We start from the raw sequence: 144179 nt of genomic DNA, 5'->3' as shown, positions 1-144179 counted from the left end.
GGAGGGCCAATTGGTGTTGGGAATGTGTGTAAGAAAACGTTGCCGTTCTTCGATGAAGTCACTGAGTACCAGAGCGCAGTCTGACTATGAATAAGAGGAAGAGGGTATGGTTGGTAGTATTTCTTTCTTTGGCAGTTAGGGCTGTATTTTTATTACATTCGCAAATATGGGGAGGGCCAATTGGTGTGTAATGTGTGTAAGAAAACGTTGCCGTTCTTCAATGAAGTCACTGAGTACCAGAGCGCAGTCTGACTATGAATAAGCGGAAGGGGGTATGGTTGGTAGTATCCAGTTAACGGGGTGTGGAGGTTAACAATGGATGGCTCGGAGTGACATCTGGAGAAGGAAACAGAACTTGCACACCTCTAGAAAGGGGCGGGACATAATCTAGGGTTGGATAAATCACTTTTTAAAACTTATTATTCTAGTTCAGGCTATCCACCACAGAAAATCTTCATTGCATCTTTATCTCGTCACTTTTCGTCGAATGTTTTATTCGAAGAAAAGTGACGAGATGAAATTCAAATGTTATTCTTATATATTTTTAAATATATAAGCATACCATTTTAGATTATTGCAACCATACTGCAAACAAAACTCTTCTGATTTTCTCATCTAAAATGTTATTCTTATATATATATATATTTAAATATTCAGTAATCCGAGATCGAGTAACAGTCATGTGAAGAAAAGGAGAAAATGAAAAAAGAACACAGGTGGAGGCAAATAAAGAAGGAATGAAAAAGAAATTATGAAAAGTAGGAGGCAACTATAACAGAAACATGTGTGAAGGAAATACAGAGATAGAGAAGGGAAAATTATTGTCGTTGTGTTTATGGACAAAACAACTACGATCCTTAGCCAATCACAAATGACTTGGACAAAACCAAGACGGTTAATGATTTTAATTGGCATCAAGCGGAGGGAGTACGGCAGACAATTATGGTCATCTCGTGGGCATTAACATTAACACTGTATATTACTGTCTAAAACAGTAATATACAGTGTTAATGCATATTAACACTGTATAATAATGCAACTCTGCAGTCGATTTTGTGAGAGTCCTTGGTCATAAAATGTATTGTAATATTATGATAAAAGACAGTACGATCTATCTTAAACTTTTCTTTTAAATAACTTTAAATTTAAATATCTGAAATATTTTAAATGTTTTTAATTATACATTATAAGCAAAATATGAATTAAAACGTTACTGATACATTATGTTTCCGTTAATATTATTTTTGTTAACTCGCTTTTCCTATCTCTCTTTATCTTGCTATTTTTCATTATCATTCGCTCTGAAAACACGTGTGCCTATATTAATATGTCTTTTTTTTTCCTTCTTTCCAGCCTGCATACAGTGACGAAGGTGTTGGAGTCATCGAAGGAAGGAGCTGGACCACCTTCGGAAGAAACAGTCACACAGACGTTGGAATTCGGTACATATCTTTTAAACAAAAAACTTTCTCTTTATACTAAAAACACATAATGATAAATAACAATTTAAAATTTAATTTCACTGATATTTTATATCCGTAGAACGCTTCTCAATGTGCTCTTCACTGGTTTTCTTTATCAAGTGGCACCAGTGTCTTTTCGCTACAGCATACGAGTTAACTTTTGGGTTATTTCAGAGAATCGGTTGTCTATTTTTAATGGATCGAAGTAGTGATTGCTTTTTATTGAAAGGAATAAATGCTGTTTATATTTCATTGTCCTTAAGGCTTTTCGCAGCTTTTATTGAAAGCTTTTAACATCATTAAACAGCGTGCGTTGAGTCCATTCCCTAACAAGGTGCTTTGAGATGGTACTTTATATAGTCATCTTGATTGAAACTCTTGCCATGTAAGCCGTTTGCTGTTTGTATGTTTGCCTATTGAGCCTCCGTAGCTCAGTCACTATAGAGGAAGTCCTTTGGTCGGAAAGATCTGGGTTCGATTCCTGTCAGTGACATGAGGAACCTATTTCTGGTCTCTTTCGATTAATGTGAGTTGGCCGGTCTCATACGTTCATAAAGGTTTTCCTTCTCTAAGAACAGGTAAACCGGCCAGTTCTACAGATGGAACACACCCGGAGGAATAGGACTAACTACCTTATTCTCGATACGGTAGCAGTTAAATGTAGAAATATCCTCGACACCGTAAAGTAAAAGAGGAGGGAAGGAGTAATAATAATAAGTTTGCTTATTGATATTTGTTTGCAGTCCATAAATTCTCAATCTGTCCTCCCAATACACGTTCCCCATTCCGATGCCGTCTTTAGCATTCTCCTTCGCAATTTCTCCACTGCATCTGCAACACTGACGGGAACCAAGAGACTTTGATGTTAACCAAGTAGTCCTGATGAGATCGTATCAAAACCTTATTAAGAGTCAAAATGGCGTCATCATCCTTACACGTCAGTGTTCGTTTCATCATTGCCATCCGCTGACCTAGTGATTAGCGTATCCGCTCTCCAGCCAAAAGGCTGAGGGTTCGAATCCCGCCGTGGGCATGGTTGTTTGTCATTGTCTGTGGAATTATTAGTGGTAGTGGTCGGTGGTAGATGGCGTTAGTGTAGTTGCAGTCAGTTCGTGGATGAAGGGATGGAGACAGAGTTGTAAAGCAGGTGCCCTCTCTCGATGAGTCTTTGGACTCCCTGGAGGTGTCAAATAATAATAATAATAATAATAATAATTGCAATTATCATCTAATATGTGTTTGTAATCTTTGCTATATCCATTGAATTTCAACTTCCTATCTACATAAATCCATAGATCTTTAGGCTGACCTGCCTTCTTGCAGAGTCACCCCGAGATCTCTTACCAGCTTCTGTAATTTTAGATAGAAATGAGAGCATTTAAACGATAGTTTGTTGCTTTATCTTGAGCATGGGACATAATGGATATAGGGCCTGTTTTCTTGCTTTAGGATAGATGCCAATTGAATAGGATAGATTGAAGAAGCAATACATGATAGGTGGTAGTTCTGGAGAACAACGTATTTCTTGGTCCTGATAGTAGACCAAAATATGTGAGATAGCATCAGCACCGGGTATCTGTGCTGATGCTATCTGTTCAGGTCATTTATCATTCTTCAAATATCTTTCTCACTGAAGACTATGGTTAATATGGAGAGAGCAACTGGTTGAGTAACGAATTGGAAGAAAAGAGTGCTGCCAGTAAGACGGCCTTATCTTTAGGTAAGAGTGGTGGAAACTTAGGCGGGCAACAGGTGCCGTCAATAGTTTTTAGGAAGGAATCCGAAGGAAAACTTCTATTTGGGAAGGAGGCGGTTTGCAGCTTTTGGTGCTTTCAAAACATGATTTGGATTTAGTGGTGAGATATTCCCCCCATCGTGACCCTCATTAGTAGCCTAACTGTTGTTATTATTTTGGGATCCAACATAAAACAAAACAAGTAAACAAAAAGTCATTAAATTACTACTTATTGTCATCATCTTCAATTCTGCATTACTGACCTGAAACACTTGTGTAGCGGATGGTACAAGACTCGATGGAAGCCACTGTTTTAAGTGACTAAAGGAAAAGTTCTTGTAGTCGAAAATCCAATGGGCTCCATTGATAGTGCAAGGTTCAAATTGAAGACACCACTCAAGGGTCAGGAACATTGCAAGGACAAACATGACTGAAGAGTGACTGGATCAGTAGAACCTGAAATAAAAATTAAACAAAATTATCTTGAAAGTCAAGAGAATTAACAGAAATTCCAAATTTACTGTGCAGAATTATGTCAAAACGTTATAGAATCTATAATGTTTAACTTTATTAAAACATTTCAATATATATAATTATCAGAAAAGAACCATTTATGACACACATTTTTGAAATGTCAGAAGTAAACTTTCTGGTTATTTGATATAGTGATAAACAGTTAGTTTTTCTCAATGCATGAAATTCCTTTCCATTTAGAAGACACTTGAAACAAATCGATTAATGCTATCATCTTTTTTTTTATGTTGGGCCCATACAGAGAGGTTTGTTGATCAACCTAGGGCACGTTAGTACCGTATATGGGAGGTGGGTTGGGAAAGGAGAAACTTGTTTACATTTGATTTAAAAATCTGTATGTTATATCCCTTGGGATATTCATCAGGGGAAGAATGTTCCACAGTACCGCAGTAGCAGGGATGAAAGATGAGATAAATAAACTTGTTCTGTGGGTTTCAAGGTGAACTGCGAAAGGATGCTGGGGGGCAGGTGTACTTGTTCCAATGGGCTGAATACTGAGTAGGGGAATTATTGAGGGTATTTCAGATGAGAATTTGCCATGGAAATATTTATAGAATACACAATTTGCGGAGACCAAACGTCTACATTGAAAGTAAGGAGAATGAGATGGTAAGAAATGGGACATATATGAAACTAATTTCTCTCCTCTGTATTGAGGCAAGCAATTTGGGGGAGTTTTTAAGAGCCCTACTCCAAATGAGAGAACGGTATTCGAGAGCTAGGTGGGTTTATGATTTGTATAAGGTTAACAGCTGTTTAAAGGTGAAGTAACTCCTAGTTTTTTTGTTTGTTTGTTTTTTGAAGCTGATGATGCAATGGTTATGATGGGTTTATGCCAAGAGAGGCCTGATGTCAGGGTAATTTTAAGAAAAGAAATCTCATCTTCTCTGGAAGTTTGAGTGTTATCAAAAATATTACTGGGGAAATGGTTCTTTTTTGTGATAAATAAGAGAGACCTGGGTTTTACTAGCATTGAAGATTACGAGGTTATCTCAGCCCCATTGGAAGATGGCTTGGAGGTCAGAACTGTAGACAGTGGTGGCTGATGTTCTGTAGGTCGGAGTACAATAATTACACAATTCACTGATTCCTTTATAACAAGGAACTGATTAAAGTCAGATTATTTGCCTGTCGATCATGTATTTGTTTTTCTTCTATGTTTATCCACCTAAAAGGGGATGCTTATAGTTATGTTAACAGCCTTCCGGAAAACCAGATCGACTTTGATGACGTCTAGAGTTCAATGAGGTAGGTTGAAGTGAGTTGTGTAGAGTAGGATTTGTCAAATGAAAGGGAGGGTGCAATGTGCTGTCATCTGCAAAACTGTCTATGATGGAAATCAACTAAAGTAGGTCATTGATATACAGAACGAAGAGGGTTGGTGAAAGAACAGAACCTTGTGGAACCTCAGCATTAGTTGGATGGTGAGAGGATAGGGAACCGTCTACCATCACACATAGTGTGCATCAGACAGAAAGCTGACAATCCAAATGCAGAAGTCCTGATACAGTCTAAATGATAGGAGTTTGCTTAGTAAGCCGTTGGGCCAGACCCGGACAAAAGCCTGGGAGATATCAAGTGTGCAACTACTTGAGATTCGCCAGATTTCTCCACGGATTTGTCCAGAGATGTGTGGTATATGAAAATAGATCTCCTGTTGATCGGCAGCGACGGAATCTGTACTGGTGGTCACTTAATAGCTAGGGAACTTAGCAAGGTTACGATACTTTCCAATAATAATAATAATAATAATCCCCCAAGGAATACAGCTTAGCGGTAGCATAGCTACCAGCAGGGATCCTTGTCAGACAGGTCTCAACTGAGGAGCCAGAAGAACAGTCTACCATCTCCATATTAATAGTGAAAATTAAGAAGAAATTCACACTGGATCTACTGTGTCTCTAGTCATCAAGGACTGCGTCAGATGTTGGGAATCCTGGGCGTCAGGTGACAAGTGGGCTACAGGAGCCAGCTCTCCTTGCTGCACTACCAGAGCAGGAAGCTGAAAAGCTACTGGAAGAAACCAAACGTAAAAATGGACTTTGTAGAATAAAAAAAAAAAACACATAAGTTACGAAACATTTTTACAGATCAATACTAGAAAAATGGGGTTTTAGAAAACATATGATTTGGAAATAAAAATTTCCAGAAAATTAATTTTCCGCGACAAACTCTTTACTGAAATTGAGCTGCAAGAGTCACGTAATAAACCAATAGCTCCAATAATAGCAAATCATCAGGAGTAAGCTACATCTAAGTTTGAAATTGAACTCAGTAAGAATCAGACGGACGACATACCTCGTAATATTTTGACATTAATATTTTAATATTTTGTACAGCGTAAAATGAATTTGGGGATATTAGAACATAAGAACTCCATAAATGACCGTATAAGCTATTTTTATTGAACTTTTTTTAATAAACTTATATAAGGCGTTTAATATTAACAAATATTAAACGCTTTACATAACCTTAAGCTAAAAACAGCTCCTATTTGGCGCAAATGGTGTCATAAAAACGAGCACAACCAAAAGAAGAAATCAAACAATGGTATAAGCTCTTTTACAGCTTATACCATTACAATGAAGCTTGGTTGCTAACCGCAAGATGAAGCAATCTGCACCACGGAAAATCAAAATCCGGTTGGAACGAATAGTCAAGAAATTATTATTATTATTATTATTTGACACCTCCAGGGAGTCCAAAGACTCATCGAGGGATGAGTGTGCCAACGGCATCGAACGATTGGTTCCCTTCCAACTACTAACCGCGCTCAAACTTACTTAACTGAGCCATTAGTAGCAGAGGCTCTACCAATCGACCAACTTTTGCGGCAAATTTCGAGCACATTTGGGCAACTTAAAGAACCTTAAAGAAGGAAGCCTAAAAATAATAGCATAAAAGCAAACTCATAAATACGTATAATTTGGCCAACGAAACAATTGCTGAAGTTATCGAAGAGCGTAAGGCAAAATTATTGCGACTACAGAGAAAAATAAAAGATATGAAGCAAAGATAAACAATATGTACAAAATATGCAGCTTCGACTGAACCAACGTCAACGTCTCAGTCTGTCCAGAGAAAAGTAAATGCAAACAATCATTAACCAGATAAATAAGAAACAATCGAGTTCAGAAAGTCTATCTGGGATAACCCTATTGAACATAATAAAGATGGCTCATGGATTAAATCCGGTTTTTTTTTCCTTCTTCTACTTCTTTTTTTAACGAGAACGATTGTATTCGCGACATAACGACAATTGGATTTTGACATAACGATCCAAACTTCCCGACATCGCTAGACCGTTGGATTTCAGGCTTCGAAAAGAGTAAGCTCGGAACATAAATAAAGTACGAGAAATTGTACAAATGTTGTCGACAAACGAAATAAAAGCACTCGGACGCATAATTACAGGTGATGTTTTAGGTCGACTTTATTAAGTCTTTACAGTTCATTCATATACAGATACACAAAATGCACAATATACAAATAAACCAAAACGCTAAAGAATTTAATAATATTAAAACCCGTTAAAAGAAATGTATAAAATTCTAAACTTCAACCAAAACTGAAAATCGAAAACTATAATTCAATAATTATGATATCTTATCTGGTTTGGGTTCAAAATATACCTGCTAAAATACTTTTTATTCCTTGGTGGAAACAGTTCTGAAAATCACATTTTATTAAAAACAACGGTCGATTTCCTATTATTAGTGATACGAAAAGTTCGGACTTGTAAACAATTCTTCAATAACTGAAGACCCTCAATAGGACTTCGTTGCTATTATACAAATCAGTGAGACAACATTCATGGGTGTAATAACGCAAATCCAGATGATTGCTCGATCCAAAATAATACTAATGATGAGATGATTTCAAAATGTTTTTAGCTTACAACATGTGTCCTGATCCTGTAGAAATGGTGATTCTCTTAATATACAGATTTATCTATTTGGTAGAGATTACTTCCGTTAAGATCATGCGCCTATTCACAAAGCAGTGGGCGATTTGAAAGGGTTGCAGAAACATGAATGACTTACCGGAATTTAACGCACATAATTATCTGCTAAGAAAAAAACAAGACATTCGCGATAGAATCGCAATGTAATCATCTGAGAATATTGAAGTCAACACTGTTATTAACACAAGAGGACACCCACGTGCAAATGCATAACGCGTCCGACATTGACCTTGAGTTAATGGGAGGAAAACCTAACAAACTGCCCAATTGCTGTGAAACCTTTTACAAGAAAAGATGTACCGCGTCTTTTCTTGTAAAAAGAGAGAGAGAAGAAAAAAAAAGAACTATCCACACAAAAGGGAAGACTACAATTTCACATTGTATGGATTTTCCTCTCGTGTCACAAAGAACCTCATTTTTTATAAAGAACTTTTCAAGAGTCTCGTTTAAATGAAGGGTGTGTCAAAATGTATCGCTCGCTGTCCAGTTGCGTTCATCACGCGAGTCGTTGCAGACGTTGTGAAGAAGCCGAATCACACTGGTGTCTTCAATGAATCACATCAGGCCGTGGATCATACACAGCTAGCAAAATGTCATCGAATATTTCTTCTTCGCCGTTCTTCGACGCATTTCGTACAATTGCCTGCAGTCATGTCGTCTTTGGAATTTATTTCTGTCGCGGTCTCAGATCAAACAGCATAGACGGCTTATATTTCAAGAAATGCGGAATCTTAGTGGAATATATGGTATGGTGGGTAATTGTGTCTGTAGCGTATCCTTTATACCACATTACAGCACAGTCGTCTGTTAAAATGAATTTTCTTGGTATTAACTACGTTTCTCAGATGATTGCGTATTCCTCTGTAATGATACTTACAGTGACTTGTAGACTTACATTCTATTTTCACGGTTCCCACTTCGTACAGTTAATCAAGGACTGCTGTCTTATAGAACAAGAAATAACCGAGTTCACAAGAGAATATCGTCGTTCTATGAAGCTTTTTAAAATCATTTCAATAATCATCCTAATCGGTTTTGCTGTAACGTACTTTTCTCTTTATTTTTCTTCCGGTTTTATTTATTCTTTCTCTAATATTGAGGACGATTTTCTGTACATTGTAGTTCCCGTAGTATTCTTCTGTTCCGAATTAATTCCACAAATTGTCATTCCAATATGGATGACGGTTTTTGCGGTCTTCTTCGTTTCTGTTTTCGATCAATAGTTTCTGCTTTGATGCAGTTGCATAATCGAGGATTGCCTATTAAGGAATTCGGTGAACAGGTACGAACGCTACAGCAGCGTTATATGACCTGTTATAATCTGATGACCAGAGTTGATTCGATTCTATCGCCCATGATATTGGTTTTTCACGGAGCGCAAAGTGTTGGATGTTGCATTGCATTTCCTATTGCATATAGAGCGGTCTGGCGTGATACACAGAACGTTGGTAAACTTGTAAAATATATGTTTACTGCTTCAATTATATTATTGGAAATGATTTTACCAGCGATCGCAATTGAAACTACTGTGAAAGAGGTAAGTGAGACATGCGAATTCTGGTCTTGTACTTCTATAAATAGTATATCTAAGATTAATATTCAATTTACCAAATATTAGAAATAAATATTTGCACAGTTCATATTAATCTTGAGCCCGATGTGTTATGCCTTTACAACAACTTCATGAATCATGGAATCTAAATCAAGAAAACTGGCTTCATTGTTTTATTTGCTTCAGACATGAAAATGGTTTTTCTCAAAGAAGAAAAATCGTTCTGACTTCGATTTTTAGAGAAAACGTTTCTAAGCTTTTTTTCAGTTCTTGAGTTTATACATCTACCACGAGAAAGTAGAGTTCATTCTTCCAGAAACGTGGATTTTTCACATCGCATCTTAAGAAAACTCATCATAGAACGTCCGTTGTTACAGACTATTATAGTTAAGGCTTACTGTCAGAAAGTGCTTGAAATCTGGAGGTCCTTTAGTTAGAGCTGATGTGTCTCCATCAGCAGCAATGGGTCACCATCCAATCTGCAAGATTTCGGCGATTCGACTGTGACAGCATGGATGAAAAACGCAGAGGAGTATTTTAGATACACGGTTGAGTCAATACCAGTTGCAGTCGCTTGCTATGTTATAGCTCGAATTGCAGGCAATGAGAGGTATGATGCATTCCTAATAAGGAAATCAATACTCATTACTTCTAAATTTTTTAGGCGGTTCCCATCGACCATTTAGTACACGATAGTACTATGGGTGAGCGATGGGTAAATAGTCAAGAAATATTACGCTTGAAACCAAATGGGGACTTTTCTGACCACTTCATACCTCTCATAAGCATAGCGTTGGTCTCACACTTAGTTTCAAACCTAACAGCACAGATGATATATATATATATATATATATATAGTACCTAAGCCTGTCTTTCATCATCATCATTTTCTTAATGTTGTAAGTATTGTCACGCCAAAAATGGTGTTTTTGAAAGCTGATTCACACACATGGTTGTAGAAATTTTGTAGTGATGAAAATTTATTGGAATCTAAGAGTATTTAAATTTAGTTCTGGTAATTTTCAGTAACTGTTTTCTGATTTGTGTTTGTGTGTTTGCTTTGTTTACTTTTATATTCGATTATAAAATTATCATTTCAGGTCAAAGAAATTCAACAACGGCTTGCAGAAATGAATCTTCAGCAGCTAACAGCAGCTCACTGCGAGCAAGTAAGTAAATAACTCTGCTATTTTAGGATTTATATTCCAACTGGGGTAACATTACTCGGGTTTACTTCTCTTTTTAAAATCAATTATAACATCAAAAAACCAAGGACGATAAGTCCTTTTTAGCCGTAAAGCTAGTCCATATACCAATGAGACAGAATTATATTCTTCCCTCAGTTGTGAGAACCGTAGCTGGCAGAGTGTCAGGAAAAATCAATTCATGTTAAGGAGGAGTAAGGAATAAGGCAATATACAAATTCGTCACCAACACGCGAAATCACGAGATTTATACGTAAAATTTTCCAACTGTTATACAAGCAAAAGTTCACTATGACCCTATTCCACATTTTCATTTTCCGTATGAGTGAAATTGCTCCCTAATGTTATATCTTCGCTTTTTCTTTCAACATTACGTACGAGGGAATTAAATATCTATAAAATCTTTTGCAGGTTTCGGCATTCCAAACGGCGTGTGCCGACTGTCAGCCTGCTTTCACTGGATCAGGGTTTTTCAAAGTGAATCGTTCCTTCTTATTGGCTGTAAGTATGATCCTTCTGTGTAACTTAACAGCGCAAGCGCGTCACAGAAACTTACGAACCACTTAGGTGAAAGTTGCAAACCTGAATATTATTCAAATTTACATTAGATTTGTGTTACGTGTATGAAAGGCCCAAATACAACAATATAACACTTTTTTCTGCAGTGAATAGCGTATGCAAAAATGTCAGTCTTGGAATTCTTCCTGGGTATTATATTTCAAACTTTAAAACGTTTTCTTTCCTTTACATTTTTGTATATTTCATACGTCCGTTCAACACTTTAATGAAATTAATTATTGTAAAGATATTTTAATGACTTTTTCCTTTCCTTATTAAATAGTTTATGTTATTCGTCAAATTTTGTTATTTATATCTATTTATAATACGCTTGCAAAATTAAAATCTGAAAACTTGCCAACAAAAGCGAGTAATTAAGTGAAATTTGATATTATTTACTTTCGTATCAATCCAAAAAAAATCTGTAACAATCCAAAATTGAGAAATAAGTCAATTTGAATGTGTACTAATAAATATTAAAGGGTGAAAATCATTCATTATAATTGACAGAGATAATATTCCTCTTGTCTGCATTCCGAAAAAGGTTGCCAAAACATAAATCTTATAAGTACTGCTAACTAGTTAGTAATTAGTTCATTTTGATGTACTTAAACAAAGCACGAAATTATCCTACTCGAATAAAATATCACTGTTTGTTTTCTCATTTAATTAGATGTTTGGAGCCATTCTCACCTACTTAGTTGTATTGATCCAATTTCAAGCATGCGATACCTACGCAAACGAAGAAACCAAAATTAACAAAACTCATCACTAGCAAAGTGACTCATTCCTGTTCGTTGTCTTTGCGAATTTCATTCACTGCAAAGAACAACCGTGTTAAGGACATCCTACCAACGCAAGCAGTTCTCAATATGAACATTCAGGATAAGTATTGCTCGTCTGAAAAATGAAATTCATATTTACAAAACTGCGTATATTAATAGATTAAATGCATTTAACTGCACAGTTGTTTATTCACTCATTTGGAAGAAAAAGAATACTACGAATAGATGGAATCTCTCAATCGCTCTGTTAGGCTTTAGTTTAAGTCATCCTCTATCCAATACGGTGTTTGAAATCTTACGCAATATGCATAAAATAGCAATTCTCTAACAACTTATAATTTTGTAAAGTAACAATAATTATAATTACTAACTTGTGATCACCAATTATATGACGAATCGTAGTAAATTAAAAAAAAAAAAAAAAAACATTGTATTAGAGAACATATTTAGTGATGCACAGTGCAAAGCGCACAAACTGTTAATGTATGCCAAATGAAAACCGATGTATGAAGTAATCTGAAAGAAACATAATTAATTTTTTTGTTTTCGATTATTTGTAATAAATTGCACTGACTGATTGATAATGCCATGTTTAAAGAAAATGGACTTCTAACATTATTCAGAAAATCTGAAATAAGAGCATACACATACACTAATTCTTTTGAAATTATTATTATTATTATTATTATTATTATTAACAGAGACCTTCAGGGAATCAGAGACTCATCGAGGGAGGCCACATACTACACCTTCCAGCTATCATACTTATTCTTGAATTCATTCACACTGCTTGCACTCACAACATTCAATGGCAATCCATTCCAATTACGCACCATCCTCTGAGAGAAAAATCTGGCCCTCACACCCTTCTTGGTGACCTTCATTCTCAGCTTCCAAGGATGCCCTCTTGTCCTTTCCCCACTCTCCATAAATTGAAAAATACCATCAAATGAAATCTTGTATGACCCCTTCAGAAGTTTGTAAGTCTCAATCACCTCTCTTTCTCCTGTTGGCTAGTGTCTGCAGTCTACAAATTCTCAATCTCTCTTCTTAATCAGTATTCCATAATCTTGATATCATTTTAACACTCTTCTTTGGACTCTCTCTTTCTCCAATACATCAAAATCACAAAGGAAACCAGGAGACTAGACCTGCGCACAGTAGCCCAAGTGAGGTCTTACCAACGCCTTGTAAAGAGGCAAAATAACATCCTTATCTTTACATGTGAACGTTATACTCTTATAAAGTGTTCCACTCTATTACTATTCCATTATTGTATACATTAACATTTTTGTTAAATAATAAAACGATTACAAATTTATTTATTAATTTATTTTTGGAAACTTCCTGTAATCAAGCCTCAAGTACACTGCTTACCAATCAGGGGCGAATTCTCCATGCTTGCTGCGCAAGCTCATTACTTGAGAAAATAGTAATATTTATTTGTTAATAAATGCATGCATTTATAAGCATTCCATTTAGGCTTTTAGTTTTGTAGACAGAAGACGTCTTAAGCTTGCGCGGCAATAATTGATGTTTGCGTTGTGTATCGAAGGCCGATGCTTTCTCGTCTTGTCAAAGCTACCTTGGCTTGCTCGGTTGTGGGAGTTTACAGGTCCTCACTGCAGCACTGTGATTTCATGCGTGCGCATAGCCATTTCCGCTCCCTTCACGTCGTTTCACTTTGTTGCTTAAACACAGGCCATTCGCAGTCAATGTAGCTCTAAGTGAGCTTCAGCCAGCCTTTACAAGTGTGCGTGTTGCTTGGGAAAATTAAGTTACAACCAACTTTTTATGACGATGTTATTGACCAGTTCATAAAGAATTCTACCGTAGAGTAGAATTTGTATTGAAGTAGGTCAGTTAAATTGAAAAAGATAGAATATCATTTGTAAAATAATCGTTGTATTTGTATGATTAAATGTACATAAATTTCTAAATATATAGTTTTAAATGGTCAGTAATTCAACTTGAATGATAACGAGAGCAAACTTGAATTTCAAGACCAGCATTCGCTCCTGTTACCAATTATTATCCGGACACCCCTGTTATTTAAAGTTAGGAAACATTCTAGGTTTGCTAATAACATAAATACCGGTGTACAGATAGTTGGAAGCAGTATTGCCTCGTAAGAGTTGAATACAGGTGGTATGACAACATGACGTGAACTCAGTTACTTAGAGAGAGGTGTTATCATGGGCTTCACAATGAGGCGTATCCATATGTGCCACTACCGCTCAACTGGGGGCTTTCAAAATCAACGGTTGGCGATGTGATCAACAAATGGAGACGTTCTGGAATTACTAGTGCACGAAAACATCTAGGGTAGCCGCCAAAAATGACTGACAGTGACAGGAAGGTGTTATTATGGGTGGCACGCAAAACCAAGCTACAATCGGCCCAAACCATCTGTGATGAGTTCCAGTGTACCAATAACACCATGGCGAGTCCTAATACTGTACAATAAGAACTCCATTTACACGTTTTCTACAGAAGAGCAGCGGCACACAACAACGAGCAAGTCTTCTCGTCTGGCATGGTGCAAAGTGCATGTGAACTGGACAATTGACCAGTGGAAAATGGTACTCTGGAGCGATGAATCAAGGTTCCCTTGTTTTCAAGGATGGCAGGGTGTGGATGTGGAAGCAGTCTGGTCAACGCTTGTTACCACAGTGTGTTGTCAAGTTTGGTGGTGGAGGGATAATTGTGTGGGGTGCATTCAGCTGGTTTGGAGTGGGAACACTGTTCGTTGTCTGTGGTTCCATGAAGGCACTATATCAGGTGCTGCCTACGCGGTGGAATTTTTATGGAATGACTCCGTGTTCTCAAGAGAACAATTCCATAGGTAATAACCTAGGTAGAATAGAAATTTCCTAGAATAATGAAATAATTATATTCTTATTTGCAGAAGATCATCTAATAATATCAGATAAGGAAACCGATTTAGAAAGAGCAACTATATAATTTAAATATTACAGTAGAACAGTTTGGAAAGAAATTTCTATAGATAAAACTAAAGCAATGATATTTTGCGGACAACTACAGGTTATAAGAAAAATAATTATTAATAATAAATGATAGAACAGATAAATTATCTTAATTATCTTAGATGTGAAATATCATAGGAAAGAGAAAAATACAATTTTTCAGATTATACGCCTGATAAATAGAAGGCACAACCTGAATCTTATACAAAAAGAATCGCACATAAAATATGAAATACTTTACCAGTAAGTACATTATTGAAAATTTAGACAATAAATAAATAAGATAAACAAACAATAAAAAAAATGTAATGTTTTAATTATTCCAATGCTGTCCTTCGCCTCCGGTCCTAAATCCCAGCAGTCATCTTGATTTCTTTGGAACGTTTCCTTAGCCACATGCGAATATGCAATTATTTTAATTCATTCTCTTTGTATCTTTCTTGACAGTGCACCATAAGTAAATACATACCTTGAATAACTTAAATACTGTAATTGTTTTTCTTTAATCAAAACAAAGATATAAACTGTAATGATATTTACTTTTAAAATTATTCGTTGAACAATAATTAGATTTTTCTTTTTTTTTTTAAGTTTACTTACGTTAATTTAATCTTCATTTCACTGGTATTCATTCGCCATTAAAGTTTCATCTTGCATATAGTTAAAACCTTCATTATTATTATTATCATTATTATTATTATATAATGAATTATATATAATAATTATTATATAATGAATTATATATAATAATTATTATATAATGAAACACAATATATTAGTTGAGGCCTGTGTAGCTCAGCGGAAGTGACACTTGCGTCCTCTGCGCTTGATCACTCGAAATTAGACTTAGGTTCGAGTCCACTCGTCGAACTTTTCTAAGCCTATTTTCGACCGATTCCCGAATTAGTCGATCTCTGGCAGGGGCAAACGGATTTTTCCTCCTGCAAACTCGAGTTTTTCTTCCCGTAAACTCAAGAAAATCGACCGTAGTATCCACATTATTTCAGACAGTAACATATCCTGTTAGAGTTAAGTACCAAGAGATGGCAGCACTTGTTTGCAGCCTCTTCATCGGTGGCTGCATATAATTAGTGATAGACATGGGCCAGCTATCTCTGATTGGCTACCGGTGGAGATTGAACTGCCCACTCAGTCTCCAAATGCTAGATAGGGTATAAAGGCCTCGCCTACTCCCTGTAAGAGAATAAAAGGCGTTAGCTGATTTTTTTTATATAGTTCAGGCTTTCCAATTCAGTGACACTTCAAGACATGCCAAATTATTGTCGAAGAGTGAGTGTGTGTGTGTGTGTGTGAATTTCTCAACCTATGGCTATAGTGGTAATCAGACCTATCAAACATCAGCCTACTTCCCAACACAGGCAAACAAACCAATAAATAATAACTAGCCGGTATCATCCTCAGATAACCCTTAACCAGATAACCAGATAGCCTCGAGGATGAAAGCTGAGAAATTATATCTCAACCAAGATCAACAAACATATATATATATATACAGGGTGTTCGGGATAAATTTGACATATTTATAATTAATTATATTTTTCCGTAAGTTAAATGTATTAACACACACTTCTCTTCATTTAAAAGTTTGGACCCTTCTTCATTCATATACAAGATGTCAGAAAGGATGGATAGCTGGAACCCACCTGAATCATGGAAGAGAATAACTTGTATCATGATGATTCGTGCCCGCCATCAAAATAAGGATATTACGACTGCTGCCCAATGCTCCCTGAATACAGTAAAAACAATCAGGCATGAACTAGAGACTTGCAATGGTGACTACGAGGATGTAGCAAGAAGAAAGATCCCTAGCAGACGATCTGATTGCGTTCGTACAGCAGAATTCCTCACAAATCTGCAGGAACAGGTGTTGAAGAACCCTGGCATTGGAATTCGGGCTTTGTTCGTGGAGTTGCTAACTGTAGTCAAGCCCTGGATAACAAGGGTAGCCAATGGTAGGCCGTATGTATGGCAGCAGGATTCGGCCCCTTGCCACACCTCTGGGAAAAGTCAAAAATGGTTGTCTGAAAATTTCTACGACTTCACCAGTCCAAATGTTTGGCCTCCAAACTCCCCAGACCTTAACCCCATGGATTATTTTGTATGGGGCGCAGTTGAAAAAGACACCAATCGCACTTCCAGTAATACAAAAGCCCAGTTAATGGATAAAATTAAAACAGTTTTCGAGCTTGTTCGAGGTTCCGAAGCAGAATTGAAGCTGTGATCGATGCTAATGGTGGTTATTTTGAGTAAATCTTGTTGATAGTATTGTAATTAACTCTGCCTGTAATGTTTTTTTGTCAATTCATTAAATTTAATAGATACAAAGAAGATTTTCTTTTTCCTTACAAAACTGTCAAATTTATCCCGAACACCCTGTATATATATATGAAACGTACTATTAACTCGGGGTTGGGATATGTTCATTTTTCTAAATTAACTGACTTAAACCCAAGAATTATAACACAATGACATTTATTTGAAAAAAACGCAACATGTTTCGTCAAAAATGACTTCTTCAGGCGATAAGAACATAGAAAGATAATAAAAGACACTTAAATTAACATTGACACACTCTAAAGCTATACAATTATAAAGCCATAATATTCGACTGTAAATTACAGTTATTATGAGCTTGAACTACAGTTCGAGTTAAAGTTCTATTGTTGTACACCTGTGCGTGTGTGGAATCACACGATCTCCAGTATCAATAGTAGAGTTGAAAGAGTCTGCCAAATTATAGCTAAGATTATTATTCAAATGAAAAGGGTCTAAGGTGATTTCCCTTGACTCGACAATGCGGTGCTCTATTTCATCATGGCTGATGTGTAGGTTTGAAGTCTCGGAATAACAATATCCTTTTTTGCTCCGAGTTGCTAAGGGATGTACCACCTTACGTCAGTCCTGAAGATATTTTCAGGCACAAACTTTGTTTGCTTACACTTGGATAAAGAATTAAACTAAATTTATTAAATATCCTTTTTTTTTTTACTTCTGTGTTGTGAATGCCTATTAACAAAACCAAGGTAGATTGAATGAAAGTTGAAGTAGCTAATTTGTTAGTCAATAATTCAAATGTAAAAGAATGATGGTTCAAATTTCCTCAATGGGATTAAATAAAGAATAAAGTAATGCATCAAAAAGTAATTTGCTGTAAGAGTTAAAATACAAAATCATAACAGCAGCCATGTGAATCTCAGAAAATGTTGGAGTGAAGGATGGTAGAACCATTCCATGGTTCTACCATCATTGCCTGAGAGGGTGGAAGTGCAGACATTGAGATATTGAATGAATATTATTATTATGAGATCTCCAGAGTCAAGGATTCATCAAGGAAGGCCATATATCATCCAAACCAGTTGACATACCTTCTCTTAAAATCATTCACACTAAAGGCACTCACTGCTTCAAGAGGCAAATGATTTCCACCCAATCATTGCTCTGTGAGAGAAGGAACATGGATAGGTTCTCTTTTCTTAATCATGCACAATCTAACTTTCACTGATGTCCCTGTGTTCTCTTCCCACCTTCCATATAACGAAAATTTCATCAGATGATATCCTATAACACCCATTCAGAAGTGTATAGATCTCTATCATATCATCCCTCTTTTCCCTGTTAACCAGACTCTGTAATCTGCATACTATCAATCTGTCCTCATAATCCTGATATATGATCCATATTTCTGATATAATCTTTGTAACTGTTCTTTGCACCATATCCACAGCTTCTTTATCTCATTGTAATCCAGAAGACCAAATCTGTGCATGGCAGTTAGGGCAGTCTTATCAAGGACTTGTAAAGAAACAAAATGACTTTCATCCTTGCATGGCAAGATTGATTTCAACATCGCAATTATCTTCTGAGTTGTATTTGCAATTTTTGCAATGTGACCTTTGAACTTTCAAATTCCTATCCATCATAATGTCAAGATCTCTATCTTCATCAGCCTCAGGTAGTGCAACCCTGCTAATATAATATGAATTGAAAATCTCATAATGTCAACATGCATGTCTTTATACTTACTAACATTAAACTGACAGCCATTTCTGTATGTCCAAATTTCTCTTTTATTCATGTCTCAGTTTTTAATTTTTAAAATTCATTGGCGCTCCATCTTACTCCATTATTGCCAAAATTACAGTAAAGATAAGCAAATATATATGAGGGGGGAGGGTGAAAAGTTTGATAAACACCTAAAACAAAAGACTGGGTTTGTGCAACAAGGGAAAGACTTTTTTTCGCAGAGGACTGAAATGATGCAACAGAGTTATAACAAGAGTAAAACACTTCATGGGGAATATGTAGAATAATGTGTAAGTTACATGGTTCTATCTCAATTCCTTCATGGATTATCACAACTTTTCAGCACACCGTTGCATATGATCACTTCATTTTTTATTTTGTTTTAATTACAAAATAGAGTTGCAGTCAAAAAAATAAATGTTTTAATCTAAGATAACAAAAAAGCTTTGCTTATCTCTTTATATCAAAATTTAAACTGTCTGAAAACAAGGACAAAACCTTGCAGCTCCTCGGTAGCAAACTGAAGAAAACCTTAATTTATTCAGCTATGGAGGTATGTGGTGAAGTTGTTTATATCAATAAAACACTCCAACAAAGAGACAGTTGTGGAAAAGAAGAAGAACATATCAAACATTACTGTTTCCGGTTGGCAGATTCTCTACAAGAGTACAGAGAAAAATGTAAGAGCTAAGATATGTGTGAAGGTAGCTAAACAATTTAGTTCTTTGCGTTATGCAGATGATGTGCTCCTAAATAAATCCAGAGTAAAGATTTATTTAAGATATTCTTTAACCACCCGAATAACAGCTGTAACAAATTTGATATGAAATGAAAATCAGAGATAAAACAAAGACTAAAACTATGAAAATGGTCAGAACCTATAGAACAAGTAAAATATTTCAGCTATTTAGGCACAATTTTTAGTGAAGATGGAAAATTAAATACAGAAATATACAACAGAATAAGCAAAAGGTGGTATGGTATGGTGTGAAGTCAACTGAATAAATCTCTATGGAATAATAGAAGAATTTAAAAAATTAAAACTAAAAAGTATACAAGCCACAAACCAATTTTAACTTATGGATTTTTCAGAGTTGGGTTGGAAATAAAGCAGTTGATCAAAGACTAAAGCCCACATATATAAATTTTGAGAAAAATTTGGGAGGTGAACAGATAGTATCAATAGCAGCATCATTACAAATGAAGATATTAGGAATGAATTTCACATTGCATTGTTAGCATTCAGGAATATGTGAGCAGGGTGTTATGGTTATTGTATGGTGGTATGGTTATTTAAGCAAAGAGAGGAAAGGTTAGCAAAACAGGTGTTGGATGCCAAGATGGGAGGAAAAAAGTGTGTTGAAGACAGTAATATAACATATGATAATATTGGAGTGCTGGTAAGTCATAAGGTAGAGGAAAATTGTTGAAAAGGGATTAGTAATAATGTGAATGTAATCATGTAGTACTGTCATAGTATCCTGTATTGCTGACATTTGAATGCCTTCAAATGTAAATAATACATTTGCAAGTTAATTTATAGCAGTTGTTTCTCTTGTAATGTATATTTTTGTATTTCTCTTTTCATGTTATGCATCTGATGAAGTTTTTTAAGAAAATTAAACTAGTTGTGCACTCAAATGATAAATAGTATTTTATTCTATTTTGGTATCTCTCAGCTTCTAGTCATTAAATTTATTTAATTACGTCATATTGCTGAGTAAATCCATTGCATATATATATCCTTTAACTATACAACTAATGGTAGGGTCCCACAAGGCTCTGTTCTTTCACCCACTCACTTTCTCAGAACTGGCATCAGTAGTTTTTCCCACTCTGTCAGATGCATTCAGTAGCTAATCAACATACTCTCAGTTCAATTCCAAACCTACAGAAAAAATTTCTCGTCCTCTTCATTCATCCCTTCCACTGCTTCCCTCTGGAACAGTCTTCCACCACATTTCCCAAAGAATACAATCCACAGCTTTTCAAATGCAAACAAGTTCCTTCTTGCCCATCCACAGTTCTCGTGTACTACAGGTTCACCAACCTCTACCGGATCGGTTCTCCATGAAAAGTAAATAAAGAAAGAATAATAATAATAAAATAGATCTCTCTTCTTCACTGTTTAGAAAATATCATATATAATTGGTTGCTTCACCTATCATTATGGCCTCAATTAACATTGATTTGATCATAACAGATAAGTATTCTGTCTGCCTGCATGTGTGTGTGTGTGTGTGTGTGTGTGTGTGTGTGTGTGTGGATTCAAACATTCATTGAAGTGGTATGCATTCCGTAATTTTCAACCATTTCAATGGACATTATGACTGCTGATGATGATAAAAATATAAATAAAAAAAATACACATATTTCTTAAAAGTTGGCATCTTATTTTTTTATTAAGACACTTGTAAAATATCCCAATTATTTTCTAAATTTTATTAATATAAAAAACAACAAAATTTGACTTGGCATAATTGCACCATATAACTTTTCTCATTTAATAACCTTGGAAAGATGTAAATTAACATTCAGCACTAACATCACAACCTTCAGTACAGAGTTCAACATTGGCTGCCACATTCCCAATATCACATCATATCAGAAAATTTTTTAACAAATATAAACACAATGTACATTTTATTTTTCTCACTTTGTTTTACTTTTTTTTTTTTTTTTTGGCTAAGCTGTAGAATTAGTGATTAACAGTAATATACTAAAATATCTCACTTTCCAATATCAGACATTTCCAAAACAAAATTTAATAGGCTTATTAAACTTTCAGTTTTTAAAATGGAAAATTTTGTACATACAGTGATAACCCATATTTACATTACTGAAATTTGTTTTTGCACAATATATATAGCCCTATTTCTCTCAGTGCCATTCAGTATGGTGATCTGTTTCTTGTGTAAAATGTGCTAAAATAGCAATCCTACTTGGAAGAGTTATTTGTTTCTGTTACGTTAATCCAAGTTTTGACAACTGTCACTGTTTTCATGGAATTTTTGATATCCATAGTCTATGAAAAAAAGAAATTAGTGAATAACAAAAAAGGGTGGCATTCAAATAAGTTTCATTTTGGATTTTCTTGAAATACTTCTATAAATATTGAGAAAATTAAGTTAACACAGTAACTTAATTTGCCTATTATTTATATGGCCTATGATTCTTTGAGCTCTTTGGAGCAGATAGGCATAATTCAACGAATGATCAGGAGAAGCATGATTTTCATCATAACACTGGTGCATGGCTTTAAATCGGATTATATTTAGTATTTGTTCATTATTTCCCAAAGGTTCTTTTTTCTTTTTTTTTTTTAACATTTCACCGACAATTGAAATACAGTTTAGCCATCAAATTACAATCATAATTATTACAATTACATTAAACAATTCTGTTTTTCCTAAGTCATAATAGAGTATATCTGTATCCTGTATCTCTAATTGCAGCCACAGATATTAATTGGGGTTCTCTTAATTAATAGATTGCAATGCTGCTGGTCTGCTACCATTTACTCTGCTAATTAAACAAATTGGCAAATAAAACTAATTAAAGCAAATTGACTCATTAATTCAATGATAAGCTCTTCTGTTATAATTTGAATAGTATCAGTTCTTTTTGATTTTTATTCAATTCACTTAAACACAAAGCTCAGTGAAATATTAAAATTTATGTTAAATAATTAATTCCTAATTAAAGATACCAAGCAATTTTATACGCTAGATTTTAATCCTTATTCCCAAGTGAAGCACACAGACAAATAAGTCAAGTTTGTGCCTGAACGTAGTTCAAGTCTGAGGCAACTCGTGGTAAAGGTGGAGTAAGCTCCGATCACTTTCCTTAGTATTTCCCCCTAATGCAAAGCACATCCCCTTGCGGAGATGTATGATACCATGCATTAAAGGCAAGAGTCACTACCCAGACCGGTTTCGACTTTTATTGAGATCTCGTCAGTGGGAGCCAGACCTAAAAATGCCAAGGTTGAAGTGATGCAGAGCTTATAGATTTTACCTAAACAAGTTGCCACAAGGTGCTTTGACCTTATTAAATGAAAATCTCAGGATGAGAGTAAGTTAAAAAACTTTCTACATCTTACTCTCATCCTGAGATTTTCATTTAATAAGGTCAAAGCACCTTGTGGCAACTTGTTTAGGTAAAATCTATAAGCTCTGCATCACTTCAACCTTGGCATTTTTAGGTCTGGCTCCACACTGATGAGACCTCAATAAAGGTCGAAACTGGTCTGGGTAGAGACCCTTGCCTTTAATGCATAGCATCATACATCTCTGCAAGGGGATGTGCTTAGGGGAAAATTATTAGGGGAAAATACTAAGGAAAGTGATCAGAGCTTACTCCACCTTTACCACGAGCTGCCTCAGACTTGAACTACGTTCAGGTGCAAACTTGACTTATTTGTTTCCTTCACTTGGGAAAAAAGGATTAAAACCTAGCATATAAAATTGCTTGGTATCTTTAACATAGTATACCCAAGTTAAAAAATTTTCTACAATTAATTCCTAATATTTTAATAATGAACACAATATGTGGCCAGTAGAAGGAAGAATGATTATCGCAGGATGATGAACACAGAGGAGGATATAGTAAAGGCATTAAATGAGCAGTTCATTAAAGTATTCCATCCTTGTGATTGTAACATAATACAGAACTTGAGAGCAGTGCAAATGGGGGAGGAACCACTGATGGTGAGTAAGCAGGAGGTATGGTAGGAATTAAGTAAACTTGATGTCAACAAGAACATGGTACTTGATGGTATATCACTACATGTCTTGAGTGAATGTTCCAGGGAGTTAATAGCTTTAACTTACATTTTTAAAATGAATCTTAGATTTGCCTAAGTCCTAAAGGAGTGGAAAGAGGGCAAAAAGGGAGTGATAAGACTAGGGCTTCAAATTATAGGCCAATCTGCTTGTCTGGAGCTGTGGTCAAGGTGTTGGAAAAGCCTAGTGAGGATAAGAATTCAGAACTGGGTTGACAGCAATAGAATTTTCTTTAATGGATAGCATGGGTTTGCTAAAGGAAAATCATATTTTAGCAACCTGCTTACTTATTATAACAAGGTGATGAATACATTGGACAAGGGGATGCATATACAGTAGTATATTTAGATTTTGCAAAGGCTTTTTAGATTGCCATGTGACAAGCTAGTAGTTAAACTGCAACAGATGGGGCTGGACAGTAGAAGTAAGCAGTGCATTTAACTGGAGATCAGCTGTCTGATAGGTATCAGCAGGTTGTGTATGGGGGAGGTGATATCTCAGAAGAGGAAAGTCACTAGTGATATGCCCCAGGGATCGGTTTTGGGACCATGGTTGTTTAATTTGTATGTAAATTACATTGGAAACAGCATAAATAGTGATATACAGTTGTTTGCAGATGATGCAAAGTTGGGGAGAGTTAAGAGAAATACAGCAGATGTTGTAGCTTTGTAAGAAGGCCTAAATAGACTGTCTGAATGGGTGAGTGTGTGGGGATGTCAGTTTAATGTAGCAAAATTTTATATATCTGATCCACACACAAAAGGCTACAACCTATAAGCACATTAGTGCTGTGTGGTGGCAAGAGGGAAAAGAAGAAAGGAGTTATCGGTTCACATTTTGTTTGAACAGCTGAAGGTTGCATTCATTGAGGAAGGCAGAGTGGGGGAGACTGTTCCAAAGAGTAGAAGTAGATGGAATGAAAGAGGAGGCAGTGAAGTTGGTTTGGTGAGTTTCAAGATGGACTATAAAAGGGACAGTGGCTCCTGTTCTAATGATTTTGGAGGAAAGTGTTAGTTTTTAAATTTTGAGAAGCAAAGATGGGATACATAGTATAAGATCAGTGGGGATATCTTAGAGAATATGAGAGATCTCGGGATGATGGTGGATAGGGACTTGAAATTTTGTGGACATTTTGCTAAAATTGTGAGGAAAACGCAGCAGATTATGGAAATGATGTAGAGAACACCAACGTTTACAAGTAAAGATGTTTTGATTCCATTGTACAAGGCTTTGATCAGGCTGCATATGGATTACTGTGTACAGATGATTTGGTTGCCTAGTTTTCAAAAGGATGATGAGGTGTTGGAGAGGGTTCAGAGATGATTGACTAAGTTGGTTTCTGATCTCTAGAATGTGGAATATGAAGACAGATTGAGTGAATGCAAATTACAGAGCCTGGTGGCAGAAGGAAGATGGGAGACATGATCAAGACATATAAGTTAGTATAGGGTAATTACCAGATTAACAGACTGAGATTTTTCATAGAATATCTGAACAAAAGCCATGGAAGCGGTATAAGGTGGGTGTGAGCAAGGGGATGAAGAGTAGTTCTTTTCCATGGATAGTGGTAGGTTTGGTGATTGGAATGCATTGCCTGAAAGTGTAGTGAGTACAGAGACAGTGAATGCATTTAAGTCAAGGTATGATGATCTGTGCATATGAAAGTGGACCTCCCACGATGAGTCTCTTGACTCCATGGAGGTCTGATGATAATGATAATAATAAACAAGTTGTTATCCATATTTAACTGAGATGTGAGAAATGTGGCATATATTGTCAGACAAACTCATGAACATTTATGAACTTTAGTACCTTAATGTTATGGATGGGTAAGGATTAGATAACATAAAAATCCTACTTTAGAGACCAAACAGAAATTTCCAAGCCACTTCGGGGCTTCTAATAAGCAGAGTACCTGGTGTGAGACTGCCAATAAGTATATTCTACCACCTAAAGACATTCATCATAGCAGACCCTGCACCAAGCAGGATAAAAATGCTACAAAAAAGAAGAAGATTATTATAGTATACACACCCAACTTTTTTTTCCTAATAAAACCTAATAAATAACCATAATCAAAAATATCATTTCATTCAGCAGTAATTTAAACCTAATGGATCTGTAACTTATTACTTATATAAGATTGCAACTTCTTGTAAATAGAGGAAAAGTGAATCTTATTGTTTTAAGTATCCATTATCTGAAAAACTTCCACTTATTTGGCATACCCCAATCCCCAGGAGTTATTAAACAGGTTGAATCTTAATAGTTAATTATTGGGATGGTGAAACAGATTGTATTATTTAAACAGATATTATCTCCAAAGACTTTAACAGTAAACTGATAGTCTTATAACTATTTTAACAAATGGTCCATTATTCCTTCATAACTGTGACATCACAAACATGCAATGTTCTCCGATGCATTTCACAATAAAAGACTCAAATAATATGCAGTGAGCAACATCATATGCTCACTCAGTAAATATCTACATTTCAGTACTCATCCATGAAATATCTTCCTTTCATTAAAATAAATAAATAAATAATGATTTCAAACCAGGTATCTAGATTAACTCCCTATCCCTTAGATTATTCTCCTTCTGTTGACTGATCCTTGAGTATCAGTGTAAGCTAGGATCCTGATTAATATTTTTCCCCCTCCTACAATATCCAATAAAGCAAATAAGGGATTTCACTGTATATATTGTTTTGAGTAACTGAAAATCATGATTAATATCAAATATATTATAGAATGTTTCATACTTCAAAAAAGAAACAAATTTGGGCTGAACACTTATTAATCATCAATTCCACACTTTTTTTTAAATTCTTTTTCAAACTAAAAGAGCAAAGTGAATAATAAAATATATACACAAGAGATGTGAGCAAAATTTTTCTTCTTACCAGTCTTTTTATCCCTACATTAAAAAGGACAAATTTTTCATAAAATTTTGTGAATGAAATACAGAAATTTATCTTAGAAATCACAGTAACAGTTCTTTCAAGCTGCATGAAAAAATAAGAATGTAGTTGTCATACAAATATTATTAATTTGGTTCTAACAATAATTTCTATTTTTTTTTAATTTTAAACAAATTTATTAAATCAATATTCTTTTGAATCTTATAACATCACTGACTTAGATCAAAATCTAATTTATTAGCAAATGATTATTATAGTTCATGTTATATTTTTATAGCAATCCAACTTACAAAAATTTGGAAATTTATATTATATTAGTATCATAGATAGGGCCAATGGCAATATAAAGCAAGAATAGCACTAACTCTTTTTGTCTGTACACTTGTCTACACAAAAGCATATGCATAAATGCATAGGTAAATGACTGTCAGTTTAGTTTGCAAAGTATCTATTTTAAATACAGTAAACCCTTGATTTAACGAACTTTAGATTTGACAGACAAAATTTCCGGTCCATATGTCACATATGAAAATTAACACCCTGTTAATTTTAAAATGCTTTTAACCAAGATTTGCTTATAATTAAATATATTATAAGCAAAATTATAATTAACAGGTTATTTTTTGTTATTAATTTCCTGTTATTTTTTTAACAAATTTTGGCGAATAGGCCATCATATGTTAGAAAAACACTGTAGTAATTTAGCCGACATAAATGAATCACCACTCATAAAACATGTTCAGTAAAAGATTAGGACCTGATCACACCAATCGCATTGTAATTGGTTCTTTTGTCGCATGGTGCGACTTTCTACGGTAATTTTATTACACACATTTTCATAATTTTAGGGAGTTAATTATAAAAAAACAGCAGAATTCAGAAGTTTTAAAAAAATTTGATAGTTTTTCCAAAGCAGGTTAACCTAAACCAAGCGTGTCAACATCGAACATTAACTTATCTAAAAGTGTGTGTAAAATAATTTTTTTGTTATTATAGTACTAATATTGATAAAATTGCAGTATAATGTTACAGATTTTTTTTTTTTTTTTAAATTCGTGATTTAACAGACACCCCTTAGCCCCTATTGGCGAAAAGACACCCCTTAGTCCCTATAGTCTCTTAAATAGAGTTTTAAATGTAGTAACATTCATTTTGTTGAAACCTTGTATTAACTTAAGATGCAAATGTATTTAGCATGAAACTTACACAACTCTTGTTCATTACAAGAAGCAGCAAAACTAATCAGTAATAAATATTACTGTGTTTCAAAAATGATAAAATAAAATCTGAGGAGACCAAATTTAAATCAAATACCACTGTGACGTTTCCTCATACCACATAAAACTTTGATGAAAGGTCATCAAAAATATGACCTTTTATTTTTTATTTTAAAAAAATATGAATTTCATTCTCATTTTATAAAATTGTTACTTTCCCCTGCTGCTTCTAATTATATTATCTTATGAAATAATATTACTACTATATTTAAACATACACAAAAAGAAAACAAAACTTAATTTCCTCTTATCTAAATAGTTACTAAAATGAAGCATCACAGGAAAAAAGTCAACTGCTATTTTAAAAACAATATGCCAAGTAATTGTGTAATTACCAAACAGAAATCCTGTCAAGAATTATCCTGAATCATGATAAAATGAAAAGTGTTTTTTAAACAAATGGTGCAGTTCAGCTAAAACTGAGGTATGTATGCAAATTTTTTACTATTTTCTCAGGCATCTTCATGGATTCAGTTATTCATTGTGAGAGGCTCACACCAACTCATATCATCCACACAGTTCTCTCCTGGAACTCACTCACTGGCAAAGCACTCATAACTATCTCTGACACTTCCCCCTCACCAAAAAAAAAAAAAAAAAAAAAAAACTCTAGTCTTAGCTTGTAAGTACACCTTTGCACAATTTCTTGGGATGATCACTTGTTTTCTCCCTTCCTCCTATGTACTAAAAAAAAAAAAAAACCATTTAATAACTTCTGTTTGCCATGTCCCCTCTTTTTTTTTTAACAGATTTTTTCCATGAAAGGGAAGCTAAATACTTTTTGTAAAAGAAAAATGAATTCAGTGATTTTTAAAAGAAGAATTAATTCATTGTAAATCCGTGAAAAATTAATTTTCACGGATTTACAATGCTTAAATATACAATCACTGATTTAACTGGTATGGTTCTCTTTAAACAGTGCATTATTTGATTTTGGTTGCAGAAATGCAAGACACATTTTTGAGTATTGCTGAAGAAATATAAAAAATATATGTCTACATAAAGATTTAAGGTGCTTTTAACCCTTTAAAATAAAGCTGAACCTCTGTCATGTTTTTTATAACTTCTACTAGCTTGCTTGATAAGAGCATGATGAAATTGTGCTTCCCAGGAGAAAGCAAGTACATGAGAGATGACATCAAAGAGTTACTGAGAAGAGTAAAGATAGTTGACTGCTATATAATATAATAGGTAGTATAATAGAGGTGGGTGGGTGGAAAAGGAAGGCTAATGATTGCAAAAAGTCAATGCATAGATTATGCAAGAGGAATGATATGAAGTTGGGTATGTGTAGAGCGAGTTCGAACAAAAGGATTTCACAAGCTGTTTGGGGGAAGCAGGTGAGTAAGTGTGCAAGTACCAATGAGGCAGACTAGTGTGATAATGAACAAAAAATGCTGAAGATAGTACTGCAATTAACAAAATCAGAATAGGATAATTAATATAAAATGTATGGGTAATTGTGGGGCCTAGAGGAACTACTACACTTTATTAGCCAGAAACATCCAAAATAAGAGAGAGAGGAGTTTTTGTATTAGTTTGTTCTTCTTGGCTGAAAGTTATTGACATTAGTGAGACACAGACCAACAGAAGATGATATAATTAGTACAAGAGAATATGAGGCATATAGTATTTTTAGGAAGAATAGAGAGAAAGGGATGGGGCAAGTAAAGCTGATGAATGCAGCCAAAAAGAGTAGGAGTTCAGCTAGAAGTCAGTTAAAGTTGTATATTTGAGGCCATCTGCTGTGAGATAGAGCCCAACAGGACAAAATATATAGTTGGTTGCTGCTATAGTTATTTGCTGTCTGCAAAGGACAATGCAGACAGCAAATAAGTTCAATGAGTGAAGAATGTAATTGCTATGGGAAACTTCAACTATTGGAACATAGATTGGGAGGATGACAGGATACATGGGCAGAATGAAACAAAATTTGCTATGGAATATTTTACCTGAGGCAGCAGTGATGGAAGGTACTAAGGTCTGAGAGTGCTAGATCTAGTAATTACTTCAGAGGATGTCTGTCACCAACTGGTGAGAGTGATCATGCAGTCAACCTACAGAGTAGCTGAACATGTTGAATTTTCAATTAAGAAAAGATTTTCAAAACTGAGAAGAGCAATTAATACAAATGAGTTAACGGGTATATTGTACAGAAGAAATAGTATTCAGTTTTCAGATATGTATGTGGTATTTAATTTGATGGACAAAAAGACTTATTATCCCAGATGATTCTGTGACATCATCCTTGGACAAAATATTGGAAACATTAAACCTGTGTCTAATTCATTCCATTAAACCACAAGATGTGCTGCAGCCAACACTTAATTCTAAATACATGATAATAAAATTGTGTTTCCCAGGTGTGAAGATTAAGGAGGTTAAAGCTGTTAGAATGCTAAGAGCAAAAGAATGAATTAGTTTGGCAGGTACAAATGACTAGAGAAGGGTATTGAGTATACTGCATGAGAGAAGATATGAGTTACTGGAATAAGCAAAAAAGTAGAGAGAGAGAGGTAAAGATTGCAAGTCTGCTGCTACGGTACAATAAGAGCAAACTGAGAAGAGAAATGATTACCAATGAGTCATGGGTACATTGTACAGAAGAAATAGTGTGCAGTTTACAGATATGTGTATATCTAATTTGATGGACAAAAGGACTCATATGGCACTTGAACAGATTTGAAGTTAAGAGTCTAGAGAAAGTGTTGTTCATTGAACATTTAGAACTACAAATGCTCACTCAACAACACTTTCTCTTATCATCATTCTCACTTTCCTGCATGTATTAATACAGATGCAGGAAAGTGAGAATAATAATAAAAATTTTAAAAAAATGCTGAATATAGTCATTCAGGTCTCACATTTGAATGGGACAGTAAATACAAGATGCTAAGTCTAAGTAGATACTAATGCCAGAAGAATATAAAATAAGCAGGGGGAAGGAGGTTGATTTTGGCATAAATTAGTCTAACTTAGACTAAAGTTATAGGCATAAGACCTGGTTTGAGAGAAGATTTTGAATGCAAGTATAGTATTCTCAGGGAGGATACTGTGAACAGGATTTGGGAGGGAGATTACTAATGATGGCAGCCTAACAACTGCAACCAACACAAATAGGAGTCTGGCAAAAAAACAGATGTGAAAGGAAGTCCATTTCATTTGAAGCTATCTTGAGATGATACAGAGCCAACAGGACAAAATATAAAGTCAGTTGCTGCTACTGGTCAGAGGAGGAGAATAGAAAGGAAGATGTGGATAATATGCACTGAAAAATTAGCATAATGAATGTAGGGCAAGTAATTATTATGGGATACTTCAACTATGTAGATTGAAAGGTGAAAACGTCATGTAGAGGGAAGGAAATGGAATTTATACAGTTATTAAAAGATTATCTGAAACAGCATGTGATGGAGAGCACTCAAATTTTGACAGTACTGGATCTGGTAAGAGCATCAAAGGATTTGTCCATAACCAAGGTAGCCAGTTACATTGCCTCAGAATGTAAAGTAATAATGACATTCTGACCTAGGAGACTGAGAAACGTGAACCTTTCAATTAAGAAGTGACACATGTGGAATATTAGAGCAGGTGATTATGACACACTTAGAAGGCAACTTGAAGCAGTGCCAGGATTGCATATGAATCTGCAATGAGAAATAGTCAAGGAACATTTGAAGGAAAAGTATCAAACTGTGTACCCAGACTGAAGACGTTGAAAATTTTTTTCATTTGGTTATACTATAAATTTAAGATTCCAAGAAATTATATTTTTGGTTTCATCCTTTATCCAAGTGTAAGCAAGTAAAGTTTGCATGTGAAGTAACTTCACAACTGGGTTACTTTTATATAGATGCTAATGACTTCACATTAATTGCCTTAGTATCCCATAATGCAACATACATATCCTTACAGGCACGTATAATGCTATGCATTATGGGAAGGGCCAGGTCTAGGTAGTGGCATATAAATGATATATAAAAGAAGAGTATATAAACTAACAAATGGGAGTTTGATATGAGGCTCACAACAAGAATAGCAAGATCCTCTGTAGTTCACTCAGTTTTGACAATGCCCTTTGGTTGGAAAAACCTGGTTAATTCGGATGCAAAACACTTTTATCAGGGCTTTTCAAATGAAAGTTAAATTGTCTCATATGAAGACAGTAGAGATTTCCATCCCACAAAATTCAGAGCAATGCATACAACCGACAGTCATAATGCACTATGCAGATAGGATTAACCACCCTATAAGAGCAAGCATTACTTATGTATCAAAGTCAAATTAAGTTACTTAGCTGTGACAGGAGCCATTGAGCCTAACACACAAGGAAATAACATGGTGGGTGATGGAATAGATATGAAAGCATATATGGAGTAGTGGTATCCAGTAGTGAGTGTCACAGGGATCTTTACTTCAGCCACTTCTGTTATACACTAGTAATACAGGAAATTATTTGAGGGGAAATATCTTGTTTCTGGCAATGCAAAACTGTGTAGGGCATTAGTTAATAAAGATGATGTAGAGATCTTGCAGAATGATTTAAACAAACTGACAGTGTAAATAAAGGGTAATGGTTGACAAAAGGTTAAGTTACAATCTTTGGTATGAAAAGATTACAGGCTGTGTACAATAGTGATGAATCAGGATGACAGGAAATTGATTATGAAGGGATATGGCTGTGATGGTGGACAGAGAGCTGAATTTAGAGAATACATTGCAAAAGTAGGAAAACTAGTCATTGAATCATTTGGATGTTGAATGTTGTTCAAGGTTATTATTCCTCTTTTTAAGATGATATGGTCCCCATCTGTCGAGATGGGATGGGGACAATTCTGTGCACAGTAAAAGCCTTATTGTGCAGAAAATTATTCAACCAAGTTTCTTGTGGGTAAGGAAGTTTTAGAGTGGATCCAGAGGTGAGTGACCAAAATAATGACTGGTTTATGGAGTATAATAATACTAACAGCAATGCATGTATCAAATCTCATTTTGATATACTTAAAGCCTAATAAATACATATTTGTTACTGTTACAAATTTACAAAGTAAACTGTATTAAACTGAATTTAAGTTGCAATGTGTTGCACACTTAAGTTGTAATATGAGTTTAGTATTAGTGCCGATTATGGTTCTTCATGAAGATTTCAATAAACTAGACTAGAAGATTTCAATAAACTCAATAAAAAAAAAGGACAAATGAAGACCGGGATGTTCATTTAATGTAGCTAAGTGTAACATTTGAATAATGAGACTAAAGATAGAAAGCTGGATACCCTATTCATGGGAAACTATAGTGGAGAAAGTGAATGAGGCAAGGGATCTTGGTGTGAAGAGAACTGTTGTAATATTGAGAAGGATGCTGACTAGTGGAGAAAGGGAGAGATGTTGGTTCCATTGTATAAAGTCCTCACTGGATCTCTCTGACCAAATCAGGATTTGAAGGAGGGATGAAGAAACCTTAGGATATAAAGAAAGATAACAAAAATGATATCAGGATTATGGAACAATGGTTATGCCTTCATAAGGTATTTACTGGATAGGCATATAGAAAGATTTTCATATGGTAGAATAAGGGGAAGAGACAAAAAAGTACTGTAAGGTACACAAGGGAACAGTGAGAAATATTTTTTTTTTTTTTTTGATATTTGGAAGGAGCATGAAATGCAATGCCTGAGAAGACAGTGAGAGTGAAAACAGTAAAGTGTAAGGAATGGTAAGATAGATTTTGTGTTGTTTAAAGCAGACTTCTCATGACTCCATGGAGGTCCTGAGTAATTATTACCATAATTAATATAAAAAAAAAAAAAGCTGAATTCAATTACCATTCATCAAAAAAGAATGTTTTGGAAGCTTGAATTACTACTATTCAAAAAGATATCCACCTGCATTTATAGGTTAATAAGGTACATTTATTGTTTTTTCATGCTTTATTTTAAGTGTCAGTGAAATTAAATTAAAGCCTTGATATTTTAGTTAATGTTGAAAAACTGTATTTGGACTGGGTTGACTACAGTTTCTCAAGATGCAGTAGTTCTTATTTAGTTCAAAGTTTTTCTACAGATGGATAGAGACTGTCATATATGAAATGCTTCATGATAAGATACATTTGTATAATAAAATAAAGCTGCTTTTAAAATTATTTATCAGTAAATGAAAATAACTTTAAAACCAAAAGTAAAATTTGAAAGCAAAATAAAAAATTTTCAAGCTTCCTACATCTTTATTGCAAGAAGAAAATCTATTTTAATTCATTCTATACACATCCCCTTTTAAAACTTACTGAATAAAAATTGAAAAATGATTTAATTAGTACAATCTCTTTACCTGGAAATTTACACACTTTGTTTACGAGCACATATCCCCCAATGGAGATATATGGTCATAAACAAAGACTACAACTTCCAACTGTTCAAGAGGTGCATAACAGATTTCTCCTTTCTTTCTAATCATTTACCTACATACAGCACTGTGCTCTGTTATAGGTTTTGCAACTTCTCATGTCCACAGTTGATATATAAAAAAAGAAACATGTATATTTTTACACTCTAACAGACTTAATGACTTCTTGTCTAACAGCTGCTACAGTTCAAGGAAGTATTAAAAACATTTTAATGAAGGTTTTTTTATAAACTTCAAACTTTTCTACTTTAAATAATAGCTGCAAGGAATTTTTCTTCCTTTGAAAGGAATATATTTTTGATTTCTCTTGAAATATGCAGTTCATCAGAGATTCAATACACTTATTTTTAACAGATCATATTTACAAAAAAAAAAAAAAAAGTAACACATTAGATTCTATTTTGGTATATATCCAATATAATATGTTAAAATAAATTTACATATCATCTGTACAAGAATACTATAGAATTTTTAATACACTTGCGTGAATTTTTTTAAAAAAAAGTCTTTATACACAAAACTAGTAAACCTCTTGAGGCATATACCTCAAACTCAACCATAGATATATATATATATATGTATATTATATATACATAATTACATCACTGGAGTGTATGTGCTGTTTGCAATTTGGCTCGCATTGCAAATGATTCATGCACACTGTGGGCCACATTCAAGATCCCCGACCAACTAATTTTCTGTACAAAACTTTACAGAATTCACTGCCTTGTAACGTTTTCATTTTTTTAAATCACGAAATAGGTGAAGGTCAAGAGTCTTTAATGCAACATCACACTGTTTATTCCACTTCCCCTGAAGAAGAAAGTTCATCTTTGATGCTCATGTCTAAGGCAGCTTCTGTATCACTACTTTCTAAAACACCATTTCCTGAATTGTCTTTATCACGTGTTAGTAATGCCCTCTGTTTACAATGACGTAATTCACTAGGGTGACGAAGAAACCTAATAGAATAAAGAGCATATGACTGAAATGCTATCCAGATTCATAAATGTTAATGTGTAATAAATGAAGATGTTTTCAGAGAAATAACCAGAACACTTTAGCAAATGCAAATTACAATGCTATAAAAAAAAACACAAAGTGCAAGCAAAAAAAAAATATATCACATAAAATTAGGTTTATTATACATATTATCTGAATATTTTTGCACAATAAGAATTTTTGGTATAGTACAAGATTAAAAACTCATTAGTGAATTACCACTGACATTTTCCATGGACATACAACTAATAACTCTTATCAACTTTGTAAGTTGCACTAAAGCTTATATCTTGTAAGTTCAGAGAACTTGAACAACGCCCTTCATCCTAAAGAAAGTTTAAAGTGATTGAGGCATTAACATCACTATTGGTTTATGTGAATTATGTAACTTAAACCTTCTGCTGAACTGAATTTAAAGAGAGTTCCCAATGCAAAATTTTATCAACATCCAACAGTTTAGGTATACTAAGTCATATACAGGAGACAGACACCCACATAAAATAATCTTTGTTCTGTAAGGAAGAATGCAAAGTAATAACCTGAAAGTATGGGAAATTCAATCCCAACAACTTTGAATATTAAAATATTCAATGTTGCAATGAAAATGTAAAAGAGAATGTAACATATTCTTAAAAATGAACAATAAACAATAAAATGAACAATGAAAGATTGTTTTACAGTTTACTAAAACATTTTATAATCTATTCGTCGGTAGGTGTCGCACTGATATGATCGTCGGCTTGTCGAGAGCTGCTGAAAAGATTAGTAGTATTTTATGTTATCATTGGCAATTTTACTAGAATTTTACGTAGTATTGTTTGCTTTTTCGTTTCTTGGTGTGGCTGAAATGAAAAAAATGGCTGAAACGAAAAAAATAGCGGCCAGGTCGCCATGTTTGTTTAAGAGTTTTGATGTGGGAGAGTTTTTGTAGTGTGCTGTCTGTGAGATGTATGCTTTGCGAAGAGCAGTGGGAGTCTGGTTGGATGGTGATAGTGGAGTTAATATGTGCAGAAAGTGCAAGGAGAATGAAGGTCTAAAGTGTGTTTTGGGTGGTGAGAGTGATATCGTTAAAGAAAGTCAGAATATAGAAAATAGTGATGTGATAAGGAATTGCGAGGTAGTACCAGATAGGTGTGAGAGCGTCGTTGAAAGTGTAAATGAAGGTAGAAATACAGAACGAATGGATGATTTAAATGATAATGAAAATGGTGAGATAGATGCAAGTAGTGAAATCGCTCGGTTGAGCAGAGCGATACACAGAGCAAAGCAGCAACTGGAGCATATGGAAAAATGTGTACTGAACATACCGACTAATAAACGGCAAAAGTCTGTTACGAAAAATAAGAGGATGTTCGTAAACGTAAATAAAATGAAAGAGCAAGTGCTGTATGGAGATTCGTTATTAAGAGGTGTGATAGTTGAGAGTTTGATGAAATCGTACCAACTGGGTGCGAACATAAAGGACATCAGTGAATCTATTCGAGTGCAAAAACAGAGGGGGAAAGAGATGATAGTCATGGCAAGAACAAATGATTTTAAAGAAGACAAAATGGAAATGATAGAGGATGCGAGGGAATTACTTGAGGTAGCAAAAGAGAAGAGTGAGAGAGTTAGGATGGAGAGCATTTTACTACAGTATGAGAGTGAAGTGTTTAGAAGGATGGCCATAATTGCCAATGACTTTATGTGTGGGTTATGCATGGAGAGTGGTGTGGAATTTGAGGATGTGTGGAGTGAGTTCAATGGGTGAAAGGATTTATATAAGATGGATGGATGGGTTACATTTGAATGGATTTGGTGTACAGAGGCTTGAAAAAATGTTGATGAATGAAGTGGATGTACAGACTCAGGGAAACTAGATTTATTAAGGGGGAGGGGAGTAGATATGCAGATTTTAGGGAGGCAGTTGAGTGTATGAATGAGTATAACATGCCCGGGCAAGTACGAAGGACAACAAATCAGAATGGGATAGTTAGTATAAGGCATCAAAGTAGGGATGGGACTAATGGTCTTCTGCAACTCATGTACACTAATGTCAGAAGTATTAGGAACAAGAAGGAAGAATTTTTGGCTTTGGCTGACACTTCCAAGCCACAGGTTGTTGGTATTAGTGAAACATGGCTGACAGAATATGATATAGCTAGTGGGATTGAATGTGAGGGGTATGGTATGTTCAGGAGTGACAGGGAGAATAAAAAGGGGGGAGGAGTGTTATTGATGATAGCTGATGAGTTGCAGCCAAGGAGTATAGAAGTCGAACTGCAGGATAGAGATAAGAGCACATTTGAGGCTATTTGGTGTGAGATAGTCTAGCAGAACAAAATATACAATTGGGTGCTGCTATAGACCAGGTGATGGAATAGATGGTGAGGATAGTATGCATAGGCAAATAGAAGAAATGAGTGGAAGGAGGGTAATTATTATGGGTGATTTCAATTATGGTAACATTAACTGGAAGGAGGAGAGGGCACATGGGAGGGAGGAATTGGATTTTATGCGGTTATTAAGGGACAACTATCTGCGACAGCATGTAGTGGAAAATACTAGAGGGGAGAGAGTGCTTGACCTAGTAATTGCAACTGAGAATGTGGCTGTAACGAACATGACCATGTTGCCACCAATTGGTGAGAGTGATCATAAGGTCATGACTTGGGGGATAGCTAAAGGAGTGGAATTTACAATTAAGACAGGGTACATGTGGAATTACCAGGCTGGTAAGTATGATAAGCTTAGGAGTGTCCTTGGCTCAGTGCCATGACACGTAAAGCTGCAAGGGCTGGATGTTGATAATGCATAGGAGGTGGTTAAGAAGTGTTTGCAGGAGGTAATGTTTGATTGTATACCAAGAGTCTGAATAATAAATCAAGTAGGGGTTAAATGGATGAATAATACTATTAAGGTTGAGCTGCAAAAAAAGAAACAACTGTGGAGGGAATTTAAGGAGAAAGGTGACCAGCAGGTGCAGGAACAGTATAAAGCTCAGGCCAGGAAGGTAACCAGGATGGTAAGAAAAGCAAAATCAGATTACAAAAGAAAATTGGTCATGCAGGCTAAAGAGAATCCCAAACAGTTTTTTCAATATGTTGCAAGTAAAAGGAAAAATGTTCATGGCAGAATGATTTTAAAAAATGATGAGGGTAGGGAGGTAACCGAATCAGTCGATATAGTGGAATTACTGAGCAAGCACTTTGCAAAAGTATATCATTCAGGTGGTGGCGACATTGAAAAAATGAAGGAACCATTAGTTTATATGGGAATTGTGATGAATGAAGTGTAGGTGAATAGCCTATTACAGAACTTTAATGTGAATACATCTGTGGGATTGGAGGGTATACCGGCACGGGTCTTGCGTGAAGTGGCTAAGGAATTATCAGTGCCCTTGACCATGTTGTTTAATCTGAGTCTCGGATCTGGTTTAGTCCCGAAGGTGTGGAAAGAGGGGAAAATAGTTCACGGTATAAAGGAGGATCCAAGACTATGGTTGCAAATTACCGACCAATCAGCATATCAGAAGTCATTGTCAAGGTCTTGGAGAAAGTAGTCAAGGGAAAAATACAGGAATGGATTGATGAAAATGAGATACTATACAGGGGACAGCATGGCTTTGTGAAGGGTAGATCATGCCTCAGTAACTTGCTCAAGTTTTATAACAAGATGACGGCTGAACTGGATAAGGGTAATGGGTTTACAGTGATACTGCTGGACCTGGCAAAGGCATTTGACAGGATACCACATGGAATTCTAATCAATAAAATGCAGCATATGGGGATGGATATAGGGTTGGTGAGATGGATTGGAGGGTGGTTGACAGAGAGATATCAGACAGTGGTTTATTCAGGAGTTGAGTCCACAAGACAGCCTGTGACTAGTGGTGTGCCACAGGGTTCTGTTCTTGGACCACTACTGTTTAATCTGTTCATTAACGATATAGGAAAGGATCTAAGAGGAACAGTTCATTTGTTCGCTGATGATGCAAAGTTGGGTAGGGCGATAGTGAATGCAGAAGATGTCAAAATCTTGCAGGATGACGTGAATAGATTTGAGTTCTGGGCTAAGGAGAATGGATGTCAATTTAATGTGACAAAATGTAAGGTTATGCATTTTGGGGTGAAAAGATTAGCAGCAGTATACCACACTGATGGAACTGTACTCCAGGAGATTGATGAAGTCAGGGACTTGGGAGTGTTGGTGGATAGGGAGATGAAGTTTAGGGGGCACATTGCAAAAGTAGCTAAATCAGCTCATCAACTCACTTGGTTGTCGAAAAATACCTTGACGAGCAGAGACAAGCAAGTTATTGTACCTTGTATAGTCTTGATAAGACCTCATCTCAACTACTGTGCCCAGATTTGGTCACCTAGGTTCCTTCTAGATGGGGAGGAGGTGGAGAGGATCCAGAGGCAAGTGACTAAGATGATAGCAGGTCTATGGAATGAACCATATGAGAACAGGTTGAAGATTTGTGGGGTGCAGACACTAGTTGATAGGCGTAAAAGGGGAGATATGATTGAGGCATTCAAATTGCTAAAGGGTTTCTATAGGATTAATTCAGAGGATATTTTTGAGATCAGGACTGGTGGTGGGAGAACTAGGGGACACTTATGGAAGCTGGGCAAGAGTGTGGTTAGCAGGGGTGTTAGAGCTGGGTTCTTTACTTTTAGAGTGGTAAATGAGTGGAATAAGCTGCCAAAGTCTGTTGTGGATGCTATGACAGTGAGCGAGTTCAAGGCAAGGTATGATAGATACTGTGAGAATGTCGTATAGTTGTGTGGACATGATGTTTAGGGCCTCCCTAAAACATACATCTGTGTGATTGGATGGTATACCAGCTCGTGTCGTACATGAAGCGGCTAAAGAATTGTCAGTGCCCTTGACTAGTTTGTTTAATTTGAGCCTCGGGTCTGGGTTAGTCCCAAGGAGAGGGGAAAAAGTTCCACTGCATAAAGGTTGTTCCAAGGCTGCTGTTCAAAATTACTGGCCAATCAGCATAACAGGAATCGTTATCAAGGTCTTGGAGAAAATAGTCAAGAGGAAAATACAGGAATGGATTGATGAAAATGAGATACTATACAGGGGACAGCATGGCTTTGTGAAGGGTAGATCATGCCTCAGTAACTTGCTCACGTATTATAACACAGTGATGGCTCAGCTGGATAAGGTAATGGGTTTATAGTGATTCTACTGGACCTTGCTAAGGCCTTTGACAGGATACCACATGGAATTCTAATCAATAAAATGCAGCATAATGGGGATGGATATAGAGTTGGTGAGATGGATAGGAGGGTGGTTGACAGAGAGATATCAGACAGTGGTTTATTCAGGAGTTGAGTCCACAAGATGGCCTGTGACTAGTGGTGTACCACAAGGATCTGTTCTTGGACCACTGCTGTTTAATTTGTTCATTAATGATATAAGTAAGGATCTGAGAGGAACAGTTCATTTGTTTGCGGATGATGCAAAGTTGGGTAGGGCAATAGTGAATGCAGATGATGTCAAAATTTTGCAGGATGATTTGGATAGATTGGAGGTCTGGGCTAAGGAGAATGGATGTCAATTTAATGTGGCAAAATGTAAGGTTATACATTTTGGGGTGAAAAGATTAGCAGCAGTTTACTACATTGGTGGAAATGTACTCCAGGAAATTGATGAGGCACGTGATTTAGGAGTGTTGGTGGATAAGGAGTTGAAGTTTAGGGGGCACATTGCAAAAGTGGCCAAATCAGCTCATTAAATCACTTGGTTGCTGAAGAATACATTGACAAGCATGTTATTGTTCCTCTATCGAGCCTTGATAAGACCCCATCTCGACTACTGTGCTGAGATTTGGTCACCTAGGTTTCTTCTTGGGGAGGAGGTTGAGAGGATCCAGAGGCGAGTGACCAAGATGATAGCAGGTCTGTGGAATGAACCTTATGAGACCAGGTTGAGGATTTGTGGGTTGCAAAAATTGGTTGATAGGCAGAGGAGGGGAGATATGATTGAGACATTCAAATTACTAAAGGGTTTCTATAAAATTAATTCAGAAGATATTTTTGAGAATAGGGCTGGTTGTGGGAGGACTAGGTGACATCCATGAAAACTGGGCAAAAGTGTGGTTAGTAAGGATGTTAGAGCTGGGTTCTTTACTTTTAGAGTGGTGAATGAGTGGAATGGGCTGTCAGAGTCTGTGGTGGATGCTGTGACAGTGAATGAGTTTAAGGTGAGGTATGATAGATACTGTATGAATGTCGTATAGTTGTGATGATTATGATTTGGGGGCCTCCCTCGATGAGTCTAAGGACTCCCTGGAGTTGCCCGTAATAATAATATTCAGATACCTAGATTACATTGTTCAAACTTTTTTTTCGTATGTGATTCTCATCCAGTTAAGGTTGTACATTAGAACATCAATAGGATAAAGATATTTTTTATTAATTTTTTCTATTTTTTGAGGTATTTTTATTTATTTTTTATATAATACAGAAATCCTACTCTATCCAGAAACATGGAACTTTTTCCAAGCTGCTTCAGGCCTTTAATAAGTGGAGTCTTATACTGTCTGATGAAATTCATCTTCCACCTAAAGACAATCACAAACATCCATGCTCAAGGTGGGATGGGAATCTGCAGCCTGTTGATTGAAAAGTGGATGGGCTAACCACTCAGCCAATCAGGCTGGCAAATTTATAGGTGGACTTGCACGATATCAAATGTCTTGAACGCACTGGACACATGAAAGAGAAAGCCGATCTTAACCTTTATTTCTGCAGATTCTAATAGGCAGAGCAGATGCAATAGAAAAATTAGATCACAAAATGTCTTGACTTTCAAATTTTAAACTATCATCTATTTACAAAATAAACAAGAATCAACAAAGAAGGAGAAGTTTCTTTGGAATAATTATACAGTTAGGAATATAAGATCTGAAGATTTATTAAAGGATGTTCTTTAACAGAGATATGCTATGATACCTAGATTACTGCAAAGAAAACTGGGAAAAAAAAAGCTTAAAAAATTCTTGTAAATCTTAAATTATTTTACTAAAATAAACTGCTGAGGACAAATCTAAAATAGGGATGAAAAGAAAGCATACCTATAACAGTGCCTTTCTCCAGGTTCCTTCTGTAGAATTTTTACCCTATAATAATAACGAAGAGCTCTGGACATTTTGTCAAAATTCATGTTCAAGTGGTTTTTCTGCATTCCCCAAAGACAGGCAAGCCTATGAGGATCAGTGATCTTAAAAACTCCTCTTGTTTTATCTTTCCACACAATACAGCTATTGTATCGCTGCTGAGAATCATTAAGTAACTGCTGCAAAAAATCCCACAGTAGCCGAACATCTGAAATAGTAAAAATACAATGAAATTCAAGATGCAGTTAATATGTAACAAATATAAGAATTAATATATATATACTCAAGAAAGAGCAATACTTATTAAATTTAAATAACTGTAGTCGGTAAAATGTCCATTAAGCATTTGTCCACTTCAATTACAATTATTATTCTCACAAACTTCCAAAGAGTTTCACTGCATTAGTAGTTTTACTGCTAATGATGATTGCAGAAAAATTATGTACAATTATAGTGGAGATCCAAGAAGACAATATGTGCAACAGCCTTCAAGTTGTTTGGCTAAGATAAATAGCACAGGATATCTAATATGGTATTGTTATAGATAAATGTAAAAGGTAGTAGAGCAACTCTCCAACCAGAACATCACAGCCAGGGATATAATAATGAGAAGGAATACTTGACAAAATCATATCTTTTGACAGCACAAGTAAATAATGATACAAGGATGACTGCTTGCAGGTCTTCAAGATGAACTGTAATGTTTATTTACTAATGCACTCATTATTCACTTGTAGCTGCTTCACCATCCCATAATCTTTCCTACTGTACCTATCCAGCACTATTGTTGGCATGATTAGCTGAGCAGATAGCATAATACCTGCTCTATCTGGCCTACAGGTTGTGGATTGGAATCCCACTATGGGTATGAATATTTCTGGAAGATGGCTGATAATTTTCACCACCTTGCTTATTAATAAGAAGACCTGAAGTGAGTTGAAAATGTGCCATGTTTGATACTCCTTCAAGAGCATGGTTACTAGATTACTCAACCCTTATAACATCTACATACTATGTATTAAATTTATTGCCTTTCATGGGTAAAATTCACATGAAAACTTCCTCATAATTGATCAAGTCCTACACTGTACAATACATTCCTACCTATATCATCTCTTTTCAAGCCAATTACTCCATTCTCTATGCCACACCTTTTATTCTACTCTAATTAATCTGATTCCCTATTTCATTGCATGTATTGATTCTGTTCACTCACTTTCCTTTATTTCACTTCTCCTTTCATATATATCCATATCCAGGCATTGAAGAATTAAAAATCAAAAATCCTACTTCCTGTCCTCTCAGAAAATCTCTGCTTGACAATCTTGTTTTCTCACTCTTTCATATCATTGGGGAAGGGGGGGGGGGAATCAGGTGTTTCCTAAACTGGGATAATGCTAAACTGGAGAAGAAGGACAACAGTTGATAAATGTGGTATAGATATCCTGCAGGATGATTTAAATAAATTGGCACTGTGGACAAAGGATAATGATTGTCAATTTAATGTTGCAAAATATAAGGTTATAGCACGTTGGGTTAAAAAAAAAAGGTTACATACTATGTATCATATAGATGGTACTAGATTGTAGGAAACTGATAAGGCTAGGAACTTGGGGATAATAGTGGACAGAGAGTTGAAGTTCAGAGGGTATACTGAAAAAAATTAGTAAAATAGCTCAAAGGATTAAAATATTTAATTATTCCAATATTTCGTCTCAGTCACTAAGTCAATGTCAGAGAGCACAAGAAGAGACTTGTAACACGCACACACAAAGGCAACAAAAACTAAGTGAAATACATGGATGAAAGATGAGTCTAACTAGGTGGAAGCAGAATCTGTAGGTACTGTCACCAGCATTCTTACTCAATCATCACCTCCTAAAAGAAATTCTCATCGTGCTGACTCAGTGCCCTAAAGAAACTATGCAAAGATAGCAGTATACTGCTATCTTTGCATAGTTTAGCACTTCCCTTATCACCAGAGCTGATAAGGGAAGTGCTAATTTCTATTGAATACAATAGAAAAATGGACATCATTCTCAGACTGTTCCACCTACAGACCTATAAATTATTATTCCACCAAATTTCAGATAAAAAAAAATAGAAGCCTGCTCCAAACAATTTTTTCCCTGTCTTCCTGAAATCACAAAAAACTCAATCCCTTCAGTTCTCACCCCCCCCCCCCCAGATATATGGATTACCAAAAATACACAAACCAAATTCCCCTCCCCAAAAGCCCTATAGTAGATACTACAGATTCTCCATGTTATAAATTAGCAAAACAGTTAGTTCTCTTACCCCTCCTCACTGGTTACTTCCTATATAAAAAACTATTAAAACTTGTTTCTGTTTCCTTTGCTATCCATTCTGAATATTTCTCTTGGAAGTACAAAACTTATAAGCAGATAGAGGATGCATCTATGGGGTATTCCCTTTCAACAATTTTTGCCAATTTTTTAATAGAATATTTTGAAAAACAAGCTCTTGACTCAGCCCCACTCTCAAACCTAGCTTGGTTTGATATGTGGATGATGTGTTTTCCATTTGGCCTTATGGTCCAAATGGAAAACATTGTTTCCTTTCTGACCTGAATAGTCTTCACTCTAGAATGAAGTTTACCATGGAAAAAAAACTAATAACAGTGTAGCCTTTCTAGATACCTTGATAACACACCTACCCAATGGTAACCTGTTATTTTCATTATACAAGAAGCCCACCCACACAGGCAGATACATCCACAAACTTTCCCATCATCTCCACCTCTCCACAATATGGTATCATTAAAACACTAACCAATAGAGCCTGTAACCTTTGTTACAATAAGTTCTTGTTGGAAAAAAGAGAAAGAGAACTCATTACAGCAGACCTTAATCATATACACCACATCTCATCTAATGGCTACAGTTCCCATAGTATCAAAAATCAATCCAACCCCAATCATTGACCTTCTCTTCAGAAATTAAAGATGCCAAGAAATTATATTCTTGGTTTAATCCTTTATCCAAGTTTAAGCAAACAAACTCTGCATGTGAAGTAAATTCATGACTGGGCAACTTATATATAGAGGCTAATGACTTCACATCACTTGCATTAGTATACCATAATGCAAAGTACATATCCTTACAAACATGTATAATGCTATGCATTATGGGAAGGATCACTACTCAGATTGGTTTCAACTTTTATTGAGGTCTTATTAGTGGGAGCCAGACCCAGAAGTGATACCAAAGACAATTGACATTTATGTCTTTAGGGGTGAAGCAAGATGCTTTTCATATTCCTCGCTATCTGTTGCAGTTACAGTGAGGGTAAAATTTATGAGCAATTTGCTCGCCCTGATTGGGCATGGAAATTATTGTTACACCCTGATACCTTCACTATGTGGAATTTTCAGTTATCATGGTGTAACATGAAGAGAAAATAAAATAAAACCCCTGTATAAAAGCTAATAGATGAATTATTTAAAAGAAAGAAAAATATTCTTGCATCCAAGTAAAATATATAACAAAAAAAAAGTGTTTGTTGAACTAACTAATAAAAGAAGGAATATATTAGTGTTGTGATATAAAAAAAAAAATTAGCTAAGTAAGACAGAAAGGATTAGTCATAAGAAATTGTATGTGAGAGGGTAGAGATTAAAATATCAAGTAAATTCTTAAAAATTTGGAAGGGGGTTAATTTAGAGGCTAGCAAAAGAAAAACAATAGACTATCGCTCAGGGTCAATTTCCAGATTGAGACATCGTCACGTGCTCGCTGACCTCAGGATGTTTGGCAGAAAAACGCCACCCTAATTGGTCGGTGAAGTCGAATCCAGTAAGGGGCAGAGAAAAGAAATTAAAGAAGGTGCCGGTAGGGGTCAAGATATAAAAGGGTTAGAACCCCCCACACACGGAGGCTTTTCCCGGATAGTTTCTTCACGAGCTCCTTCGTATAGGTTTCACGTGGTTTTCCTGAGTGGCGGGATTGGAGTTGATCTCCGTCGTCACAACAAGGAAACAAAAGTGAGCGGGATTTCAATTCCGTATTTCCTATGGTAAGAAACGAGGAACCATTTAGCTATAGGAAAGAAGGTATTATCTATGTGTTTCATCATCCAGTGACAACTACGAAAAAAGGAAATCTGTAAAGAAGTCGTGCCCACGTGGTGAGTTTCACAGCCATGGTATAGATGATTCTAAAGTGTGTTCTTAATTCAAGTTCGAAAAGTAAAGATCGCATAAGCACAGTTTAATGCCAAAAGAACTTAGGAGTGACCGATTATAGGAGAGATCATACCAGGATAGCTCAATCGGAAAAAAGTAGAGGCCAATATAGAAAACTCAAGAGAAAAAAGGTACTGTAAAAATCTCGTGTTAACTGAAAATTGTCTGTAATTGTAATCATTATTCTATTACTGAACTGTTGAAGAGACTAAGGAAATTTATACTAGGACTTTAGTACATGACTGATTATAATGAAAGTATGCTTGTTAATATTAATATTATATAAGTAATTCATGTGTCCTGAGAATTATGCATGTGTATTGTAACGTATAGGAAAGTTTTAAATGTCAAAGTGATGTGTTAACACAGTGAAAGGATAAATTAATCTACATAGTTTTAAATAGTTAAATAGAGTGAGTTGATCACATATGTCCAGGTGCTACAGCATATAGCGTATTCAGACTAATATAGGGTTAACTAATGTGTTAATTAGATCTGGGATTATACATATGATTGTATGAGTTGAATTTGTTATGGTTGCATGATCGCAATACCCATATAGGATCATAGCCAAATTACTTGTGATAAGCTAATGTTAATTTGTAAATGTTTTCTTAGTATTGAATTGAAATAGATTAGAAATTGAATTGTACCATACTAATGAATTTAATAAACCTTTGTTCATTGATAAAATAGTTGTCTGAAATTGCTGCCCAATGCACCACTTGAAAAACATACGAATCTAATCATGCGGGAAATTAACGTGTTAAAAAACGAGATAAACTGTCACGACTGCAATATTGTTTCACATTCAGACATGTTTTAGTAATTGCTCCTTGTTTTTGTATTTAATATCTCAAACTAAATGTCCCAAAAGGCGCAGTATAATATAAATATTAGGGAACACTAAGGGGAGAAATAGCTTAAATATTTGTATTTTGGGGTGATATCTCGTGCATAGATAATAGTTGAACATAGATAAGCAGAATTTCACTAGATAGAATAATAATCATAAATTGGGACACAACATTATGCATCGCTATAGGAGGTTAAGGTTAATATAGCTTTTGGTCTTCTATGTTTGAATATGTCCGTTGCCTCGTATGCTGCAACTTGCTGAACCAAATCGTTGGGGTGTATGGACGTCTTTAGGAAGAACTTAGATGCTAAGGATTGTAGGAAAGAGAAAATATAGGGAATATTTGTATCTCTATGAAGTTGATTGTTTCTAACATACCATGGGGCATTCAGAATCATTCTCAAGCACTTGTTCTGTACATGTTGTATTTTGATAATGTTAGTATTATAGGTGTGGCTCCAGGCCAGAGAAGTGTGATATCAAGGTTGAAGTAATGCAAAAGTCACATTTCCATATACAAATAGCCAAAAGGTGTCATATTAAAATACTCTGGATTAGAGACGGATGTTGAAAGTTTTTCCACTTGACTATACTATAAACTAAAGATCCCAAGAAATTATATTCTTAGTTCATTACCTATCTCTAATCCACAGTATTTTAGTAATAAGGTGTGACACCATTTGGTTACTTGTATATGGAAATATGGCTTCTGCATTACTTCAGCCTTGGTATCACTTCTGGCTCCCACTGATGAGACCTCAATAAAGATCGAAACCGGTTTGGGTAGTGACCCTTCCCATAATGCATAGCAATATGCTTATCTGTAAGGATATTTGCATTGCATTATAGGATATTAAGGCAACTGATGTGAAGTTATCAGCCTATATATAATAGTAGCTCCCGAGTCGTGAAGTGACTTCACATGCAATATAAACACTTAGATAAACCAAGAATATAATTTCTTGGCATCTTTAATTTATAGTGTAACCAAGTGAAAAAAACTTTCAACCCACGGCCAGTTTGTTTGTTGGAGAGTGGAAACACTAACCAGTAAACCGACTAAGCTAGCAAACTCATTGCCATACGCCTATTGAACAACCAAGTCAAGAAGTGAACTTCCAGATCCTTTGCACATTCCAATAATATACATGGTGATATCCCATCCATTCCCACAGCCTTATTATCATGAGAATTACTTAATATTCTAAACACTTCCCATTCTTGAACTGTCAGTCTTCTGTCCTCCTCATTATTATTTAACACTACTCCCACTTCCACATGAAATATGCTATCAAAATTTTCATTGAACTCTCTACTACATCTTCTGCAGGTGCAACCCCACATTCCATCTCCAGCAATTAAAGTCTGTCTTCCATATTCACAATTTCTTCTAAGCAATATGATTTTGTAGAATTCTATAAAATACTCCTCATGCTTCTGAGAGGTACCATGTTCTTTATTCCTCGATGACATCCTCTTTCTCTAAAACTCCTGTATAATTTCAAGATTCATCCATTTCTTTATTTAGCTTCCTAACTTTGGGAATATAATCTAACATCGCCATAAGTAACTGATTTCAGACCAAGTGCAAGGCACTGCCGATTTCTTTCTCTCCCTTCAATTGATCAAGACTGCACATCACCATTCTGTTTCATTAATTTATCATACTACCCTACTCCATAATTCCACACATCTGTTTTGTTCTGTGAAGACTAACCTAGCAACTCTGCATGTCAAACCACATAATCACTCTCCCCAGTTGGTGGATTCAAAACTCATGTCCCACATGTTGCTTTAACTATATGTTGCCATAAGATAGTTGCCCTGAGTATCTCAAGAAATTCAATCTCCTTACTCTTGCACATTTATTTCTAGATTCCAATCAATGCTTATGCAGTTAAAATCACCCATTATTATTTCTCTCTTATCACTCACCATCCTCATTTTTCAAAACATTTCGGAATCATCTCCCTCCATATTTCCTGGGCTGTAGCATTACTCCACTAAATATCTAAAATTTGTGCTTGTTTCAATCTCACATCAAATAAACTCAAAATCATTAACCACTACTATTTTGTTCAAGTTCCACATAAGGAGAACACATCTATGTTGAAATCATTAGTAATACACCACCACTCCTCTTTTACATTAATCACATCTTAGTGACACTAGTGACTCGCAGATTGGCTAACAGTTTTATTATTATCACGTGACACCTCCAGGGTGTCCAAAGACTCATTGAGAGAGGGCACCTACTCTACAACTCTCTGTCACCACCACTCAATCCACCAACTACAATGAACCTCAACTACACCAAAGGCATCTACTGCCCACCACCACCACTAGTATTTTCACAGACAATCGCAAACATCCATGCCCACGATGGGATTCAAACCTGCAGCCTTTTGGCTTGAGAGCAGATACACTAACCACTCGGCCAAGCAGACCTGCAAACAAGGCCACAAACTCTGTGCTTTTATTCCCAATACTCCTTGTAATGGCATGTAAGCACAGCAGCTTTTCCTTGTCTCCCTTCCCCAATTCCATACCCCATCATCTTGAGGCCATCCCTGCATCCTTATCTTGTCTTCCATCATCATTTGTCTCGCACCTATCCTAGTATTTTGCACTCACAGTCCAACCACCTAGATTCGGTTTCCTTGACTGACTATACATTATCCTACTCTCATCAACAATCTGTCCAGCTTCACACTGCCACACACACTCAAATATAGACTTATATGCAACAAGCAGCTATCTCTCCTATCTTAAAATTTATCCAATACATCCACATACTGAAGTCCTCTCTTCTTGTCTATTCTAGCTATCATGCTATTCATAATCATTGCTCTTTTTCTCAGCTCCCTACTATCATACCTTTGCAACACAAACACACACAATTCTTCCTCTCAGACATACTTTTGATACCTGCTCCATTTTCACATCCTTCACAGAGTCTCCTTACAACACTATGCTACTATCCATCATTTGACTGCAATCATTCATCTTTGACTCATCTATCACTGGCACCTTTCTTCTTACACTGCCAACTTCCAATCTCTTCTCTAAATGTCCTACCTCACTCTTCACATCTCAATTCATTCCTTAACTTATCAATATGAGAGAAGATATTAGAAAAGAATTGGTATCTTTCATACTAGCTTCTTTACATTCTGCCTCTATTTTTCAACTGTTCCTCTCTCTCTTTTGCATCTTCCTGTCTTACTACTCTTTGCTATCTCATTAAATCACATTTGTACCGCATTTGCTATTCCCAAATCTTGCTATGCTTATATCACTTATGTCATTCATACTACAATCAATTGCTTCTTTTTAACTAGATCATTCACCTGATTTTTTTTTTTTTTAACTTTCTTACCACTCTGTTTCATGTTATCACTCTTTGCTATCACAAAGAGTGATATTCTTCTTATTACATTGCCATTATTCTCACTCATCAACATATCACCACTCATCAACTCTGCATTCAAGTTGCACTTCGCAACACACTTGCCTTTTATCAGCCTTAAAAATCCATAACTTATCCACATAATCCAATGAGCACATGAAGTACATCTTGCATTTCACAAAATGACTAAAATCAAAATTGAATTCATTGAGCAACAAAGCAGCCACCATTGCTTTTGATATGCATCAGTATACATTACTCTATCTTTAAAGGCATTGTAAAAAAGCTGAAACAAACAAGCCCACAGCTTTTACAACAACTCTCACATAAACACATAAAAAACCACAGTTAATTAACCACAAACTTATGTCTTAACAGCGAGCAGCGTTCTTGATCCTTAAGTGACTCCTTAAACTAAAGGAAGCTTCAAATGTTTTTAAATATTTTTTTTTTAAGATGGTAGTATGTTTGAAGTCATCGAAGTCTTTTATTGCTATTCATGTCACCCTGTCTCCAAAACTGATAAAGAAACAAACAAATAATTATATATTTGGTTTAATCCATTATCCAAGTGTAAACAAACAGAGTTTGTGCCTGAAGTATTTTCAGGACTGGGGCAACTCGTGGCAAAGGTGGTATAAGTTCTCATCACTTGTCTTAGTAACCCTTAGTATGGGTAGTGACCTTTCCCTTAATCATTGCATTATACATGTCAGCAAGGATATGTGTTTTGCATTATGGGATACTAAGGCAAGTGATGAGAACTTATACCACCTTTGCCAAGTTTCCCCAGTCCTAAAAATACTTTAGGCGCAAACTCTGTTCGCTTACACTTGGATAAAGGATTAAACCAAATATATAATTGGTAGCATAGCCAAGTGAAAAAACTTCCAAACAAACAAACATGTTACAACTAAAAGATTTTAATCTGAACACACTCACTTATTTTATCTGAGGAGTTTTCAGTAACTGCATCTCCTCGCTGTCCAGCAGGCATCTGAGGCAAAACAGCAGCTGTGTGAGCAGTAGTACCATCTGGTGGAGACATTGTTCTGTTACATATGGAAGTTGGAGATCCTATAAGGAATAAAAAAAATTATCACTATTATCATCTTTTAAAATAAAATAATATTTTAAACAAATGCTTGCCTATTGCTATTTAAGATAAAATTACTACTACTTTTACTTCATCACCTAAATTTTTAATATCACACCTTTTTTATATTTAAAGTAACTCAATATTCCTTTATCATTCAAACAAATCAACTTTCTATTATGAAACACAATGTGCATTAAGATATGTGAAACCAAATTATATGAAACAAATACATTTTATGTGCTACTGAACAACAGAAAAAGGAATATCACAAGAAAAATGTTATCAAAATGAACAACATTTCATACATTTTAAACAAGAAAAATTCCTTTCATTATGACTTATCACATACAACCTAAAATAAAATGAAATGGAAAGAGCTTGGTGACCTTGATATCAACTTATGTTTAAGTGGCAGTAGTAGCAGTGTGTCAGAAATAAGTGAATGCCAACAAAGAGAGAGAGACAAGTAGTGTTATCAAGAGTGAGGAAGATGAGCACCATGTGAAAATAAATGTACTAGATTTAGAGGATGATAATCTCGATGTTGGGGGGGACATGCCAAGTGAGAATAGGTTGCTTGGAGAGAGAGAGGAGGTGGAATGTATGAAGACCGAGTTCAGAAGCGTGAAGAGGATATTAGGGCACCAAAAAGGCTGGCTGACTGACATGAGACAAATAAGAGGGAGAGTGAGAGAGGGTTATGGGAATGACAGAAGAAGAAGAGAGAGAGAGAGAGAGAGAGAGAGAGTAAGAACACCTGAGAGGAAGGCAAAATTGTGCAGGGGCTGGGATGGAGAGATGACAGACAGGCAAGGTTGGAATGCAAGGAGAGAGAGTAAGGGATGCAGTGAGCAAGAAATGAATGGAGCAATGAGAGGTGCAATGTATGGAGATTCAATGATTCATGGAGTGCAAGATAGAATGCTAGAGGAGGAGGAATGCTTGCCTAGAGGAACAATAGAGAGTTGGACTATGGCAATTAAGTGAAGTGAAAGAGCAGATAAGATGATTGTGATGGTAGGTACAAATGACCTGAGAGGTAGTGTAAATCAGGTACCGAGAGATTTCACGTTTATGTTTGAAGCTGTATGATAGCAATGTATGAGAGGAAAGATAGTAAGCATGTTACCTAGATAAGATAATGCAGAGATGAGGAAGAGTATCAATAATTAATGGCACATGATAGCGAGAATGTGTTGAAAGAGGGGGAATCCATAACAGTCCCAGCCAGCTGTTTGTATATTTTTCCTTTCAATAAGAAATAACTTGCATACATGGTGAATCTGAATAATTCAGTTATATCAGGGAGAAAATGTGACTTAATGAGGTCAACAGTCTCTGTCAAAAGGTATATTAGTGAATAGTGAAGTAATATCAAAACTGACTATGATGTCAGAATATGTCAAGGTTAGATTTTTTTTTTTATTAATGTTATAAAGTGTAAAGTTTTAAATAGATTAGGGAGAGTTGCCTAAGGGAAGAAAGTGATTTGGATAAATGTTTGTCCAGTTTGTAGGTAGGGTTGTCTATGCTATCTACTATTGAACAAAGTGGGAGTATTAGGTTTGCGAATTTTAGGGACCTTGTATATCTAGAGTGGTTTGACATGATAAAGTTTGAGCATTTTGGTAATTTCTTTGGGCTGAGGTTTAACTCTATTTTAATAATTTATACACTTTTTTTTTCTATTAGGATTTTGTAGGATCTCCCAATCTTTGACCTGATAAGTAGAGTTTAAGAAGATTATTCATTTTCCTGTTGTAATATGCTTGGTTCATGATAATAGTTGCATTTCCCTCATCCGATTTTGTTATAATAATTGGTTAATTCCTATGTAACTGTGTGCATGTGTGTGTGTGTAAAACTTACCCTCCCCCAGCTAACTTCTATATGAAACATTTTGAAAGCCAAGCACTCAACACAGCCACACTTAAACCAATTGTTTGACTGTGCTATGTTTACTGCATCTTAACAGACATCCTAAAATAAACTTCGCCATACAAAAAGAAAGTAACAGTTGTCTTCTGTTTCTCTTTCTAGATATACTAGTGACACATCTTCCTAATGGCTCATTATCCTTTTACATTCGGAAAGCCCACTCATACAGGAAGATATTTACATAAGCAATTGCACTACTGACCCCAACAGTATGGCATCCTCAAAACATATATCACCAAGCCAGAGCTATTTGTTCAAATGACACAGCCCTTGAAACCAAGCGCAGGGATCTTTGCCACACCTTTATTACACCAATGGCTACAGCCAATATAAAATATATAAAATATTGCATGCACCCACATCCCTCCTACACCAAACACAGATCACAGCAAACCGTTTCCACGGTCTGCTGTGATCTGGAAATGGTACATCAGAAAAAAACATCACCAAAGATCTCTGCAAATATGATCTCCATGCCACTTTTAACCTTTCAGATTAAAGGTTAAAAGTTAAAAGATTAAAGGTTTTCAGATTTCACATTCAGCTACTACCTTCATACATTCTCTGAAAATCAACTGCATCCTCTTGAACTGCACAATCATAAAAAAAGGTGTATTTCATAATGGTATTCTTTTATTCTATTATTATGCATTCCATTATTATATTTATTATTATTAAAGCATATCCAATATAAACAAAGTAGTAAACATTAAGAAAAATTGTTTAATCAACTAGTTTCTCATGCCTTATCATGTATATCTTCAGGATTAAACTATAAATATGAAATTAGCTTGTAATAACAAGCTATTTCTAAAGTAACAACTGCTATATATTACTTAAAACTTGATGGTGAGCATCACATCAAGCTGTCTGACATATGGCTCATTGTCATTGTGTTGTATAATGCTTCTTGGAATCGATGCATGCTACTGTTGAATTGAATATATGACATTACTGTGAGTTGCCAAAATACCAGATATATTTCCTTGGTGGATCTTGAGAGAGAGAGAGAAAATACAGATCTCTCTCTCTCTCTCTCTCCAGATTGTCTCATTTGTCTGATAGCAGATACCCACAGAAAATTTTGTATACTCCTGGTTTCTTGAGAGGATAAAAAGGTTTAGGTGATCATAGCATCATGGAGATTTGTTTGCATTGGTGTGAAGGCAACTTTGATGTTGTACTGTTTAAGCACTTCAGCTATCTCATTTGTTATTTTTTGTTTTTTTATGTAATGTAAAAGGAGTAGTTTCTTTGTCTTATATAAAAAATGTCACTCAAACAGTCTCATTCTCTTCTCAAGAGACTAAGAGTGTACAAAATTTTCTATGCATGCAGTAACAACATCAGATAGACAGGACAATCTGGAAAGATCCATATGAAAGAACATGTCAGAGATGTGGAAAAACAGCAGATGCAAAGATTGGGAATAGCATTTTCATATACCACCAAAGAAAAACATCAGTTACTTTGGCAACTCAAATATATGGGCACCTGAGCAGTGCCCATGTCTTTTAAGTAGTCCAAACTAAAGCAACTCAGGGATGCAAAGGATTATATCCATATAAGCTCTCAGGTCAACTTACGAAACCTTCATAGTTTCTACAAACATTAAAGTTGGATTTAATATCCACTTTGCCTATGTAATTTCTTTTCATTTATTTTTTATGTGTTTTAATTATTTATTTTTACATGGTCCAGAAATCCTGCTCTATTTTTCAGGCCTCCATAAAGCAGGGGTGGTTCACGCTGGATGATAAAATTCATCTTCCCCAAACATTCATGTAGAGTGAGGGATCTGATTCCACAACTTAGTGATTGGAGAGAGAGAGTGAGAGAAGTAGTATGTTAACCACTCAGCCAGCCTGGCTAGCAAATCCCAATCATGGCTCAATCCCCCCCCCCCCCAAAAAAAGTGTAATCTTAGAAGAGCAGTAACCTCAGAGTTCTTGAAGTTATCAATTCACTATTCACCTGTCTCAGCATCTGTTCATCATTTATATCTAAGGATGTATCTGCTAATCTTAAAAAAAAAAAAAGCTAATAAAAACCAAAAAAAAACAAACTTCCACTTGCTACATTATTTCACTTTCTATTAATTATTGTGCATTTCCTAAACTTTGCATTAATCACCACAGCTTGCATCTGGAAATGGTACACCAGGCTGATCTCAAAATTTATAAAAAGTTGAGCAACTATGAGTTGCTTTCCATTCTCAGTTAAACAGCCAGCCTGGGTGGCCAAGTGGTTAGTGCATCTGCTCTCCAGCCAAAAGGCCACGGGTTCAAATCCCACTGTGAGCATGGATGTTTGTGAATGTCTGTGAAAATACTAGTGGTGGACAATAGATGGCATTGGTGTAGATGATGCATTTGGTGGATGAGGCTGAGTGATAGAGAGGGAGTGTTGTAGAGTAGGCGCCTTCCCTCGATGAGTCTTGGACTCCCTGGAGGTGTCAAATAATAATAACAATAATAAACTTGAAACTCATCTTATTTACTGCTCTATCTCTCATCCCTGTCATATAACAAGCCTTGTTGGGAGAATTTCTCAGAAACTCTAATCTACAGATGTTTAAAGTAAATGTCCAATGATTTTAATTCTTTTTAATCAACTCTTGGTTCATTCCCCATGATAATACAATATCAGTTTTTGACTTTTTCATGGGTGAGATGGCCATAATTCTTCATAATTAGTTTTTATACAATCTCATGTTTATGACAAATTAATAATCAAAAATAAATTTCATTATACGTATGGAAATTCCTTAGTAAGAGGTGTGTTAGTTGAGAGTTTAACAAAATCATACCAACCTGGAGCGGACGTTAAGAATGTAAGCGAGTCAACTAGAATGCAAAAGCAGCAGGTGAAAGAATTGATAGTGGTGGCAGGTACAAATGATTTGAAAGGAAACAAAAAGGCTATGAGTGAGGATGTGAAGGAATTGCTTGAGGTAGCAAAAGAGAAGACTGAGAGAGTTAGGTTGGCGAGTCTGTTGCCAGTGTATGACAGTGAAGAGTATAGAAGGAGGGCCATAATTGCTAATGACTTTATGCGTGAATTATGTTTGATGAGTGGTGTGGAATGAGTTTGATGGGTGAAAGGATTTATATAAAATGGACGGTTTACATTTGAATGGATTTGATGTACGGAGACTTGAAAAGGTGATGTCGAATGTAGTGGAAGTGAACGTGCAGAATCAGGGAAACTAGAGTTATTAAGGGGGAGGGGGAACTAGATATGCAGATTTTAGGGAGACAGTTGAGTATGTGAATGTGTGTAATATGCCCAAGCGAGTAAGAAAGACCACAAATCAGAATGGGATAGTTAGTATAAGGCATCAAAATAGGGACAAACCGGCTTCTGTAATTCGTGTATACAAATGCCAGAAGTATCAGGAACAAGAAGGAAGAATTTTTGGCCTTCGTTGGCACTTCCAGACCACAGGTTATTGGCTTGGCATTAGTGAAACATGGCTGACAGAAGATGACACAGCTAGTGGGATTGAATATGAGGGGTATGGTATGTTCAGGAGTGACAGGGAGAATAAAATAGGGGGAGGAGTGTTATTGATGATAGCTGATGAGCTACAGCCAAGGAGAATAGAAGTGGAACTGCAGGATAGAGAAAAGAGCACATTTGAGGCAATTTGGTGTGAGATTGAAACTAGCAGAACTAAATATACAGTTGGGTGCTGCTATAGACCAGGTGATGGAATATATGGTGGAGATAGTATGCATAAGCAAATAGAAGAAATGAGTGGAAGGAGGGTAATTATTATGGGAGATTTCATCTATGGTAACATTGATTGGAAGGAGGAGAGGACACATGAGAGGAAGGAATTGGATTTTATGTGGTTATTAAGGGAGAACTATCTGCGACAGCATGTAATGGAAAATACTAGGGGTCAGAGCGTGCTTGACCTGGTAATTGCATCTGAGAATTTGGCTGTAATGCATATTACCAAGTTGCCACCAATTGGTGAGAGTGATCATAGGGTCTTGACTTGGGAGGTGGCTAAAGGTGAGGAATATACAATTAAGACAGGGTACATGTGGAATTATTGGGCTGGTAAGTATGACAAGCTTAGGAGATTGATTGGTTCAGTGCCATGGCATATACAACTGCAAGGGCTTGAAATTGATAGTGCATGGAAGGCGGTTAAGAAGTGTTTGCATGAAGCAGTGGCTGACTGTATGCCTTACATGGAAGCTGAGCAAGAATGTGGTTAGCAGGGGTGTTAGAGCTAGGTTTTTTACTTGGAGAGTGGTGAATGAGCGGAATAAGCTGCCAGAGTCTGTTGTGGGTGCTATGACCGTGAATGAGTTCAAGGCGAGGTATGATAGATACTGTGTGAATGTCGATGAGTCTGTCGACTCCTTGGAGTTGCCCGAAATAATAATAATAATATTACATTCAATATAAATAAATTTATTATTGTAAATAAAAAAAAATGCTAGTAAGGTTTTTATTGTTTTACCTGCTGAGTTTTTTTCTCCTGGAAGCTTAACCATTATAATACCATTTCTAGACCCTCCATTTTCTAGTTGTCCTTTAGCTTCTATACTAGGAGTAGGGCTTATGGCTGTTGTACTGTCTACATCTGTACCCAAAGAAGTTGTATCCATCTGAGTAGGATCACTTTCATGAACTACATGGCCAACACAGTGAAAGTCACTACTTATGGATCTGGGCCAAACTGTAGGAAATTGAGCAGAAGCTGCAAAAAAACAATATAAGCTTTTATTCACATTCCTGTAAGTATTTCATTTTTTTTTTTTTTGTCATAATATGAAACAAACAAATGACTAGTGAGTTATGTTTATGTTCCGACATTTATTGTTTCTTCTAATGACATGTCGGAAAGAGCAAAATTTTAATTTTTAATTTCTGGAAAGCATGTTCCTCAACTTGAGATATACAGAAATGTTTGAAAGCTGATAATGATTGCAATTGATAGCAATTATTGCAAAGAAGTTCAATAATTAGACAGTGTTAGAAAGAAATTGTATGTTTTTAGATGTCTTCATCAATTTCCTGATATGTATCCTCAAGGAGTGTTCAGACTACTATGACAGCACTACATTATTATTAATCTCCAATCAACAATTTTCCTCCAAATTAGTCTATTCTTATGAGCACTCTAATATTGTCATTTCTAAGATTTCGTGTTTCTAATCCACTTCTGACTGAATCAATCCACCTAGTCTTCCTCTGGGTTTCTTTCCTGCCATCTTGGCATCAAACACCTGTTTTACTAACCTTTCCCCCCCCCATTCTATGTAAGTGGCCAGACCGCCTTAGATTAGCTCTGCTCACACACATTCTTGAATGTTAACATTCATTTTCAATCTTCATTTTCATTTTCTTCATCAATATGATTCTGCCACTGAAATGTCATCATCTGTTCATTCCCATATTTTTTCTGAACTCTCACATATCTGTAGCCTATAGTCCTTGATCAAGGTTTATTTCTAATCCAAGTATCAGATCCATAGCTTAAAACTAGATTGATTTGAATACTATCTTATATACTTCTAGTTTGGTGCTTTAGCTAATTTCTTTCTTATTCCATATAAATTTCTTCAGTGGGTTAACCACTATGCCAGCTTTGCTTATTTCTGTTGTCTATTTCCAAATTTAATTTTCCATCTTCACTAAAAACTGTGCCCAAACAGCTGAAATATTTTTGGTCTTTTTGTGGCTGATTATGCCAAATTTGTTACGGCTGTTATGCAATTTAGTTGGAGAATCCTGGAGACTTGCATTGGATATGTTTCGGAGTACATCATCATCATCTGTACAAAGCAAAGAGCTAAGTTTGATATCCCCAATTTTAATATCAGGTTTGATGTAACTTTCTTTCATAATGCGATCTGTATAAAGGATGAATAAGAGTGGAGATAATGTGCACCTTTCTCTTACCCTCCCCCCTCCCGATTTTATTGTACATCAAACTATCTTCCTGTATTTTCTTCAATTCTAACTACTGACTTACAACTTAAATACAGACTATGTATTGCTCAGTATAATGTTCCATTTACCCCATATAATTGTAGTGTTTAAAAAAGCTTTTCTCTGGGCACTGTCATATTTCCATGATTTTTCAGCTACTTGTCGTAAAGTGAAAATCTAATCCTAACAAGCTCTATTTGAACCCAGCTCTGTTCTTCCCCAATTTTTCTCAACCTCCTTCGTGTATGTTTTTGCATAAACCTTACCTTGAAGATGTAGTAGAGAAATTCCTCAGTAATTCTTATATTCAGCTTTATTCCTTTTTTATAAATGGGAACTATGAGGGCTCCATGGTAATCATCTGGAATTTGCCCAACTGACCAGGCCCTCTGAATTATGTAGTGTAACTTTTGTAAAATTTTCATACTTCCATATTTAAGCATTTCTGGTTGAATATTATTATTCCAAGACCCCAATGGAATCAGACTCACATCAAGGAGGTCCCTTTTGTCATACACACAGCTCATCATACTGCACCTTAAACATTCAAATTCTCTGCGGACACCATGCTCTCAGGCAATGCATTCCAATCATTCACAACTCTCCATGCAAAAAACCTGCTTTTCATTCCCTTGATCAACCCTCCTTATACAGCTTCCAGGGATGACCTCTTGTTCTCCCCTCAATGTTAATCCTATAACATCCCCTTACTAACTTACATTTTGCAACATTGAACTGGCATTCCCACTCCCATGCCCATTCACTCAGTTCATTCAAGTCTTCTTGAAAGGCCACAACATCTGCTCTACTCCTCATAGTTCATCCGAACTTCGCATCAACTGAATACCCACATCCAAATCTTCCCCAATATCAGTGAATACCTGATATGTTGTAGACATACCAGGTGTTCATACATGCAATCCTTAAGATAATCAAGTGGCAGTTAAATGGCTGAGTAGCATAATCAAGAAAGAGCCATAAAAATAAATAAAATAAAATTTTGGTAAGAAAATATAAAACTAAATGTTATCAGCAAGATCATGAACAGTGCAAAACGCAGGAAGAAGGGTAATCAGTATGGTAAGAAAGATAAAATCTGATTATGAGGGGAAATTAGCCAAGCAAGGAAAATGAAACACCAGAGTTCTACTGAGCTGCTATAGAGCTTTGCTCTGTAGCAAGTTAAAGGAAGGATTACAAAACAATAACTTTAATAATATATTGGGTTTTATCCATTATCCAAGTGTTAGTAAACTGTGCCTTAAGTACTTTCGGGACTGAGGCAACTCGTGGTAAAGGTGGTATAAGTACTCATCACTTGCCTTAGTATCTCCCATAATGTAAAACACATCTCCTTGCGGACAACTATAATGCTATGCATTAAGGGAAGGGCCACTACCCAGACTGGTTTCGACCTTTATTGAGGTCTCATCAGTGGGAGCCAGACCCAGAGGTGGTGATACTAAGGTGGAAGTAATGGAGAAATCATATTTACCTATACAAGTTGCCAAAGGGTGTCGCACCCTATTATTAAGATTCTCTGGATTAGAGACTCCATAAACAATAACTTTAATGAATACAGATGGTAGGTAGATGATATAAGCAGAAGAAATAGTTGAATTACTGCTTGATCACTTGGGAAGTGTGTATCATCCATTTGGAAATTATTATTATTACCCAAGACCCCATGGAGTCAAAGACTCATCTGGGAGGTCCTTTTATCTTACACACAGCTCATCATACTGTACTTTAAACACACGCAAATTCTCTGCAGACACCACACTCTCAGGCAAGGCATTCCAATCATTCACAACTCTGCATGAATGCAGAGATAATGCAGTGTTTGTTGTAAAAGGGATAATACAATAATAGAAGGAACTGGAAGTGTTTAAGACAAAGAAATCTCAGTATGAATCCAGCCATGATACTCTATGGGGAAACATCATAAATTGTGACGGGTAGGTGTTGACTTAGTAATTTACTCACTTTCAATAATAAATGATGTTGCTTATATAATAATTGAAATGACCACACCATGATAATATCTGACATTCTGAAGGCATATGGCAGGATACCACATAGAACCTTATTAAGTTAAAGTAAATGGGAACGGACATAAAGCTGGTGACATGGACAAGAAGATGGCTGATAGAGTCAGTAGTGCACTCAGGATTTAATCTTTTTTTTGGGGGGGGGGGGAGTTAAGTAGACAATTTGAGAATACACATTACACATGACCTATGACTGAGCATTATGCAATGATCGCTAAATCATAAGTAGTATAGAAATGGAAGACACTATACAACATAAATAAAAAAAATGAATTTTAATTAGGAAAAGATTTTTGGAAAATTTTCTAGTGTTTTTTTCCTTTTTCTTTGAGGGGGCCAGGCCCCCACCCTATGGGTGCATCATTGCTGTCGTGGACTGAAAAACATGGTGGAGTTAAAGCAAAGATAGATGGCAAGTAGTATGTATGCAACAAAATTCCGCACTTGGGCTACCCAATATCTGACTGCTTGCAGTCAATGTTTCTATAGTTAAAGTCACTGATTATCATCACCTTCCTGTCACTCATCAATCTCCTCTACCTAAGGATTTGAGGATTATCTCCCTTTACATTTCCTGGTCTGTAACACCGACTAAATATCTAAAATGTGTGCTCACCTCAACCTCACAACAAAGATGGTCTCAAAGTCATTATCACCACTTTCTTCAAGTTCCACACAACTCTTTTGAAATCATCAGCAATAACCTACCTCCTTTCTTATCTTTTCTGAAACTGCTATAACCATCATAGTCTATTCCAGTGAGTACATCCATCCTCTAAATTAAATTCAATTAAACTAAACCAAGTGAAAAAAAACTTGCTACATCATCCTCTGTTAACCATACCTCATTGATACTGATGATTTGTAGACTGACTTATTGTGTAAATATCACAAACTATACTTCTTTTATTGGATAATTTATCTTGAGTACTGTTGGAACCTTTAATTTGGCACAGTATGACCTTTGCTGCCCTTACACCAGTAAACCAGCCAGCCTGCATTGGATGAATATTCATACTAGTGTAATTCATAAATAAATTACATAAACAAAAAATAAAGCATTTAATATAAATTACTTATATTTCAAGATGAGTATTTCACATGTCATGAATGAACACACAGAAATAACTGATAGTTACAAATGAAGTGAGAATGGAATGACAACAGATGTTACAGATTGCATTCTCTTTAGCCAGTCACATGATACTATTTAGAAACATGGGAAACATTAAACATAGCAATTACATTGCTATAAACAACTATCTCCATTCACAATCACTTTGGTCTCAACTGGTTCACTCTCCAACTTATTTATGCCATCTCTGACTTCCAGTGATACCATATTTGCATCTCATTACACTTACTTCCAACAGCAGCCTTTCCAGGTAACTTACACCAAAACCATTCAAATGCAGTCCATCACTCTTCTGCATTTATATTCGTCCTTCCAACTGATCCACACATTTATACACTACACTTCAACTGATCTATAAATGATCATCTCAAAATTTCAAAATTCCAAGAAATAGTGACTTTCAACTCTTGCTGATAATTTAATGTTTATCTTTATACAGATATACATGTGATTTGTTTATAGCAATGTTAATGGCTATATGTACTGTTTCCCATGTTCTTAATAATGGAGAGCAGCAGAAAGAAAGCACTCTGTAATATCTGTTCATTCCATTCTTGTTCATATAATTAAATATAATTATCTCCATTCTTCTGTGTGTTCACTCTGATAATGCAATGAGATTCTCACCACAAAATATAAACATTAAATGCTTTATTTTTTCTAATGTAATTTATGTGTATAGCAAGATCATCATGTCCTTGCATTGGTGTATAAGCATAGCAACTTGTCCCTGGTTCTTCTTCCCTTCCTACAATTCCTCATCCCATCATTTGAGTCTCTTGTCTTTGTTGAGTCCATTGAGACCATCTCTACATCCTTATCTTGCATTCCCTCATCCCCACACTGATCCTGGTAGTATAGACCCACACTACTACTGTCAAGCTTTCATTTCCCTAATTAGCCACTTGCTCTTTTCCTGTCATCAAATCTACCCAGTTTACAATGTTGCTCTCACTAAAATACAGACTGCATGCATCAAACAGCTCTCACCAACCGTAACATTTATCCCATACATCCGTATACTAAAGTCCTTTCTTTCTGCACATTCTTGTTATCATTCTATGCGTTATCATTATTCTTCTCCCTAGTATCATACATTCATAATACATTCACAATTCAACCTCTCACACACTCTTCCACTTCATTGTCTCTAGAAAAATTCAAAAATACTATGATAATTAATCCACACTTCCTAAAATCATTTGTTCCTGCCAGCAGAGTCAATTGTTCAAGTCAGTCCAAACCAGTGACGGCTCGTGGCTTGAAATCGTGGGGGTGTTGCAACTTTCGAAATATACATACACACTGTAAGTACAGTATGTACGTGTTTAGATAAAATATCAAAATTATGGTAAAAATTTTTAAAAAATTAAACATGAAAAAATTTTGTTTATTATCGATAAAATTATAGTTTAGTATAATTCAAAATTACTTAAAAATAAAATCTATTATAATAACCCTAATAATGTTCTAAAATAAAAACTATAACAAATGTTATGTCTTTAATTGTAATGTCCAGAGATGGAGTAAACACGATAAGCACTATGAGCACTCTACTACTGGCACAAACTGCGTATAAACACAGTGGAACTGTGCGATGGACAGTGCTGCATTACGCTAATAGCTCGCAACTCACTATGACATGCATATGCTTGAGCACGTAGAAATATGACACTGTGGTAAACACAGTGCTGCTAGCGTCCTTTGCCCTCCTAAGTGCTACAAGATGGATTTTTATTATTTTTTATGCAAAATAAAAGAATTGTTGATGATAAAATTAAATATTACAAGCAAATATAAATAAATTAATAAATATATTTATATATCGAGAAAAATTGGGGGTACTGCAGTTCCGCAGTGCCTATGCACAAGCCGCCCCTGGTCCAAACCAGGGGCAGCTCGTGTTAGGTTTCTTAATGTCAAGTTTTGTTTATCTTCAATTTTTGAATATTTGCAGGATGATTGGAAACATGGTCATACACAGAAGTGTAGCAACCTAATTTTGTTAAGAGAAGAAAAAAAAACAAGTGTGTAGCAACCACTTATTACTTTGATTACAAACCAAGGTTTCTGTAAACAACAATGGGATTAAATTATTATTATTATTATTATTCAGGCCTCCAAGGAGTCAAAAGACTCATCAAGGGAGGTCCTTCCTAAGACAAAGTCTGTCAAGACTCACTGAGGGGAGGTCCCCCCCTGAGAAACACAAAGTCTATCATACCACTCTTTAAACTCACTGACCGTTCTCGCTCCCACCACTCCATCAGGCAATACATTCCATGGCTCAACCACCCTCCACACAAAGAAACCACTCCTTACCCTCTTGCTCACAGTTTCCTTTCGTAACTTCCCGAGATGGCCTCTTGTCATCACTCCTTCCCGCTGATCAACCAAGCGAAAGAACTCTCCAGTGTCAACCCTGTAACCACCTCTCAACAGTTTAAAAGTCTCAATCATATCACCTCTCCTTCTTCTATCCACCAAACTCTGCAGTCCACATTCTCTCAGCCGATCCTCATAACTATCCTTGTACAGTCCTGAAACCATCTTTGTCATCCGTCTTTGTATCCTTTCCACAGTTAATTTATCCCCTTCAAATCCTGGGGACCAAATCTGAGAACAATAGTCCAAATTAAATTAAATCTAAAGATGGTTCTATGCTAATCCACAGTAACTCTTGTTAATACAGTTTGTTTTTTTAAGAGCATTTTATGCTTCTCTTGCAAATACATGCTCTTATCTTTCATTATGTATTAAGCATAATGATTTGTTATAGCCAATAAACTTTTATTTTTTTTTTTATAAGCCTACTTTTAATCCTATATCCATAGTCTGTTATATCTCTCAATGTATTGAGATTTGCTGATCAGTAAAATATTGTAAAATCACCCTCCGGCTCCCGGAAACATTCTTGAAAATCTGTGTCCTGTTTATTTATTTATTTATCATATGGCTTGTACATGTGGTTAAAAGACAATAAGATAAAATAGACATGAATATAGATAAGATACACATATATGATAATATAAATTAAAAAAAAAGTAAAACATCTACATTCAGGCAAATACAAATATGAAATTTATGACAAACATTAGAACAGAAGATTAATCATATTTTAACATTTAGGTTTTTAATCCAGTTGATCGCCTCTGGGGATAGGTCAAAGATATCCTTAAAGTCACCCTGGATATGCCATCAGCTCACATTCCTGTACTATATGGCTAATGGTTTGGGTGTCGGCTCCACAGGGACAGTGCAGATTTGGTATCTTACCCCACTTTGAAAATAAGTCTCCACATACACCATGGCCTGTATGAATCCTGTTAGCCGTCATCCATATATTCCTGGGCAGGTCAAATCCAGATGGTTTTGGAAGATGTTTATATAATTATAAACTTCAGGTGATACTGCTTGGGACCACAGTACATCCCACCTACTCATCATACTGTCATTCTGGCTAAGAAGATGGGTGGTTTTTATGGCAGGTCTTTTTGTGTCCTGTAATTATTACCAGATGAATAAGTTGTAAACACCTAGGGCTGCCGATATTGGCCTACCAATATCAGCAAGCCCTAGCAGTGGCAAGGAAATATTCATCACACTACTGCCACTAGCCTTAGGTGTTGACACATTGCTGTTGCCCCTAGATCTGTCATTAGCATGGAATAAGTGAAACCAGGATATATCAGTCAGAAAACCTTGAAGTGTCTGTATCAGTATTCCTGTATCCACAGCTGCTGGTTTTTAGCTAACATCATTTGAACTTGAACAGTTTAAAGGATTAAGAACAGATTCAGCTAATCAAGAATAAGGACTTACTCAACCAATCTCACAGTTGGGATAGTGAATTCAAATAATTGGAAACCCATTTGAAAAAAATGCAGTCTGACTCCATCGTGTAAGAAGCACATATGGTGTTGCATCAATAATATATACTCCAGAAGTCTAGCTAGCTCATTTTGCAAAAAAATTAAGTTATGTCTCTGCATTCAGACAATCAGTGAATAAGTATGGTCAGATTAACTGGTGTGCAAAAAAAAAAAGTCTCTACCATGCATTTACCAAAAATTAGCACTGTAAACACTTCTTGAAAACTTCTGCATGCAGATTTTCAATAACCCACTAATGCTCACAAGTATTATTCATTCTATCTGAAGTGAACATTGATTCATTAATGAAAAAAGTATAGCTGTACAGATTAAGATGATTTGGGAGCAGCCAACAACAACAGGTTCACCTGTTACTGATCTGCATCATACTACTTGAATCACATTATTTTGAACTTAGTGATTAATATAACAATCAAATGCAACATCAAATGATTCATTTTCCTGCAAGTCTGTGCGTATCAAGAAAAGCTTGTCAAATTAGGAACAAAAAGGCTGGGAAATCAGCAACAGTTCCTTGACGACATATGTCATTACAGTAAAACCTATAAAAGAAGTAGAAGTCATGACGTTACTTCACATGCAAGCTTTGTTTGTTTACACTTGGATATAGTATGAAACCAAGAATGTAATTTCTTGACATCGTTAATTTATAGTATAACCAAGTGAAAAAACTTTCAACAAGTCAGTATACTCATCATTTGAAAACTTAGGCATCACGTTTTCAGTGTCAGTAAAAGCACACTTTTTAAACATAGTCAACCCAGCAACACATAAAAAGAATTGGTAACCAGCTCTGAGAATGCTAATGAGATCTCTTACCAGATTTTTCGACCATGATAAATGCTAACTGCAGTGTCACATGACAATGTCATGTGACACTGCTGTTAGCAATCAAATTTTGAAATGACTGCATCTTTTATATGTGTACTACAAGTTAAGACTTGGAAGTCCTGGTGAAAATTTAATAGCTTGACAACAATCAGAAAAATCTAAAAAAACTGAAAACAAGCTCTGAAAACTGTATTTAATCAGGAGAACAGATCAAAAATCACAAATGTTCAACCTAAATCAGTAGTTTAGTTTGAACGTGTTTCATGACAAAGTTATACACTTAAATCCTGATATTCTGAAACTTACGTTTTTCTTGTGCCACATCTTGAAGAAGGCTAGCAGAAATACCAGAATTACTACTTCCATTTAAAAGTGAGTTACTAGGTTTGGCAAACTTTTGTAGTAAAAGATGTAAGGCATTAAAAAGAATATCTCCTGAACGTGGAGCACGATCCCTGAGATCACATTTTTTGAGAAGACATAATGCTTTACCTATAAATAGCAAGAAACTATTGTTCAACCTAAATCAGATTTTATTATTTATTTTATTTATTATTTATTTTATTTTTTGAGAAAATTAAAATTTATCAATAATATATTTTACAATTTTGTACTATCATCTAGAGAATAATTTTTTCAAACTAGAAAAATAGTTTCAAAAAGAGAGCACTAAACAAAAATAATCACATCTGATTAAAAAATCCTCACCATTCATGTAAAAATGTTCCAGGTCTAGTGGGGGTAGTGAGAATTGATCAACACACCACTCAAGCCAAGTGTATACATTCTGTCGACTCCACTGACGGGGATCATTAGCTAAAACAGTTTAAACCATATTAACAATCAATAATATTTAAAAAAATTGGAAGGAAAAGAGAAAGAACACAAAAAAGGAATAATGTTCTTACACTCTTTCAAAAATCCAATATTTCAATAGCAAAAGACTACTGCTTAATAGGAAACATCTTTGTTTGCACATCATCTACTGATTAGTATATGGCTCTTCATGTTTGGATTCTATAATAAAAAGATTGTTTGTGTGTGTGCATGTGCATATTCAAAGAGATGCAACAATCCAACACAATATTTCACAATTAATCTCCTATCAGCAATTTTCTTTCAAACTAATCTATTATTAATCAGGTCTCTGATTTCAACAGCACTTACATTTTAGTCAGCTAAAGCACTCCTAACTCATTTAAGGTCTCCTATATCTCTCATTCTGTTCAAGTAAGTGAATATATGGTATTTAGAGTAGCTCAGCTTAGTCAAGGCACATCCTTGAACATTAACAGTATTAAGTTATTTTAAAAGGGTGATTTTTTTTTAAAAAAAACAAAGATAGAAAAATAACTTAACACTGTTTAGTTCACTAAATTTTCCTCAGAACTCTCATATCTGAGACTTCCAACCTTTGATGAACTGTTTACAATGCTTTATCATGCCTTATAGTCCAATTCTAAGATGAACAAATTAAAACTGGTTTGAACCTGCTTGTTACTGACTTGGTATTTTGGCTGATTTCTCTCTTTCTATATAAATTTCCTTAACCCTGCAGAGGTCACGGCTGATCTGAAAGATACAAACAAATTGTTTAATATAAATATTCTTATACATATCCAGTGTATAGCTTGGAGGTCATGAGTGGCTGATGTCAGTATAGTATTGGTTTAGTTGTTTTTTTTAATTTACCGTTGAAAATGGCTGGAAAAATATATCGATTGGTAATCCATCAAATGTTGAAGAGATTCAACGATTTTCTTACTCGAGTCCGATGATGAGAATGAGAGAGTCAAATGCGAAAGTGATATTTGATAGTAAATTGCATCTGAGAGATACCGCAAACTCCCATGTCAGTATAGTATTGGTTTAGTTGTTTTTTACTTTGTTCAATAATTTCTAAATTGTAACTGAAAATAAATAAACCATCATGTATCATATTTGCAGCGTTTTTTTTTTTTTAAAGTTTTATCGCATTTTAGCACATACTAGTAATGAATGTATCTCTCAGATACACACGATCTACGCCACAATTTTTTTAACCAAGACCTCTGCAGGGTTAACTGGCTTCCCAGTTAAGGAAAGCTTACTTATTCTATTCCCTACTACAATATTTAATGTCACCTTCACTAAAAATTGTGCTTAAATGGCTAAAATATGTTCTACTGTTCTATAGGTTGACTACCACTGAAAATGCAGTTAATGTTTTCCTGACTATTTTCAGAGTTTTGTCTTTTAATGCCGATTTTCATACTAAATTTGCCACAGCAATTATTTAAGTTAGTTAAAGAATTGGGCTTTTAACAAATCTGCATGTAGCAGATTTATTAAAAGGGTAATATCACTTGCATAGAGTAAAATACTAAGCTTAATATTTCTTATTTGTACATCAGGCTTAATATCACATTTTCTTAATAATGTGATCTCCATAAAAGACAGATGAAATATAGTAATTGCATTTAACATCAACCCATCTTCCTGCACATCCTTCAATTCTAACTACTGATCTGCAACACATGCTAAGTATGTAGCATATACTTACTTACTTATCCTCTTCATGCACCGTGACAGATAAAGCTAAGATCCTTTCTTTCACAATTTTCTGTCCAGAGCCAGTGTTCTTGCTTCTAACCAGCTTACCCATCCAGCTTCATTTCCCCCTTCTCCATCATCCTTCACCATGTTAGCTTTGGTCTTCCTCTCTTACATCATCCTTCAGGGGGTCCCAAGTCAGAGCCACTCTTGGGATGTCGTCATAGTTCATCCTGAGTACATGTCCCATCCATGCAGCTTGATTTCCTCTTGAATACTTTGTGTTAATTATTTTATATAATTCTTTATTTGATATTTGGTTTGTTCAATACATTTTTAGAATTTTTCTAAGACATTTGATTTGGAAACTGTTTAACTTTTGTTCTTGCATTTTACTTATTTTCCAAGTTTCTGCATCATAAAGTAGGACAGATTACTTCAAAAGATCTTCGGTTTTGTTTTAATCTTGTATGCTATAGATTTCCATATTGGCTGTAAACTTGTGAAAGCATTGCACACTTTGGCTATTCTCCGTTTAATATCTTCATCTGTGCCACCATTTTGACTGACTATTGCTCCAAGATATTGAAAGTATGTCACATCTTTTACTTCTGTGTTATCTATCTTTAGAGTTTCTTTACTTTTATTATTAATCCTTATTACTTTTGTTTTATCTTTATTTATTTTTAAGTCTACTGAAAATGCATTTTCTCTTAATCTTTCTGTTGCAAATCAATGAAACGAGAAGAAATCAAAACAACATCATCTGCATAATCTAGGTCTTCAAGACATGTTGTCAAATTCCATCTTAAGCCAACTTTGGTTTTCGTGGTTTTAGTCATAACCCAGTCTATCACTATATCAAAAAGTAGACTGGACAGTACACATCCCTGTCGAACTCCAGTTACAATGGGGAAGGATTGTGTCTCAGAATTCGGCACCAAAACTCGGGATCTACTGTTTTCATAGATTTGTTCGATAACATTAATTATCTCATTTGGTATACCATAGATGCTTAATAAAAAATAAATACACCGTTTTTCATATAGTGTATACTGATCTATAAATAGTTCCATTTAAGTCATAAAGATTTAACATTTTAAATGCTTTTCACTTGTACTTTTTTGATTATGCTTTTAAGAGACTGGCAAAACTTAGAAAGCATTATTATATTCCCATTGATGTTTCAACTATTTCTCATTAAAAAAGAAATATCTGGTCATGGCAATATCTATATAGTTTAAATGCAGCTTTTTCTTCACTTTATTATTATAACAATTTTCCTTGCCTTTTCTTCAATGGACAATTTTTTCCCCAGAATACTTAGTAAGGAAATTCCTCTATAATTCTTAGTTTTATTTCTTTCACTGTTATTATTTATTATTACATTACACATAGTCTGAGGATGCATTGTGGAAGGCCACTACACAATCCACCATCTACACCAGTTCATCAACTACAATGCACTGTCTGCACTATGCCATCTACTGCCCACTAGAAAGCATTTTTGTCAGTTAACTGTGCACATTCTCTGGCCAATATGCTTGTTTTGCAGGCTGAAACCTCAGATTTTCTGGGAGAAAAAAAACATGCTAGCACTGTATGAGATTGGCAAACTCATTCTCAGTTTAAAAAAAAAAAAAAGCTCATAAAAATTTCTCTCATCATGATGAGAATCAAAGTCTTTTTCAAAGAAAGGGTATAGTGTCCCATTGATTGTTCTTCCAGCTGTGTTATTGAGATGAACAAATTAGAAATTGATACAATGAAAACTACTCCAATCATGTAACTTTAACCTTCTGAGTGAGCCACTATAAAACTTTTGTGCTATTGCCATATTTAAACATTTCAGTTTAAATATCATCTACTCAGTTGGCAGAGTAGATGATAAGACTGTTATATATGACTCAACAAGTTAGATGTTAAGTGTGGAAATAAAAAAATTAGAGAAATGTTTCTTTAACTGAAACTTTACTGAATAAGTAGGGAAATATGAAGTTAACCATCAAGTTTTGATTCTATTCAAACTATTTCACTCACTCACTATTTGGGAGACCAAATCTGTACACAAGTCCAGCACAATCTTATTAAGGTGCAATCTTATCAATCTCATTAAGTCATTTTGCCTGTTTTGTAAAGAGGCAAAATGACTTCCTTATCCTTACATGCCAAGGTTTGCTTCAATATCGCAATTATCCCCTGAGTTGTATTTGCAACGTTTGCTATGTGACCACTGAAAATCTCATTATGCCAAAGTGCATATCTTGACACTTGCTGACATTAAACTGATAGCTATTTTTGTTTGCACAAATTTCTAGCCTTTTCAAATCATTCTGTAAGTACTGGATATCAGTAGCATCCTTGATTGCCCTGCCTATCTTTGCATCATCAGCAAACAATGTAGGCCCTTCTTAATGTCATCAATGTAGAGTTTGAACAACAATGGCTCAAGGACCAAGCCCTAAGGTATGCCACTGACCACCTTAAATCTGGCAGAGTCACACCCACTGTATACCACTTTTTGATATCTGTCTGTCAACCATCCACTTATCCAAGTTAAGAGTTCATATTCCAATCCCATATTCTCCAGTTTATGCAACAGCTTTTTGTGTGATATCTTATCAAATGTCTTAGCAAAATCCAACATTATCATAGTGTATCCATTCTCTTTATTCAACTCAGCAGTAACATTTTTATGAAATACAGTATTAGCAAATTGCTAAAACATGACCTTCCTTAAGTAAACCCATGCTGCTCTTTACAGAGTATAGCTTGTCATATGTCTACACATTTTTGTATGCGAGTTCTTACCAACTTCTCTAAAATCTTCATGACCACACCAGATATTGATTGTTGTAGTTAGATGCATCAGTTTTTGCACCACCCATGTACAATGGAACTATCATACATTCCTTCCATTCGTGTGGTATCATTCCTGAGATGAGATTCAAGTTATACAAACATCTGAAAGGCCTAGCCAATTTGGACTGAACATTCCTTTAGCAAATGTGCTGATATTCCATTTGTCCCTATTGACAAATTCTTATCCAGGTAATACAACAGCTCTTCAGCCTCATTCTCATGCACCTCTAATTCTTCATCCAATGTAGCAATAGTACTATGAACCATGTTACGTACACCTGGTAGAGTAGAGTACCATCTGCATTCAGTAAAGTTATTCTTCCGCATTCATTCTTTCTTTCGCTTGCAGCATAATATAAAAATTTTTAGAGTGCCTTTATCCTGCATTGACAATTTCTTTTCATACTCTGATTTAGCTTTCTACACAATACTCATTACTTTTCTGGCTTGCACTTTATATATTTTATAACTCCTCTCACTCTTATTCTCACAGTCTTCTTTCCTCATTATCTTCTTGCAGATATCTTGCTTAATAAGATTGCACATCCTATTCACTCCCACCCTATTTATTCTTCGAACTCTAGGGATACATTCAGATACTTTATGTAAGCATTTTTTCAAAGATTCCCATACAATGCTGACATTTTTCCCATTCAGGAGCTCATACCAGGGGACCAAAGATACTATTCTCCTAAGTTGATCATAATTTCCAGCTTTGCAATTCACAATGTAACCTGTTCTAATGGGAATATCCACATAATCAGATACTTCTCAAGAAAGCATGGTATGATCACTGTCACTAACTGGTGGTAAAATAGTCATATTCTTAACAGAGATCCTTTCAGACACAATGAACAAATGTAACAATCTTTGGCCTCAAGTTCCTTCTTTCACATGCTGATTGAGAAAGTTGTCCCCCAATTCAATAAATTCCTGTTCATTCTTATCATGAGATTTCTCTTCTACCCAATCAGTGTTTAGATAATTAAAGCCCATAATAATCACTCGTTTAGTACCCATAAGCTAAACTGGTGATGCATTTCATCATCCTCTGCAACTAAGCTGCCAGATCTGTAACAACACCCCACCATATATTTCATCCTGTTAGTTTCCACTTCACACCAGACAGCCTCAAACTCACTATCACATGAGACATTATTACCATCATTGTTTTCTTGCATTTCTACCCTAACTGGACTTATGTTGTCTGATATCACAAGTAGTACTTCCCCTCCTCTCCTATCATTCCTAAAAATAGTATACCCATTACACTTGAACCCAGTTACCATATCTGATTCTGGTGGCCAGATTTCACTAATTCAACAATCTTAGCCCACAACATATTCAGTAAAGCAACGAACTCAACCCCTTTACTTCGGATACTCCTAACATTTGTGTATAGACATAACAAATTACCACTTAGCATATTCTTGTAATTAGATATGCAATCTATTTGGCCTTGTTGCAGAACTTTCTCTTTTCCCTCTCCAGACATACTCAAAGTGGTTAATTAGGTTTATATGATCATACGACTATATTATCATGATCATGTTTATTACTTGGTCATAATGTGTTAAAAAGATAATATTATTATTAGATGAGACCTCAGATGAAGATTCATCATGAGAGGTGCTCATCACATTATGCCTTAAATGTCAATGTTTCTTCATTTTCCACATTTTCATGGAAAGACACCATATATCTCTCTGTGAAAAAATCTGCTCTTCTCCTCTCTTTCTTCATACTATTCTTCATATGCTACTTTCAGAGAAAATCCCTTGTTCTTATTCTATCTTCCTCAACTCTATGAAAAATCTCTTCTACATTAATTGGCTAAAAATCCTTCACCAGTTCATGTGCTTTAATCATATTATCTCCTCCGTTTCCTTTGTTATGATCCACATGGCATATTCTCAATCTGTCTTCAATACCCAACGTTTTAAAGACCAACCTCACCTTAGTTTCTCATTTGTGAATCGTTGTTCCCAAATATTAAAAGGCTGAATAAGGTAGGTGTCAAATGGATGAATGAAAGGATTATGCACAAAATCTAGAAGAGGATATGGTGAAGGCAACACAAGATGAATACTGGTAACAATCAATTGAATGAGTAGGAATATGACTCAGTTGGTAAGGATAGCAGTGTAGTATGAGCAAATTAGCAATTCATGCTAAGAAAAGCACTAGAAAGTTTCTAAAGTATGTAGAAAGTAAAAGGAAGAATGATTATTGTAAGATGATGGAATAGCAACTGCTGCAGAGGACATAGTTCTTCTTCTGTGGGCAGGCTAAGAATTTTTTTTCTATTTTTGTTTATTTTATATATTTTTTTTTTATTTACCTTTAAGATAGTTCAGAGAACAAACATGGAACTTTTCAAGCCATTTCAGGCCTCCAATTCTCACACCTGGCAATAAAATTCTACCACCTAATTGTGAGCAAGCAAGAGGTATGAGTTATTAAATAAGATCGATGTCAATAAGGCAATAGGATTTGATGACATATCACCTCATGTTTTAAGAAAATATTCCAGGTAATAGTATCCTGGAATATTCTCTCCTTATAATATTCCTTATTATAAGGCATGCCTTATAATAAGAATCTTGCAGTCCTATGGGAGTGGAAAAAGGATAAAACTGTTCCACTGCATATAGGTGGTGATAAGGCTGTGGCTACAAAGTATAGGTCAATCTCTGTATCTGGAATTATGAATAAGGTGATGGAGAGATAACTACGATACAGAATTGGCTGACAACAGCAGTATTCTCTGTTGTAATTATCAGCATGGGTTTGTTAAAGAGAGATCATGTTTTACCAATAACTTACATACTATAATAAGGTGACTAATGTATTGGACAAGGGAAGCAGATATACAGTACTTAGATTTTGTAATAGTTTCTGACAGGCTGCCTGCCACACTGTCGACAAGCTGTTAAATAAACCGTATATCTGAAATGGGTGAAATTGGATGACAGACTACTGATCTGGATTACTGACTGGCTGTCAGATAGTTATTAAAAGTTGTACATGGGGGTGCAGTATCTGAGTTCACCAGTAGTGTGCTGCAGGAGTCTTCTGTATTGGGACCATTGTTGTTCAACTTGTATATTAATGATACTGGATGGGTTTAACTGGATATATGCAACTGTTTGCAGATGATGCAAAACTGGGGAGAACAATGTGGAGTCAAGCAACTTTTGTAGCTTTGCATAAACAGGAGGACTTGAATAAATTGTATGAATGACTAGGTAAGTGGAGCTATCAGTTCAATATTACAAAAAAGAAAAAAGATAGAGGAGATGTGGTGGACTAGAGTAAAGTTGTCACATTGGACAATGATGCAGAGGACCTTGATGAACAGAAATAAAGAGGTTATAATACCACTGTAGAAGGCCTTAATCAGGCCTCATATGAATTATTCTGCACATATTTGGTTACTTGGTTTTCATGGTGATGAGGATATGTTAGAAAGGGTTCACAATGGTACATACATACACACATAGCTCATGGCAAAAATATGATGTTAAAAAGGAGAATCATGTCATGATTAATTTTCTCTTTATATATCTTGTGTGCTTTTTATTGATTGGGATACGTGATATATTAACAATATGTATAGCTAGTTGATCTGGGGTGATTCTTGGTTGTTCTTTAATCAAAGGAGCACTACCACCGAGTTTCCTAAGAAGGCTCCAAGCTTTACAGCTGGAATATATCCAAGTTTTCTAGGAGTTCGTCTGCTGTTTTTGGGTCATTGTTTATCTGATATTCATTATAAAGTAATTCACATTCTTCGCTCCAACCATGTATATAGTTATGTCTAATTACCTCTAGGAATACTTTTCTTGGCAGCAAGTAGGACTATACCTATAAATCGATGAAAATTACTACTTATTGGAGATATCCAGCAAATACATTTGTCAAGTTCATTTGTGTATTTATTCCAGTCAGCCTTTTTAAAATTCCAGCGTGGGATAGGCTTTGATCTTACAAATGGAATGGAAATGCCAATTAATACCGGTCTATGTTGACTATGAGGAAAGTCAGTTAAGACCCTTCTCAGATTTTGCATAGGGTGACCTGAATTATTTTTGCTCACAAGACATAAATCAGGGTTATAGTCTCTTTTTCATCAAAGACTAAGTGAAGATGATTTAGTTCGATCCAATCAACAAGTTTCAAGTATAATTCCACTGTTCATGGCGACTATTAAAGTCCCCAATATAAATTGCGGGATATTCAGCAATAGGAATAATTTTTTCCGGCCAAGGTGATCCAAGTGGCTTATAAATATTCATAATTGTAATATCTTGAACTTTTATCACTACTGTATGTATGTTTTCTACAATATTTTGAGATAGAAGAAAAACGTCTTTAAGACGATTTCGCACATACGTTGTTATTCCATATACATCATGATAAGTTGCACCAATAGAAGTGTAACCTGGAATATGACCTCTTTTAAGGAGCTGTTCAGGATCAGCAGCACATGTTTCCTGGACAGCAATCACATCAACATTGTTGGTTAACAATAATTTCGATAAATAATCGCATTTGGCTTTGCTAATAGATTCAATATTTAATTGACAAATACGTAGTGTAGGGCAAATGTTTCTAAATTCTGGTTTCTGCAAGTCACTATATTCAAGAAATTTAGTAGACATCATGAAACTGGCCAGGAGATCCTTAGGATGGACTGGCTGCCTATCGCTGTTTCTCATTTAACACCACCCAGGGGACACATATAGCTTTAGGATCACTATGGACACGAGCAACTTTGTCACAATGGTAATAACTGGTCTTTGGAATATGGGGTATAAAAACAGATTGAGGGATAATTCCTTGTATATGTATATACATATACAGACCTTGTATAATCAAAACTTTGTACAGTGGAACTATAACATTTTTACTTGCACCTGTCAATGTCACTCATTATTGCCATAATCAGTTGTGTTTTCCTCTCAGTTCTAGCAATGTGGCACCTACATTTCAGGTTGTTGTCCATTATCACTGCGAGCTCCTGACTCCTATACTTCCTTCAAGATATCACTATCAACTGTACACACTACATCCTATCTTTGCAATCCAAATGTTAAAATCTTATGAATGCCTGCTTCCGCCAGCTCGGCTTCACAACATAGAATTGTTAGCCCTCTCATGGGCTCACACAACCAATGTATTCAAATGCTCTAACAGGATCACAACCTACTTCACTCCTTACAGCTATCCTCAGTTTTGCATCTTCAGTTGGATTAAGTAACTTAGTTGATAGTACTTTGTCTCTCTCTCTCTCTGCATAGTAATTCATGAATTTGAATTTCATTGCAGGCACAAATATTTGTGAATGCCTTTAGGTGGTTAATGAATTTTCTTGCTCAGTGGTATCACCACTAAATGCAGCTTGAAATAAAAAGTCAATGCATGGTGTTTAGAGTAAGAATTATAGATGATTATCTAATCATTAATTCACTTCATGGTACTAATGTGTAATAGATTTACAACCATTTGTTTTGATGTGAACAAAATTCACATAAAAATAAAATATAAATAAATAAAATAAAAAATATATACAGGCAGTTCCCGGGTGATGGACAACCTGACTTATGGCATTCCGTACTTACGAATGGGCTCCCCATAAGGATAATAATTAAAGCGCCTCTGTAGCGCAATTGGAAGAACGACGGTACATTGCGCCCTTCGATTGGAATAGGCCTAAGTTTGATTCTCATCGCGACGAGAGGAATCTTTATCTCAACCATTTCAATCAAAGGTGAGTTAGCCGATCTCATACGGAGGTAGCAGGGTTTTTCCTCCCGGAAACTCTGGTTTTTCATCCCACATACAGACAAATCGGCCCTTCAGAACACACGCAATTTACAGACAAAAAATACTAGTTGTGGTGGAGGTGGGCGGTAGATGGTGTTGATGGAGATGATTCGTAGTAGAGGTTCGGTGTAGTAGTTGAGACAGTTGTAGGTGTCCTCCCGCAATGAGTCTTCAGACTCCTTGGAGGTGTCAAGAATAACAATAATAATAATAATAATAATAATAATAATAATAATTCGGGAACTAGTTTCTTTCGTGCATGTAAACAAACCCGCACTCTAAAGCATTCTTAAAGCAGCTTTTCCCATTATTTGGAAGTCAAATTTAAGGACCTGGGTCACATGCCATGTTGGAGATTGGTTCTTGAACTGTTTTATTCCTGCTGTGCAACATTATTGTTCGTAAAAGAAAATTCCCTTTAAAATTCTGCTTGTGCTGGACAATGCTCCTGGACATCCAATATCTCTAGATGACCTTCACCCTAATGTAAACGTCGTATATTTACTACCCGACACTACATCGTTACTACAGCCAATGGATCAAAGAGACATTTCTGCATTTAAGGCTTATTATGTACATTCCCACAAGCATTCAAGGCTACGGAAGATGATGTGATGACCTTGAGAGAGTTCTGAAAGAATTATAACATACACGATGCCATCAAAAACACTGATGATTCTTGAGAGGAAGTGAAGCAATCAACAATTAAACGGGGTGTGGAACAAACTGTTCCCTCAATTCTGTGATGATTTTTGTGGCTTCACAGAAGACATCGCTGAAGCCAGAAAAGCAGTGGTGGAGAGTGGCAATGCATTGCAATTGGATATCAATGAAAATGATGTCATTGACTTACTAAAGTCCCATTCACAAGAATTAACCAATGAAGACCTTATGGAGATAGAGAAGCAGCTGATAGAAACAAAAGAGCACAAAGAATCAGAAGCTCCAGAGCCAAGAAAGTTTAAGACAAAAGAATTAGCTGAAGCCTTTCATCTCATTGAAGCAGGATTTGCTAATCTTGAGGAGCAGGATCCTGACATTCAGCAGTTTGCAAAGGTTTACCATGCAGAGAATATCAGCTGCTACAATGCCATTTGTGATGAAAAAAAAAAAAAAAGACTGTCCAAACAACCCCAGATACCTTTTTGAAGAAACGACTTCAGTGGTAAGCTCCCCTCCTCCAGAAACAGAATTAAATCCCGATTCTCCAGCACCAGGTCCATCCTCTCTAGCACCATTTCCATCATCATCTTCTGATTAATGTTAGCTTACCTTCTTGTCTCAGAAATGCTCCTTCCAGTAAGCAAGACATTGATGCAACCTTTAATATTCTTTTCAGAAATTGCTCCTATCTAAACTTTTTGTATGAGTTTGTTTTTATGTTCGGTTTGTTTGAATTAAAAGAAAGAGTAATTCAACTGCAAGTGCTTCCCACATTAGTTTCTGTAACTTATTATTACAGTATTACACTTTATTATTATTGCTAGATATATGGTATCGTTATTGTTATTACCACATGCCAGCAAAGGTTGGTCGATTGGTAGAGCCTCTGCTACTAATGGCTTGCAAAAAGTTAAGCACGTTTGAGTGCGGTTAGAAGTTGGAAGGGAACAATCATTCTATGCTGTTGGCACACTCTCCCTCAATGAGTCCTTGGACTCCGTGGAGGTGTCACATAATAACACATTTCTAAATCGTACTTACTGGGTGCGAAATTTAAGGATGTAAGTGAGAGTATTAGAGTGCAAAAACAGAGGGTGAAAGAATTAATAATTGTGGCGGGTACGAATGAATTGAAAGGTGATAAATTTTTTATGAGAGAGGACTTGAAAGTATTGTTAAAGGGAGCGAAAGAAAAGAGTGACAGAGTTAGAATGGTTAGTCTGTTGCCACGGTATGACAGAGAGGAGTTTAGAATGAGGGCCATAATCGCAAATGACATTATGCGCACATTATGCAGACGGTGTGGTGTGGAATTCGTGGACGTATGGAATGAGTTTGAAGGGCAAAAGGACTTATACAAGATGGATGGCCTGCATTCGAATGGACTTGGTGTGCGGAGACTGGAAAGAGTGTTGCTAAATGAAGTGAAAAATGGATGTGCAAAACCAGGGAAACTAGAACTACCAAGGAGGGGGGGGGGGAATGCATATGCAGACATCAGTGAGACAGATGAGTGTAAGAATGTATATAATGTACCCGAGCCAGCACTAAGGACAAAAAATGGGAATGGGACATTTAGAATAACGCATCAATATAGGGATGGGACTAAGGGATCACTGCATTTCATGTATACCAATGCCAGGAGTATTAGGAACAAGGAGGAAGAATTTTTGGCCTTGATTGGCTCTTCCTGGCCACAGATTATTGGCATTAGTGAAACATGGCTGACGGAAGATGATATAATTAGTGGGATAGAATGTGTAGGTTATAGTGTGTTTAGGAGGGACAGAGAGAATAAAATGGGAGGAGGGGTATTATTGATGATAGCTGATGAACTGCAGCCAAGGAGAATTGAAGTTGTATCGCAGGATAGTGAAAGGACCTCATTTGAGGCTATTTGGTGTGAGATTGAGACTGGCAGAATAAAATATACAGTTGGGTGCTGCTATAAACCAGGTGATGGAATAGATGGTGGAGATAGTATGCATAAACAAATTGATGAAATGAGTGGAAGGAGGGTAATTATTATGGGGGATTTCAACTATGGTAACATTGATTGGAAGGAGGAGAGGACACATGTGAGAAAGGAAAAGGATTTTATTCAATTATTAAGAGATAACTATCTGAGACAGCATGTAATTGAAAATACTAGGGGTGTGAGAGTGCTTGACCTGGTAATAGCATCTGAGAATTTGACTGTAATGAATATGACCATGTTGCCACGTACTGGTGAGAGTGATCATAAGGTCTTGACCTGGGAGGTGGCTAAAGGTGTGGAATTTTCGATTAAGACAGGGTATATGTTGAATTACCGTGCTGGCAAGTATGACAAGCTTAGGAGATTGCTTGGATCAGACCCATGGGATGTACAACTGCAAGGGAGGGACGTCGATACAGCATGGGAAGTGGTCAAGGAGCATTTACAGGAGGTTATGGCTGATTGTATACCTAGGGTCCAAATAGTAAAACAAGTAGGGGTTAAATGGATGAATAACACCATTAAGCTTGAGCTGCAAAAAAAGAAACAACTGTGGAGGAAATTTAAAGAAAGGGGGTGACCTGCAGGCACACGAACGGTATAAAGTGCAGGCCAGAAAGGTAACGAGTGTGGAAAAAAAAGCAAAAGCGGATTATGAAAGGAAACTAGCTATGCAAGCAAAAGAGAATCCCAAACATTTCTTTCAATATGCTGCAAGTAAGAAAAAAACTGCACACGGCAAAATGATTTTAAAGAATGATGATGGTAAGGAGGTCACTGAATCAATCGATATAGTGGAGTTACTGAGCGTGCACTTCGCAAAAGCATATCATCCAGGTGGTGACATTGAAAAAATGAAGGAACCATTAGTTTATACGGGAATAGTGATGAATTAAGTGGAGGTGACTAGTCTATTACAGAACCTTAATGTGAACACATCTGTGGAATTGGATGGTATACCGGCACGGGTCTTGCGTGAAGCGGCTAAGGAATTATCAGTGCCCTTGACCATGTTGTTTAATCTGAGTCTCGGATCTGGTTTAGTCCCGAAGGTGTGGAAAGAGGGGAAAATAGTTTCACTGCATAAAGGAGGATCCAAGACTACGGTTGCAAATTACTGACTGATCAGCATATCAGGAGTCATTGTCAAGGTCTTGGAGAAAGTAGTCAAGGGAAAAATACAGGAATGGATTGATGAAAATGAGATACTATACAGGGGACAGCATGGCTTTGTGAAGGGTAGATCATGTTTCAGTAACTTGCTCAAGTTTTATAACAAGGTGACGGCTGAACTGGATAAGGGAAATGGGTTTACAGTGATACTGCTGGACCTGGCAAAGGCGTTTGACAGGATACCACATGGAATACTAATCCGTAAACTACAACATATGGGAATGGATATAGGGTTGGTGAGATGGATAGGTGGTTGGTTGATGGAGAGATATCAAAGATTGGATGTCAATTTAATGTGACAAAATGTAAGGTTATGAATTTTGGGGTGAAAAGATTAGCAGCAGTATACCACACTGATGGAACTGTACTCCAGGATATTGATGAAGTCAGGGACTTGGGAGTGTTGGTGGATAGGGAGATGAAGTTTAGGGGGCACATTGCAAAAGTAGCTAAATCAGCTCATCAACTCACTTGGTTGTCGAAAAATACCTTGACGAGCAGAGACAAGCAAGTTATTGTACCTTGTATCGAGTCTTGATAAGACCTCATCTCAACTACTGTGCCCAGATTTGGTCACCTTGGTTCCTTCTTGATGGGGAGGAGGCGGAGAGGATCCAGAGGCGAGTGACTAAGATGATAACAGGTCTATGGAATGAGCCATATGAGAACAGGTTGAAGATTTGTGAGTTGCAGAAACTAGTTGATAGGCAGAAAAGGGGAGATATGATTGAGACATTCAAATTGCTAAAGGGATTCTATAGGATTAATTCAGAGGATATTTTTGAGATCAGGACTGGTGGTGGGAGAACTAGGGGACACCTATGAAAGCTGGGCAAGAGTGTGGTCAGCAGGGGTGTTAGAGCTGGGTTCTTTACTTTTAGAATGGTAAATGAGTGGAATAAGCTGCCAGAGTCTGTTGTGGGTGCTATGATGGTGAACGAGTTCAAAGGCAAGGTATGATAGATACTGTGAGAATGTAATCGCATAGTTGTGTGGACATGATGTTTAGGGTCTCCCTCGATGAGTCTAAGGACTCCTGGAGTCGCCCGAAATAATAATAAATAATAATAATAATATGTGCTGTTCATCAGAGATCTGTTGGAGGCTTAATGGATTTTTTACAACACTCAAAAAGGATTAAAATAGAATTTAATACTTCCTATATTTCGTCCTAGTCACTAGGACATCTACGGGGATTACAAAAAACAACTAATGTAACATAACACAAATAACAAACAATACTAAGCCCAACCACATGGGTGACACTAAAGTCCTATCTAGGTGGAGCGCCCTCTAAGGGCATTTTAAGGTGGCCTGGAATGCAAGGTGGGACCTCTGGTGATGAGTGTTTCCCAAATCTTCGGAAGCTTAATGCAACCGTATTTATTAAGATTTGGTTCATTTCTGAGAGCTGCTGCTGCTTCTAAGAATAGTCTCTTTTTCTTGAATTTGCTGTGGTGGAGCATGGTGGTTTTCTTCCATGACACCCTGTGGGTGGTGTCCAAAACATGGTCAGCCAAGCCTGAATGATCATAGTTGTGTTTACAGATGTAAGACTTGTGTTCCTCCAGGCAAATGGATGCTGATCTGCCTGCCTGTCCAAAGTACGCCAGCTTACAGGAACAGGGTACTTTGTAAACTCCAGGCAGAGAGAGAGGAGGGAGCTGATCTTTCGTAGAACAGATAAGGGTAGCAAGTTTGTGGGCTTATATGCTGTGTGTAGGTTGTACTTTTTTAGAATCTTGGCTATTTTTTTGGATGTGCCACAGATGTAGGGTATGGTGATGGCATTTTTAAATCTTGTTGACAAGAAGGATGGGGAATGGGGGAGGAACTGATTATTTTTTTGATACTATGATCGCTGTAGCCATTGGAGAGGAAAGTGCTGTGTATGTGGTTAAGCTCAGTAGTGAGGGCAGTTCCACTGGAACAAAGATTGTGGGCTCTCTTGGTAAGAGTTTTAATAATGCCATGTTGTTGAGAGGGGTGGTGGTGGGAGAGTTTGTGAATGTATCTGCCTGTGTGTGTGGGTTTTCTGTATACAGTGAAGGCAAGTGTATCATTAGGCAGGCACGTAACTAAAGTATCTAGGAAGGGTAAACAATTGTTCTTTTCCTTTTCCGTAGTGAACTGGATTCTTGGATGTAAGCTATTGAGATGACTGAGGAAGGAGTCTAACTTGTCTGGGTCATGAGGCCAAATCCAAAAAAGTACAACCTACACACAATATAAGCCCCACCACAAACTTGCTACCCTTATCTGTTCTACGAAAGATCAGCTCCTTCCTCTCTCTCTCTGCCTGGAGTTTACAAAGTACCCTGTTCCTGTAAGCTGGTGTACTTTGGACAGACAGGCAGATCAGCATCCATCCACCCACCTGGAGGAACACAAGTCTTACATCTGTAAACACAACTATGATCATTCAGGCTTGGCTGACCATGTTTTGGACACCACCCACAGGGTGTCATGGAAGAAAACCACCATGCTCCACCACAGCAAATTCAAGAAAAAGAGACTATTCTTAGAAGCAGCAGCAGCTCTCAGAAATGAACCAAATCTTAATAAATACGGTTGCATTAAGCTTCCGAAGATTTGGGAAACACTCATCACCAGAGGTCCCACCTTGCATTCCAGGCCACCTTAAAATGCCCTTAGAGGGCGCTCCACCTAGATAGGACTTTAGTGTCACCCATGTGGTTGGGCTTAGTATTGTTTGTTATTTGTGTTATGTTACATTAGTTGTTTTTTGTAATCCCCGTAGATGTCCTAGTGACTAGGACGAAATATAGGAAGTATTAAATTCTATTTTAATCCTTTTTGAGTGTTGTAAAAAATCCATTAAGCCTCCAACATGATGTCCTCACAGCACTTAAGCCTCTACACATGAATCAGAGATCTGAGTTACATACAAATCCGACTTAAAGACATCCTCAGGAACGTATCTTGTTTGTAACCTGGGGACTACCTGTACAGGCAGTCCCCAGGTTACAAACAAGATACGTTCCTGAGGATGCCTTTAAGTCGGATTTGTATGTAACTCAGATCTCTGATGAACAGCACATATTATTTCACCAATTTGTACCAGCTACAAACATGTGACTTGTTGGCACAATCCATAGCCAGACACCTCCATGGGCAAGGTGGATTGTGCCATGCAACAAGTCACATGTTTGTAGCTGGTACAAATTGGTGAAATGACTGCTAGAAGGGAACCGACAGAGGTTGAAAGAGGCATTGTAATAGGATGTCATGTTGAAGGCCTATCTGTTTGGCAAATTGTTGACAAATTGGGTCATCCCAGGTTAACAATCTGTTATACCTTACTGAGATGGAAGCATAGGGAGTCAAGTGCTTCCCACAGTGGACGACCCACACACTCACTGAACGTGACTGTAGGTAGCTATGAAGAATAATATGTAAAAACCACCATTCATCAGCTGACAAGTTGAATGCAGAGTTCTGGGCATTGACTGAAACACAAATCTGCACAAAAGCATTCAGAACCGAGGCTCACAACATGGGTTTCCTGGTAGGACCACAACATTCAAGCACTACATTACCTGAACCAACATGCAGGATTATCTTCAGTGGTGCAAAGAGCATATACAGTGGGATATTGAAACTTGGAAAACTGCATTATGGAGCGACAAATCATACTATGCCCTCTACCAACCAGATAGATGGGTATGAGTGTGGCAGATGCCTGGTGAATGCCTCTTACCAGAGGGTGTAACCTCAACTATCAAATTCAGGGATGGTATGGTCCTGCTTTTCCTGGTTTGGGCTCAGAAATCTATATGTTAGACCATGAACATTAAACTCCAAGTGGTATCTGAATATTCTGGACAATATTATGCTTTCTACTTTGTGGCAATTTCTACAGAACCAATCATTGTTCCTTTAAGCAAAACAATGCACCTTGTTATAAGGCTGTTGCTGTATGTTTGATTTGTGGACATAAATGTCACTACACCTGACTGGCTTCCACAGAGCCCTGATCTTAACCCTGCTGAACATCTGTGGGATGAACTGTAGCATCAGGTGAGGTTAAGGGATCTATGGAGGCCAGTCAGGTGTAGTTGAAAAATGAGTGAAAAAAAGTTGAAAGTCTTTTTTCACTTGGTTATACTATAAATTAAAGATGCCAAGAATATAATTTTTTGGCATCTTTAATTTATAGTATAACCAAGTGAAAAAAAACTTTCAACATAAGTCTAAATAGTTGACTGAAGGATCATATACAGCATTGGACAGATGAGGTTAATCTTATCTATGAGAGTCAGCATGGATTTGTTAAGTAAATCTGATTGTCTTTTATAATAAAGCAACAAGAGTGGTTTATGAGGGAAAGGCATATGTTGCCTTTTTTTTTAAAAAAAAAAAAAAAAAGACATTTGACAGGGTGCCACATAATAAGCTACTGTTTAAGTTAGAGCACATGGACTCACTAACCTGACATAGATGTCAGGTTAGTGAACTGGATTGGGAACTGGCTGTCTGACAAATATCAGAGAGTTGTATATATGGGAGCAGAAGGTTACAGGTGGGATCCCACAGAGCTGAGTATGGGATCCGTACTGTTGAACCTTTATATCAATGACACTGTCAAGGATTACATGGAGATATTCAGTTGTCTGCAGATGATATAAAGGTGGAAAAGGTTATTACTAATAGTGTAGATATTGTTGCCCTTAAAGAGGATGTGAATGAGCTGGACAGATGGACAAATGAATGGGGGGTTTCAGTTTAATTCAGTTAAACGTAAAGTCTTGAATTTTAAGATAGATCAATGGGAGGCTGCACATACGGTGTTACAGGAGCTGTACTAGAGGAAGCCGAGAGGAAAGGGATCTTTGAGTGATAATTGATAGAAATCTCAAGTTGAGGGGGAAATACTGCAAAGACAGAAAGGTATCCCAGAGGATTGCTGCAGTACTGAAAAGGATGCTGACCAACAGAGATAGAAGAGTTGTAATTCCATTGTATAAAGTAATGATCAGACCACACCTGGACTAGTGTGCTCAGATTTGGTCCTCAGGATTTGAAGGGGATAAATTTACCATGGTAGTATAGAGACTGATACAAAAATGATATCAGGACTTTACGATATTAGTTATGAGGACAGACTGAGGGAATGTGGAGTGTAAAATTTGGTGGAGAGAAGGAAGGGTGATATGATTGAGACATTTAAACTGTTGTTTAAATTTAGAGATGCATTTACATGGTTGATATTGGGTAGTTCTTTCATATGGCAGAACAAGGTGAAGGCTCAAGGACAAGGGGACATTTCTGGAAGTTGTGAAAGGAAGTCATGAGCAAGAAGGTGAGGAGTGGTTTCTTTGCATAGAGGGTGGTTGAACCATGAAGGCATATGTTGCTTGATAGGGTGGTGAGAGCATGAATGGTGAACGAGTTCAAGAAGGGGGTATGATAGACTGTGTTGTCTAGGATGGACCTCCCTAGATGAGTCTTGTGACTACATGGAGGTCCTGAATCATAATAATTATTATGAATAATTATAGACACACTACCATGTTTAAGAACTTCCTTTAATTAAAATTAAAATAAAATTCAATGTTTCAACTTTTATAAGATCATCTTAAGGAATACATTAACTGCTTGGAAAGAAATCAAAGGACACCACAGTATGAGAAACAAACAGCAGTGGCAGCCATCTTAATAACAAGCAGGACCTCCTTTCACTGTTATGACTGCAGCAATCCTATGGGGCATACTTTCCACAAGTGTATGATAGCAATCAAAGGGAATTTTGAATTATTCTTCCTGTAAGAATGTAACGTAACGAGTCCTGGACAATTGTAGACAGACATCCCTTGACCTCACCCAATGCTCCAGTTCATCCCACAGATGTTCAGTAGGGTTGAGATCTGGGTTCTGTGGAAGCTAGTCAAGTGTGGTGACATTCATGTCCACAAACCATGCAGTTACAGCAGGAGCATTATCACACAGTGTATTGTCTTGCTGAAAGAGACATTGGTCAGTTCCATAGAAACACTACAAAGTAAGAAGCATTGTATTATCCAGAATATTCAGATTCCACTCTGAGTTCAATCTTCATGACACTACAAACACTGGTCTGAGAACAAACCAATAAAAACAGGATCATACCATTACACAGCCAGGATTATGCACTCTGGTAAGAGATATTCACTAGGCATCCATCACACCCACACCCATCCATTTGCTCAGTATTGGGTATAGTGTAATTTCATCACTCCATATTACAGCTTTTATGTCCCACTGTACATGCTATTTTGCACCAAAGAGGATGCTGCATCTTAGTTTGGGTAATGTGGGACTTGCATATTGTGGTCCTACCATGGAAACCCATGTTGTGAGCTTCAGTTGTGAATGTTTTTGTGCATATTCATTTGTGGTTTACAGTAATTTACAGCTGATTTCTGCTAGTTCCTCAGTCACCTAAACAAGCTACACAGATTCATTCAATTCACCATTGAAACTGTAACAAGTGTATCCTTTTCTGGATACACTTGTTACATGTCTTCCTTCCAGCTGCCTATCCTTCAATGTCTACCGAAAACCAAAACACACAGGCCAATACATACATAGAGACTCCTACCACCACCCTATGCAAAAACTAGTTGTTATTAGTGCCCTAAAAAGAAATCTTAACAACTTGCTCTGATGAGCAGTCTCTGAAAAATGAATCTGAAGTAATAAGAAAAGTGTTTACAAAAACACCTAAAACAAGAAAACTATCCATAGAATCCTGCACAAAAATAACATTGATTGATTCTGCCAGAGAGGCATGTGGTGAGGTTGTGTGCAAAGATAAAAAAATCAGAACTCCCTGGTGGACACAGGAAGTTAAAGAGGCAGTGAAGGAAAAGAAGAAAGCATATCAAAAGTTCCTGGCAAATAAGTCAGCTTTTACTCTTACAGAATACAGAGACAAATGTAAGAAAGCTAAACAGTGTGTAAAACTAGCTAAACAAAAGTAATGGGAGGACTTTGGCAAGAATATAGAAAATAAATATCAAGAAGGTGGCAAAATATTCTGGAGGTTGTTGAAGAAGCTTAGGAATGGAGGAAAGAGTGTTGTAAAAGGAATTAGAGATGATAAAGGTGAAATGAAAACAGGAGAAAAAGATATCCTTGAAGTATGGAGTAATTACTTTGAAAAACTGCTAAATGAAACAAGCAGTGATGACAGCACAGTGATTAAAAACACTGACCAGGCATGCAGTCAGGAATACATATCCATACTTGAAGTAGAAAAAGCCATCAAAGGCTTGAAATGTGGAAAGGCAGCAGGAGTAGATGATATTCGACCAGAAATGCTGAAGTATGGTGGTATAAGAGTCTTACAGTGGCTGCACTGCATAGTTCAGAAAGCCTGGACAGAGGGACGAATTCCTGATGATTGGAGTAGAGCTCTCATAGTACCCATATATAAAAAGGGAAATAAAACTGAATGTGAGAATTACAGAGGTATTTCCCTACTGAGTGTTCCTGGCAAGATCTATGCAAGTATACTTGAGAAACGGTTGAGAAGAATTGTGGAAGAAAAGCTTGGTGAAGAACAAGCTGGATTCAGGCCAAATAGAGGCTGTCAGGATCAGATCTTCACTTTACGACAAATAGTCGAGAAAGCATGGGAATATAACAAAGATCTGTATTTAAGTTTTGTCGATTTGGAAAAGGCATATGACAAGGTGCCAAGAGAGAAGCTATTCAATACGCTGCAGTTATATGGTGTCAATGGGGCATTATATCAAGCAATACTTAGTCTTTATTTGAGTTGTGAGTCAGCAGTTCGAATTGAAGGAAGTACAGGAAGATGGTTTAAGGTTAAATCTGGTGTGAGACAAGGATGTACATTATCCCCTCTGTTATTCATTATCTATATGGATCACATTATGAAGGAATGTGGTATTAAACCTGATTTCAAAATTGGAGATGTTAATGTCAGCTCTTTGCTTTATGCGGATGATGTTATACTTCTAAATAAATCCGCTAAAAATCTGCAAGATTCTCTGACTAAATTGAATAGCTGTTGTAATAGATATGGTATGAAGGTCAGCAATAAAAAGACAAAGACAATGAAAATAGGCAGAATCATTGAAAATGTCAACTGTGTTGTGAATGGAGAACCTGTGGAACAAGTAAAACATTTCAGCTACTTAGGCACAATTTTTACTGAAGATGGTAAACTAAATATAGAAATAGACAACAGAATCAGCAAAGCTGGTATGGTGGGAAGTCAATTGAATAAATTCATATGGAATAAGAAAGAAATTAGTCGGAACACTAAATTAGCTGTATACAAGACTGTGTTCAAACCAATTTTAACTTATGGATCTGAGAGCTGGGTCAGAAGTAAAACACTTGACCAAAGACTAGAGACCGCAGATATGAGAGTCCTGAGAAAGATTAGAGGCGTGAACAGATGGCATCAATGGCAATATCATATTAAAAATGAGGATATTAGGAAAGAACTTGACATTGTCAGCATCCAGGAATGCGTTAGCAGAGCTAATCTCAGATGGTATGGTCACTTAAATAGAATGGGAGAGGAAAGATTAGCAAAACAAGTGTTCTCTGCCAGGTTGGCAGGAAAACGACCCAGAGGAAGACCAAGATATAGGTGGATTGATACGGTACAAAGTACCTTAGACGATAGAAATATAAGATCTGATAATGTTGGAGTCTTGACAAGTAACAGACTGATTTGGAGGAAAATTGTAGATAGGAAGTTAGTAATGATGTAATTTTTTCATGTAGTACTGTCATATCCTGTACACCCCTTGAGGGTACATGGCAGGAATTTGATGATGATGATGATGATGATGATTACAGGTTTGAATCCCAGTTTGGTCATGAATGTTTATAAATGTCTTCAGGCAGGAAGGGGATGAATTTTATATCATGAGAGACCCAAAGCGGCTTCAAAAGATAACATATTTGGTCTCTAGAAAAGGATTTTGGGATTATGTAAAATAAATAAAAAGTATATATAGAAAATTAAAAAAACCTTAGTCCACCCAGAGTATTAATGTACTATAGGTACATTAATACTCTGGTCAAATTTAAATAAGATTTCCCAGTTTATGAAATTTGGCTCATTCTTTGTTTATTTTAGATCTAAAAAAGGTGTGATCTTTACATGCAACTCCATACAATTATTTTTGTTCAATTCTTTCTTTCTCAAAATATAGAAAAATGGATAAAATATAGAAAATAAGTATATGCTATTTCAATGGTATCCAAATGTCATTTTAATTTTAATGAACACTTTGCATGCATATTTTTAATGTTGTGTAAACATATCAAAGCCAGTACATTGATTAATTTTACATTAATGATATTAGAAATGGTCTGAAAGGTAAATCCAGTTGTTTGTTGACGCTTAATTAGAGAGAAAGATCAATAGTAAGCAAATGTGATACCATGTGGAATGATCTGAATAAACTGACATTATGAGCAAAGGAAAACGGTTCAATGTGGTGAAGTGTAAAGTTATGCACTATGAAAGGAAAAAGAATGCAAATTACATAATATATGATAATGTTGCTCTTTTAGAAATTTATAAAGCCAAATATTTAGGAGCGATAACAGACAGGGAACTGAAGTTCAGAGGACATGACAAAATAGCACAACAGATTAGTTGGATGTTTGAAAAATACAGTGAGAAGTAGAGTTGGTTGTTTGTAGTTGCCTGAAATTATTCATGTTCTAGACAAGATTCAAACCTAGCTTTTTTTCAAATGAATGGCATTGTTGATACCAAACAAGCTAAGTCTCAAGAAGGGGAAAAAAAGTTATAATCCCTGTTTATAAGACTTTAATATGTCCACATCTAGACTACAGTACTTAGATATGGTTACCTGGAAGCAGAAGAAGCAGATGATCAAGCCTATGGAATGCTTTTTATAATGATAGAGTAAAGTATTAATTATAATGAAGAGCCAAAGGCTTCAATTCGGTGACATGAACATATTTAAGTTAAGGGATATTATATCCCATATTGTTTCTTAGCCGAATAAGAAACTCAAAGAGTTTCATGCCGAATATAGTTTCTTATTTGGCTAAGAAACAATATGGGATATAATATCCCTTAACTTAGATAGAGTGAAGGTTTGTGGGTTGCAAAAACTGGTTAATAGATGAAGAGGAGAGCATGTGACAGAAATGCAAGTTGCTAAAGGAGTTAGAAATGATGCAGGAAAAGTGTTCAATATGTGATAGGTGGGGAAATAATAAGGATAACCAGTGGAAGTTGAGTAAAAGCATGATTAGCATGGATATGTTAACCAGAATTTTTTGCTTGGAAGATAGTGAATGCATGGGATGGATTTCTGGTGGTAGTTGTATTTCATTAGTGAATGATTTTAAGGGAAAGTTATGATACATATTGTGTGAAAAGTTGGTACAGGTCCTCTGGAATCATTCTATGGACTCCATGGGGGGGGTTCAGTTAATAATTTTAGTGGCTTTTTTCCATCATTTTTTTTTTTTTTGAATCTGTTGGTGAGCAGTAGTTCTTCATATTTTTAAATTCCCATTTCAAAATATGAGATTTTTTTTCTTCTTTGGAGCAATCGTAAAAGCGTTATTAAAGTAAATACAACTTATTAATATAAAGAACAAATATCCGTCTAGTTACATAAACTCTCTATAGATGGCAGTATACATTGTTAGAACAGCACTTTTAAATTTTATATAAAATAAAGTCGAATAACTTTACTTAAAAATTAATCAGATTATAAAAAGTTTAAAAATATCTCTTCTTTAACACAAAACTGTCAATCATTCATTGCATTATTTAGACTTAACATTTCAATCGCACGTGTGATTACGTTAAAGATACTCATTGTGGCACACAGCGCCACAACAACATAGGTCAGCATTATTGTGTAATGCGCTGGGATAGTGTTAAAACCAACTGCAATGCTATTCTGCTTTTGATTTCGTTGCAATTTTGGTTGTGATAAGTTAATGTTGTTATTAGTCTTAAGTATAGTAATGGATTGTGCATTTTCTGGTCAGTTTTATAAAACAATGAAAAAAAAATTATACATATATAAATATATATAGAGAGAGGGAGACGGATATTACATTTTTCACATTCCACAACAATTTAAACCTAGAAAAATCTTCATTATTTTCTTACGTGCATATATTAGATATCATTTATACCAAAATAAAATACTTACGAATGCCTGGGGGAAGTAGTGAATGAGGATCTAACGATGGGTCGGCGGGATCTCCTGATAAGTTATTGGAAGCCCTTGGCGAGACAGGTAAAGCGTACACAGGAATACACCGCCAGCCAGGCAGCGTTAGATAGGCTGGCTCCGGTGTGGAGGAACACTCCATTGTACTCAGCATAAACTGGGCTGCCGTTGGGCGGGAACAGCGCTTCGTGTCCGGACGGGGGTGTTTCGTCCTGGTAAGGCAGGAAGTAAAGCTTGATATTGTCATCTTCAGATGATGAAATAAGATACAGACTCTCTTATCAGCAGGAAGCAAAGGGGGTGAAAAAAAAAAGTACCTGCTGGCAATGAGCGTCTGAGATAACAAAAATACTGAAACATTTTTCGAAGAAATTGGAAAGTTTTATATAAAATCAAATAGAACAAATAATGCATTTTCGTTTAAAAAATATAGTTTAAAAGTCATACTTAACTAAACTATATATGCATATTATAATAGAGGGAAAAAAGCACGTGTATAGAATACAAAACGATATTTTTGGAACATAAAATTATAAGAGAGATAAGAAGAAAGTCGTCAGTTTTATCAAACGCTCGGGAAATATCTTATTGAATCAAATAAAGAAAGATTTTAAATTAGAGAAAGTAATCTGCATCATATTATAGTGGCATTTGCAAAATGGAATGCTCGTAGCGTCGTTGATTAGGATGATATTAATGCAGCCGTATTGTGTTACACGTGTTCCCAGGAGTAGGAAGGGATGAAAATCTTAAACAATAGAAAGTATAACACGTTATTCCAGGTGAACCAAATGATTTCGTTCTTTCTTTCTTTCTATTTTTAAAGAAAATAGAACTCCTTTGTTTGAGACTAGCTAACTCAGACCCATTTGGAAAGGTTTGTATCGGAAATTAGCGTCCTTAGCGGGATTCGAACCCGGTACTTTCCAATTAATAGTTTATTGATTAGTATTTTTTTTTTTTTTCAGTTCAATTCTGCGCTGTTTTCCAAAGCGCAGAACTACTTCAGGAAGACTGAGAGATTATCTAAAAAATCTGATAAACATTGCAAGATTAAAATCGCCAGATTTCATTCACAGATTTGCTCATCGAGTGCATCTGGAATTCTATTTACCACACAGATCTACTCCCTAAGTAGATTACCTCCCCGCTACCACCACTGCATTCACTGCGCTTCTGAAATAAGGAGAATCCACATCTGCTTCAAAAAGTGAATGTTCTTTCACATGCGAGTAATAAGCCTAACTTAAATAAATAAAAACTTGCCTCCCCCCTCATTCCATCTGTATAATCAAAATAAATATGTATTCAAGAAATTTTAGCCATAATTCACAAAAAAATGCTAATACTTTGAGGTTACACTCACGCTTCCATATGTTAGTTGGGTTCGAATCATTTAACAAGGCGGAGAACATTTCAACGATGCCTTTTACATTTTTAGACTGAGTTAAACGTCTCGTAACCCCCTCCCCCCCCTCAAAAAAAGAAAAAAAAAAAGATAAACCGACCAAAGATCTGCCTTAGTTACCTCGGCATTAATAGAACTTAATATACAGGGGGAAAAAAATAATATATATTATTTTTATTACTGATTATATATATAATCAGTAATAAAAAATGTATATAATTATATATATATTTAAATATATATATATTATTATTTATTACTGATATATATATATATATATATATATATATATTTTTTTTTTCGAGCGGACATCTTTGATTGGCTTTCTTTAAAATCACTAAACACACATGTATTTCGACATCAGTTATAAAATTCCAGCATTTCACACCAAATAATGGCTCACGCAAAAAGTTAAGCAAGTTTGATCGCGGTTAGTAGTTGGAAAGGGTTATTCGTTCGATGCTGTTGGCACACTTTCCCTCGATGAGTCTTTGGACTCCCTGGAGGTGTCACTTATAATAATAACAATAATAACTGAAAATTTCACATTCATATAGCTTACCCATAGAGTTCTTACCGTAGCCATCTTAATGGATTTATGTCTCTATTGGATGACACTAGCATCAATCATAATAAGAGTAAATTAGTCCTTTGTCTTCCCTAAAAGTATTTGGTTAATGAAAAAAAAAAAAAAAAAATGCTGGTAATAAAAATTCTATCGTGCTTGAAAAGTATCATTTCATTTGTTTGTTGTATGTCCAATAATTTGACGTATAGTACGTAAGGCATGGTAATTAATAAATAACATAAAACGGAGTAAATTTAAAATAAAATTAAATAAATTAAATTGAAAGTCATGCTGAAGATGCCTTGATACCAAGGAGACAATTTGTACTAATAAAAATATCCACTTTATGTTATTTATTGAGTATGCCCAAAACGCGGCGCATTCTTTCACACTGTGAAATGATGTGTGTCGTCTGCAGCTATATAATCAGCACTATATATTGTACGCCCTCTTCTAAGTAAAAAAGGAACGTTATTACTATTTTAAAATAGTAACATTCAATTTTTCTGTATTCCTTTTAGAACGTCTGTTCTGAATATTATTATAATCATCTAATTAAAACGTTACTACAGTCATGAATGTTGAAATTTTCATTTAAGTTTTAAATATAAAAAATCAACTAATAAACATTGGTCAACAAATCGAAATCTTAGAAATCAGCTCGCAGCAAGCGTATGCTGTTGGAAAAAAATATGGCATCTCTGACCAATAACATGAAATCTCATCACAGGTATCCTACACGAACAACTATTCATTCTTATCATACTTATTCTAAAACTCATCACTGACCACTCACAACCACATCTGCCAATTCATTCCAAAAAAAAAAAAATAGCGTTCCCGCTATCCACTTTTAAAGCTCTTATTCTTTCCCATTCTGTCATGTGAAAAAATTCACCCTTAAGCAACTTATGTATCTATCATATATCGTTCCTTAGGTCTCGACCAATTTTTTTAGCCTACAAACCTTCAATCTCACTCGTACGAAATATTTCATAAGCCAAACACTATTTGGGTAACACGCCTACTTTGGGTTGAACAAAATGTCAGTTTATCCAAGTCATCCAGAACACTATTTATATATCTTATTTAGAATCGTCAGCAAAAAAATGGATATTATTGTACAAATTAAACAGCAACGGACCATGGTAAGAGCCTTGGATATACCGTACATTCCTTACCTGCCTTTTTTTTACTTTTATTCTATTCTTATCTACACTGCTTGGAAAGAAGTCAAGTACACCCCATGGGCAAAGTGCATCGAGCCATGTAAGGAGTAACGCGTTTGTAACGGGTATAAATTGGAGGAATATTGTTGACAAACTGGGCCATCCCATGTCAATAATCAGTGATACTATACTGAGATGGAAGCGCAAGGTTTTAACTGCAAGTGCTACTCGCAGTGGACGACCCGAAAGCGACGGTAGGGTGCTACGAAGGATAATATCTAAAAACTGCCGTTCGTCGGCCGACATATTGAATGCAGAGTTCGAGGTATCGACTGGAACACGAACCTGCACAAAAACATTGAGAACCGAGGCTCACATATGTTTCCATATGTGAGCCTCGGATAACATATGTTTCCATATGTTATCCGAACCAACATGCAGTGTCATTTTCAGTGGGGCAAAGAGCGTGTACAGTGGGACGTGGATACTTGGAAAGCTGTGTAATGGAGCGACAAATCACACTACACACTCTGCCGAGCAGGTAGACGGGTGTGGGTGTGGTGGATGTCCCATAAATGTCTCTTACCAGAGTGTATGACCCAACTATGAAATTCGGAGGTGGCTGATATGGTCCTGTTTTTCTTGGTTTGGCCTCGGACTTCTCTTTGTGGTGCCACGAACACTGAATTCCAGAGGTAACTAAACATTCTGGACAATACAATGCTTCTTACTTTGTGGCGTTTCTACGGAACTGACCATTTTCTTTTTCAGCAAGACAATGTAATAAGGTTGCTACTGTAAATGCGTGGTTTGTGGACATGAACGTTATCACACTTGACTAGCCTCCACAGCGTCCTGATCTGAACCCTACTGAACATCTGTGGGATGAATTGGAGCGTCGGGTGAGGTCAAAGGACGTCCACTCCACAACAGACAAGGACTCATTACATTCCTACAGGAAGAATGGTCCAAAATTCCCATTGATCGCTATTGTACGCTTGTGAAAAGTATGTCCAGTAGTGTTGCTGCAGTCATTAGAGTGAAAGGAAGTCTTATATCTTATTAATGTAGGCACTGTAGCTGTTTGTTCCTCACAAACAGCTTCTTTCCAAGCAGTGTATCAATCATTGACTCTAATAGGCACTTAAGCGCCCATGACCTTCCAGATTTGGATTTCCTAACCGTAATACGAGGATATACTTGTTAGTACTACTCCCCTAAGCATTCTTGTCTGTAAATTGCGTGTGTTGTAATGGCCGGTTTGCCTGTTCTGAGGGACGAAAAACCCGAGTTTCCCGGAGGGGGGACAACCTTCTATTTCCGTATGAGACCGGCTAACTCACCTCCAGTTGAAAAGCTATAAAGGTTCTTGGCATCCTAGAGGGAATTCGAACTTAGGTCTCTCCAACTAAAGCTCTTCGTCTATACCGACTGAGCTACGGAGACTCCTGATTTTATTCCACCATACCTTATTACTTTTTTTGATTCCTCTGACTATATGTCACCCTAATTACCAGCTTTATCCATTCCCGTATGTACTCATTTGTTAACAGATTACCATGCTTAGTCTGTCAAATGCTATCGCGAAGTCCAGAAATATCGTACCATATAGTATTTTTAAAAAATTATCATGAGAAAACTTAAATTGCGAATTCACTTAGATAATATTGAACATGATGCAATATGTCTTGGTGAAGCTCCATTATAATTCAAAATAGCGAGCTTCATAACAGAAAACTTTACATTAAATTTGTATTAAAACTTGTACATTAATTTGCTGGCTTGGTTGGCTGAGTGGTTAGCGTATCCACTCTTCGACCAACAGCGTCTGCTACAATTTTTTCTACTATCATATTAAATTCACTCCCTCTGTTATCTTTTCACTGAATTTCAACAATGGAAAGTTCCGATGAATAAACCTTTTTGATTTCTCATTTTTCGGGAAAACTGTAGTTTGACCTCTACCATGTGGGGGATCACTGAAGACGAGTGAAGTATGTTTTAACTTTTTTTTACAGTGATTCCTCGATAGATTGGAAGGTAAGTACTGTCTATTCTGCATGCATTGCCTGGAGCGAAGTGGATGAATTCCTTTTTTCGGATATAAAAACCTGAATCCATCAATAAGTCTGCAGGTTTTAAAGATGTGAGGGTATTCCTTTTGTGGTACAGAACTTCTGTTATTTTATCTTGGTCTTTTACTTTTCTATGAAGTTCATGTCCCCTGCTACTATGGCAATGTTGGTTTTTTTAACAATAGAATGAGGTTTCATTTTTTTCCAAAATATTTTGTAATTATGTAAATTATGAATTTGATTTACATAATTTGTTTTCTAATAAAATAAAAATATAAATCAGCTAACGCCTTTTATTCCCCAATAGGGAGTAGGCGAGGCCTTTATACCCTATCTAGTTTTCGGAGACTAGGTGGGCAGTTCAATCTCAATCGGCAGCCAATTAGAGATAGCTCGCCCATGTCTATCACTAATTATAGGCGGCTACTGATGAAGAGACCAGCAAACAAGTGCTGCCATCTCTGTTTTCTAATGTTATATATCAATTTCTAATACTTGATGCATTATGGATGCCCCATGAAAAGTAACTGAATGTCCTGATCACATTTTTTTTTTAATATTTTAATACACCACATTTATTTTTATTTGCAAATTCGTGGAACCCATATATAGAACGATATATTTTCTCTAATGTAGAATATTAGAACTCTAATAATGCATATATAGAACTCTATATTTGCTGTGTAGACCCCACAAATTGTTGTATGAGTTCTATAGAGCAAATTTTTGTTTCTTGTAGCATCTGGACAAGATTTAAATATTTGATTTACTAGTAAGGTTTTAACTAGCTTTATGATTTAGACCATTACAATTTAAGCTCATAACTTTCATGTTGTGTGTTATTTATATTATTCTCTGTGCGGACTTCACGTTTTTTTTTCACGTTTTTTTTTTTTTTTTTTTTTTTTTTATTTTAAATTTCTTGCTCTTGTGATATTTGGAGGGACTTTAATTTTCATCCTTTTCTGTTTTGGATTATAAAAACCACGCGATGCAAACATCGTTCCTCCGTATGCCAATTTCCTGTCAGTATTCTGTTTTTCCAGTGCATCTATACTTTTATTTTTCTTTTCATTTTAATGCTTTCGTCTGTTTTTTTCTTTTTCTTTTGATTTTTTTTTCGATTTCTTGTGCAGATTTTGTTTCCAAGCATTTTTTTATTTATTTTTTAATACTTAACAGCAGAAGCAGAAAAACTTGAAAAATGTTATTAGCGCATGGGGAAACATTTAAATTAAATATCAAAAAAGCAGCTATCCGAATAGGAAGTAGAATAAAGCACCAACGGAAGAGAGAACAGGAAGAGTCTTAAGAAAAAAAAAATTATCTAGCCTATACTACTCAGACAGAATAAACAGACAAATAAATATATTAAAAAAGAAAAGAAAATCACTACAATACAAGGAAATATAAGGCTCATGGCTACGGGCGCATTTAAAATCTGTAGAAAATGATGAAGACAAAACATCCATTGCTTGGCCTGTTCGAAGGAGACAGCGACGAAAGAAAAATGATAAATGCACTGCATTATGAAGGGGGGAACATCACAAGAAGACGCAGACTTACTGAAGATGTCTCACAAACACTTTACAGCTCTATTCACAGAAAAAGAGTGATACCATTAACACAATAAATTTATGTCATTTTTATCCAGGCTAACTCGCATGGAGGCTGAAGAAATTGACGCCCCATTACAATCTCAGAATGCAAAAACACAATAAACCATCTTCCAACAGGAAAATCTCACCCAGAGTAGGTGGTCTAACCAGTGAATTTTACGAGGTATTTTCAAAAGTTTGAAAACTTGTTTATGAGGATAATTTATGAAATGTTAGAAACACAGGCAAAATCAGAAAATTTCAAAACTGGATACATCACCTTAACAGGGTCGTACTTATAAAATACACAAGCGCACGAGGCTCTAGCTGAGGCCCGAAATATTATTATTATTCCTGAGACCTCCAAGGAGTCCGAAGACTCATCGCGGGAGGACACCTACAACTGTCTCAACCACTACACCGAACCACTACTACGAATCATCTCCATCAACGCCATCTACCGCCCACCTCCATCACTACCACAACTAGTATGTTTTGTCTGTAAATTGCGTGTGTTCTGAAGGGTCGATTTGTCTGTATGTGGGATGAAAAACTCGAGTTTCCGGGAGAAAAAACCCTGCTACCTCCGTATGAGATCGACTAACTCACCTTCGATTGAAATCGACCAGATAAAGATTCCTCCCGTCGCGACGAGAATCGAACTTAGGCCTATTCCAAATCGAAGGGCGCAATGTGCCGTCATTCTTCCAATTGCGCTACGGAGGCACTGGAATTGGAATATTAAGGCCACTTTTGGGGCCACTCCCCCCCAAAAAAAAAACAATGAGATTTAAAATTGAAAAATTAAATGTATAAATAGTTAAAATTGAACATAAAAAATTATGCCTCTTCCTGTTAAATTTCCTACAAAAAAAGATTACTTACGAAACTCTTTGCATTAGGATAAACGTCAGAGTTATCACTATTGCTTATTGAAAATGATGTTGTGAATAATTTGAATCATGGTGATATTATTATTATTATAAAAACCTCCATGGAGTCAAAGACTCGTCGTGGGAGGTCCACTGTTATACACACAGTTTATCATATTGTGACTTAAATATATTCACTGTCTCTGCACACACCACACTCTCGGGCAAAGCATTCCAATCACTCACCACTCTCCATGCAAAAAACCTGCTCCTCACTCCCTTGCTCACACCCTCCTTATACAGCTTCCAGGAATGACCTCTTGTTCTCCTGCTATCCTCACCCATTCTGTTCAAAACCTCCCCGACATTAATCTGGTAATAACCTCTTAACACACTTATATGTCTCAATCATATCCCCCCCTCCTCCTTCTATCCACTAATTTCTGCAAATTGCATTTTGTCAATCTATCTTCATACTCTGCATTGCAGAGACCGGAAACCACCTTAGTCAATCGCCTCTGAACTTTTACCAACGCAATTTCATCTTTCTGAAAACCAGGTGACCAGATCTGTGCACAGTAATCCATATGTGGCCTGATCAAAGCCTTATGTAAAGGAACCATAACATCCTTACTTCTACAAGTCAATGTCCTCCGCATCATTCCCAGTATCCGCTGTGTTGTCTTCACAATTTTAGTAACATGTCCCCGAAATTTTAGGTCCTTGTCTACAATCACTCCCAGATCTCTCATCTCCTCTACCTCTTCTAAGATATTTACACCGATTGTGTACTTTACATCCCATCTCTGCTTCCCAAATTTCAAAACCTTACACTTTGAAACATTGAATTGACATCCCCACTTATTTACCCATTCAGCAAGTGTATTCAAGTCCACTTGCAAAGCTGCAGCATCCACACTACTCCTGATAGCTCTCCCCAACTTTGCATCATCTGCAAACAACTGCATATCACCATTCAAACCTCTCCAAATATCATTTACATACAAATTAAACAGCAATGGACCCAAAACAGACCCTTGGGGTACACCACTAACAACTTTCCTCTTCTGGGATATCGCTCCTCCATAGACAACTCGCTGATACCTATCAGACAGCCAATCTCCAATCCAGGTAACCAATCTACTGTTCAGCCCCATCCGTTCCAATCTAATTACCAGCTTGTCATGTGGCAATTTATCAAACGCCTTTGCAAAATCTAAATATACCACTGTATATGCAACACATTTGTCACTTTATTATAAAAAGTGAGCAGGTTGCTAAAGCACGATCTTCCTTTAGTAAATCCATGCTGGCCGCCAAAAGAGTATTTTTTTATTGTCAACCCAATTCTGAATCTTATTCCTAACTAACTTCTCTAATACCTTGACCACAACTCCAGACACACACAGACTGGTCTATAATTCAAAGCCTTACTCTTATCACCTCCCTTATGAATTGGAACCTTATATTATATTATTGATATAATATAAGGTTATATTATATTATTGATACATTTGCGAAAGACAAGTCTAGGAAAGAACATTTGTAGTGCCTTTACTTAGTGCAAGTTTAACATTTGTGTTTGATATGATATGTCTTTGCTTAGCATAATTTTTTTAATAAATATAATAAGTTATATATATATATAGATATAGATATATATATATATTGTTTTTATTTGTCTTTATTCATTTTGTAATGGAGGTCCCGCTCGCCTCGGGAAAAGTGTAAATAGGACCTTGCACCTTAATACCAAAAGATTCCGATCCACAAAAACTTAAGGATATAAAAAAAAAATTGGGAGATATAACATTGTCAAATACAGATTATAAAATAATTTCCAAAAATTCTCACAAACAGAAAATACAGAGATTTTTATAGATGCATGTATCGCTTGTTCAAACATGCGCAGTAAAAGGAAGAAATATAACAGATACCATAACACATCTGAGATGTATAATACATGAATACTATCAATTGGCCAACAGGCCATGCATATTACTAGTAAGTCTAGACATTGAAGGAGCATTTAACACTGAGCCATCAATAAGTGGAAGTAGTAAAAGAAATAGATTTTGGAGCGAACTTCAAGTGCTGGTCAAAAGTCTTTTTATGAAAATGCAGACAGTGTAATCATAAATAAATTAAAAAAAACTCCGCACCGTTCCAAATTAACTCCTCTGTCTATGGCCCTCCTTGTATTAGCACTTGAACCACTAAATAGAGCAATAAATACAAATAAGTCGATTCAAGGAACCAACATTCATGGAGAAAGTGAAGTAAAACTGCTACCTTATGCCGATGGTATAATAATCATCTTAGAAAGTGAAAAAGGCATGGAGGAAACAATGAGAATATTGGATTCCTTCGAAAAGGCCTCAGCTCTTAAGTTAAACCTGATAAACTATTACTATTATGAGCTGGAAAAAATAACCTAAAATATTGACAGGAATGTTGAGGGAAAAAAATGACCTTTCGGTGTTAGGAATGAAAACTGGAGGTCTGGATGTTATGTATTTTGTACTGTGGTACAAAATACACAACATCTCATACCACGCACAATGGGCATGTAAACTTCATCGGCTCTTCCACCGATTATTCTTAGTTACATCTTTAAAAAGATGTAACTAAGAATATAACATGTAATGTAACATGTAACTAAGAATATAATTATGGTTATGTAACTATTTTTATGTAGTTAGAAATAAGCATGAAGTCTATTCTTCCCAAGCTTCCAGGAGAAACTAGGGAAGAATAGACAAACCCAGATAACGCACAATATGTCATTAATAGATATACTTATTAAAATATGGAAAACAATAAAACAAGGTAGCCAGTTAACAAGAAGAACAGTTACAAATACTTATGCAGATCATTAGATTATATTACAAGACAATAACAAGACGAGAAACTACTAAAATTTTATATAGTAACGGCCACTCTGTTATATGGTTCAAAAACATGGACCATTAAAAAGAAATATGAAAGATTTTTAAGAGCAATTAAAGAAAGCACAAAACTGGACCATATAAAGAAGAAATGAAGAAATCAGAAGAAAGCTAGATATTCACAACATAAATGAAAAGATTAAGAAATATATGGAGAAATAGAAAGAGCATCTATTTAGGATGGAAAGATGTCGACTACCAAAAGAGGTGAATAGATACAGACCAAAGGTGAAGAGAGAGAGAGAGAGAGAGAGAGAGAGAGAGAGAGAGAGAGAGAGAGTGAGAGTGTAGTTTGTAGAGATTGGTATTGGTAGACAGGATATGACCGAGACTTAAGTTAGTGAAAGAAGTTTATTAGACAGATGTAGAGGAGCTGTTATACAGCTCAGTAGATGATGGAGGAGCGGTATGCCATGCCTAGAAGATATATAATAGAATGTTGATAAGAAAGGGAGGAAGAAGTAGATTCTTTGCATGGCGGAGGGTATAAGAATACGTTGCCAGGGTGGATAGTGGACGCGTAACATTGAGAAAATCCAAGTGTTAAGCACAATGTGTAGAATGGAAGGACTGCCTGCGAGGCATATTGATTTACGCAGTAGAAATAATAACGAATGTTAAAGCTTGATTTAGACTATAAATTTTTATGAATGTAAATATTTAAAAAATATATCTAAGCAATCGTATCATTATTAAAACACTGATAGATCTTAAAAGCTGTTCAAGAGCTGTGTCGACTAAGAAAGTTTACGAGTTGATTGCTAGATGGTTCATTATATTAAGATTAGAGGTTGTTTCGGAACTACAAGAATTCTAAATAAATAAATAAAAGTTTAAACTTACCACCAGCTAAAATTTTGAGTGAATGCAGAGATTCGTAGTATACCAGGAAGTTTCTATAATTATAAATATTCCATTTATCTCCTGAATTTTATCTCTTGTTGCTGTGATACAGCATTTCCTTCTTTCCACTACACTTTAAATGTGATGGGAATGTTAAATAAAGTGGGAAATTATAGAAACTTTCATTTTCATAATTTGATTTAAGTAGTAGTAGATCACTCGAATATTCGTTGATTGGAATTACGTATGAAGCAAATATTCGAGTGCCACCTGGATATTTACGAAAAGCCAGTCTTCGATAGTGGCTTTTTGAATAATGTAAATTTGTCACAAACACCATGCTAGTGCTCGCACAAACGATGGAAATTTGGCAATAAAAACTACTCAGTAATTTCACCTTCAAACTCTATTATTATGTAAATAGTTATAAGAGCTTGCTAACGCAATGTATATTTGGCCAGAGACACTTTTTTTTTTATTTAAATCTAGTACAACAATGGTTGATAACAAATGAATTCTCTCAGAAAGAACCTCTTTTATCAGCAAAACGATGCGAAATTATAGTAATAATTCCCTTCCTGTCTTTATGACATAAAATTTGTTATTTAGATTGCCATTAAAATGTGTTCAAGCAGTTAAATTAGACTATTTTAATGGCTGAATCAGGGGGGGGGGGAGTAATAATATTATGTAGAAAGTTTGGGGCTCAAGTTTACAAACGGCTGTTCGGCTGGCATTTAAATTATTACAAATACTTCTGGGATAATAACGGCAACACTATCACTAATAAAAATATGGCAAGAAGCCGCTTCGAAAATCGAAACAAGTCACCTGCTATCTAAAAAAAAAAAAAAAAGTTGTCTTAGGAAGACTACAAAAGAAGCTCGTTGCGTAAGAAGCAGAAGGGGGAGTGGGGATATCGCAGACATTAGCCATCTTAAATACGTTTGTGTGAAGGCAAACAGGCGGTTCAACAAATTCTTTTTTTTTTTTTTTTTTATGAAATAAAGAAAATTAAAATGATCAATTTATTAGTCAAAAATGTCAAAACCACATTTACAAAAACATAAAAGAAGCGGATGATAATTTACAAATTGTATTTTTTTTATTACTTTCAGACAAAGCGCATGTCATTCCCAACTTTTTTTCCTTATACAATGGCGTCATCGTTGAAGTACTTTGTATGACGAAAATAACTTGATTTTTTAAGGAATTATAAAAAAAAAATTATTAACATAATGAATCAAGTGAAAGCAGACTTATTTTTATGCTTTATTTTTGTTTTAAGCTTATGACTCATTAATTTGAGTTTTCTTAAGGAATTAGCATTTTTCTCATTATTATTCAGCTGTTCAGTCATGCAGTTTCCTACTCTTTGTCTTCCATTACTTTATCAGATATGTCGTAAAAAACTTTCAGTTATTCCTAAGGCGATCAACAATCCATCCAAATATTTGTAAATTCCATCTCAGTACACCCGAATGTCCTCCGACTCACTAGGGAAATCAACTTCCAGCCGTACGGTCCACGTTTGACCTTACCAACCCATCAGAAACAACGTGATTGACGGAGTTGTCTGAGCATTCGGAATAAATCCTAAATCCCATTTCGGTTTAGTGGGACAAACAAACTTTTTTTCCCCTTCCCAAAGTAACTCATAAACATAAGTCTGAAGCAATAAAACAGAAAGGCAGTAATGCAGAAAAATAGCGTTACATTTTGTTTCTTTGCAAACATGAGGACAAAATTACGAGAATTTATAATATTGCAAGTCCCGTTTTACGGCTTAAAAGCACGAGCTAAGCGTAAATATTCATTTGAATATACAACTTAGTCCACGCATATTAAAAAAAAAAAAATGTACTATATATTTTAAAGCATGTGCCAGAAAACAGATATTATACGATTTAAGCTTCAAGATGTTCCATAACGTATGTAGCAAACGCTAATCTGTTTGCCATTCTCCAGGGGAGTAATCTAGTGAACTTTAACACTACTACCACAGTCTTTATTGTAAGAAAGATCTCTCTTCGTTTATCCCTATTTTTGATAACATTCAAACACTTGGTATCCTCTTCTTCAAAACACTAATTCTCACCTAAACATCTCCTAACATTGTATAAATTCCAAATGATTCAACTTTAGAATAATGTTTTCATAGTTGTGGTAGTCCGCCACAAAACCTCCCTGAGAATGCTCGTTATTCCGAAGAGGAGAAGCTCCCATCTCGCATAAAGACTCTCTATATTCACTTTCTCATAGATGCTGTGTTTCTACATTCTGTCTTTTCTATATCCGTTTTCATGAGCCCTGATCTCCCGAACTAGCCACCACCACAACTATTCCTCTGCTTTTCTCTAAGCATGTAAAAACACAAGCAGATACTCCGACCACATATGCGAAACCCCTTGACACTTCTGCGCATGGTAGAAGAAGGCGGATCCATTCCGATAATAGGGTAATCAATGATGAGTGTTTATTATTATACGTCGGAAAATTAGCTTTTCTTTTATGAAAACTCTAGTTTTTAAATTGGTAGTTATTTTACTTGTACAATAGTTGGAAAATTTTAAGTACGTGATTTCGCGTATTGGTGACGAATACTTTGCCTTATTCCTTTCTCCTTTCAACATGAATTGACTCTTCTTGGCAATGTGCCAGCCAGGGCTCTTGCATGTGTGGTCGGACAGTACTAGTCAATTTTCGTGCAGAGTTGGGCTTCGACTTCCAACTATTAAACCACCTTATCCTCTTCCTTCATTCTGTCTATCTATTTTCCAAGGCAATCATCCAAGGCGATCATTTGATATTCATCCTCCTCCTTCATCACAGGATGGAGGAGGATGAACACCTTCCCCATACTATTTTCTTCAAGGACTACGAACTCCCGCTGCTCAAATACCACACTCTTTTACTCCCTAATCCACACTTGAAGTTTTCGTGTTGTAAGTTTTAAAATATATCGTGTGTGAGGTTGATATGTATTCCATAATTAAAAATTCAATGAAATTCGATTTTTAATTATTTTTTCAATATTACCGCTTCTGTATTTCACACTTCCAATCGTATTTAAACAGTTTTTATTATATGACATAATTGAGTATCTTGTTTATAAAACCACTTGACTGATCTGGCCAATTTGGTCTTGTTTAAACTTTTGGCAGTTTAAAGAAGTTTTTCAGTTTGCCTTTTTTCTTATTTATAAATAATAACTGTACATTATTTGGAATTAACGCTGGATAAATGTTTACATTTTTGTTTAATTTTTGGCGATATTATTTATTTATACAAATTTAAAATTATTACAGAAATAGTTGCTTGCCCTTGGATAAAAGATTAAAAGAAGAATATAATTTCTTGTTAAGTATAATATATTAAAAGGTATATCATATTAAAATTTAAAGTACATGCCATTTCATAGATAACAAATGCAAAGAAAATGAATTAAAAACTTGGATTTTTAATCCCATCTTCTTCTTCTTCTTCTTCTGCAGCTTCTCCCACTTAAGTGGGGTCACTGTTTATTATGAGTCTCCTCCACACCTTCCTGTCTTGGGCTGTCACCACATCCAAGTTCTTCATCTTCAAGTCCTCTTCTACCAGCTCCCTCCATCTCTTCTTTGGCCGCCCACGCTTCCGCCTTCCTTGCACATCCATCTGCATGACCCTTCTTCCCACATATTCGTCCTCCCTCCTCATCACATGACCAAACCATCTCAACCTTGCCTCCTGTATTTTCGCTCCTAAGTTCGTAACTTTCACTGTTCCCCTGACATAGTCATTCCTCAGATGATCCTTTCTGGTCACACCGCACATCCACCTAAGCATTCTCATCTCTGCTACTTCCATCCTGCTAATGTTATTTTTCCTCAGGGCCACAGTTTCTATAGCATATGTCATAGCTGGCCTCACTACTGTCCTATAAATTTTGCCTTTCAGATTGATCGGCACCCTCTTATCACATAACACTCCAGCCATCTCCCTCCAGTTCCTCCAACCCGCTTGTATCCTGCATCCCACTTCCTTCTCAGCTCCTCCATCTTCTGCCACTGTTCAACCTAAGTATCTAAAGTCTCTCACCTTCTTGATGACATTTCCTTCCAGCTCCAGGTCTGTCTCCTGGCCACCGCCCACTGCGCAACACATATACTCTGTCTTACTTCTGCTCAGTCTCATACCTCTCTCTTCCAGTACTTTTCTCCATCTTTCCAGTTTAGTTTCCGCTTCTTCTCTTGAATCTACACACAGCAAGATGTCATCTGCATACAACATTGTCCAAGGTGCATCTTCTCTCACCTCCTCTGTTACCACCTCCATCACAATATTAAACAGAAACGGACTTAATGCTGACCCTTGATGCAAGCCAACTGTTACTTGAAAACTTTCTGTCTGTCCCAAACAGGTCCGAACACTTGTCTTCACATTTCTGTACATTTCCTGCACCAACCTGACATATTTCTCCGGCACCTTCTTCTCCCTCAGACACCTCCAGACTTCTTGCCTTGGCACTCTATCGTATGCTTTCTCCAGATCAATAAATACCAGATGTAGCTCCCTTTGTTTCTCTCGCTATTTTTCCATCATCTGTCGTAACCCAAAGATAGCATCTGTTGTTGATCTACCAGGCATGAAGCCAAATTGTTCCTTTGCAATCAATTTTTAATCCCATCGCTCAGCTAAATCGATCGTAGAACATGATGGATATTCATACACTAGACAATAACGCGCGCCACTAAACCCTAATACTGGTTAATATAGGAATACAATATGGCGGGAGTTGTCTCTGTTCTCGTGTCACTTTCGTCTATCCCTGACTAGAAAATTGCACTCAACCATCAGCATGACGGAGGCAGAGATAATATTATATATTTTTAACATTATAATATCTAAAATATTATATTTCCATACTATTTTATTGCATACTTCACTGCATTTGAGAAACAAACAAACAAATAAAAAACTTCTAAAAGATTATTAGCTACAGAGAGAGAGAGAGAGAGAGAGAGAGAGAGAGAGAGAGAGAGAAGGTGGAACTTTATCCCTAATTATTTTTTTTTCTTTCTTTTTTTTTTGGAAATCGATAGGTAGCCAGTTCAATAATTAATTCAAGTTACTTCAGTCTTCCAGTAAGCAAGGAAGTAGTTCGCACCAGGCAATGAAATTCATCCCTCACCTAAACACAAACATCCAGCCAAGATTCAAACCTGCAGGTTTGAAATAAAATGTTATATTTCATTTTACATAATCCATGATAAACCTGTATCTAAATCAAGAAATACATGTTATTTGCACATAATGTATTTCGAAAGATCCATGCACTGAACTAAACGACTCAGTCATCAAGTCGGCTCCAGACATTGAAAAAAAAAAAAAAAATTGAGAAACAACAAAAAAAAAAAAATAAACAAATACTACTTATTTTAGATATAGACCTATACCCAGGATTTTTTTTTACAGATATGTAACCTCAGGAGACGATATATCTAGTTTTAAAAGATACTGTTATTAGGAAGTGTCGTTTCCAAAACTTTCTTAATATCCTATTTTACAACAGGCGTGACTCATTGAGATTGTTACCAACTCGACTCAACTATGATGCAGGTCCTAGTCATACCTACTTTAATAAAATAATAATAATAGTCACTAAATAAGTCGGGAAAAGGCAACTTAAAGAATGTTAAATCAGGACTGATTTTCATATACACAAATACACATTACACATATATAATTACACAGGTAAGGAGACAATGCAAATAAGTTATAGGAATTGCATTCTTGCTTAATCCTTTATCCAAGTGTAAGTAAACAAAGTCTGCGGGCGAAGTATCTTCACGACTAGGCTACTTGTATATAGGAGGCTGATGACTAACATCACTTGCCTTAGTAGTCCATAATGCAAAGTACACTTCATGTTGGACGTGCATAATACTGTGGATTATGGGAGGAACCAATTTATTGTACGAGTATTATTATTATACATTCGATTCCAGTCAATGACTTCCGATTACAAAGTTAGTCGAGCTTTGATAGAAGTAAGTCCCCTCCCCTCCCCCCTCACTGAAAGAAATTTGGATTTTTAATCATCGGAAAAACGAGAGACATTTTTTTTTTTTAGGAAATGAAGAGGGGTTCATTTTTTACGTATTACAAAATGCAAGCAGCACAGAGAGGGACTTTCTTATATGACACACTAGAACCTGGTTGCTAGTTGGTCATATAAAACTTCAAACATTTCATGTTAGCTATGACAAAAGTTCCGTATTTGTTTTATTTTATATTATTTATTATATAATTATTATACAATATAATTATCTTATATTATATATTCTTTATTTTTAACATTTCATTCAAATATCCTGTGATTTAATTAAAAAGAGAACAAGCAAATAATAATAATAATAATTAATAATTAATGGTATCAGTATTATCCTTAATAGATTCTACATGGGCGACTGGGCAGCAATCGCATTTGCGCTTCCGCAGGATCTTATCTTATCTGCTTGCTCGCTACAACGAAATAAAAATGTTTTGTATCTTAGTACAGAATTAGAGATTTAGTGTAAGTTAGAAAGAAATGTGATGTCAACGTATATACCAGTAAAATTTATTTCTAATTTATATTTTTTTTCTACATAAAATACAGAGATCACAGCGACGTTGTATGTTGTATGTTGGTATTGATAATACCTAATCATCATGTAATTATATCTGATATAATTTGTTCTAGGATCTTTTGTTGCGTATATAAATCGTTCGTATATAAATTGTATATTAATATATACAATTTATTTATATATAATTTATAAATTGTTAATAGTGTTTAATATAATTTTTCATTTTTTAACATTATATGATGCGTTGATTATCGTTTATGTTAAATATAAATTACAGTAACACTTTTTCTTATTTCATTGTTTCGGGTAAAACGCCAAAAGTAATGTATTTTCCAAAGCTAAGCTATCGGAATATATGTTACTCAGCTATTGGAAAGGAATTTCTCTTCCCCCCCCCTCCCACCTACAAGGATCGTCCCTGTTTAGAACCCAGAGAGTGGCCGAAAACCGAAACAAGATTATCTTGTTTCAAAAATGCCAAATATTCCAACAAACAAACGTCAGTATAAACGTATAATAAACCTTAAATGGTAAGCATCAATGGTTCATATTTAAACCATCTGAATACGTAGCATGCATTCCACCAAGAACTGTTGAAATGTGCGGTTGATCGGACGTAACGAAGCACTGCGATCTTCTCGGAGTCATATCGTAAAAAGAGATCATGTTGGGCTTGTAATATGACATCCATGTTTCATTCATCATCTCGAATAGCGCAGCCGTTAAAAGACATGCTGCTATAGCATTCTTTGATTTAGCAACACACGGAAATTAAGGGAACTAAAACATTTCCACATGACTGTGCTCATCTGCAGATACAAAAGGTATTCGGGTAACGGTTATTGGCGTCGGTGTTTGCCACTTCCTCCCCCGTCTCTCCTTTAGGAAAACTTGTTATAGTTACAGCAGAACCTGATGGTAATTTTCCAGTTCAGAGAGCAGCTCTTCTTTCCGAATTCGCTGGAAGCCAAACAGCTACCGGTCTCCAATGATGTAGACTTACTGGGTGGGCTTCTTGCGTTTCGAAGCCTAGCGTGGGAAGCGTTCAGAACCGTTTCAATTAAATTATCGTACAAGACATCATAACAGTATATTATAATAATATGTTATGTCGAACAATAGCTAATACTGGGAATAGCCAATACAATGTTCTCGGGTTTTTTTTTTTTTTTTTCCTTCAAAAAAGGGAATTTTAGACAAGAAAACAATTTCCTGTCGTGCTAGAAAATAAATTACTCTCCAAAAATCGTCCTTAATTACTTAACAACAATGAAGCACCTCCCGAATGAAGTAGCTTAGGCGAAATACACCCGATGGGTGGGTGGGTCCTTTGTGTTGGAAAAAGCCTTGAATTCGAATTTCTTAATAATGTGAAAAACGTTTACAAGAACTTTTCTATCTGAAAGTGAGTTAGCAGGTCTAAAGGAGAACGTGCAGTGTTTGTAATCACTAGAAGCAATTTTTTTGTTCTTCCTTGACTAGCCGATGGAATCACTCATCATCATCTATAAATATCATATGCAATAGTTGGGATTATTGCATATGATATCTATCGATGATGATATTACTATATATATATATATATATATATATATATATATATATATATACAGTAAGGACTGTACCCTAGTGGGTATAATAATAAATAATAAGTGTTCATTCTTTTGCTAGCTGAGAAGACAGTTCTTACCAATAACCACCAACCTGCACAGTGTGGGTTCGAATCCCACTGTTAAAGATGGGAATTTCATCAACTGAATTGAATTTTATAGATAAATCCCATTCCATACTGTGAGATCACCACAATGTATATGGAGGGGGGAGGACTGAAATTGAAATACTATTTTAGCACCCTCATCCTCAGTACTAATTTGCAGTCTTTTGTGTGTCTGTGTGTGGGGGGGGGGTTGTCCTAAAATGCTAACTGGTATACTTTAATAAAAGATGTAAAGTCGTATATCTAGGATACAGGACTTTTACTTGAATCTACAACATTTGTTTAGTTTCCACGACTTTTTTATTCAACCATTGTGACGTCATTTTAACTTTCTTTCTAAAGTAACGGAGGCCATCACCAGGTCAAATTCTTCGGTAAATTTCCGTCCATCAGGCAATTAGCAACCAACAACATATAGATTCTGCCACTCGATCAACAGAGAATCTCCTTATCCATATTCACAAGTGCTATGGAAAGGTTCAAAGAAATTTATGGAGTCGTTCTTGGTAATTTTGATCGAATATGGTACCCAGGCTTTCTCAGCCAACTACCATCCTGTGATCAGCCTTTTGTTAGTGGGTAGTGAGTCCATCTCTCTGGCTGCTGTCATGGCGGAGAACGCCATTTCCTATTTTCTGCCAACGTAAGAATTCCCCAGGGCTCTGTTCTTCCGTCTACCTTTTCCTCATATATTCACCTTCTCTCGCTATCCTTACATCCTACCTATAGTTTTCCTGATGATCGTACAATCTATTTTTGTTCATTTGACAACTCTTCCAGTGTCCAGAATTTCAGGATTTAGTAAACTTCAATGCAACTAAAACCAATCCTTCTTTCCTGTGTAGGTAATTCCACTGATGCGATTTAGCTGAACTTGCATCCGTTATTCATACACTTTTTTCTAAACCTATAATAATGCAACCAGGTCTCTCTCTCTCTCTCTCTCTCTCTCTCTCTCTCTCTCTCTCTCTCTCTCTCTCTCTCTCTTTCTCTCTCTCTCTCTCTCTTCCGAAAAATAAATATATTCTGAAAAAAATATTAATAAAAAACGCTTATTAGTTGTGGTTCCTTCCTTACAGACTAACCATATGTGAAAATGGCTATCATTAAGATTCGTACTTCGCTGTCCTTAATATGAAATCATCAACTAGAAGGGTAGTCAATCAGCGATATCAGCCATCCCAATCGATATTCGAACCATAAACAGAACTTGAAACTTATACAATACCAAAAAGTCATGGACTACACAACTTCGTTAATAATTCAATTATAATTATCTTTATTTTTTGAGTAATATTTAAGAAGGTTCGAAACCTTTTTCTGAAATTTACATATGATAGCAGTGGTAATTAATGTCTAGGTGATTGGACAATGACCTAGACATTAATTATTGGATTCATCACAGTGTGATGAATCTAATTATTGCCTTTGTAATAATCTGCTGGAGATCAAAGTCCAGAGAAAAGAATCTTCTTCACCTAAAAACAGATATCTTCGTTTTTTGAGGTTTATTGGTTACCCGAGACTTACTTGAAAAAAAAAGCAAGATGAATCTCGTGGTCAGAATGCCAAACAGAAAGAGAGAGAGAGAAAGAAAGAAATAAAGAAGATTACTATTACAGTGTGCTAATTTCATTTCAACAGTGAACCCATTCTGAGTGTCGTCGTTTATGATCACAACTGCTCTGTAGCTCAGTCGGTATAGACGAAGCCCTTTGGTCGGAAAGACCAGGGTGCGATTCCCGTCCGTGAAGTAAGGAAATCGGTTTTTTTTTACTAAAGGTGAGTTAGCCAGTTTCCTACGGAGGTAGGGGATTTTTTTCACCGGGAAACTCGGGCTCTTCGTCCCCCCAGAACAGGCAAACCGGTCCCGTGAACACACACACAGATTACAGGCAGGAATACTTAAGACTCAGCCATGGGCTGATTAGGTCAGCTATGCCGGTCCCGAGCCCGGATAAAATTAGGGGGAGGGGGGGGGGTTGAGTGGTGCCATACTTCCGTAAAAGGGGCCTCACGGCCGCTGTATCATCATAAATAAATAAATAATCACAACTACTTGAAAACTTTTTTTTTTCGTATAGCCAGAGCTGTTTCAAAACTAGCTGTTCCATTTCCGCTGATACTAGATATGTAAGAGATAAGTGAAATAAATTCAGTCGAAATGCAAAATCCAAACAAGGAATTGATTACATTTTAATAGCATGTGTTATAGGGCGAACAGTTGCATTTGTAGAGACAGTGTGTAGAAACAAGAATGATGTCTGCCAACTTAACAAAAGGAGTATATAGCGACATCCATTTGTTTCAAAAAGTGGTAATCCTTAGCATCACAGAGAAAGAACTGTTCATTAATTTACAAGTTTTCAACCGTTGAGTGAATACCCCCTTCCGCCCAGATTTAAGCTATAGGAAGAATTATCTTTACGTAAACAAAATAAACATACTATGTTTACTGAACAACGGACATGATCAAGATTAGATTTACAAGCTGGATGCAAAAAACTCTAGTTGTTTTCACTACGCAAAGTGCGTCCGCAATCTGTAGTAGTACAAAAACAACAGTAGCTTATAGAAGTATTATAGAAATTATACTGATGGTTGATAACAAATAAGATATTCTAATTAAATATTAATTTTTCGACTGTAAATTATATTGTGAAATCAGTGATTTATAGTGATGTAAATAAAAATAAAATATAGTAATAATAAATATTAAACTCATTAATATTAATATTAATTCAAATTAAGCTTTAATACTAATATTGACGTTTAATTAATATTAAGCTCGTTAATGTTTATTATTATTATCATTGTTATTAAGCTCATGTTGAGTGATGCTATGCGAATGTAATAATTTTCAAAGCGTTTCGCTGGAAGAACATTGAGAAGGCACACAGAATATGACCATCTTTCAATTTTTCTCACAGATATATGACTACAAAACTATGCCTGATTTCTAAGAACTGTGTCAGAAGAGATCGATGGTGAAAGTTCGTGGACTATTTGAGAACTTGGGTAGAGTCATATAACATTCACTATCCTGTTTCCATCTTCTTTTTTTTTTATCGAAAATATTAAATTTAATTTTAAAGAGAATAATTTTAAACTAAAGAAAGTATTTTCGAATTATACCAGTAAATACGATGTTACAATATAAGTAAACGAAACAACTGTATGTGTTGCATTCAACAAATGTCTGTCATTAAAACTAAAGAAACATAAAGGCAGTAGAGCAGAAATATTACATTATTTAATAATTTGCACTAATTATTTATCACACTTTTATTTGTGATAAATCTGTGTGCAAAAATTCGACTTTTATTCAGTTTATAAATTGGTGTTTTTATTTTTACCTCTATTTTTCTAAATAAATATTAAATTATATATGCACTTGAAACTCACGTAAAACATTGATTTCTTTTGTTTACATTATTAACTTTACTACGATGTTAAAATGCACTTTCATTTAACTTCACTAATGGTCCTGGTTAACAGTTTAAATTCTTTATTAACAGATCATTTTAAGAAACATTTTGATATGTCTGCGGCAAGCAAGCGATATTATTATTATTATTTAATCATCTGTTATTTCAAACGACAAATGATTAATATAATATTCTGAAGTTTTCGCTTATAACGCTTATTTACATTTTTAATTCAACTTATAATTCTCAAATATTGATAGCGGTTTTTATTTTAACGGAAAATAAAAATCAATAGTCAAGAAGTTTGCCATTATAATGTTAGTTATTACAAAGCCTTCACCTAATGCTAGTAGCTGTGTTTGATTTAATCTAAGATTAAATGTTCCATATAAAATGAGCGCATGGTTTTATTACTTTTAGATTAAGAAAATAAATTAAATTATCTCTCTCTCTCTCTCTCTCGTCCTTAACGATATATATCTTGATAACGAACTCAAACCGAAGTTAATATTGCTTCCATAAACTTCAAAGTACAGAGCAGACGATTTACACACACACAATAAAAAGAAGAAAAAAAATTACATGTATTATACAACCAGCAGACGACTTTCTCATAAATATAGGCCATGTTCACATACCTTCCAGATTGCTGCAAGAATTTCGCCCGGAAATACGGAAAGGCAACAGGTATATGTCATTACCGGAAATTTTTCGCACTATCATTTCCTTGTTATCACCATCAGTAGAGTAATTTCAAATTTAAATATTCCTCAACCTAAAAGTAAAACTAAAACGAAACTCTTAAAACAGTCTTCACTGACCAGATGCACGCCATCGTTTATCACGTACCTAGCGACGCACCTGTAAGCAGGTGAATTGTGAAGCGTTCGGGCGGACGACTTCCGCCCCAGAACCAGGTATCTGTGCCATTTCTCTTAATGACAGACCGTGCGTTCGACTTCCGCTCTCCTGCTGGTATATCCGGATTGTTAGGGAACTCCCCAAAGTAGCAATGAGAAGAAACCGCTACAATCGGTATTATATGTTCTTTTTAATGAAGTCAACTGCAGCTGCGCAGTTAGTAATGTTCGTTTCTGTGCAAAATTATAACCATCTTTTTTTTTTTTTTTCAGAGTATGATTAGTAAAGATTAAAAAAAAATTCTGAAAAGAAAAAAAAAAGTTCTGAAAGTGAAAATTAATATAAATTCGGTATCGAAAGCTAACGAATAATGGAATAAACTATGACATATATTTTTAATAATGTTTTGAAAAGTTTGCCATCATAAAAAAAAAAAAAGAAAAAAAAACTTTTTTTTACAGAAATGTTTTAGATAGAGGAGCATATCGCATATCCAGAAAATTGGGAGGGGGGGGGGAAAACAAGGGTGTTTTTAGTAACTGTTTAGAGAGCTACTGGACGTATGAACTTCTACAATATAGATAATACTGATTTTTTTTTTAATTTAAAATTTTATTTTATTTTATTTTTGCACTGAAAAAATGGTAACATCGGAATTTTAAAGGATCTAAAGGACTTCTGTTCTGCACCGTCTTGGCTACATTCCTGTTTAATATTATTCAGTGATATCAGGCAGGTGTTCAAGGAACAGATTAATTTTTATCGATCTTCTCTCGAACTATGAACTGTTACAACGGAATTTTAATAAAAGGTTAAAAATGTGCAATGAGAAATAAACATATAAACCTTGGATTTCGAATGATAATAATCATTATCACAAGGGAATTGACCCTAGATATATATTTTACAGGAAGAACATTATCTAAACAGTAGTGTCATTTGAGATAGTGAATGAACAAGGAAGGCATAACTATAGAGAGGTTTTTTTTGTGTGTGCTGAAACACGTTCAATGTATACACAAAAATATTACACTCTCTCACACGCACAAAATCATACAAAGTGTTCTCTATTCATAATGTTTCACTGTTCAAATTCCACGAACTTAGCCTTCATCATGCTACAATTTCGAGAAATCAAAATGTGGCAACTTTATAATTTTGAAACTAATTTCAAACGCTATTTAAATTAATGCTTTGTTTTCATTAATCGGAGAAGCCTTCAAAGCAGAAAATAAAAGAAAAAAAAATAACGTTGCACATCTAAATCCTTCTAATTATCTTTAAGGATCTACTTTCAACTTTCAACTTTACTGACATAAGGGGTGAAGCAAAAGCTTTTCATATTCCCCGCTATCTTAAGAGAAACTGTGAGTGGAGAAAGTTTATGAGCTAATTGCTCGCCCTGAGTGGGCTTGGAGATTAGTCCTCAGTGTTGAAGTTTAGGATAGCTTTAGGTCTTTTATGTTTGAAATAATCCATTGCGTCATAATCTGCAGCCAGTTGGATCAGTTTGTTTGGATGCGCAGATGCTTTTGACAAGAATTTGATTGCTATAGTCTGCAAGAAAGTGTAAATATATGGGACATTTGTGTCACGATGAAGTTGCACAGTTCGTACGAACCATGGAGCGTTCAAGATCATCCTGAGACATTTGTTTTGCACACATTGTAACTTAAGAATATTAGTATTAGCGGTATGACTTCAGGCTGGTGAAGCGTAGATGAGTATTGGACGAACCATCAGTTTATATATGAGTAGTTTGATTCTGGTGCTCAGCTTAATTAGCGGATAGAGCTGGGCTATGGTTTTTAATGTGTTTGCACAGAGTTTTGATATGGGAGCCGTCAGTTTTCTGTCTAATACTACTCCAAGATATTTGATCTCAGTTAGCCATGGGATTTTTGTCTTGAATAGGAGGATATCTTCTTTAGAAAGCAAAGATCTTCTAGAGAACAGGACGGCAACGCTTTTCTGGGGGATTCACTTGGAGTCGCCATTTGGCGAAGTATTATTCAATTTCTGATAGGTTTTCTTGCAGTTTCTTGATGGCTAGGTGCGACTTTAAAGATCTGGCCAATATCGCTGTATCATCTGCGTATAGGGTTTTTATTGAAGACAATGGGTTGTGCGGGATATCACACAAGTATAAGGAAAATAGAATCGGTGCTAGTAAGGATCCTTGTGGAACTCCAGCCAAGATACGCTTTTGTGTCGAAACCACCCCACACATCCTGTCTTGCATGCGCCTATCGTAGAGGTATGCCTTTATTAGATGAATGATTCCCATTGGTATACCAGATGATATAAGTTTATATAGCAAACCATAATGCCAAACCTTGTCAAATGCACTCGCTATGTCAAGGAAAACAGCCCCAGTGCATTGACGCCAGTTAAAACCCGTGATGATATATTCCACTAATCTGTGTATTTGTTGCATGGTGCTATGAGATGGCGGAAGCCAAACTGCTCCTCAGGCAGGATATTTAGTCGGTGTAGTGAATCTTGGAGTCTGGTGAGAATTATCTTCTCGACAATTTTGCCGAGATTTGAGATGAGACTGATTGGCCTGTAACTGAGACAATCTAGAGTCTTTTCCAGGTTTATGGATTGGCATTATGTCCTGCAGTTTCCAGTAGGAAGAGAAATGTTTGTAGTGAAGGATGGAATTAATTATAGTTGTCAGATGGACAATAGCTCTACGTGGTAGAAGCTTTATCACCTTGTTAGAGATACCGTCAGGTCCAGGAGCCTTTTTGTTCTTAAACCTCTTAATAATATCATATATTTCAGCAGGTGAGGTGGGTGCAATTTGAATGGAATATGTGATAGAAGATTTGAGTGAACATCTGACGTTACGGTGGATCTTGTATATATGGTTAAAATCGAGGTGATCGTATGCAGGTTTACATTGTTTTTCTAGATGATTTGCTATTGCTTCAGCTTTATCGGCATCAGTGTGGATGAGACCTGAACCTGTTTGGAGGGGGGGAAAGAGGTTTATTTCTGTTTTTAATCTTTCGGATGAGATTCCATATGGAGTGGTTATCAGGAGAGATGGGGGTCAATTTTTCTTCCCAAAGTTGACTTCTATGGGCTGAGAAGGCATCTCTCACTGCAGAGTTGAACCTGTTTAAGATCCGTTTGTCTTGCGGCGCCCTGGTGTTGTGGTATCTTTTTCTTGCCTTGTTTTTTTCTCTGATCAGATTCATAATATCTTCTGGCAAGTGGTTGGATTTGCGGGTAGTTGCGGTTGTAGTAACTGCTGCACAGGCAGCTTTAATCTTTCTGTTAAATTTTTAACGACTGTTTCAATTTCCTCTTTTGATTTTATGATGGGAACAGGACCAATATATTTCGGAAGTACCTTGGAGAGCCTTTCCCAAGAAATGAACGAGTGAGGGGGGGATAATTTTTCAAAGTTTCCCAATTTTAACCGTATTGGATTGTGATCTGATGATAGATCGTCATTAATTGTCATTAAACTCTATTGGAGTCTGATATGCTGCAGTATGGCTATGTCCAAAACATCAGCCCGACCATAAGTGTTGTGATGGGTGGGGTCGGCGGGACCTATTACAAGCAGGTTGTTGAATCCATCATAGTTTTGTAGTATATGTCAATTTTTGTTGGTGGAACGGCTATTCCAGATTGAATGCTTGGCATTTAAGTCACCTGCCACAATGATAGGCTCTCTCTCTCCGGTATCGAATAAGGCGTTCAAATCAGAGAACAGTAATATTTTTTGTGGAGGATTATATGCTGCGAAGATTTTTAATTTGCCAGCAGAACTCGTGAGAATCTCAATGCCGGTGACCTCGAGGTTGGTAGGAGGGATGTTTATAGAGTGATGAGAGATGAAATTTTTAATGAAAATGGCCGTGCCTCCTCCTCTGTGGGATAGTCTATCGGCTGTGTACAGTTGATATCCACAAATTTTGGGGTTGTCTGAAGGTCTTAGGTGCGTCTCCTTTAGTAAAAGGACATCTAGCTGATGTCTTTGGGCGAAATCCTGGAGTTCTAAAATCTTACTCCTCAGGCCGTTCGCATTCCACGCGATGATCTCTAGAGAGTCTGGTTTAAATTTTGTTACTGTTCATTAGTGAGTGCTGAGATGATGGTTTGTGTATCCTTTAGAAAGTTTTGGTGGAAGGTGAGGAGTTAGATCTACTAAAGTCCAGCAGCATATATGCTAGAGAGGCAGTGATGATAGCTGTCAAATTGGATAGTGGAGCTGGTTGAACCTTTTCCTGGGTTAACTTTTTTACACGAACTACGTCTGCATATGTCTTTGTCTGATTCTGTTCAGATGATCTTTTAGAGATATCTGGTTGCAGAGGATGAGTTTCTGAGCGTTTTTGTATGTCCGTGGGGGACTGTGGAGTTGTGGTCTCTGGGATAGGTCTGCTATGGGGAGAGGAGAGTCTGCTTGCTTCCGTCTGCTTGTTTTTCGGGTTTTGGATGCAACCTCTATAATTGGCAGTATGAGGGCCGCCGCAGTTGGCGCATTTTGCCAGAGTAGTTTTTGGTTTTGTACATGTGTTGGTAGGGTGGCTTTTTGCACACTTCAAGCATTTGAACTCTGCTTTCAAAGTCTCTGTGCATGACCGAATCTTTGGCATCTATGGCATTGTCCAGTAGAAGCCTTCTTTTTCAAAGGCTCTGGAGTGATTCTAAGATCATATACTGATTTGAGGTCATAGATATTTTTGTAGACTTGATGTAATATATTAAAACTAGAAGCATGGGTGTTTTGTCTGCTCTAGTCATCCTGGGGACCTTGATAGGTGGTAGGTCCTGGAGGCGGAGGTCAGCCTCTATTTCGTCAGAGGTTATATCCTCTGAAAGACCCCTTAGAACCACCTTCAAATTTCGTTCCGAGCCAAGAGAGAATGTATGGTATTGGATATTGTTTGAATCCAGCTCTTTAGTTAGTTTTCTAAAGTCTAACACAGTAGTAGGCTGAATCCTAACGCCATCATCAGTATTTTTAGCCGAGATATACTGTATCTGAAGGTTTGACATGATGGATCTCAGTTGTGTCCACTTCCTTTTTTTTTCCCCGTAGGACAATCGGAGGTACCCTCTCTTTGGGGGAGGCAGTGTGATCAAGGCTGAGGGTGTCCTCTTCCATACTTAAATCCATGAGAGGTTCAGTGTCAGAGGTTTTACGTTTCTTACGAGCCTGAGTTTCATCGAAGTCTGTAGTAGGGGAAATCACCAAATCGAGTTTCTCCTCAGTCTGGGGACTGTCTTCGCACTCTTCAATTTCATTTGGCAAGGAGTAGAAATTAAGACTGCCGGGCCAATCATTTTCAACTTTTTTTAGTAACTTTTTGAGTATGCTAATTAGACGTCCTTTGGTGCTGAGTGAGTTAATATAAGCATCATCATTGTTCTAAATACCTCACACATTGCGAGATATTTAGAACAATAAGTCAGCAATTGCAGTTAGGCCTAGCGAATTGGCCTAATATAAATACAGATCACTTACCTGTGAGTAGTTAGTTTAGTAACCACAGGCACTTCTTCGACACGTACACACTTGTCTAGAAATTCATACGACTCTTACGATAAAGAAAAGCAGAATCCATTAACACGATTTTATGGATCAAAAGCATATTCATAACGTTAGTGACCTAAAAAGCCTGTCTGTTTTCAACTATCAGATCTTTATGGATCTAATATCATTCCTGTTTTTATCCACGAATAACACGTATTAGCTTTGAGCTGAACATATTCATAATACTATATAACATCGTCTGATAATCATGAGGACCAATCACAATGCAGGAGAAAAATAGTTCTGCGCTGACTGGATGGATTTGAATGTAATGTAAGATCGTTAATTTAATTTATCAAGTTATCTAAATTATGGTACCAAGCGACAAAATGGTGCAAAATTATAAGTTGAGAATGACAATAAATAGACTTTCAAAATACATAACTAAGAATGGATTAAAGTTCAATTACTGAAATAATAGATTACGTCATATACAAGAATCTTAAGTTAAAATGAATTAATTTTAATTTAGTTATCGACAGTAGTGTGGGCGAATTGTCATTTAGAAAATATATCTTAATAAAAGTTAAATGTTATTCACTGTAATATTGAAAAATGACGACACCAGCGAAACCTATCGATCTTAATGTATTATAAAATAAAATACTACTAAAAAAAAAAAATACAGGTAAAGTACATCAACTAAAAGGACTGCTTTCAAAGAAATTCTATCTCTATATACAGATCATTAACGTCTGTCAATGATTCTCAGTTAGTGTTCTGTAAAATGCATGCTTGAACGAGTTTTAGTTTGTTTAATAATTTTTGCTAACATCTCTCTCTGGTGAGTTGTTCCATATTTTTGATCTGCTTTCAGAAAGTGACTGCTCGTTAGACACGTCTTGACCCTTTGGGTATGTAAATGGAAAAGTTCTGTTGTTTTTGTTGGTGAAATAATAATAAATAGAATCAATCAATTAATTATGTAATCGAAATACAAAATCAAACATTAATTTAATTAACGTTTCGCATTCAAATTAACACTGTGTTCACTTGAGCAGAAATTAGTTTTGAAAATGAACAGGAAGAGTGACTTAATGCAAGATACATGAAAGTATCATGCATTAAGTCACTTGGTTTATGAAGCATAAAACCTCAACTTCTCGCAAGTGATTTTGGAGAATATCGGACAATTTCTACTGCTGTAAACAACTAACAAAGACAAAAATATGATGAAATACATCAAGAGTATACCCCGCACCAATCCCAAAAGAATAAAAACTCTTGGAGGGTTTTTTTTTTTTTTTTTTTTTGATAGCGCATTTTAAAAAAATAAAATAAATGCAAGCGGCTTCAAATAACGTACAGGATTCGAGACTTAGATTATATGTGCTTTCAAGTAATAGTTAGCCAGCCTCATACCGGAGGCAGAACTTTTTTTTTTTCTTTTTTTTCCCTTCCGAAAATATGTGTTTCTGATCCCACAAGACATGGAGAACATACGCGAATAAACAGACACAGCATACTGGGTTCACGTTTTAGCTTGTTAGCAACCTGGATCGTAATTCTAGGCAATACCTGAATCCAATGCCACTAGAACAGGTCAACATGATTGATCTGTTCAGAATTAACATCAATTCATCTTAGACCAGGAAAGGGAAATATTACGTGTGCGTTTATTCAGTGGCCGGTTTGTCTGTTTTGCAAGAAGAAAAACTTTTCCGCCTCCATGATATCTAACAGCTCATCTTCAGTGCCATGTTAAAGGACCATCAATTATAATTGGACAACTGCACTCGGGAGCGAATCTTAGTTTGCACTGCGCGCGCACGCACGCACACACGCACACGCACACACACCGAACTACTCTTGATTGGTTATTGGTGAGCATTTAGGAAGCGAGTCCTTTTCAAAAAAAAAAGTTGTGTGATGATGGAGTGCAGATAATCTTTAAGTGATCATGGATACCTGACAGCATTCTATATAAAAGGACAAAACTTTCTGCATATTGTGCAGGTTAAATTAGTTCTGATTACTCGCACCGGATACCTCTGAGATAGGTGTTGCTTTTCTGTCTTAAAAACTAGGAATTGACCACACATGACGCGTAATACAGAGAAGTTGCTCCTCCATAGGGCAGTTGGAAGAACAGTGAAGAAAAATTACAGGTGCGATCTGGAGAACACGCACACACAATTAATGGACACAAACACACTATGCAAATAGTATCAACTGCTCTATCATAGAGCGGTTAATAGAACGTTATATGATGTCCAAAACTTAAGGACGCACTACATTTTTATCTGTATATGAAAAAAAAATTTCATGACCACATTGTGGACATAAATTTATTATCGCAGCGTACTAATAAATTATATTACACAAAAATGTGTTATAAATTTAATTTTAATTTAATTATAAATTTAATACAAATTAAACTGCAATACGTTTTTGGTAAAAGTTACAATTTCTTAAGGGCGTATTTAAGGAATTAATGTAACAGTGCTTACTAAAAACAATGCAGAGAGAGAGAGAGAGATTTTACTATGGAATATGTCCATCCCAAACTATAATGTAGCTCTCATAACGTCGTACCATGCTTAGCACCAAGTGATTCATGAATTCTTGAGGCTAACTGGCCCACTCCTTCAGAGCAACAATAAGGCTTTTAATTATTTTCTAGATGGGGAATTTCGAGTAGTAATGAGTCTTTCTATTGAGTATTAAAAGCGTTCTATGGGGTTTAGATCTGGAAAGCGTGCTGACCACTCGATTCGATTGTTCATCCTCAGTCTCCAGAAGTATCTCCACTGCTCCTTACGATGTGGCATTATCATCCATAAAAACGAATTCTTCTCCTACGGCACCACGGAACAATCGAACATGACATTGAATCGAACAGACCTTCACCAGTCATAGTCCCTTTTCCCAGCACTTATAGCTCGGTGCGTCCATTAAGCATAATGCCTTCACACACCATGACTCCAGCACTGTCGTACATATTCCTTTCAAGAACATTCTCGCGAGGGTAAGTAGTACCACTTTCACGCCAGATCAAGTGTCGTCTAGTATCAGAGGAAAGACTAAAACGATTCTCATCTGTAAAGAGTACAACACCACTGAAAACGTATTTTATGATGAGCTGTGGATAAAGGGCTCAGACTACAGGCCTACTTGCTGTAGATGTCATTCCATAGTTTGTCGAAATAGCCACCTACCTGTGTTTCAATGGAGCCGAATTACGAGCTAACCAACACTGGTTTATCGAATGCGTATTGCTTTTATAACCGAAAATCTGTCTTTGTGCTCCATGGTAGAGCGAGGACGACCTCTTAGCTTGTCCTTTGGAGAAGCGAGAAAGGTGGAGATTTTTCTAAACGGTTTCCACCTTTCTCGCTTCTCCAAAGGACAAGCTTCCACATCTCAATCATCCAGGTGTCTACCAGATTCCGTGCTCTTGTGGATTATGTTATTTCGGACAAACGGGAAGATCTGCCTCCATTCGGCTAGAAGAACACCAATCTTATATTGAATACTTTAAACCTGAAAAGTCTGGACTTGCAGAACATGCCATCTTCACTAGACACAGAGTTCATTGGAAAAAGACAAGAGTTCTTCACAAAAGTCAGTTTCTCATGGAACGCCTTTATAAAGAAGCATGTGAAACTCTACTTCATTCTCCTAACTTAAACAGATCCGACGGCTTACGTCTATCCCCTTTATGGGAGATAGTACTTTACAAATCAGCTAATCTTTCCTAACTTTTTATTGTATTAATTTTTTTTTTTTTTTTTTTTTTTTTTTTTTTTAGGAAAGTTATTGACCTTTTTAGTTATCTTACACCAGCTACTTAGGTGGCACTTTTTGGAATTGTCAGTTAATGTTTAATTTTTGTCCCTAATTGTACTGAAGATGCCTGTGACACACGGGCGAAAATTATACCATTAAATAATATTTCTACGTGAGTTTTTCCGTTATATTTTTATGTATACCATTGTTATAATCCGCTTGCAGGCAATTTTTATGACCCTTCATAAACAGCATTATTCCCTTTCCCAAATGTTGAAATGTTTCGATGTGTGAAAATTAACGATACACAGATGTTATTATGGATTCTGGGTTTGAGCTTTTTGGCATATTCGCGAGTATTATTCTCCTCAGAATATTTCAACTATAAAATATTTATTCATGAAAAAGGCTTAGAAAACTAAAATGACAAATTCCAGAACTTCTCGCAGAACACCTATTCACCTTCCGCGGAACACAGTTTGAGAAACCCTGCTGTAGATAATGCACGCTGCTAAGTGACTGACCGATCCACGGAAAGTGTTAATCCACGGAAAGTGTTAAACAAAAATAACCCCACCTCTCTTGAGTGTTGGATATAGGTGAGATGTAGCGGACTGGTAGCTGATTAGAACTCTTTGTTGTTGAATTCTAGCTTCATCACCGATTTGTTACTATAGAAACTCAGAAATTTCACACTAGTTTTACGCACAATGCGCTTGTGCATCAAGATCCACGAGATATGCAAAAAACAGAGAATTGGTTTCAAGATGTGAGGCAAGTTCTATGCATTTAAAATTTAAAAGCTAATGTGTATGCTGCATTTAACTGTGTGTATATGAGAGAGAGAGAGAGAGAGAGAGAGAGAGAGAGAGAGAGATTAACAAGGCTCTTCTTAAATGGGTCACTTAAACTTATCCATCCACTTTGGAAAGTGTGCTACAGTAGTGATTCCACTACATATCATTGCTGGCACGTTTTCGATATGAAAATTACTTAACGACTTAATAAAAAAAAAAAATATAAAGTGATCCAGTGAGTATAATCTCGCGTCCAGTGAGCGAGTACGCTAACTGCACGCGATTTAATAACCCGAAGGCCAGATTAAAGTAAAGGGTCATACAGGGGAATTTCGTTCTATTGTCATAGTAACTGGCGCACTGAAAAACGTATTTTGGTCGTCTTCGGGTAAAGTGGTTGTAATTATTGTCCGATTTTAAAAATTAAAATTTCTCGTTGTTAGATGGACAGTTTTAATTGTATGGACGATGTAAGGACTGTTAGATATTACGAAGTAAACGGGTACTTTTCGCTTGCAAGCAAACCTAAAAAACATGCAAAGCGTTTTGTTTCTATAACATATTTTTATTACATGATACTTCCAAAGAGTACAAAAAGTAATCGCGGGAGGGCACTCTATATCACACAACCCTCTACATTGCCCAATCCACTCTGTACCTTACGCTATCTACTGTCCACCTATTGCACCACACACACTAGACCATCTACCGAATGCCACTGGACGTTCGGCCAATTTACCTATATGCGGGGCCACCCCATCACCTCTGCATGAGGTCGACTAATTCATATTTATTTGAAAAAAGGCCATATAAGTTTATACACATCATAAATGAGAAATGGTATATTTTTTTCTAGAGCAGGCTTTTACAAATATCCACACACAATGGGATTCGAACCCACGTCCTGTTGGTCGGAGGGCGGATATGCTAACCACTCGACATATTTAAAAAATATCAATAATTAATTACCATGTAAGTAAGTTTATTTATATTGATTTTGAACTTCACTGATTTTGGTGTTGTTGCAGAATGCATGGCTTTTCCTGTAAGCGGTTCGGGGTATTTTGTGACCAACAGCATTACTGCTCATAGTTAGTCACGCAGTTGTAGCAATATCGTCGAGATTACCATCTTCACGGTGTGGTTACATGGCCAGCATCAGTAAACTAGCAATTCCAGAAAGTACACAGAAGTGAACACCTGTGCGGTTTAGGAAAGTCCCATCGAACTCGCAGTACATTTCTATGAAGTATTATGACAAAGAAGCCAGCACGAATCCAGGAGAAAACCTTGCTCATCTCTCTCTCGCTTTTTCTAACAGCGCAGACGAGCAGCCAAGCGACTCATGACAAGCAGTGTTGTCAAATGTGACATTATAATCATGGTATTCATACCGTATTTTTACACTGTGTGGGATGTCAAAATTCCACAACACCATTTACTAAACCTTGAAAAAAAAATATTAAAATAGTTTCCTTGTGCATTCTTAAAAATTCTTTTCTATTGTTAAAATGGGATTGATACTCAAAAAAAAAAAAAAAAAAGTTCGAGCTAGTCCAAAGGGTCCTGTTTCCCCAAGATCGATTAGCGTAAAGATTTTCAAAATTTATGCGTATTTATATTTTTCCTTAATTGTCTAAAGATGTCGCTGCGCGCTGTTGATAGACCGTAGTCAATCAGATCGGTCCAATGAATTATGATCGACAGATGCCTTTCGTATCTGGAAGAAGTGCCATTAGGCTTAAGGAAAGTAAGTATCTGGTCTTTTGGAAATATTGATTTATGAAAAGAGAAGCTATTAAATTAAATTAAACAATAAATATTTTTAAATATATATATATATAAAAGGAATGTATAGTAACGTACTAAAATCCTTTTTTTATGCAAAGTAAATTAGTAATGTAACAATTCAAAATCGACATACATTTACTTCAAAGATAATTATTCAGCAAACGAAGATGTTTACAAGAAGATATAGTCAAATAAGCACAGTAATTGATGAGGAAAATTTTCAGAAATCGAATACCCCTAGTAACACAACAAAGAAGACATTAACCTCATTGGCGAGATGCCTACATTTCTGAGAAATGAAATAGCGTGCAACTGCAAAAAATCCGGGCACCTGCTAAATTGCAGTGGCCAATGATTAAATATACTAGTTTTGTGAAGGTTAACTCATGGTTGTTTACTTACCAGAGAAAATATTTCCTTCACGTAAAAGCTGGTTTCAAAATCAGCACGCTTGGAAGTCATTAAAGATGGCTTATCAGTTTTATTTTGAACTTGGTATAATTGTGAAATAAAGAATATACACGTCATGTGCACTCACTGGTAGAAACCTGGATAGTGATTTTAATTATGCTGCATATTCATATTTATTAAAATTACTAATGACTTGCATTAGTAATTTATTACATATTAGTAATTACTAACCATTAAGTTGGAATAACTGATTAAATTAAGTTAACATTTATTAACAAATAGCAGACGAGATAAATGTCTTTTATCTCGTCTGCTATTTAGTTTATCAAGATACGTAGCCTCGCTCCCAGCCAATGAAGGAAAGAAGTTCCATAGAGTTAATTTGATTGCCGGTTACTTGGAATTATCATTACAATAGCTGTTTTGTTTTTCTTTTATTTATTTATTTATTGTTTAACTAACTCTCTGGAAATCAATTTAGTTGAAAAACGTAAACGACGGTTTAAAACTAACGTAACAGTTTACATATTTTAATACTTAACAGGAATGAAAACGATAAAAAAAAAAAAAGTCTTTACATTTCTCAGTAACATTCTTGTATAACTGATGTCGTTCACTATCAAGGCAGTTGAACCTAGAGCCATTTATATCGATGTGCAGTAAATAACTCATTATATGATGATACTCGAATTTCAGAAGCTGGAGATTGTTCAATTATGAGTGATCACTTTCTAAGATATATCAACCAGGTGTGTGTAACATGGTGAACAGTGCTACTAGTGTTATTCCAACATAAGATGAAGAGTTGGAGGTGCATGCAAATGAGGTGGAAGAGCTGTTACATCACCTGGATAAGAATTTGTCGATAGGGACAGATGGAATATCAGCACGATTATGATATGTCTAACTACCAACCCATCAGTAGCTCTGGTGTGGTAGTGAAGATTTTAGAGAAGTTGGTAAGAACTCGCATAAAGAAACGGGTAGACAAACATGTTATACTCAAGGAACAGCATGGGTTTACTGAAGGAAGGTCATGTTTTAGCAATTTGCTCATATTTTATAACAATGTTACTGCCGAGTTGGATTTTTCTAAGGCATTTGATTAGATACTTCAAGAAAGGCTATTCCATAAACTGGAGAATATGGGATTGGAATATAAATTCTTGACTTTGATCAGGGGATGGTTGACAGACAGATTCAAAAAGTAGTACACAATGGGTGTGAATCTGCCAGATTTAAGGTGCCCAGTGATGTACCTCAAGGTTCAGTCCTTGGGTCATTATTGTTCAATCTATACATTAATGACATCAAGCAGAGTCTTATCACATTTGCAATTGTTTGCTGATGATACGAAGACAGGTAGGGCAATCAAGGATGCTATTGACATTCAGCAATTATAAAATAATTTAAATAGACTGGAAATCTGGGCAAAGGAAAATGGCTACCAGTTTAATGTTAGTAAGGTAAAGTTATGCACTTTGACGTGATTCGAGTTCCAGCGGCCTATTATATTAGCGGGATTATGCTACAAGAAACTGATGACGCTAGAAATCTTGGCATAATGGTGGAGAGGAATTTGAAGTTCAAAGGTCACATAGCAAAAGTTGTAAATACAACTCAGAGGATAATTGCGATGTTGAAGCGAATCTTGATATGTAAGGATAAGGAAGGCATGTTGCCTCTTTATAAGACCTTGATAGAACTGCATCTGGATTATTGTGCTCAGATTTGGTCTCCCGAGTTCCAATGGGATAAAGAAGCTGTGAAAAGGGTGCAAAGAAGAGTTACAAAGATTATATCCGTATTATGGGATTTAGATTATGAGGACATTAGTCTAAACAAAAAACTAGCCGTACAAAAGACAGTGTTCAAACCATTTTAACTTATAGATCTGAGAGCTGGGTGAGAAATAAAACTCGATCAAAGACTGGAGACCACAGATATAACAGTTCTGAGAAAGATTAGGAGAGTGAACAGATGGGATCAATGGTAATTTTATATTAAAAATGAGGATATTATGAAGGAACTTGACATTGTTAGCGTTCGAATGTGTTAGCAGAGCTAATCTCAGGTGGTATGGTTACTTAAACAGAATGCAAGAGGAAAGATTAGCTAAACAAGTGCTCTTTGCCAGGAATTCAGGAAAAATACCAGAGGAAGATCATGATGTAGGTGGATTGATATAACAAAAAGTACCTTAGAAGACAGAAATATAAGATCTGATAATATTGGAGTGTTGAGAGATAACAGGCTAATTCGGAAGAAAATTGTTGTTAAGAAGGTAGTAATTATGTAAGTTTTCATGTATTACTATAATACGATCCTGTATGTCTCTGACGATACATATAAGGAATTTGATGATGATTGTGAGGACAGATTGCGAGTATGTGGATTACAGACAATGGTTAACTGGAGGAGGGGTAATATTATAGAAGTCTATAAACTTTTGAATGAGTGTTAGAGGATATCGTATGATAAAAATTTTCATTATATGGAAAGTGGAGAGAGAGAACACTGGGGCATCCATGGAAGTTAAGTTTGTTCGCAGTCAATAAAAGGTTAGAGCTAGGTTTTTCTCTCACAGCGCATTAAGTGAGTAGATTAGTTTGCATTTAAGGGTACTGAATGCATCTAGCGTGAATAAATTTAAGCGAAGGTATGACAGTTGGTTTGGGTGATTAATAGCCTCCCTCGACGAGTCCTTGATTCCCTTGTGGTCTCAGATAATAATAATAATAATAATAGATTTATGGAATCAACTCCGTTTTGAGATAAACGACTTTAATCAAATTAAGATTCTTCTACGTTTCGACATTTACATTGAGTTAATTTTCAGGAATGTACAAGGGTGGTCTGAAACGTTCTCGGCCTCAACCATAAATAGATCACTATCGGCAAGATTTTTTTTCTTCTAAGTTCGTACATCTATCCTAAGCATCCATGTGAACTTGCAAATCATTCTATCAACGAGTTTGTTTTATACAGCTATCTAAAGCAAAAGTGTTGTCTGTATCCCTTGAAATTGATAAACTTGAGTATCGTGCGGTTATAAAATTCTTTGTAAAAGAGGGTTTAACACCAAAAGAAATTGATTCAAAAGTCATAAAAGTTTATAGGCAATCTTCTCCTTCGTTTTCGACAATTAAATGGGCTGCCGAGTTTAAATGTGGCCGTGCCAGCCTTGAAGATGATCCACGTGAAGGACATTCAAAAAGTGTAACAACACCAAATTATTGATCAAGTGCACGATATGATATTGGATGACCGACGAGTCAAAATGCATGAAATTGCTAAGACTATATGCATTTCAAAAGAACGTGTAGGATATATTTTGCATGAAGAATTGCATATGAAAAAGCTTTGCGCAAGATGGGTGCCGTATTTGCTCACAGTAGATCAAAAACGCAGTCTCATGAAAATCTCTGAACAGTGCTTGGAGCATTTTAACAAGAATAAAACTGATTTTGCGCGTCGATTTATTACTATGGATGAGACTTGGATTCACCATTACACGCCAGAATTCAAGTCAAAAACAGTAGACAGAAGCAGGTTGTTCAGCGTCAAAGAAGACAAAGTCGATTCCATCTGCAGGAAAGGTCATGGCATCGGTGTTTTGGGATGCTAAAGGTATTTTGTTTGTTTGTTAATTATCTTGAAAAGGGTAAAACAATAACCGGGGAATATTATTCCGATCTTTTAACCAGACTAGACGAAAATATTCGTGAAAAAAGACCCTGTTTGCAGAATAAAAAAAATCATCTTTCATCAGGGCAATACACCTGCCCACAAAGGTGTTTTGGCAATGGGAAAATTAAGGGATCTGCACTATGAATTGTTGGAACATTCACCATATTCTGCAGATTTGGCTCCCTCTGACTTCTTTTTCCAAAACTAAAACTCTTCCTCCCTGGTCAGCATTTTTCTTCGAATCAAGAGGTGATTGCAGCTGTAGAGGAGTATTTTGCAGATCTTACTGAGAACCACTACAGGGACGGGATAATGGCGCTGGAGCATCGCTGGAATGAATGTATTAGTCTGAAGGGAAATTATGTTGAAAAATAAAAATAATTTTGAAATTGCAAATTCGTTTTTTCATTGTTAGGCCGAGATCTTTTCAGACCACCCTCGTATACACATATATGCACTACTTAAGTGTAGATTCCTGAATGGGTGTTTGTTTTTTTTAATTTTTTTGTGGTTCTCGCTCACGAAAGTTTATTAGTAAACCTATAATACATTTGTACCTTGGGTGGACTTGATCATGAAGTAGATCATGCATGATGTAATTTATTTACGCGTGAATCACAGAAACTTTGTTAATAGTGCGGTAGATTTTTTCCCCATTATCAGCTGGATTGATTAATCAAATGCTTACAGAAAAGATAACGAATGAAATTAAAAAATAATGTACATTATAGCAGGAAAAGATTAAGCGCAATGTATGGATTAAAGGCAGTTCTAAGAACAACTACAAGTGAATTGGGAAATCATTATTAATTATTCAGACGTTATTATCACTGGAAGTCCATTGTTACAAGCACGTGTTCAGAGAACTCTAAAAAAAAAACGATGAGGAAATATAAGAAATGAAGTTATAAGTTCCGGTTGTACAATTCAACTAGTGCACTCCTAAATTTCTTTTTATAGTTTACATCCTAGTCGATTCGTATAAATATCAGAAGAATTGAACGCGTCATATATCTATATATAACAACCTGTTTTTGTCATTCCTTCCTGACTTGCTTCCTTCCCTCTATCACTACTTTGATTCTGGTGTTTATCAGACCAGTTTTTCATTTTTAGAAACTTTTTCTTTTCTTTTTTTTTTTTTTTGTCTGATTTCAGTGAAATTTTGCAGGTCATTACGAAGTAAGTAATCAACTTTAAAAATAGCATTTTGTTAATTGCAGCCTAGACCTCAAGAGGTGAGTGAATTTCTTTCTCTATCTCTCTTTTTAACACGCACGCGCACACGCACACACACATGAATTCCATCTCGAAAGGTTGTAAACCCATAGTGCTTCATTAGTAACACCATAGGTTTAGCAGTTTAAAAAAAAAAATAATTTAGAAATCCTGCTCTAGAAAACAAAGATAGAATGTTTTTTAATCCACTTCATGCCCCCAGTAAGCAGGATGGTAGTTTACACCACTGCGCCACAGAGGCGCAATACGAAATTAAAACACCTACTTCTGACGACGAGTAATAAGTTAGAAGAAAATTGCAAACTATGATAAAAAAGCGCATTTTGTAATTGCAATCTTGTATAGTGAGATCATTCGTTATCACAACTATTTAGCCTACATTTTTTTTTCTTTTTTTGACATGCATTGTGGACATAATTGAAACGTCCCGACAATTTTAGAATAGATAACCTAAATCCCAAATTTCATTAGTTGCACTCAATAACGAATTATTCGATCATTTTGGCAATAAAAATAAATTGATCAAAATCAAAATTCAAGTACATGGGTATCTCCTTGCGTCTCTCTTAAATCTCATGAAATTCCATTGAGACAGAATGGTGTTATTGTAATGTATTAAGCTCTCAGTTCCAATAAATCTGTCCAGCCAGAATCTAAAAATAAATTACTTAAATTCGGCATGAAACTCTTTGATTCCTATCTTTGAGTTTCTTATTCAGCTTTGAAATAATGTGGGGTTTAATATCCCCTTAATTTACATAATCTAAAAATAAGATTTGCATACTGACGGATAAAAATAGAAAATGTGTTGATGCCTTTTGCAACATGTACCTATTACTCATATTATTATTATTAGCACTAGTATTCTTGTATAATGTTAATCAGCTTTGTATAGTATACTAGATCTTATATGATGTAAAATGCCAATTGTTATTCTCTTCATAACGTTTGTGGGAAAATATATTTCTGCTTTTGTCATATGCATCAATGAATTTAAATTCGTCTAGTTTGATAGTAATGTATTGAATAATAACAGTTAATATCCAGAATCAAAACGAACATACGATTCTAAAATATATTCAATAAATTAATTAATTAAACAAAACTTAAATCTCCATTTCTAAACCTTAAAAAAAAAAAATGCTCTTTGGCGCTTTACGAATGGTGTCAAAAACCTCAGATTATTCGAGTCATTTGGCTATGAAATAATGACGGATCTATAATCTTTATTTCTGTAATCATAAATTGTATTGTTTTGAGTTTTTAATGATTTACAACAAGGATATTACAACAGCAACCAATATAAGACATAAAATAGGATTCTCAAAAAAAAATCTTCCATTAAAGAACTAGCTTCTTTAATGGAAGATTTTCTGTGCTAGCTCTTTAAAATAGAATCCCAAAACCTGATTGGGATAATAGATGAGTTTCTTCTCCTGGTGAACTACTTCTTCCCTGCTTAATGGAGATGTGCAGTAGCTACTGTCATGTTTAACTTCCAGAGTTTTCAACTTTCCAACCCTACTCTTTCTTCACATACAATATTCGTGATGGTCTTGCTGAGCTGGTTTTCCACACCGTAATTAATTAACTTAAGAGTCAGTACCGTCTCTATTTGAGGGAATACAACAGTAAAATGGTTTTCCCAGGCCAGTCGCTAGATAGTTCACAGAACAACTTTTGGTAACACTTCGAGAGGCTTCTTCCTGATCATCTGGTGAATAATTCTGCTGCTGCTTACTTTGCCAGGTTGTTCATGGAAATAGTCCGAACATAGCAGCTTCCTAGAGAAACTGTCGAGGCCACACTTGGAATGGTATTCTCTAGATACTTCCTGGTGAGAGTCTTGTCTCCAAGTCCTTTACTCCTAACCGAATTCTCCTACTCTGTTAATTTCCCCAGCATTTTACTTGCATGAAAGTTAGTATAACAAATTATACAGTTACTACGGTAAAATAAAAAATAAAATAAAATCTAACGAAACAACAAAATTCCATTAAAAATAAAATAAAATAAAACTTCCACATGAGCTTGCCTTAAGCTCAAATAACATTGAGCTTCTGGTCCCTGGTCAAGGCTATAGAGCAAAAACGTCTATCCTACCATGTTTACACCTCTCTCTCTCTCATTCTGATGAAACAACATCTCCAACATCTTCGATATTTCTGCAAAACAACGAAAATTCCTTCACACTATTCCAAGACCTACCTCGGCTGATCATTCGTCAGAAGGACAACAGACAAATACTATATAGCATTCATACCAATAATCTTCTGGTCCAGGTGGTATCCCTCCAACTGTACTACAGTGTGCTGGGGAGCCTATACCCATCCTGTCTCGGCTATGTAAACTGCCATACTCATCTGTCATGGGCGTCCGCAGAAAATTTTCCAGGGGGGGGAGGCAAAGCTTGGAGGCAAATAATTAGATCAATAAATTTTTATTTAATTATTTAATTTCTGTTTTTTTTTTTTTCACAAGTAGATCCCAGGAGGAAGTGTCCCGTTCCCCCCCCCCTCTCTGCGGACGCCCATGTCATCTATTATCTATCATGAAAACAAGCCTTTATCCAGCCTATCCCTAAAAAGGAAAATAAAAGTCTGCCACTCTCACCACAATACTTTGGAAAGTAATTGGAGAAGATCATCAACTTCTTCTTCTACCAGCTTCTTCTTCTTCACTCCTTTGATACCCATCAGTTAACGAGTGCGCACCAATATGAATTCCTTCAATATCATTCTACAGCCAACCTTCTTACTGACCTTACCCACCTTCAACCACAGGCCACGGAAAGATTTGGAGAAACTTATGTGTTTGCCTCTTAATATTCTCTCAAATGTTATCCAGCCTGTGTGCGCATGAAAATCATTTTGTGTGCAAGTGTCCATTCTCAGACTCAGTATATGCAGTAGCCTATGCATATTGTTCTTTGAAGTTGCCATTTTAAAAGATTTCTCCAAATTTGTCCAAAAGAAATACTTTTTTTGGTCTAGTTTATAACCTGTAAAATTGTAACCACCAAATTAGTTCGCTTAAATCCGCATAGCTACAAAAATCAATCACCGAGTTCGAGTGCCTGTACTATCTAGAGCAGGGGTTGTCAAACTTTTTAAATTTTGTACCACATAAATAAGAATCAAAAAATATATGTACCACCATAAAAGCATTTCCCGATTAAAAATCAATACATCCCAAATGGAGTGTTTATAATCAAAGAATAAAACATTTTAAATTTATATTATTTATTTATATTCGTAAATGAAACTTTTACATTATAATGAAATATAGTAAATGGTGGGTAATAAATACATTTTTCTGAACATTTATTTAAATATTTTGTGTAAAAATTGTACCACCAAAAATAACGTAATGTACCATTAGTGGTACATGTACCACAGTTTGAGAAACAATGATCTAGTGAGTAGACACTCTAAATGAATAGATCACAGTAATATTGGAGTGGAGGCATCGGAAAAATTACTGTTCAATTTTTTCTCCATAGCTTCCTCAGTCTCCAAAAAACTTGGTATTCTTTTTGCTCAAAATACCCTTTTTTTCTCCTTGTCAACTCTTAACACTTTATAAACTCAAATCCTTTCTGCACGATGCTTTTTTACAGGTATTTTCATGGACGTTGCTCCACCGAACTGGCCACTACCACTCCTTCGCTGTCCTCCAATTATGCAGGAATACTAGTCAACATTCATACATAGTTCAAATTCACACACATCAAACGAACTTAGCATTTTCTTCCTTCATTCCATCTATTTCTCTTCTGTGCTTTGGAAAAAGTTTCTCCATGCTTTTTTTTTCCCAACGACTGCATCCAAACTTCTCAAGAAACAAGTAGATGACTTCCTTCTCCTTAAACACTTAACACCCCCACCACAGCACGGTTATGTATAAGTTTTGTAACTAGTGTGCGTGGGAGGGGGGGGGGGTTAATATTTAAAAATTCATTTCTTTATTTTATTTTTTATTATTTCCATTTTTTTTACAAGACGATAGGTGAAGAGTGAGGCAGACTTGGTCATACTCCTTCATGACTAATTGGAATCCTGTTATTCTCGAAGTTTTATCGTTTCAATCAGGTTCTCGTGTTTTCAAACATTTCCTTGAAAATGAAAAAAAAAAAAAAAAAAAGAAAAGAAAAAAAGAAATTTAAATTGAATTTGAGAAAGAGCCAAGATTTGTAGTGAATGCCTTAATTGTAAAAATATTGCTAGACGAGAGCTAATGGTTAAGCCTAACACACTGAGCTACATACGTACTCTGCGTTTGAAAATCGACTGTACGTTCCCTGGAAGTACAAAAAAAAAAAAGAAAAAAAAAATTGGATCAAGCCAACATGGGGTAAGAAACGAATTTACTCAACCTCCCTACATGTCTCGGCTCAATTTCTATGATCGAATGAGACTAGATGACCAAGGGCATTACTAATGAGCGGAACTCGAGAATTACCATTCCTGGTAGTGCCTAACCACGTGTTGTATCGCATCTATTATGTTCTCCATTACACTTCCAGGACGCCCGCGTCCTTTCTTGTAAATGGACACTCTCGGATTTCTAAGAAACGAACATGAATCTTCTCGCCGGGTTGAGATGTGAGAAGGATAAAGAGGAAAATATTGAGGGGAGGGGGGGAGAAGAAGACATTCCGCACAAATGTTACCGATACCTCTGCTTTCCGAGAAAAATCAGGGACACCTTACTCTTTCCCTAATACCAAAAGATGATCTCATGTACCTGGTAAACCATGCATTCGTTCCTATTGTACGTACACACACACACACACATGCGAGCACGTGCGGAATGAGCATCCAATCATCACGCAAGATTGGCGAGTATGACCGGAAGTGAAACAGACAAGAATGAAAGCGACAGATCGAGAAGGCGGACGAGTTATAGCAATCAGTGCAGCGTCGCACTGGTTCGGAACTGTCCACACCCGCGGAGTTGTTCCTGCACGAACTATTTTGCCTCGAGGATAATCGGCAGGTTTTTACTTCCTCATCAGGAGTCTTGTTTGTTCTGTCCCTGACATTTTCAGTTTTGCCGGCTTCGTTAAGTTTCCGTAGGCGGTTGCGGCATGTCGAGGTGACAGCAACTTCCTGTAAACACGCTACCTGGACAAAATGATTTACATCTAATCTCGTACCCAGATTCTGAATACATAAAGAAAAAAAAAACTTCTCAGTACTACCCCTGAAGAAAATGAAATTACACAGAAAAAGTCATTTTCGGTTAGTAGAAAGAGAATGAGAAAGGCGAAGAAAAGAGAGAGAGAGAGAACTTGGAACGCCAAAAAAAAGTTGGCTTCCTCCTTCTTCCTAAGAAGCTTTGTTCCGCTAACAGGTGAATCCTCTTTCGTTAGTCTGACCCGGATTTGTTTCCAGTATGAAATATTTAGGTTAAGGAGGAAATGTTCCCGTTATGGGCAAACGGAAATGGTCTGATGACAAGAAGAAAAAAAAAAAAGAGACCCTAAGCATAGCAAAGGTTGATGAGTAGCGAACCAAGTAATACTTATTATCTTTTACCATTGATTGCTTACTTGCTACAGACGGAAATAAGTGGAGGTACCAAGCAGAAAGCGAGTCCGTTTTATTTCCCTTCTTTCTTCTATCTCTGTCACTTTTTTTAATAATCAAATAAAATGACCGCTTATTATCTGAAAACAGTTATATTTCCGCAAACATTCTAACATTTTTGCTAAAAAAAACTGTTATTTACAAATAACTACAGTTCTCAGTTGAATTAGAATAAGCAGACGATCATGTACCTGTTGTTTATTGTAAAATGAAAAAAAAAAAAAAACCCGTTCCTTATAAACTTTATTTTGAACCTTAAATAAAAAATAGATAGAAACATGAAATGTAATACTTTATTGTAGCGATGATAAAACAAAAATAAGCATATTGATTAATCACATTATTCCATAGCATCCAAAGCTTTTAAGAGCTTCAGATCTATTCATACATTTGATATGCTTACTGTAGTTGTATGTTGAATTCCCGGATATAAGTACCAACGTAACAATTACTAATGAATTAGTTGCCTGTGTTTTAACTTCCGCAATGTCACTTTTGATTGGAACAGTCCATACGGATAAGAGCCGGAAAAATATTTAATTTTCGCGATCTCTACGTGTTCGAATTGAAAAGAAATGAATGAAATTTTCTCCAGTTAGTTCCGAATAGTGAAGAGAGTCTTTTTTTTTTTTTTTTTTTTGGCAATGCCACGGGGGAAACTACAAGTACCAATATCATGTAAATCATATAATTTCGATAGCGTACTGAATGTACTTTGACACGAATACTTATGTCTTCTAATGTCCAGGGAATTTCCTTCGAATCTCCACTTCTAGTCGAAATTAAAATATGAAATTCAATACACATAAAATACAGCAAATTTATGCCAAAAATTTAACACGTCTTATATTTATTTTTAAATTCTAGAGCAATTTATATATTTTTATACTTTTCATACATTTACTACTTAATAAATTAGTTTTAAAAAAAATAATAATGCATCCTCTAAACCTTTTCATTCCTATGTTGGCAGGTGGTCTCTATTATTGTCTTTGACAAAGATTAGTGCGACCTCTAGCGGCATGCATAGACAAAAGAAGACAAAATTACTGCACGAAACAGCCATGTTATGTTCCTAATCCTAACTAATATTACCGAATAGATGCTACTTTTTTTTTCAGAATTGATTAAAAACCTAAGTTTCTTTCCTGAGAAGGAGGGAAAAGGCCAGTTACATCTCCAACGATCTACTAACTTGGGAACCGACTGCAAACGTTCTTGAAAAAGTTTCTCAATAGTATCAAAAATGAAAAATTGCATATGAAATGCAGTTTATGCAATATAGCTTTTTGGTTGTACTACGCATTCCTTTCGTTTCATCTCAATCAGTGTAAACATGTCGGCATATTATCAGAAATCTCATGGGAGATTGAAGACTTCCTTTTTGGGGGAAGTAGGTTGCTTAACTAACTTTTCTAACTTTCACAATCAAATGGCGTTATATTCTGATTTATTGCTAAAATGTCTTATTCTGTGCAATCTTTTTTTTTTTTTTTTTTTTTACATTTCTCATAAGGAACTGGCGTAATCTTTAACAACAATTGGACAAATAGAAGAACAAGAAAAAGAAAAGCATTACTTCATATTCTGAATACTGACATTTTAAAAAGACGTCTTTCTTTCCTTTTTTATTTATTTTATACTCTCTCCTATCCTTAAAAACGACAAAGGGTTATTAGCTATCATACAACAGACAGCTCCAGTCAGAGCGAAGCTTATCAAACCCACTCGGAATGTATTTATGAAGTATCATTATCTCTTAGGAACTAATAGAGAGCTGGGGGCGAAAAATCTGTCTGCAGAGTTGCGGAAAAAGAAAAGTGGTTATTATCTTAAGAATCTCCCGCCGCCCCCTGTGGACAGATTACATATTTAGCCTATCGTCAACAGGTGTCCTTCATTCATCGCCGTGCTTCCTAACTTGTTTGATTTATTTTCAAAGGAATGCACATACATACATTGCGTCACTTAAATTTGAATCTTTGTGAAATGTGAAATTTAATGTGAAAAACTACCTAAATTAATTAACAGTTATAAATGCATTCGATTTTAAGAACCTATAGGTTATTTTGAAAATCCCAGTTTCACTTACAATAAAGAAATCCTAGTAAAAATAATGTTATTTATATTGCATTAAAAATGCGATGTTTTAATTCTTTACATTGAGAGTGACACTGCCACAAAGGAATAGTAGATAAAATTAGATTGAATTGTCTGCATCATCAACCAAGTACTTATAATTTCGATGGCTTTTGAGGATAACTATAAATAAGCACATATATGAAAAAGAATGCGGTTGATAGTTTCGAAAAATCTTTAGAAAGATATGAACTGCGATATTCAACTAACAGTGTGCGACTGATTGACTTTCGATTTCGTTTAAGAACCTACTGCTGTTGGCATTTGCGACTGTTACTTTTTAGTTTCGTTTACTTTATTAGTTTATATATGTATATATATTTTTAGTTTATCTATGTATATTTTTTCTCCCATTTGAAGTGAGTACCGATTTTTTTTTTCATTTTTTCATCCGGCATACAGGCAAATCGGTCTGAGAACACACGCAACTTTCAGACAAAAATTTTATTAGTGGCGTTATGTGTAGGCGGATTACGTGGTGTAGACGGAGAGTGGAGTGTCCACCCGCGATGAGTCCTTGGACTTCCTCGGAGATGTTACGTAATAATAAAACTATGAACTCCTTTTTTTTTTCTATATATAGAGTTATATATATACTATTACTGTCTTTTAATAGGAAAATGAACACTTAAAACTAAAAAATCTGAGTTATTAAAACGTCAGTGTACATTATATAGATAGAGAGAGAAAATGAAAAAACGCTGTTATTTATTTATTTATTTGGTTACCAAATAAATAAATAAATAAAAACTCACCTACCCATGATTTGTGTTCAGCAAATGTTATGAAGTAAGAAATCAGGATCTAGTAAAACAGTATACATCCATTTTCCCTTAATATAATCATTGGTTCTTATATAACGTTAATACAGGACTTTATCGAACATCCTAAGCGCTTGCCTCACCTACTGCTGTCTAGGAGGAACAGGAAGTCGTAAGAGGTCGCTTTAATGCTTATTCAGTATTTCATTACTATTTCACAATTTCCGGGAGAGAATCTGAATTATCTATACAGTGGTTTGTGTGTCTGTAATAAAAAATTGATGTAAACATCGATATTCATCCTGGTAATATCGCTTTAAATGTACTTGGATCAAGAATAAGCTATCGAGGGATTCATTTTTTTTTTTTTTTTTTTCAAGTAAAAATTTTAGGAATGAAAAACTGAGT

The 144179-nt window shown here is 35.8% G+C and overlaps 1 protein-coding gene across 1 annotated transcript; it reads right to left on the bottom strand.

Moving 5' to 3' along the window:
• Window positions 1–34691: 34691 nt before the first annotated feature.
• Window positions 34692–143853, bottom strand: aop (ETS variant transcription factor anterior open). The gene is made up of 8 exons (XM_090393731.1): window positions 143770–143853; window positions 93942–94174; window positions 68415–68522; window positions 68013–68198; window positions 58322–58561; window positions 51747–51881; window positions 42291–42540; window positions 34692–35178 (listed from the first exon to the last, which is right to left on the bottom strand). Exons 2-8 carry the CDS (start codon window positions 94114–94116, stop codon window positions 35016–35018), a joined length of 1257 nt encoding a protein of 418 aa, XP_090249857.1. The 5' UTR covers window positions 94117–94174; window positions 143770–143853; the 3' UTR covers window positions 34692–35015.
• Between the last annotated feature and the right edge of the window lie 326 nt (window positions 143854–144179).

The sequence above is a fragment of the Typopeltis vanoorti genome, chromosome 6 (assembly GCF_054136105.1).
Source record: "Typopeltis vanoorti isolate ZY-2024b chromosome 6, IOZ_Tvanoo_1.0, whole genome shotgun sequence".
Classification (NCBI taxonomy): Eukaryota; Metazoa; Arthropoda; class Arachnida; order Uropygi; family Thelyphonidae; genus Typopeltis; species Typopeltis vanoorti.
The sequence above is the reverse complement of the archived record's forward strand: the minus strand, read 5'-3'. Positions and strand labels throughout refer to the sequence as shown.

Bases quoted from the DNA above. Each gene is read 5' to 3' on its own strand.
- aop (XM_090393731.1), bottom strand. From the start codon at position 94,116: ATGCTGAGTACAATGGAGTGTTCCTCCACACCGGAGCCAGCCTATCTA. The intron at 68,199-68,414 runs GTGAGGATTTTT...TGCTATTTATAG, and splicing joins GGAACATTTTTACATGAATG to GTAAAGCATTATGTCTTCTC. The intron at 58,562-68,012 runs GTAAGTTTCAGA...GTTTTTTTGCAG, and splicing joins AGATGTGGCACAAGAAAAAC to CTTCTGCTCAATTTCCTACA.